Raw genomic sequence first — 144,179 nt, 5'->3', positions numbered from 1 at the left:
CCCATACGCCTAGAATACAATAAACGTTCCCTCTCTCCAATACCAGAACGATATTCCCTTGAACACCTATTCCAAGCTACTGAACATGCACTGAAAAAACGAGTAGGGAGTAGCGAACTCAGTACTATGCATGAACAGGAACTAGCCCGGTCAGCAGTTCAATGGGCTGGCAAATCCAACATATATAAGGATGATATAGTAGCGCAAACATTTTTGAGTCTTCCTCCGGAAGAACAGCGTTTAGCTGGTATTTACATGATTCAACATCTCATCACATTGTACGAGAGTCAGCATTCTGATCCAGGTCCCTTGTATAAATTATTGGACGATTTACTCCTAGCAAGATGGAGAGGCCTAGGCACCGAATTAATTAATGTCATTCTAGATCAACGACATAAGTACTTGACTTTCCTGACCCCACACTTGATTCCTGTTCCACACCGAGAAAGAAAGACCTTTTACATAGACAGACAGAATCCCCTACGAGAGGTTCATCCCGTTAGAACTGACGCGGGTGTGCTTCAACGAGTATACGTTTACACACCCTTGACGAAAATGGAATTATTGGAAATGAAAAAATTACTGCCCTGTCATGATAAAGACCCGGCGGGGTTCCACCGTGAATTAAAAGACATGCTCAGCATGGGGGAGTCTACATACGCTGATACGATTAAAATGTTGAAAGTACTGTTACCAGCAGGCATTTACGAAAAACTGAAAGAAAAAGAGTGGGAGGTGGGAGAGAAAAAGATTAACTGGACAGAATTAGAAGACAAAGATAATACACGAACCCCTGGTACTGGTCTCAGGGACAAAGCTAAAGAATTACCCGAGCTATTGATACAGGTTTTGCCGAGATTATTGACTACCGAAAAGGAAGATTGGGATGCTATTTCAGCCTGCAAACAGAAACAAGATGAAGACACTAATGATTTTTATTCTAGATTTGAAAAATGTTTTCTTATTAATAGTGGCCTGAAGACAAGTAGTGAATCGTACCCACATCTTTTTGTGACCAAATTAGTAGAGAATTCCCTACCCCAGATCAAGAATAGAGTACTGAAGGTTGAGAGTACCTGGCAAGCAAATAGCCCTTCCCAAATGTTACAAATGTTACAGTACCACCAGAATCGAATTAGAGAAGAACAGGAACACGAAAAGAGACGCATGAAAGACACGAAAATGAAAGTACTAGTTGCTCAATCAGTTCCAGCCGCCGATGGCCAGAAAAAGGGTGCGGCACCTGTCAAAGGGAACTGTAACTACTGTAAACAGCCAGGTCACTATATAAATGAATGTGCTGTCCTGAAACACAATATAGCTACAGGCAAGACGAAAGAAAGACCGCATCCTATCAATCAATCAATCAATCAGTGACACTTATAAAGCGCGCTACATACCCGTGGGGTCTCAAGGCGCTGGGGGGGGGGGAGCCGCTACTGCTCGAACAGCCAGGTCTTCAGCTTCTTCCTGAAGGAGAGGTGGTCTTGGGTCAGGCGCAGGTCGGTCGGGAGGGAGTTCCAGGTCTTGGCGGCCAGGTGGGAGAAGGACCTTCCTCCTGTAGTCGCTCTTCGGATGCGGGGGACGGCGGCGAGGGCGTGGTTGGCTGATCGGAGGTGGCGTTTGGGAGCGTAGAAGTTGACTCGGCTGTTGAGGTAGCTCGGGCCTTGGTCGTGTAGGGCTTTGTGTGCGTGGGTGAGGAGGCGGAAGGTGATTCTTTTGTTGACGGGGAGCCAGTGAAGGTCTCGCAGATGTCCGGAGATGTGGCTGGTTCGTGGGATGTCGAGGATGAGTCTGGCTGAGGCGTTCTGGATCCGCTGGAGTCTCTTCTGGAGCTTGGCGGTGGTCCCGGCGTAGAGGGCGTTGCCGTAGTCCAGTCGGCTGGTGACGAGGGCCTGGGTGACGGTCTTCCTGGTCTCGGTGGGGATCCACCAGAAGATCTTCCGTAGCATGCGTAGGATGTTGAAGCATGCCGAGGAGACGTTGTTGACTTGCCTGGTCATGGAGAGGGAGGAGTCCAGGATGAAGCCCAGGTTGCGTGCATGGTCTGTCGGTTTGGGTGCGGTGCCCAGGGCGGGAGGCCACCAGGAGTCGTCCCAGGCGGAGGGAGAGGAGCCCAGGATGAGGACCTCCGTCTTGTCCGAGTTCAGTTTCAGGCGGCTGGTCGTCATCCACTCGGCTACCTCTTTCATCCCTTCGTGCAGGTTGGCTCTGGCGGCGGCGGGGTCGTTGGTCAGGGAGAGGATCAGCTGGGTGTCGTCGGCGTAGGAGATTATGCTGAGGTTGTGTTTGCGTACGATGGCCGCGAGGGGGCTCATGTAGACGTTGAAGAGGGTGGGGCTCAGAGATGATCCTTGGGGGACGCCGCAGATGACTTCGGTGGCCTCTGACTTGTACGGTGGTAGGCGGACTCTCTGTGTTCTCCCGTCGAGGAAGGAGGTGATCCAATGTATGTAATTCTCCTATCATTCCGATTCTTAAACGAACTGACCCAAATGCACCACCGGTTTACAGATTAGTGATTGACTTCCGAGAATTGAACAAATGCATAATACCCCAGTACCCAGTGGACCCAGACATTTCTTCACTATTGACTGCAATTGATTCCGAAGCAGCGTTCTTTACTGTAATTGATCTTAAGAACGCCTTCTTTAGTGTCCCGATCCATCCGGAGAGCCAATACCTTTTCGGATTCTGTTTAAATGGCCGAAGCTTCAAATTTGCGAGGGCTCCTCAAGGGTTCACAGAAAGCCCTAGTATTTACAGTCAAGCATTGAAAAGACAACTAGACAGTATTCACATGCCTACTGACACTACACTGCTCCAATACGTTGATGATCTTTTGATCACAGCATGGACAGAACGAGACTGCGAACGTGCATCACTGACAGTCTTATACTTCCTGGCAGAAAAGGGGCACAAAGTGTCCCCTTCAAAGCTGCAATTCTGTGCCCAGCAAGTTGTGTACCTTGGTCACTTGCTGTCCAAGAGGGGTAGACAGTTAACACCTGACCGCATTCAGCTAATTGCACATCTTCCACAGCCCAAGACACAAAAGGAAGTACGGGCCTTCATTGGCCTCACTTCTTACTGCAGACAATGGATTCCCCAGTACGCATATCTAGCCAAACCACTCATACTGGAGTTCTGGACTTTTTGGTTCCGTCCAGAGGTGTCAGGGAACAACACCCGAAGACCCCGGAGTTCCACCTGCCTTGGTGCACAAATGAACAGAAACACGGGCTTCTCGATGGTGGCGTCAAAGACCAAAGGTTTATTACTGCAGGGACACAGAAGTCACAGAAACTACGCATGGGCAGTATCTAGGAGCCTGTTCAAATTGTACAAAGAGGGTTGCTCCTTATATACTAAATTTTGAGCTGGGGGCGAATTCTTTACATGTAATACATTCCCAAAACCTTTGTGTCTAAATAAATATTTGGCGTACACAGGAACCGTTGATAAAATCTGATACCAAACATCTACGAAGAGGGGTTCGCACTAGTTCATCACAATCCCTTGTCAATATTGCATTCAAGAGCCGGACCGCCTCATCGTAAATTTCGTTACCTCCCCCTAATAAAGATTCAGAAAGAAAGGAACGGAGCCAGGTGTGGAAGATAGGAAAGCGGGATAAGAGATGTTTGTGTGTTGTAAATGGGCAAGGCTACCGGCTTCGGCCGCCTAATCGTGATCAGGACAATGGGCACGAAGACCAGTTTAGCAGGACTGGCCTCGGGCAGAGGAGGCAGCTTTTGTCGAGTCATGCAGCTACAGCGTGATCTGATTTAAGGTGCACGTGTCATTAAAGAGGTGAATCTCCGGCTAAGGCTACGTGTCCTTAATCGAAATGAAGTGATCAGAGGTTATTGCGTATGTGAGGGCAAGAAACACAAAATGGCTGCCATGATCTAAGATGGATGCCGTGGGTAGATCAGAAATGTGTTCATAAAAGGAGTGCTCTTGCTCGTAGCGTAGCGAAAACACCAGGATATGCTAAATGGATCATTTGCGGTTCGCTGATACCAATATTATGTATTTCCGACAATATTGAAAACACGGGTTCAAATCGTCACGGAACCTCAGACCCTCCTTTTGCCCTTACATAGGCAATTACTCAGTCTATGTCAGAGTCTAATTCTATGCTCATCAGGTCAGTGACATGTTGTTGTATCATCATCCTTTCTCGTGCCTTTTCTCCAAACGCAGGTGGTTTCCTAAAACAAGTTGCAGCACAAATACTACACAGAGCAGGACCACACTGGATAATCAGGCAATATGAGAATAGGAATACTAAGATGACACCAATGACCATCAGAACCTTCCATCCCCACGCTGAGATCAGAGTCCAAAACCACTCCATGAAGGACCAGTTTCCCTTGTCTACGTGTATAGAGTCGGAAATCTTGTGTAGCTTAGAGATCGCCTCATAGACTGTTGGAGCATTATTAGGAATAAAGACACAGCAGCTCGATTGGATCATTCTGCATACCCCACCTCGATCTGCAAGTATAACGTCTAGAACCATACGGTTCTGCAACGTCATGAGTCTATCCGCCTGAAGCTCAGCTGTCAGATTGCTAAGGGCACCAGCAGTTTCGGTAATAGTAGATTCAACTACCCGTGTTAGCTGACGTATGTTTCTACTATTGGCCATAGGCCCCCAAAACGGAAGGAAGCCTTTGAAGAAGTCTCCAGCTTCCTGACCAGCAGTATCTTCCTTGCTGAAGACACCTCTCGCTACTCTGGTCTTGTGGTAGTCAGATGAAGCAGTGTATGTCGGGGGTAACAATCGAGCAATATAACATGAACCTGAAAAGTCGGCAGGCAACCATGTATAAGCTCTGTCTCGACAGATGAAGTAGGTTCCCCTAGCAGTAAGAAAGGCAGGGGAAGAGTTAGCCGGAAACACATAAGTCTCTACGCACTCACTCCTCCCTAGCTGAGCTCTCGGATTTCTCCCATTACCTTGCAAACAGACCTGACCTCGGTGAGGTACGACCCAGATTGGAGTTGAGCTTTTACGCTTGCTTTCTCCTAAACTAAGGCGATACTCTGAGGAATTCCAACTTAAATATACTCGCAATTCGTCTCTAGGGTATGATGGAGTATTATTGACGTCCTTGATCATGTCAATAATTCCCTGGACTAAAGCTTTGTTGGCAGAGTTATATTTAGTGGAACGTGGTGGACGCGGAGGATAGGTTTCAAGGGCATAAGCAAAGATGGTTTGAAGGGCCTGAAATGATCCATTGTAGCTGAAAGGCAAAACCAGATAAGGAATACCTTTATCCATAGTGTGGGGTATCAAGCCACACACCAAGCAGTCTGTGGTGTTAACTACCAGTTGGTGTTGATGCAAGAGCTGTACAAAAGTGTTATTAATGAATTCTGAGTGTCGGGCTTGCTCATGTTCAGGAAACGAGTGAAAAGAATGTATAGAAGAAACAGTAGAAGTAGCAGGATCAAGGGGAGGTACTGTGGTTACTGGCACAAAAATCAAACTTATACCGAAAACGATTCCACCCACCAACGTTATCAAAACAATCAAAAATGTAATGGCACATTGTATCAAAAAGCATTTGCTGTGTAGGATTCTGTAAAGTCTGTTTCTGTGAACATAAATCACATTTTCTCGTTGCAGAGCAGGAAGCTCCATCTTCTACAATCCGCTCGCGACCACTGATGATGTGTACGTAGATGAAAATGCCCTGGGAGTTCCCAGAACCAACAGAAAGATCGACCTTGTGTCAGACCCCTGCAGATTCAACTAGGCACACAGCCACGACCCTACGGCTACCCAGACGGCAAGGCAATTTTAAAAAACAATAAAACAATAGCAAACTTCCTGGCTGAAGGCAAAAGTTCAAAATTTCAAAATATTACAATGGGCAGTTGCCTGCTTTATTTGTCCATATTACGAGGTCGTAAATTGTATCTTTGCTTTGCAGGTACTGTTTGATCGGCAAATAGCGTATCACTGGTAGCTGTTGCAGTGTTCAGGTTCGCAGATGACAGAGTTTTTTCTGATGCAGGGGACAAATGTTCAGAGTTCAAAGGAGTCTTTTCAGAAGGAGAGTCAGAGTTTGGAGTGTCAGTGATCAATTCGGCATCGCTGAAAAGGATGAACTTTGGCGTGCGTTCAAATTCGGAGGCACCAATTCCCTTCTTCACCCAGTCGTCGTAAGGAAGTGGCAAAGGTACACGCTTTACGTGAGATGCGTGCACCCAGTGCTTGCGACCAGCTACACGAACTGCGGTTCTTGTCACAAGTAGGACCTGGAAGGGTCCGATGTATCTGGGCTGAAGTTTCTTCGTCCTCGCAAAAAATTCCTGATTACAACTTGATCGCCGGGTTTCAGCTGATGCCCTGGACTCTCCGGAGGCTTTGGTAAAGCATCGAAAACCTGTTGGTGAATAAGACTCAATTTAGCAGTCAAGTCGTAAAGGTAATCTATCAACATAGGATATTCTAGAGAACAAAACTCCTTAGGCCTCGGCACACCCCAAATATTTGCCGGGCGGCCAAAGACTATCTCATAAGGGCTAAGCCCCACTCTAGAATGTACAGTTGCTCTCGTTGATAACAAAGCCAAAGTAAGTGCGTCTGGCCAGGGTAAACCTGTGGATGCTTGTATTTTAGCTAGTTTCAGCTTGAGGGTGCCATTGTAACCCTCAACTAAACCAGCAGACTGGGGATGGTTCGCACTGTGGAACTTCTGTTTCAGGCCTAGGCCGGCACACACACTCTGCATAACTTTCCCTATAAACTCACTTCCGTTATCTGACCATACAATCCGTGGCATACCGAATCTAGCGAAATATTCTTTGAGAAGAATTTTGGCAGTTGATAGGGCAGTATTGTCCTTTAGTGGGTATGCTTCAATCCACCTGGAAAAAGCACAGACTACCACCAGGACATATTTCAAATTATTACAGCGATCCATGTGAATGAAATCTAACTGAATCACTTCAAAGGGGCAAGAAGGAGGAGCGAAGTGACCAGCAGGAGTTGGAGTTCCCTTGCCAGGATTATGCATCAGGCATACCATACAATTTTTCACCACTCTCTCTGCACACTTACTGATCCCATCATTCTTCCAGACTGGAGCCAACATCTTACAGATTCCTTTAGAACTTATATGCGCTACTCCATGCGCCATCGTCACCACTGCAAGCACATACGCATCGGGCAACATCCAACGCTGCTGTTCTGTCAAATCAATCCAACACCCATTCGAATCCAACTTGCCCATACTTTCTCTCCATACACGTTTTTCCTCCTCAGTTGCCTCTTTCTGAATCTCTTTTACACTTTCCATTGTATCCTCACACATTCCAGACTCAGCAATCCATCTTGCAGACGTAGCAACATACATTCTGCTCATCATGTCTCTAGCTGTCTGTTTAGCGGTCTCATCAGCAAAAGCATTCCCACGACCAACATCATCCGTGATTGCTTTATGAGCACTGCACTTTACAATCGCAACTTTAGTCTGCAAGGTTAGAGATTCCAACAGATCGTTAACTAGCTGACCATGTTGAATCTTAGTCCCATGGGACGTAATGAAACCTCTTTCTCTCCACAAACGGCCAAAACTATGGGCCACGCCAAATGCGTACTGACTATCTGTAAAGACATTCACTCTCTTTCCCTTAGCTAAAACACACGCTCTTGTTAGAGCTATTAATTCTGCAGCTTGGGCAGAATTCTGACTCACTCTTGCAGTCTCCACAATCGTCTTCAAAGTCGTTACTGCGTAAGCAGCAGTCACATCACCATTCTCCAATTTAAAACATGATCCATCCACATACAACGTGCCATCCGGATCTGATAATGGAGTATCCTTTAAGTCAATACGTCCTTTTGTCTCTTCCTCCGTTCTAAAACAACAATCATGGGGCTCGGAATCACTCGACTCTTGATTAGTCGGCAACAGCGTTGCTGGATTCAATACATTACATCTTCTGATCTGAATATGACTAGCTAGTAATGTCAGCTCGTAACCAGATAGTCTCGCACTGGTAAGGTGTTGTGTCTTCGTTCGGTTCATGAGTGTATCTACTGCATGAGGAACCATGACCACTAGCATGTTGTTCATCACCAAACCAGCAGATTGTCGAATGGAACCCGCAGCTGCCGCTGTAGCTCTCAAACAACTAGGCAACGCTCTTGCTACTGGATCTAATGTTGATGAAAAATATGCACAAGGGCGTTGTTTATCACCAAATGTCTGTGTCAGAACACTCAACGCGCAACCTTCTCTCTCGTGAACGTAGAGCGTGAATGGCTTACTGTAATCAGGTGTACCCAATACAGGAGCTGAACACAATGCTTTTCGTAACTCAGAAAAACTCTCCTGGCATTCATCAGACCATGGCACCGGACTCGGAACATTTTTCCCAGTCAAAGCTACCAACGGTTTTGCTAAAAGAGAAAAATTTGGGATCCACTGCCTACAGTAAGAGGTAATACCTAGAAAGGCACGTACTTCTCTCTGTGTGCGTGGAACACTCATCTGCGTAATTGCTTTTATTCTCTCTGGGGTCAACTTCCTTCCCTCCTTTGACAAGAGATGACCTAGGTAGGTCACTTCTTGGCAGCAGTATTGCATTTTCGAAGGTGACACCTTATGATTCAAGTTAGACAAATGATGCAATAAGGAAATTGTAGCTGCTTTGCAAGTTTCCTTGTCATCGGCAGCCACTAGAAGATCATCTACATACTGTACTAGAGCAGAACCTGGAGGAAGGACAAAGGTATCTAACTGACTTTTTAATGCCTGACTGTAAATAGATGGGCTCTCACAATAGCCTTGTGGAGCGCGTTTAAATCTGAAACTTCGACCTCCTAGACAGAAGCCGAAAATATCTCTGCTTTCCTCGGCTATTGGAATGCTGAAAAAGGCATTTTTCAAGTCGATGACCGAGAACCATGTGGCTGTAGCAGGAATCAAAGTTAACAAGGCGGTAATGTCTGGAACCACAGGAAACTGCGGGACCACAATCTTATTAACTTCTCTGAGGTCGATAACAAACCTATACACTGGAGGCTTTGTAGGATCAGTTCGCTTCAAAATCGGTAATACAGGACTGTTACAAACATTTCCTCTAGTTTCTTCAACTACACCTTTCTTAATCAAATCTTGCACAATCAATAAAAGTGCACGCTCACCTTCACTAGATATTTTGTATTGAGGAATTCTTGGAAATTTTACATTTGCTTTCAAAGTTACTACATAGGGTGGTATTTCTAAAAGGCCTACATCATTAGGACCAGTCGCCCAAAGAGAATCTGGGAGTGAACGCAGCTCTGGCGGGAGTGCATCCATTGACAAGTACATCGGAGAAGTGATACTTTTACCCAATGTAAGCTGTACTCCTTCCGGAGAGCAGTATAATGTCGCATATAGTCGTTTTAACAAGTCTAAACCAAGCAGATTTTCATTACAACCTGTCGTCAAAATCAGAGGTGCTTTCAATTGACATGGTCCAACAGAAATAGACAAAGGACCAGATATAGGGTTGTAAACAGGGGCGCCTGAAAAACCTACAGAAACATTTGTTAAGCCGGACAAAGGTGCGCCAGGGAGTTTCGCATGAATGATAGAACTTTTTGCGGCACCAGTATCCAACAGAAACGGTTCGACTACACCTGATGTTGCTACTGCGACATAAGGCCCACTCTGATCCACTGGAACTGATACTACTCCCTCTCTCTGTCCATGGCTGTCCTAGTACCCATTTTGATGAAATCCCTCATCTACTTCACAATAGTCCTCAACAAGATATTGTTGAGATCTATTTTGCTGAGTAGACTGTCCATTTCGTTGATCAAAGTGATTGGAAGGACGATCATTCGTCTGTGGAGGCATAGCACCTCGCCCTCGACCTCTAGAATTTTGCACAAAACCACCACGACCTCTCTGAGCTGCTGCTGCATTATTTTGCGCTAAAATTGGACATTCATTCTTGTAGTGACCCTCTTTCTTACAGTACGCACACTGGTTCCACTGATATTGAGGTCTCGATGAACTATAATCTGTCCTTTGATACGAACCCTGTTGCGTATTAGTCTGATTCATGCGAGGCGGATACGCCTGTTGCAAGAGAACTTTAGTTTTTAAATCTTTCGTTTTCTTGTCTGATTTCTCTTTTTCCTCTTTATCCCTATTTTCGTAATACTGTGCAGTTGCAAGTATTTGCGCAGTTGTGGAAACAGCCCACGCACTTTCTGAATCCTTTAATTTATTGCATAATTCAGGTAACAAATTATGCACAAATTTATCGACAAACAGTCTCTGTCCTCCTTCGGTGCTCATATCCTGACCACTATGATCTACAAAAGTCTCTTCGAACCTCGTGAAAAAGTCAGAGACACTTTCGTCTTTCTTCTGCCTGCATGCAGATAACTTGTCCCAATTAACACGCAATGCAGGCATCAGAGTCTTCATTAAGTCGATTATCCTACCTGGAAGATTAGCAATTAGAGGTTCGGGTTTTGCACCACCTGTTTGCTGACCATCCGCTGCAGTGATAGCTGCCCAATCACCACCTAAGGCAACTTGATGATCCTCTCTACGAATTTTAGCCCAAACTGGTTGCGGAACTACATTGCCAAATAACATATCGATGTCCGCTTAGTTCATTATACAAGCCTCAACTGTCTGTGTTAATTCCTTATAGTATCCAGCAGGATTCTTACGCAGATCTGGCAAGGCCTGCTTCACTGCTAGCACTTCGGCTCGCTTCCACGGAATGTGTATCCACACCCTTTGGAATTGCGCCGGAGCAGCTACAATACCACGAACATTATCAGCTTGCACAGCTTCGCGCCAAATTGGAGGAACCTCCCTCATTGGATATTGGTGACTTAATTTCATTTTACTTTTCTCTAAATCTCTCGGTGAATGAAGTGATGGATCATTCCTATAACTTAAAATCAGTTCCATCGCTTCTTCTATATTTTGACCTACTATTATTCCTGCAGCAAAGTCTTTCTGAACCTTAATTAAGTCTTCTAAATTTGATTCAACATCGTCTTCTTCTATCTCCTCACGTAACAACGAGCACATCTCATCAAAGACATACCGTTGCGTTGGTTCCTTCCACTGCATAAATGTATCTAGCACATCTCTCGTACTATATCTCCTACTCTTCGAAATCCATCTGAGTGCCATGGAATCTAAAATTCCCCGTTCCTCAGTACTTGGAAGCTGACTACGTCTCTGAACAGAGTCTGAAGTAGGAGTCTTGATCAAAGTTTTATAGAAAGGAGACAGAATATTAGAAACAGAATCAGTGATTCTTCGACGCACAGAAAGTGGAGTCAACAAACTCGCAGACGTAGAGAACACAGTAGAGGTAGGAACAGATAGCGGAACAGTAGGAGTATCAAGAAGAATAGTTTGTGGAACAGTAGGCGTAAGCGAGACAGATACAGGTATAGAAGTCGGCAACCCAGGAAGAGGAGGAGCCGTAGGAACATTCACATTGACCACAGGAGGTACGGGAGCTTGATTCTGAGGAGCAGGAACAGGAATACCAGGTTGTCCGGTGGAGAAGTGTGGCTCAAGTGGTTGGAGCGGCAGACCCTGAGGCAGAGGTCTGGCCTCCCTCAGGAATCTTCACACGAAGCTTCTCGAACTCTTCAGGCTTTTGGACCGGTACCGAATGACGTCGCCCTACGTTGGGCGCCAATTGGAGTTCTGGACTTTTTGGTTCCGTCCAGAGGTGTCAGGGAACAACACCCGAAGACCCCGGAGTTCCCCCTGCCTTGGTGCACAAATGAACAGAAACACGGGCTTCTCGATGGTGGCGTCAAAGACCAAAGGTTTATTACTGCAGGGACACAGAAGTCACAGAAACTACGCATGGGCAGTATCTAGGAGCCTGTTCAAATTGTACAAAGAGGGTTGCTCCTTATATACTAAATTTTGAGCTGGGGGCGAATTCTTTACATGTAATACATTCCCAAAACCTTTGTGTCTAAATAAATATTTGGCGTACACAGGAACCGTTGATAAAATCTGATACCAAACATCTACGAAGAGGGGTTCCCACTAGTTCATCACAATCCCTTGTCAATATTGCATTCAAGAGCCGGACCGCCTCATCGTAAATTTCGTTACCTCCCCCTAATAAAGATTCAGAAAGAAAGGAACGGAGCCAGGTGTGGAAGATAGGAAAGCGGGATAAGAGATGTTTGTGTGTTGTAAATGGGCAAGGCTACCGGCTTCGGCCGCCTAATCGTGATCAGGACAATGGGCACGAAGACCAGTTTAGCAGGACTGGCCTCGGGCAGAGGAGGCAGCCTTTGTCGAGTCATGCAGCTACAGCGTGATCTGATTTAAGGTGCACGTGTCATGAAAGAGGTGAATCTCCGGCTAAGGCTACGTGTCCTTAATCGAAATGAAGTGATCAGAGGTTATTGCGTATGTGAGGGCAAGAAACACAAAATGGCTGCCATGATCTAAGATGGATGCCGTGGGTAGATCAGAAATGTGTTCATAAAAGGAGTGCTCTTGCTCGTAGCGTAGCGAAAACACCAGGATATGCTAAATGGATCATTTGCGGTTCGCTGATACCAATATTATGTATTTCCGACAATATTGAAAACACGGGTTCAAATCGTCACGGAACCTCAATACAGTTGACATCACAGGAGGCAGCGACTTCGACTGTCCTCCTGTAGTATTGGGTTCCCAAGGCCTTCATGCTCCGAAGATAACCCACTTACATTCAAGAACTGTTGGCACGGAAACTGAAAAATTCAAAGAACAAGTTTATTAAGACCCCATGGGGTGGTGGTACATTCCTACAGCACCCTTCGGTAATGCAAGAAGTATCACACCGAACATCGGTGTGACCCGTTCTTTTATACAATATGCAGGTAATAAAAAGATAGGCGGTACAAAGTTACAGAGCAGTATGTACATATATGGTCATTTTTGGAACACAGCCAGCTCATTGGAGGGGTTACAACCCCGCTGGTCAGTTTGGCGGCACATTCCTGAGGGGGTACAGGCTTGACCGTTGCTAAAAAATAGCCTGTTGCTGGGCAAACTCGAGTGGTCAGTGGTACGGACAACGGACTAAAGGGCACGCTGGCCACGAGGCCGCTCATGATCTAAGATGGCCGCCGTAACACACAAGATGGCACTTCCAAATATAGCTAAGTTAAGCGGGAAACGTGTAGCAACAGCTAAGCGCTAACTCGGCCATTGTCAAATTACGACAGACGACCCTTTTAGCGTTTAGCTGAAGCTACCTCATAGTGAACATAGTCAGGGTGTTCATCTTCAATATCAATTAGCATTATTTGAGTTACTTCTTTATGAAGCATCATTTTGTCATGAGCAAGAGCTCGTCTTGATGTTATGCAAGCCGATAAGCACATAGAACACAAAGCTGGGCCACATTGAATACATAAGCATACAAAGAACAGTATCCCCACAATGATGCATAAAATCGTTAGCAGTTTCCAACCCCAAGTGGTAAGCATGGACCAGAACCACCCTGAAAGAGTCCAAGTTCCATTGTCCGGGTGTATTTCAGCAGCTATCTATTGCAATTTAGAAATAGCATCATAAACAGATGGAGAATTGTCAGTTACGTATACACAGCAGCTGCTTCCGATAATTCTACACGCCCCCCCACGGTCAGCTAGAACTACATCTAAAACCATTCTATTTTGGAGCGTAACAATCCTAGAAATCTGGAGTTCTTCCGTAATATTTCCAAGTGCAATAGCAGTATCATTGGCCACAGCCTCAACAACATGGGTCAATCGTCGTATTTTCCGACTATTCAGAGCGGCCCCCACAAAGGAAAATAGTCCCAAATTAAAGTCCACATATTGTTGTAAGGCAGTATCAGTCTGGTCGAAATCATCCAGAACAACAGTCTGTTTGACACGATTCAAAACGATGTCATGATACAAAATATAATCATTATGATACATGGGCGGGGCGATGAATACAGGGGGTAATACAAAAGATACATAACAAGTGCCTAACCATCCCAACGGAAGCTGATGATAACCTTTCGTTCCACAAATGAAATAAGTGTTGCGAGATGCTACAAACGATATGCCATTCGGGCTGTCAAAGGTAAGTGTGGTGTTGCATTCACTTTTCCCCACCGGAATTGTACCTTTATTGCGTATACACAGATCAGCTTTAGTAGCAATGACATTAATAACATGTGAGCTAGATACATTGATGTTCCGTTGATTGCTGTATACACGTGGAGCAGATGCATTATCGGGGCGGTACTCCTCCCATTCAAATCGAGTACCCTCAGCTCGTGGATACCCATCCCTGTCGTGATAACAAATTTTATTCAAACGGAAAAGCACCCCTCCTTTTGTTGGCCATCTCAAGGTGAAGAGAAGAGTGTACCAAGCATTACAGGATCTATTATGTGAAAACGGGAGAGGAATGAGCAGAGTGCCCCTTTCTTCTGGTGCCCAGGCAACATTCCACACACCCAACAATTAGACGTATTTGTCATGTTATGCGTATGATGCAGAATCATAATGAAGCTATTGTTCAAATAAGTCTGTCGGTGCCGTTCTTCATGATAGGGTAATGTGAAGTGAAAATGTTCAGATGGAGCCGGGGTAGTCGGCAGCAAATGTTCACGTGCAGGCACCACGAGTTCAACTACCCAGGCTATCACAGCTATTACCACAATTGTCAAGACAAAAAGGATGGCACCAAGTATTCTTTTGTCTCGTGATGCAGAAGACGCCATAGTTCAAAAAGTTCTTAATGTCTCAGATAGTTCAAATTGTTCACAAAGTCTCAAATATACATATGTATATACCTAAAAAAGAAAAATACGGTGCTGAGCTCCGAGGTAGCCGTTGTTTTCTTCTCCGGGGTCAAGACGGGTGTCGCTACTCTTGGCAGAACTGATCCCCCCCCTTGAGATTCCCGGTTTCCGTTTCACAAACCCCAGAGCGGTAACCAACCAGTCTCGAAAACCAAAAAAAATCTTCTTATCTTGGCCGCAGATTATAGCGCTCTCGTCCAGAAACAGTATGGTCCGGGAAGGCTCCCTCAACTTCGGCCGACGTCACAGCTGGGCTCTTTTCTTTCTCCAGAATCTCTTTGTAGTCAGTCAACACAGCAGGATTCACCAGATCAGGAGAGACACGACGGCAGTGAGTTGAATGCACCCACCGCTTCCTATTGGTCACTCGTACAGCTGTTCGAGTCGCCAGGAGGACCTGCTCGGGGCCACGCCACCTCGGTTCCAAGCTGTTCGCCCTCTCAAACGACTTTATCATCACAAAGTCGCCAGGATGAAGATTGTGGGCCTCTCCAGTAGAGTTGTCAGGGAGCGCTTCTCGAACCTGTTGATGAATAGAAAGCAAATCATTTGTTAATCGTGCCAAATAATCGTTCATCAATATACAAGGCACATCATGTATCAATCGCGGCTTAGGCACTCCCCAGATGTTCATCGGCCTTCCAAACACCACTTCATATGGTGTGAGGCCAGTTCGAGAGTGGGGCACTGATCTGAGAGAGAGTAATGCTAACGGCAAAGCATCCGGCCACTTCAATGACGTAGACGCCACAATCTTAGCCAGTTTGAGTTTCAACGTGGCATTGTACCGTTCAACGAGACCGGCCGACTGAGGGTGGAACACAGCGTGAAACTTCTGCTGAATTCCCAGCCCCTTCAGCACATACTCCACAATCTTCCCGACAAAATGAGGCCCATTATCGCTCCACAAAAATTTACAAACTCCAAATCGAGGGAAAAACTCCTTAAGCAACACCTTAGCTGTTGTCAGAGCTGTATTGTCTTTCGTGGGGAAAGCCTCTACCCATTTGCTAAAAGCACATACCACCACTAAGACATACTTCAGGTTGTTGCAACGCTCAAGCTGGATATAATCCATTTGGAGTACCTCGAATGGTGCAGAAGGTGGAACGAACCCTCCTTTCGGAGTATGGGTCCCCTTTGCAGGATTGTGCTGCAAACATATCAGGCAGGTCTGCACTACTCTCTTGGCAGTATTTCCAATCTCGGGATGCTCCCAAACTCGTGTTAACAGTCGAGTGATTGCAAGAGCCCCCACGTGCGCCAACCCATGTGTCATCTGAACCATCGCTTGCAAGTAAGCTGCAGGTAATTTCCATCTTTCCATGTCTTTGCTTCTCCAACAACCTTCATCATCTAGCACCCCATCTGCTGCCCATGCCGTAAGTTCGGATTCAGTAGCTGATTTCTGAATATCTAATATCTCTGCTCTAGCATCATACCATCGCTCAGCCTGTGATTGTGTCACGTACATGGGGGAGTCAGTTCGGGACATAGCCGTTTGTCTCGCTATGCTGTCCGCAAAGGCATTTCCCTGACCCACTTTATCAGTGATCTTTTTATGGGCACTACATTTTATTATCGCTACTTTCTTTGGGCAAAGTAACGCGTTTAGGAGATCACGCACTAGCTCTCCGTGCATAATATGTACTCCATGTGAAGTCAAAAACCCACGCTCTCTCCAGAGTAGCCCGAAGTCATGTGCTACTCCGAAGGCGTACCGGCTGTCTGTGTATATATTCACACATAGGCCAGCACTCAATTCACAGGCTCTTGTCAAGGCTATCAGCTCTGCTGCCTGAGCCAATTTCTGTGGTATTCTAGCTGTTTCCACCACTGTCTTAAGTGTCGTGATCGCATAGGCTGCGGAAGTCGTGCCATCTGGCAGCCTCAAACATGATCCATCAACCCACAGTTCCCCATCCACATCTGGAAGTGGCATATCCTGTAGGTCGACACGACCCTTTGTCTGTTCCTCGGTCAGAAAAACACAGTCATGATGTTTTTCTTCCTGACCCTCCTCGACCGGATAGGGCAATAAAGTGGCAGGGTTCAGGGTAGCACATCTTTTCAGCGTGATATGTGGCGCCAACAGTGTAAGCTCATATCCTGTTAACCGTGCACTCGTGAGATATTGGGTCTTTGTTTGATTTAGCAGAGCATCTACTGCGTGGGGAACTAACACCAACAATTTGTGCGATAACACTATTCCCTCACTCTGCCTTATAGCTACTGCTGTTGCTGCCACTGCTCGAAAACACCCAGGCAACCCTCGTGCTACAGGATCAAGAATGGCTGAAAAATGCGCACATGGCCTCTGCTTATCCCCGTGTGCTTGCACTAACACTGATAACGCGCACCCATCTTTCTCGTGCACGTACAATGTGAAAATCTTCGTGTAATCTGGTGTACCTAATACGGGGGCAGAGCAGAGGGCCTGTCTCAATTGTTCAAAAGCATTTTGACATTCATCTGTCCATTCAAGGGGCATTGGTGTAGCTTTGGACAGTAACGCTAGCAAGGGTTTTATAATGTGCGAAAACCCCATGATCCACTGCCTACAAAAGGACGTTAACCCTATGAAGGCACGTACATCTCTCTGTGTGCGGGGGACTGGCGTATCTAACAACGCCTGAATTCGATCTGATGTTAATGCACGCCCCTCCTTAGACAAAAGATGACCGAGGTAGGTCACCTTGGGTCTACAGTATTGAAGTTTTTTCTTAGAAACCTTGTGATTATTCTGTGCCAGAAAAGAAAGCAACGCAATCGTACTGTCCTCACATTGTGCATAAGAATCTGCAGCAAGCAGAAGGTCATCCACATATTGGATAAGGACAACCCCAGACTGTAACTCAAAGGAATCAAGCTGTCTTTTTAAAGCCTGACTGTAGATACTCGGGCTCTCAGTGTAACCTTGAGGAACACGACAAAATCTATACGATTTATTATTTAACGTGAAGCCAAACAAATATCTGCTATCAGGATGGACAGGGATGGAAAAGAACGCATTTTTCAAATCAATTACACTAAAGGTCGTTGCCGTTGGTGGCACCAGTGTAAGCAAGGTCGTAATGACGGACACCACCGGGTATTGGGGAATGACAATTTTGTTAATTTCTCTCAAGTCAATAATAAACCGATAGACTTTGTCGTTAGTATCTCTCTTAAGGATCGGAAGAATAGGGCTGTTACAAACATTATAGGGAACCTCCTCCACCACTCCTGCAGTTATCAAATCTTGAACAATATGTGTCAGAGCAATTTCACCTTCCCTCGAAATCTTATACTGTGGTACCCGTGGCAGAGAGGCCCCCTCCTTAACAGTAATATGAATAGGTGGAATACGCATCTCTCCCACATCCGTGTCTGAGGTCGCCCATAACGTGTGCGGGAGAGAGGCTAAAGCTGGAATGTCTAGTATAGTGCAAAACCTATCTGAATCAGGATAATTGTCATTCAGGATAACCCGCACTCCCTCAGGAGCGCACCGTATCGTTGCTCGAAAATATTTAAGCAAATCAATGCCTAGGATATTATCTGGTGTATGGGGCGATAGCAAAAATTGACCAAAACTGAAAAATTTGTCAAGGCAAAGTGCAAGGGGTTTTGACAATGGGCTAGGGGAGGGTGTGCCATCAAACCCTACACATGTTATCATTTCGCCAGACAGGGGAGCCCTCGGAACCAAGTTTTTTGACAAAGCGCTACGAGTAGCTCCTGTGTCGACTAGAAATTGATCAGTAGAACCCAAAATGCCCGCTGTTACATATGGACCCTTCTGATCTACCGGCACTTCAATTGATTCCGTACCCCATCCTATGCATGCACGTAATCCTGGTGCTCCACATTCTCACCCTCCGATATCTGATATTGGTTTCGTCTATCAAAAGTATTTCGTTCATCCTGGCCACGGCCCCTCTCCTCAGCCCTTCCACGATCACCTCCACCACCTCTTGCTCCCGTATAACTTCCTCTCGACCTACCACCTCCACGACCACGCTGACTACGTTGTTCACGAAATACCGGACAATCGTCAGCCCAATGCCCAAACTCTTTACAATACGCACATTGATCCTCCGCTATATCCGTACGACCATACGACGTATTTCCTCCACCTCGTCTACCTCTATCATTCCCTCTACCCTGTGTTCCACGAACCTGTGCCAACATCACTTTCGTTTTTAATTCTTTTGCTTTTTTATCAACACTTTCTTTAGCCTCCAACTCCTGCCACTCATAATACTGAGCCATAGTTAACAAAGACGCAGGGGTCGCCGTGTTCCCTATCTAAATCAGCTGCATTTATTTCTATCCATGTTCCCCCAAGTATTGTTTAATCATTATTTTTACGAATTTGTCTCCACATATCAGGCGGAAGAATTAACCCAAAAAACAGATCTATATCATCACACAAGACGAAATAGCCCCTTCCACCCCTTCATAGAATGCTGCCGGATTTTTACGAAGATCAGGTAAAGAATTTTTCAACGCCATAACATCTGCTCTATTCCAAGGCGTATATACCCAGTTATATATAAAATACCCCTTCGCATCCTTTGACAATTTATCATCATCTGTACCTTCCCCTTTTGGTGGAACATACAAAGGTGCGGCTTCACGCATAGGCATAACATGCATTGCAGAACTCTTATCTGAACCCCGGAGAGAACACTCCTTAGACTGCCCATTAGACTCCGGCCCGGACTCCTTATTCTTTTTCCGCTCGTCCCGCAATCTGGTAGTCTCATCTCGCAGCTGGATCAGTTGCTTGTAAAGGGCATCGACATCTGCAAGATCAAATATACCTTTATCCAAATTCTCACGGTGAACTGACACAACCTTAGGTTCTAGCGTATCTGAAAGTTGACGATATGATCCTTTTTGCATTATATATGGATCCATATTTGCGTTATCTAAAATCTAACCCGAATATCCCTCCTCTTATATCAAATGGTGTAGAGGTTAATGTACTAGCGTATGCAGATGACGTTGCTATAATCACTCTAGACCCATCTAAAGCAATGGAAGAGGTTGAGATGGAGGCTAGTAAATTTGGCAGAATATCTGGGTACAAATTAAACAGTGCAAAAACACAAATTATTAAAAATACAATGGTTCAATATAATGATACACGGGTGGTTCCAGCAGCAATGTATTTAGGAGTTGAGATATCATCTAACTTGGATACTGTGGTAGGACGGAATATTTCCCCTTTAATTAAGGATGTAAGCGCTGAATTGGTCAGAATAGATAAGCTTAGGCTTACGTTAGTTGGACGTACAAATGTGATAAAGATGATTATCCTCCCCAAATTCCTTTATTTCTTTCGCACTATTCCTCTTTTGTTCGAATCAATTTGGTTTAATAAGATTGAATCAATATTAAATAAATTTATATGGTCTTATGGGAAGACTAGAAGGGCTTACAAGTTCATGACGTTGCCAAGGGCTAGTGGAGGGTGGGGGGTTCCGGACTTTAGGTTATACTACTGGGCATCTGTACTGCAATTTACTCAAGGCTTGCTGGGAGCAGGCAATCTAGATTCGAATGTGAGATCCTTTTCGACAATGGTATATTCTATCATAATGGGAGCCGATGCTGCAAATGCTTTTCTAAACCATGCTGACTTTCTTTACTATAGACATACACGTTTTAAAACAGTTAAAGCTGCATATAGCATCTGGACAGCAGTAGCAAAAAAATGCGGACTAGGAAGATATAATAGATATACCAGAATGTATAGGAATAGGACACTACCCCCCTTGATATTTTCTGATTCTATAATGGCAGACTGGGATATGAAAGGTATTAAAAAAATAGGAGATTTGATGGGGTTGGATGGGAATATCTTGCAATTCTCAGATTTGATGGGAAAATATGATATAACAAGAAATAGTTTTTTTAAGTATTTGCAAATCAGGAGTTTTTTGGGTAAGAAAAAAGGTGGAGAATGCGGTTTTCGGAAGAGTAATATTATGGAATCTCTAGCTCAAGGGGGAGAGTGTTCTATACGATTCTTTTATGCTAGTTTAGCAGAATTAAAAAAAGATGATACTGAGAAATATGGAGACAAATGGGCAGGGAAATTAGGGGTACAAAATCAATGTTTTTTGGATTCATTGGAGTTAGGATGTTCCGTTTTGTGTTCTGCTCCTCTTCAATCGCAGCATTTTAAAACTTTATATTTACTTTATCACACACCGGACCGCATTGCACAGTGGGGAGCGACTACAGGGACTACTTGTTTTCGTTGTAATGCTCAGGCAGCAGACAGTATTCACATTTTCGCACTTTGCCCCCAATTAGATAATCTACGAAAGGGTATTGAAGAATTTATGAGGCAAACTTTGGGTTTAAATGAGATTCTAACATCAACTGTTATCATGTTAGGGGTTAGGGGATATAGGGGTGACAATACTGAATTTGTATTCCTAGCGATGGCAGTGTATAGATTATTAATTGCCAGAGCATGGCGGGACCCTGTCCCTCCCACTACACAACAATGGATTGCTTTGCTATTGGGGATATTCAACCTTGAAAAAGGTATATATGCTAGGAAGGGTAAAAGGGCAAGGAAATTGGGATTGAAAATATGGAAACCTGTATATCGCTGGAAAGAGAGAGTAAGTGTATGCCCTGGTTAATAATTATTTGTAGGGTTTGTTTATTTTTCTCCACCTGTATATGCGTTTGGTTCATAGTAGTTTATACAGTAATTTATTTTGGTTAATTTTGCATTGTGATCTCTGTTTATACAAGTGACAATTGTTGTATGATGTGTGTCAATGAAATTTTAAATAAATAAAAAAAAAATAAAAAAAAATGAAAGTTGACGATATGCGATAACAACTTCATCTGCCAAAGTAGCCAAAAAATACAATAATTCTTGTTCTGTCCAATTACCCCTCTCAGTAACAACTTCAGACTGGGAAACAAACTTTGTATTCACTTTACGAGCCCAACTACGTAAATGTGCGGATCTCTCCGCAGAAAACCTGACACCAGATGTACCCTTCTTTCCCGGCTTATCCTGTCCGTCATCATCCGAATCTGCAGTTGGAGCTGTAGGCGAAACGTACGGAGGCGGTGATCGATCTAGCAATGAAAAATCATCAATTTCATTATCAAGGACAGGATAAAGCGGTCGGCGAATAGGGAATTGACCAGTCGTTTGCAATTTACTTTCCCGTTCCTCCCTTTCTTTCTTCTCCTGAGCCTCCTTCTCCTCAAGCTGTAAAGCCTTATCACGAGCAGCCTTGCGCTGCTCTTTGTCCGCCAAGGCAACTTCACATTTCATTCGCTCACGCACCGCTTTCTCCCACATTCGTACACAATCAAACATATTTTGTCTAGACCTTCGTTGAAACAAACATTGCTCCACAAACTGTACTTTACGCAAATCGAACGACCCATGTAGAGGCCATTGCAATTCGGGATCCGATTTAGTATACTTATTCCATAATTTGCTGTACATTATAGGGGGAAGGCCAAATTTGATATACATTTCGCGATTTGGTGTTCCTTCTGGAGGAGCCGGCTGTGCTTCCGCTAACCTAATTGTGGTACCATTTCCAAGACAGCACATCCCTCAGAGTGTGCTTAAAACAGGCATGTTCAAAAAGTATCACGAAAGCGCGATACCATATAAAATGGCACTTACAGTACTTCACACAAACGTGCCGCTCAAAGGGAAAAAAAACAAAATTAGAGAAACATCTCTACATGCCTGCCTATGTGAAGTGCACTACACATATAGATTCAAAGTTCACAAATTCACAAATGTTAGCTAACTCAAATCAAAGTCATAGGTCATAGAACTTCGGCAAGCGTCCGAGGACTACCTTACCGATCACAAATCATAGAACTTCAGTAAGCGTCCGCAGACTACCTTACCGATCACAGATCTTACCCAAAGTCTCAAAGGTCCAGATTCCAACTGCCAAGGTCTTTTAATCGAATCAGCCAAACGGCACTTTATCCAGCAACGCAGACGATCGAGAACTCAGTCGGAGACCGGCGCCACCTGGAAGGTCAGATCAGAAGGAAAGGAAGAAACACCGCGGGTGCCAAGACTCGGATCACTCGGTGGCAGCGTACGCGTCCATGGCGAGTTTCCAAACCTTCGTCACAACCTCTCCTTCGGGCATCCGAGTCGCCGATGAGTCCCTTCGTGGTCGCCAATTTGTAGTATCGGGTTCCCAAGGCCTACATGCTCCGAAGATAACCCACTTACATTCAAGAACTGTTGGCACGGAAACTGAAAAATTCAAAGAACAAGTTTATTAAGACCCCATGGGGTGGTGGTACATTCCTACAGCACCCTTCGGTAATGCAAGAAGTATCACACCGAACATCGGTGTGACCCGTTCTTTTATACAATATGCAGGTAATAAAAAGATAGGCAGTACAAAGTTACAGAACAGTATGTACATATATGGTCATTTTTGGAACACAGCCTGCTCATTGGAGGGGCTACAACCCCGCTGGTCAGTTTGGCGGCACATTCCTGAGGGGTGACTGGTCAGTTGGGACTGCGCATGTACAGGCTTGACCGTTGCTAAAAAATAGCCTGTTGCTGGGCAAACTCGAGTGGTCAGTGGTACGGACAACGGACTAAAGGGCACGCTGGCCACGAGGCCGCTCATGATCTAAGATGGCCGCCGTAACACACAAGATGGCGCTTCCAAATATAGCTAAGTTAAGCGGGAAACGTGTAGCAACAGCTAAGCGCTAACTCGGCCATTGTCAAATTACGACACTCCCTTGGACTCAGGAACATACACTTGCTTTTGATGAATTGAAGAACGCTTTATGTCAAGCACCAGTTTTAGCGACACCATGTTACAGCAAACCTTTTACACTTTTTGTCACTGAACGCGATGGCACAGCATTATCTGTTCTCACACAAGATCAAGCAGGAAAACACAAGCCTTGTGCTTACTTTTCTAGTATGTTGGATCCAGTGGCCCAGGCTCTGCCTGCGTGCCTAAAATCAGTTGCAGCAACAGCTCTAGCAATCAGACAAAGCGATTCCATAGTGTTAGGACATCCCCTGACAGTACAGGTTCCACACTCAGTGGAAGTTCTCTTGAACAGGACACAGACACAGCACCTGACCATAGCAAGACTGACAGGATATGAACTGACATTGTTCCAGCCACACATAGAGATCAGACGTTGCAATACTCTAAATCCTGCTACACTTTTACCCTCGAGCACTGCAGACTCTGCACCACATGACTGTGTGGAAGTCATTAACACAGTGACGAAACCAAGACAAGACTTGACAGACATTGCATTGCCCGGCCCAGACCTGACACTTTATGTGGATGATTCATGTATGAGAACAAGCACAGGAGAGTTAGTGGCCGCATATGCCGTGACCACTGATACTGAAGTCATAGAAACACAACGAATTGACACCCTGTCAGCCCAAGCAGCAGAGCTCATCGCTCTGACCCAAGCCTGTATACTAGCCAAGAACCTGAAAGTAAACATATACACAGATTCACAGTACGCATTCGGAGTCGTTCATGACTTTGGCGTCCTCTGGCAAGAGAGAGGTTTTCTGACCTCCCATGGAGCCAAAATACAGCATGGTCCCCTCATTCAAGCTCTGTTAGATGCAATACACTTGCCTACAGCAATAGCAATCATGAAGTGCAAAGCACATACGAAAGTCAATGACACTATTTCCCAGGGTAACGACCTGGCAGATCGAACAGCTAAACTTACAGCTCAGACTCAAGTAGACATTCCAGCTGACACAACAAAGACTGAAGTACCATCACTGACAAATTGCATGACAGTCAGGGATCCCTCACAAGATGTACTCGACATACAGACACATGCCACTCCAGACGAAATCAAGAAATGGACTGAACAAGGAGGGGTCCAGACTGACCAGGGTTGGATGACAAAAGGCAAAGCCACATGGTTTCTCCCCGACTCCATGGTTCAAGCTATCATTAATACAGCACATAGTCCAGCACATTTAGGAGAAAAAGCTATGTTAGACAGTATACAGAACATCTGGTTCAACAAGCATTTACGTGCAGCAGCAAAACAGAAAGTGCGTACCTGCATGATCTGTTGTCAGTTCAATCCAGGCAAAGGCATTCCAGTGGAACAAGGTGGATTTCATCCTCCTGACCACCCTTTTGAAGTCCTCCAGATGGATTATATTCAGATGGACAGATGTCGAGGATTCAAATATGTCCTCGTAGTTGTATGTGCCCTATCTAGATGGACAGAAGCGTACCCAGTCCCAGATTACACTGCTGTGACCACTGCCAAGCAGTTGGTCCGTGAATTCTTCCCGCGATACGGCTTGCCCCGTGTCGTGTACTCAGAAAATGGACAGCCATTCTCTTCTGAATTGATGAAACAAGTATCTCTCCTGTTAGGGTACCAGTGGAAATTACATTGCGTATGACATCCAGAGGCAGCTGGTCTCGTAGAGAGGCACAATCAGACTCTCAAAACATGGCTAGCGAAGGTCTGTGCAGAAAAAGGCGTGGATTGGATGGTAGCCTTGCCGGTTGCCCTCTTTTACATGTGTATGGTAGCTCATTCCAGAACCGGACTATCCCCGTACGAGGTGGTTTTTGGTAGACCGCCGAATATGTGGGGTACGCCTATGCCACGTAAAATAACCGATGTTGACAGTAATATGCTGACAGATTACCTGGCTTCCTTGATGTCTGCACTACTTTCTTGTCGTTCACAGGTTGCAGCTGCCTTCCCGGACAACACCCAGGTGAAGAGCCACGAAATCGTTCCGGGAGACCTGGTGTGTGTCCGTAATTTTGACCGTTCAAGCCCTCTGGAGCCCCGCTGGCGTGAGCCTAAATTGGTCTTGTTAACAGCGAGGACTGCCGTCAAGGTCGAGGGACGCAAGGGATGGCTCCACGCCCATCATGTGAAGCGTTTCCATGGACTTGGTTCGGTAAAGGATTCTGAGAACTGTTCCGAGAACATTGATACTAAACTCCCTTTGCTAGAAAAGACTCCGCAACAGGAATATAGACAGAAGTTACGGTCTAGTAAGTCAGACAGCGTTTAATTGTTTAAGTCCCCCTCGGGTGAAGCGGTTAGACAGGTTCCTGACATGTATAAGATCGTAGACCCAAATAGCCAGAGAGATAGACAGAAAAAAATGAAAGAGAAATTCTGCAAAAACCTACGCAGTAGATGCATAGTAACTCTGATCATTATGTTTTTTTTAAGTATATCGATTATATGTATAAGCTTGACGCTACATGTTTTCTTTCCTCCTCTTGGTTCACATACGCATTCTTCTTTCAATGACACTGTAGAGCACACATTCAGTGACCTGCCACCCCACGAACTATCCTATCGACTAGCACTGCGCAACAACACTTTCATCCGTATGTTACACCATTCTCACCAGACCAGCAACGTAACGAATTGCTGGGTATGCAGCCGACTCCCACCTTATCAGAAATTGAAGGGAGTTTTGCCCATCTTTCCTTATCCGTTTTCGCACAATGGTTCGTGCGGAGCATGGTTTGCTTTAATGTCATCACTAGACAGTAAGTCCACAGTTTTCCAGGGCGATTGGATATGGGAAGACCTGAATACAGTTATGAATAAGGCATGTTTTCCAGACGAAGACGGTCTTCCCCAAAGGAAAGGGACCGATCTAGAAAATGAAGTGTACGAATTAGGGAATTTTTCCCTTAACCTCATGATTCTGAACGTCCAGTCCAAGACCAATACAGGTTCACCGTTTATTACAGTCTTACCGGTGAAAGGTGAATTATGCGTTAGGAAAAATGGTTCAGTGCACCTAGGACACAGTGATTGTAATACTGTGGTCGAATTCAGTGATAAAGGGAAGTCTACTTTCAAAGCTTCCCGCCATTCCTATTTCATTTGTGGTCAGAGCGCTTATGTGCGTCTGCCCTTAGACTGGGGTGGAACGTGTTATATTACGTTCCTACTGCCACCTGTTTTTCTAGCCACATCCGATTATCATCGAAATTCTCAACTCGTACATGTAAGACACAAGAGGGAGATCGAGTCCCCAATTGTCGATCAGACTGAGACAGCGTGGGAGCAATATACAGATTTCAATAAAGGATTCTTTTTCTTTGTAGGTCCTGTCCAAAACAGTAAATTAATACGCAAATTAACCAGAACTTTGGAAGCAGTAGTGAATGAGACTACTTCTGCCTTAGGTAACCTGACCGAGGAGCAGTCTGCTATGAGACTTGTTGTTCTTCAGAACCTCCTTGTTCTTGACGTCATCCTGGCCGATAGGGGTGGAGCTTGTAGAGTGATCGGCTCCAGTTGTTGTGTTTTCATTCCTAATAACGCACCATCAGTATATGCAGCAATAACAAGGCTCCATAAGATAGCTCACCAGATACACCAGAATCCAGGCACCTGGACTTGGTCCGGTTTGCTCTGGAGTGTGATATCAGCCTGGGGATGGAAAGTGTTGTCCTTCCTAGTAATAATACTGCTCATATTATTCAGTTGCTGTCTCTGTCTGCAATGTGGCCCAGCAATTTGCGGCTTGTGTGCCACTGCTTGTATTCCCCGTCCAGGTTCACGTTCCCGAGCTCAAATGAAAAAAGACGAGCAAATGATGCTATATGAACAAATAGATGGTCTCATGAAAATAGATATATCCTAAAGGGCGCAGTAGGGGACAAGGAGGGAATGAGGAAACAGAAATTTTATGTGGTCAGTGTGTCCCCGCACTCGCACCCTATCTACGTACCTATGCTCCATGTATGTCCATGTTATCATGTAGTACCCTTCCCGTGCCTGTCACAATAATGCCCCTGCATTTCCGTCTAATGTTAGCATGTCAGTTAGTAGGCCTTCCATGAATGAAACGTTAATTCAGCACTGAGGCCTACATTGCCAATGCATTTACGTGGTACACGTTTAAATATCGAGAAGCACACGTTTTTGTGGCCCAGCCGAGCCAGGCCCTGAATTCAGGCTCCGAGCCTCTTCTGACTCTGAAAAACTGCAGTTTAGGTATGCATCCCTGACCTCTCCCTCACTCCCTGCTCAGCCGAGAGGTGCCCGGCCTGGCCTGCCTGCCAAGACGGTGTTTTGCCTACAGTTATCTGCTCAGCCTCCGCAAAAACACATTCCAGTCTAGTGAAATAGGTAAACATTTTCCGCCTGCAGAGCATAGGGCCTAGCCTTCCTCTCTCCATGCAAGTGATTTACTGAACCCGTTGCCATAGTAGGCCCATGGCCCCCACGCAATGCACGAAGAAATATATGCACACACTAGCATTTAGTGATGAACGGCTTCTGCTTGAGAGACCTTTACTTCAGACAATACATCCTCCAAACACAAGATATCAGATATGCCAAAGGTGCAGGTCGTTCTGACATCCCAGACTCCAGACTCCTCTTCTAGTGCTAAAGTCAGCCCCCCAGCTCTCCCCAGTTACACGTCAATTTCACGTCATGATCAGTTGCGCGCACATGTAGGGTAAAAGTTTCTGCTGACCCTGCAGACCTCCTCTATGCATCCACCCACCTATGACACACCTATGACTCATTAAGTGAACACCCACGTGTACGCCTCCTTACACGCCTTCTTTTACGCCCATGTGTTCTTATCTCTCTCTTTTCACTTGCTCCGCCTGGAGTGTTCCGCCTACTGTATTCATTGTAATTGTATGGTTTTACTATATATAATGTGTGATGTTAATAAAACATTAGATATCCCTTCCTGAACCTTAGTGGTGATGGAACCCGATTCTCAGTGACTCGAGTCATTTGAATTAAAGCCCTTTTGACTCGGACACTACGGACTCTGCCTCTCATTTTATGAGCTATCCTTATTTGTTATTAATGTATAGAAAATAAGTCCGGGTAATTTTATTTACCACATAATATCTGATTGTCTGGTATTCTATAAAAACCAAAACATATGTAAATGGAAGTAATATAAAAGCAGTGAAAAGGGGTCAAGTAGGGACTGAATTCCTGGAGGAACGTATTGGTCTCCCTCTCCCCGCTGTTGAGGAAATGCTTCGGCATATTTCACTCTCAGACTTGATAAGGATAGTGGCAGAATGCAGGTGTGAATCACTTTTTTCAGAATTTTTCCTCCATCCACAGTGCTCAATTTCTTAAACAATTTTCTAATTTTCTTTGGCTTAATTTATATGGCAAAAACAAATATATTCTGTTGGTCTGAGAAATTCCAGTCACAGACCTGCAGCCAGCATGGCAGGTTAGTTCAGGAACAAACATGGCTCACTGGAGATTCCCATACCAGTAAAGCCAGAATACAACTAGCAAAAGCAACTAGTTGAGCATCATTACTACGGCACACGGTCATGGGAGAAAAAACCTACTGAGTGCATAAAAGAGCCTTTTCACGGGTCCCTTACTTAAGGGCATAACATATTCCATGTTCTTTCCCTGCAGAAGGATTCACAGCTTGATGTTGGGAAATATCCAGATAGCAGGTGACTCCATACAAGATCTAATGCAGAGAAACACTTAATCTTTTGGGCCGGACTAAAGAACCCTTACATTTATATTATTTCTGAGTCAATGACCTATACACATGTTTAGAATATCCCTTATAAGTCTGCATTTTCCTACCTCTTTTTGTAATTTTTAGGAATATGATTGTATATCAGATGTTTATCATGTCCACCTTTGAAGGATGTTAGAAGACTGTAATTTTGTGTTGTGCTACTGGTTTACTGGATAGTTGATTAAGGGTATACATTGAGCGAGCTTTTAGCGTATCACTGATATAGGTGCATTCTTACGTCGGCCTATTGCAATTTTTATGTTTATGATCAAATATAGGTTAAAGATCGTCCCTACATTCACATAAGGTGTTTCAAGAGAGTAATTCTGTGTGGTGCTACTAGTTTCACCAGGTACCTGAAGAAGGCTCTACATTGAACACCTGTGATGGGAGCAGAGAGGGTTAAGCACACACCTTCCATTGCATATTTCATGTCCTTCCCAAAGAGGCTCCACATGACCTTGGCGCTGATCTTCCCCACGTTCAACTCCTGAGGGAACCTGGGAGGGAGATGAGGACATAACTTTATATGAAGCATTTTTAATTTGCATTCTAATGGTGTTTTTGGAAACTCATGTTCAACAGCCCTCAACCCACAACTGATGCTCAGGCCTCCTGATGCTGAAGACCTACATTGTAGGCATGGGAGTAATGCAAAAGGTTGTCGCCTCCTGATGGTAGAAGCAACTATAACTTCAACTGGTTGTCCACTAGGCCTGTTATTTTCCTTATGGGTATTTAACACCCTTCTGTAAACTAGAGATCTCACCTCGCCTGATGTCTCTGCAAGGACTAAGCAGAGCAGAACAGGGGAGTTGGGAAAGCAAAGAGAAGATTATTAAGAAAAGGAAGCCAAGCTGAAAAATGGGCACATATAAATGATTAAATATATAAGAAGGAGGGCGGTAGATCTTAAGCATGAGGAGTATTTGCCTACATGGCTACAAAGCAACAGGCTATTTAATTGTCTACGATACAAGTAACATTTCCAGTTAAAAATGTAATGCGTTCCCTGGAATTTCAAGGAGGCCATCCTTGAAATTTCCTTATGAGCTTAAAGATTTAGCAATTTACTTATTACGATGTATGACTTCACCATAATACTGTCCTTTTAATTACAGCCCAGAGATGTATAACAGCATAAACCATGAAATATCCATAACAAAGGCCATGTGATTACCCGGATATAAGCCACGGAATTCCTATGAAACAGACCAAGAATGTTTGCAAATTAAACCGCTGATTTTCTCTACATTTGCAAGTCCTGAAATATGACTCATATCGTTTTTTTCAAAAAATTTTGGATTTTTCCCAGCACAAGGGTCTTGCTGCTTCTTCCTTGTGTATAGGGTCAGGGATGGTGGGTGGGGGTGGGGGTCCTGACTGCCTTCATGCTCTTGGTTACACGGTTGTCCGAGGGAAGGACATGGAGAATAAGAATTCACAATAACTGCTCAGACTGGTCAAACACTGCCCAAAGGCCATTTACTTCATAGTCACCGGTTATGGGTTAGGCGGAATTTCAGTCGGCTGGAATTACTGTTACTGTCCTGTATTTACTAATGAAATTCTGCAATTAATGTTATGCCCCCTCAAAATGCAGAATAACTGTGTGGGCATGAATTTACTAAGCAGAATTATGCATGGTAGTTCCTATTCAGAGGGGCATAAAGGGGCATAAGAGTACTTTCACTGCATGGCGGGGGTGTACGGAGGGCGGTTTAAAGGAGTGGCAAACGGACCAATGGTTTTTGCAGGGGTGTACGGCCAAAGAAGAAGTTTGGGTAGGTCCAGGAACAATGCTTCCCAGTTGTTGCACCAAAGCCTCGTGCAATTTTATTATATGGAAATTCAAGAAGGTAAAATCAGGGTTGGTGTTCCTGCACCTGGAAAAACCAAGGCACCTGGCCATTTGCATTCAGGTGGAGCAGTGTCTAACCCAGGGATACCCTTCAACCTAACTGGATATCAGGTCCATAGTGTGCGTTCACAATATCCAGTACGACGCACACCTTTTTTCACAAACCTACATTTAACAAATGTGCGCTTGTAACCCAACTTTGTGATTCATAAGATTATGAACTGCAGTTATCTATGTACGCAGGTGGAATGGCCGAATAAAAATCTGCCACTACAGATGCTTTACGAATCATGGGGTATTGAGCGAGAACCTGCTGTACCCAGAAGAGGGCTGTGACCGACAGGATTATAACTTTGTGCTACCTCACTATCCTTCCCAATGGCATTTCACTCCCAGCTTGTGAACTTATACCCAGCTATCAAAACAATGCCACACAAGTATGCATGTTGGTTGGGAAAACTATGGGAGGAGATTTCACAACCAAGAAAAATAATTTATTTGTGGAAAAAATAGGAAATGAAATGTGTACTGTGCAAATGCACAATTCCACTAAACTTAATTTTACAGTAGTGGGGATAGCAGGTTGCAAGGATACTCCCTCGGATATTTACAATTCGATGGAAAATTAGAGAACTATCAGCCTGATTCATGAACGGGCCGTTTTGCGAGGCTCAAATGGCGAATCATAAGTAATCGCTATTTGAGACTCGCAAAACGGTATTCATGTAGGAATCGCAATATTAATTGCGATTCTCACTGATTCCTTATTTGCGATTAGCTAATTGCTAATCGCAAATAAGGAATAACTCCCCATGCATTCCTATGGGCCAAAAGGCCCATAGGAATGCATGGGGAGTCATTCCTCATTTGCGATTAGCAATTAGCTAATCGCAAATGAGATTGCGAGTACAAGGGTGCCAGGGGTGTCCAAAGGACACCCTGTAGCACCCCTGCAATGGAAATTAACACAGGTGTTGCACACACACATGTCCAAAGGACATGTGTGTGTGTAACGTGCAACTCAGAAAAATGCATTTAAATGCATTTTTCTGAGTTTTCGCAATTTACCACGAGGTTTGACCTCGCGGTAAATTGCAGCCCGAAATTGCGATTTCGCAATTGTAAAAGGGATGATGAATTACATTTAAGGAATCTGAAATAGAGATTCCTTAAATGTAAATCCTCGCAAATATGCGAATTAGCAAATAGCGATTTTTGCATTTGGGATGTTGAATCCCAAATGCAAAAATCGCACTCGCAAAGGGCCAGATTCTCAGAATCTGGCCCTCTGCGAGCGCTATTTTCATTGATGAATCGGGCGGATAGTAACTCATTCCAACTTTTCAGCTTTGCATAAATCTCAGCAGTTCCACTCTGTAGTAACTTGGTCTCTGCTTAGTGTGTTGTAATCTCCACGGGTAAAGAAGTAGAGAGTATGGGATGAGGGCCTAAAGGCAGAGACGGAGAGGTTCCATAATGGTGCATGATTACTAATCAATATGTGCTTCAACCACCCCTGATAAAGTAGAGCACTTTTCAGAAACAACTCTGGGGCATATTACCAAGCAATAGCGATAATTATCGCTATTGCTTGGTTAGAGACAAAAATGTACCGCTGAGCTGCGGCGATTTTTATCGCAAATAAACCTTGGTATTACCAAGGTTTATCGCAAATGCGATAAAAATCGGCCGCAATGCATGAATATTGCTGAAAAGTCAGCGATATTCATGCATTACCGAGCTAATGCTCCTAGCCATGTTATCCACCTCCCATTGGATAACGTGGCTAAGAACTGCTCAGGGCAGGTGTTAGCTTTTGGAGATATTCGCGCTTAGCGCAAATATCTCCAAAAGTTGGTAATAGGAGATAGCGATGTTAGCGACTGTTTCCAGTCGCTAACATCTTGGCACGCCCACTTTGCATGTCATTAGTGATAAATATCACTGACATGCAAAGTGGGGCCCAAGATGGTCGCTATCTCCTACTAGCTGTTGCTAACTGGTGTTAGCGACAGCTAGGTAATAGGGAGATAATTTTATCTCCGCTTTCTTGGCTTTTAAAGCCAAAAAAGCGGCAATAAACTCCCTTGATAATATGCCCCTCTGTTATTTCAAGTCTGGTATTGATGCCACAAAATACTATGTCCCGCATAAAAAGTTATAACGAGTGCCATTACGTTCTAGCAGTGCTGGCATGAGGCAAGTGTATAAAGGTTATTTCGTTTTCACTGTACTTTATATTAATACACAACCGTAAAATTAAAATGATACCCTATTAGCCATGCCACCTCCTACTTACTGGTTCAGGCAGGGTGTGTATGAATTCTTATCTTCTTCTATGATGGACACAATGAGCGTGATGAGTTTTGACCAGAAATCCAGGTTTTTGATGCTGGGCCCCTGCTCCTCAGGAGGCACTTCTCCTTTCTTTGCCTGTGAAAGGGGAATGTAAGGGTAGACTCACAATACACACTTATCCATGAGCCAATGCCGTCAGTGGCAGCTGGAACAGATCAGGGATGGCAGGCATGGAGGATCAGTTGGGTGTGCATAAAAATAAATGTACCCGACCATGACGTCTCTCCTCGTTGTCTCTCCATGGCTGAAGCAGAAGCAGGAAAGAACCCAGGCCCCCCAAAGCCAATCACAAAGCTGCAATGCAGCATTGTGATTGGTCTGAGTGTCGTAGTTCAGCACTCAGACGGGGCCTTGGCCTGTTGTCCACCCAGGAGAGGGGTCCCAGTACATAGTATTAAATCAAAACAAAACAGACATATATAGACACAAATACAAAAGTATTTACTTAGTTGGCACACTGTTGTTTAATCACAATGTGTGTAGGGATACATTATATCATACAACTACTACATTTAGACCCAATAACCACCGACCTACGCGGCAGCCAGCATTTGTGCCTTCAATCTAACGTTTAGGATCACGACTCAGCTTTGGTCCCTGATTACTTTTTGATTCTCCCGGATTGGAGCCAGACGGCCCAACCTCGGATTTCTCTTTCACGGTAACCAGGTCCCCCCTCCCCTACACCACCACCGTCCTGATGAAGACCCCGCTTTAAGGTTTCATGGACACCTAACGTTACATTTGGGGTCGAAACATCGACAACCTATCCCCCTGCCAGCTTGAGCCACCCATAGTGAGGATATTTGTATAAAGCGCATGCAGCATGGTTTCGCCGAAATGTGTTTTGAACATTGGCTATTCTTTTCTTGTTGTGCTGGTTCTGTGTTGAAGCTAGCGACGATTAATCTATAAACCTTTAGCTAATGAGCAGCATTGTGTATTTATCAGAACCTTGCACACAGGTTCCTCTCACATTCACTTTTTCCTACTCTTTCACTTCCTGGGGCCCCAATGTTATTCCAATAAGAAATGTAGTAGTTGTATGATATAAGGTATCCCTATACACATTGTGATTAAACAACAGTGTGCCAACTAAGTAAATACTTTTGTATTTGTGTCTATATATGTCTATATGTGTCTATTTTGTTTTGATTTAATACTATGTACTGGGACCCCTCTCCTAATATATCGCATTGCACCCAGGTCCCAGTGTCTTTAATGGGTTCACCCTTCTACTGTAACGTGTTGTCCACCTCTGCTGTAATGCAGCCTGGTTTGAGAACATGCAAAGTGTGCATGATGGTTTGGCCGGCCCAGGACAGCCAGCCAAACATTCATGAGCTGCAGCAGGAACACATAAAATAATACCTCAAGATATTATCATTTTATTTTCCCTTTTTTTTCACTGCTGAAAAGCAGCGGGGCAACGCTCTTCCGCCATACGTCTATTCACCCATTTATCAGATGCAGTTTAAGTTTATTCATCGTCCAAATCATTGAACGAGTAAGTTTGAGATCCTTGAAGATCTGTACTGGAAGTCAGTGTCATTTAATATCTCCCTTTAAAGGTGCTAACCAAGCCATATTGGTGAGTGTACAGAAATACTAGTTATACCACAGTCTGCCACATTGTCACTCAGGGATTGTCACCACCATTATCCGTGTAGTGCAGACCTTGCTAGGTAAAGGAAAGCCGGTCCTACTCACAGGGTCAGTTTGGTACTCCTGGCTGTACAGCTCATGGCAGTTGTTGAAGATGTACTCGTACGTCGAGTTGAGGCAGGCTTTCAAGCAGTCCTTCACAACTTGGCTGGTGTGGGGTGGACTCTGCAGCTCTTGGACCTATGCACGGGGATGGGCAAGAGGGGAGCACGTGAAAACATGGAGATATTAAGGATAGTCTTGAATGCCACTTGCGTTAGACCAAAACAAGCCCTTCCTTGCAACTCAAGGCTCCTCTAAAGGCACAGACATCTTTGCAAGCCACAAGGAGAACTCCCAAATATGGCTGGCTTTACTCCACAAGGGAAGCCAAGTTTAACTCTCAGCAACACCAGGGGAATAGAATAAAGCCAGCCATAATATGAATAAAGGTCTAATCTGATGATTAACCCAAACCCTATGCTTCTGCCCTCTGGAGCCAGTGGCTCATAGTACCTTCATCCTGAAGAAAGTGATGGTTGTGAGCAGGTCCACTGTTGACTTAAGATCCTGGAGCCTTTCCGGGCTGCTGGCAGGGAAGTTATTCTGGAAAAGAGAAAATTAAACAAAAGGAGCGAGAACTTTGGTGTTGTTCCAATATTCCTTGTGGAACCTGCTTTGATATTTTCCTGTTCATGTCGCTTAGGGACCTTGTGGCTTGTGGACGAAGGATGCCTTGTGAATACAAGGTACCCTTCGTATTGTGCAACTCCACCCCAGACTGAGCCACGCCACTTTATGTAGAGACAATGTGCCCCTTCATATGTGTTGGTATAATTTACTCCTCATTTGTACCTGAATTTTTGGGAGTAAAGCACACCTACTCTTGTAACTCTAGTCGGATTATCGCCGTCCCCTGGTAATATACTGGAATTTCATATAATTAAATGTCTCACTGGTTATGGTGAACCTACCCTTTGGTAAGAGAAAAACTTAATGCTTGATAAAAATGCACTCCCTGAAAAGAGTGAATTGTTTTTAGCCTGCTAAGATAGTGAACTCTCCAATTAGTAAGGCTGTAAACATTGTCCCCAATATTGAAGTCACAGTAACCTGGTGATGGTTAGGGTCCTGAAATGGAGTGGACATATATATTGTTTGTATGGTTAAAATGCCATCTCTTTTCCTGTTGCACCCTAAAATGAGAACAGTGGGTCTTGACAGGGATTCCCTCGTTGTCCTCTTTCTTACCCGGTACATGGACAAGTCAATGTGGAGGGAGTTGTGTAGTTGGTCCAGGAGCTTCACAAATCTCTCTTTCTGTGGGATACCAGATAAGTCTATGAGTCTACGCTATCCATTCGATCTTAGCCTGACATCTTATGTTTCTTCATGATTTCCGAGCCAATGCCTCTGCTCAGCTTACGAGAATCTTATCCAAATCTAATGCACATCATACAATAGTATTGTTACATTGCTGAAATCCTACTTTTGTTGATACACTTTCTCATATACCTTCGGACTATGCAGCAACTGTATGGTTTGGTTAACGTTGGCATGTCTTCTGCAATTCCACCTGCTTTGCAAAATTTAAAGTCTCCTCCCTGAATGGCAGAAATTTACCCTCCAAAGTGTTTCCTATGCCCACTGTGAGAACAGCTTCTGAGAGTGGGGGAGAGGGTGCTTGAGGGTAAGATGACTGCAGCTCTAACATGCCATTGAGAAGGCATCAAGGTAGACCTGCCAGTATTCATGTTTTTTACTAAGACATATACAAAAGCAAAGGTACTTCATTGAAAGCGAAGAACTATCTCCCACGTGCGCTTAGAGTGTCTACACAGTAAAACAACAGGCCTATGTATAAACACAGACTCAGATCAAATGGCCTAACAAACAATAACTGCACAACTGGTAAATGGGAATTTTGTAAGGTACAAGACTTATAGGGAGCACAGTTTATTCCCAATACCTCTTAGTACACTTCTTACTGGGGGATATTGCGCAAACAATACCTGCAAAGCTGCATTTCAAGGTGCATAAATAGTACATGCCTGCTATACGAGGAGTGCTTTGCACCAGGCTTGACCCAGTGAACCCCCTTAAAGTTTTCACATAATGCTGTAATATCGACAAGGGGCTAGCATGAATTCATGCTCGACTCAGAATTTGCACCTCCTGGGTATAGGGGCCAAAGTGTCTAAATGCAAGAAGATGACGTGGTACATGCCACACCACACAAGCGACTCCGGAAAGGTGACCTCTAGGGTCAGTCGACTTTTCAATAAATCTCCTTTATGTAATATAGCTGCTCTACTTCTTTAATATAAGGTCATCTGTATGTCTCTGTCCTGGCTATTCCCTTCACTTACTTCACAACAGATGTTTTAAATGACGGAGAGACATCTCAGGAAACCCAGTGGACTTAGTGGACCTAGTGGAAGTCAATCTACTATTGACATAAAAAAGGGTTCCTTTCTCAATATTCTGGGTGAGTAAACTAGACATTGCTTTAACTCAAGGCCAACTTGGTGCAGCAAGAAAGGGGAGGTGTATGTTTCCACAGGCATATCTATGTTCATGATTCCTGCCAGATGCAAGTGCAGCAATGGGCCTGATTTGTACCAAAGGGCTAAGCCAAGCCTTACTGACTTACTTATTTTTACTCCTTCTGCACGTTCTTCTTCTCTCTCACCAATGCAGAGAGTGTATAGTGTTATTCTGAGTTTAAAAAAAACATTGCACTAGAAAAATGGGTAAGATTGGGATGGAGCCAGCCAAAGGCCTGTCTTGACCTACATTTGATGCTGCCACCGTCTCTCCTGCTTTTCAGAGGTAGTGGTGTATCAGGAATTCTCCTGATTTTCCTATATGTCAGATCAAACTTACTGCTCGACTTACCCCAAAATTGGGAGCTGCAAATCGGTCCGAGACAGACACGTTGGTGGAGGCAGTTGTATGGGCATAGTAGGCATTGATATTGGCAAGTAAGGTTCTCATCACAGCTGGCACCCGAGGACACATGTACTTAGAAGAAAGGCAGGCAAAGTGGATAAAGAAAAGGAGAGAGTAGGAAAAATTGTGATATGTACACACACTGGTGTAATTGGTTTAACATCCCTTTTGCATCTGTAAGTAACTGTCAATAGCGATCTAAACAGGTATTTTGCCTTTAAGGAAGGTCCCTTCTTACAAAAGATGGTGTGGGTCATTTACAGTTTGGAGTGATGGGAGAATTGCAGTAAATCAATGTTCCATGAACTGCATCAACCTCAAAGTTCACACAGCTGATATCAATCAATCAATCAATCAATCATAACACTTGTATAGCGCGCTACTCACCCGGAAGGGCCTCAAGGCGCTTGAGGGAAGGGGTCCGCTACTGCTCGAACAGCCAGGTCTTGAGTTGTCTCCTGAAGGCGAGGTGGTCCTGGGTCAGCCGAAAGTGGATGGGGAGGGTGTTCCATGTCTTTGCCGCCAGGTAGGAGAAGGATCTGCCTCTGGCGGTTGCTCTTCGGACGCATGGTACGGCGGCGAGGACGAGGCTAGTAGACCGTAGCTGGCGGTTGGGCATGTAGAAGGTCAGGCGGTCGTTGAGGTACTTGGAGCCCATTTTGTGGAGAGACTTGTGTGCATGGGCGAGGAGCCTGAATGTGATCCTCTTGTTGACGGGGAGCCAGTGCAGGTCCCTCAGGTGGCCGGAGATGTGGCTGCATCGGGGGATGTCCAGGATGAGTAGGGCGGAGGCGTTCTGGATGCGTTGGAGTCTTTTCTGTAGCTTGGCTGTGGTTCCGGTGTAGAGGGTGTTTCCGTAGTCCAATCGGCTGGTGACAAGGGCCTCGGTGACCGTCTTCCTGGTTTCGGTTGGGATCCATCAGAAGATCTTGTGAAGCATGCGTAGGGTGTGAAATGAGGAAAATTAAATTTTATGGTCAAGTTATGTTCCCTAACGTGTACCCCACCGTCTCCATGTACCAGCTTGAAGTGCATGTAACTTCCCTCCTGTGCCAGCTATGAAGACGCAAATACACTTGCGTCCAATGTTAACATGTCCTCTTTCAGACCCACCATGAATGGGTTGAATATTCAGTTTCTAAGTATGCCGTGCCAACGTCTTTTTGTGGTGTACTTTACACGTTTTTCAGCTCTGGCGAAGTAGGCCCTGAATTCTGCCATCGAGCCTTTTTCCTGCTTTCTGACTCTGAAAGCCTCAGCCCAGGCTGCCTCTGTACCCGTGACCTCTGCCTTACTTCCAGCGCGGCCCACCGCGCTTAGCTCAGCCTGCTGCCTGCCAAGACTGAATTCAACCTTCGAATGATCTGTTCCGCTCCTCGAAAATGCATTCCTGCCTACTAGTTTAAGTAAACATCCCCCCAGCTGCAGAGCAAAGGGCCCGGCCTCACTGTCTCTGTGCAAGTAATTCATAGCCTCTGTTACCATGCTCCCATGGAAGGCCCATGCCCCACGCTTCTCATGCAGACACTCAGGCGCTTATACACGCACTCACAGTCAGTATAGAATAGCTTCTGCCCCAGAGACCTTTTCCGTCCAGATAGCTCAGTTCCTAAACATCAGATATCAGATATGATAGAAGCACAAGTTGATCTGACATGCCAGACTTCTGTCTCTTTCCGTTAGTGTAAATGTCAAGTTCCCTGCACCCTCCAGCTTCACGTCAATCACACGTCATGCAGCTGCGCGCGCATCCAGGCCTCAGATTTCTGCTGACATTGCAAGATTCTGCTTATTGTTGCCACCCACTTATGACACCTACCTGTGACGTTTCTAGCACACACCTCTATGTTCACGCCTAGTTCACGCCTTCTAATTACGTATCAGTACCACGTGTGTGTTTTATCTTGTTTCTCTCAGCTGTTACGCCTACTGTATTGGTTTCTATAATGTAACTTAAGTATATAAGCTATGTATTGTCAATAAAATATTGCTCTATCCCTTCCTACACCCTAGTGGTGGTAGGAACCCGATAACCGGTCTTGACCATTCCTTTTTAAGGAATAAAACCCCTAAGAACTCTAACACCACGGACTCTGCGTCTTTCTTCCCGATTGAGTTATTATTGATTAAGTACTTACCTGCATAGAAATTAAGACGGTAAATCAAATATTTACCACATTATTCTGGCACCCGAATAGGGACCCCTCCCCCACCCCACGCGCCGGTTGGTGCGTTGCAAACTCTGTCCCCTGCCATCAGTTAGACGGAAACTACGCGTACCGGCAGGATTTCCTGTATCTCCCTCTGGCCCACGGAGGTGACGAAGACTGCAATCAGCACCCAGACGAGGCGGTGAGGAGTGCGGAGGATCCCGACCAGAGCCTAGCCGAAAGAAGCAAGGTCCGAGGTGTCAAGAGGCCCACCAGTTTTCCGAAGTATCCACGTGTCGAGTCGAGTCGAGTCCGGTCCAGTCCAGTCGAGTTTTCCGAGGCCTTCTGTTTCCGTGCTTCCCGGTGAGTACCATTGCTGGGACGTATCTAGACGGGTGCATTATTATGTATCCGGTAAAGACGGGTTTGGGTACACAAATTCGGTCTGCACTGTTTTAGACAGTGTATCTGTACTGTTTAGCAGTACATCCATTATAGGGGGTAGTCATATATGTTTCAAATGTCTTTTCATGTAATTAATGTCGTGGTATGAGTGACTGTTTTTTTAATGTGCATTATTGTGTTCTTGTGTAACTAGTTGTGTCTAGAGTTAAGCAGCAAGGATCGAGCATTCAGTACTGAGTAAAGAAGATGCCGTTTTTCAATAAATTAAAGCAGATAGGAACTAGGAAAGGGATACTAGAGGAAGAAATTCCTATCCCCCCTAGGGACACGCCGGGAAATTTCATGTACCATAAACATGGCATAGATGCCATATTGTATCTAGATTTATGGGCCGATTATACTAAGCATCTAGACGAGAGACACAGATGGCCCGTTACCGGAACATGGGATGCCGAGTGCATCATGAAGGTAGAGGAAGCACTATGGAAAAAGAAAGCTAGACAATCGCAGAAAGACGCCATAGAATTTTGGCGTAAAGAATCACATAAGCGTACTGAAAAAGCACTCCGTAGAGAAGACAGACATAGAGAAGAGTCAGATAAAGCCCGAGAAAACGAATTAGTTACTGAAGGGATTCGAGTAAAATCAGAACAAGTAGACCGCGCACGAAACAATCTTGTAAATGGCATGTATCTTGTGGCCGAGGGTTCGCCTGAAGCCACTTCAGAAATGCCGAAAAATCTGCCGCCACCATTGGTTCCAACTAAAGTAACTCACAGGACCACTAAAGACATATTCCTGAATTCCTATCTAGAGGATGTAGCTCCCGCTTATACCAATCTACCTGTCCACGTCCCGCCTACTGACGGTGACGGAGGTGGCAATCCGCCCCAAGATCGTATTCCGCCACTACCACAACAAGGTTCCCCCGTCCGACAGACTGTTCCACCACCTCCACCACTTCCCACACCTAAACTTAATATACCAAATCCGCTTACGATAGATCCTACTAAAAGACAAATTCAAATACCGATACAGACGCCACAGAGAGATAATGCTCAAGCCTCAGCTTCAGGAGGTGCGACCGGGGGTCACCAGACCCCGCCAGCAACACACAGATTAAACTTCAGGGACACGCAGAAGCCCTTTACATTCCAATCACCCCGTCTCGACCCACTCAAAGAACCGCTTCAAGTTTGCAGATACGATCCAGTACCTGGTAAAGACGATAGGATGTTTATAGCATCACTACGCTTACGACAAGCTACAGATTACCTACTGTACTTCTCAGGAATGAAAGAGTACCTAGATAGAATATATAATTTTGTCCGGACCGGGGAAGACCCTGACAGTATTAAGGAAGCCATGGCACATCAGAAAGTTGACACTCAAGCATATATACTACGTTTTTTCATAAATTGCTTAATAAGAGAACGAGACAGGCCTGGGACAGAACAGGACGAGCTGGACGGCCTAAATAAGTGGGGTCAGAATATATCCGAAGGAAGACATGATAAAGGGGGTTGCATAGCTAGTATGTACAAGAAAATAAGAAAAGCAGTAATAGAGATACACGAAAAAGAAAAAGAAAAAGAGAATGCCTCCTCCGAGGAGGAGGAAGAACCTGAAGAACCAGAAAAAACGACAGAAACGATAGCGTATGTAGGTAAGGGAACTTACCTTAGGAAAGGTATTCGTCCAGAAAGCAAGAGAGTCTTCCTCTCTGGCATAACAAAACCGAATTCTCCTGAACATCAGTTTCAGGAGACTGATAAATTGCTCCGAGAACGAATGGGGTACCATGTACTCAATTCTATGGATGAACAAGAACTAGCCCGGTCAGCAGTACTGTGGGCTGACAATCCTAATATATACAATGATGACACAGTAGCACAGACATTTCTGAACCTTTCCCCAGACGAGCAGAAGTTAGCAGGTGTATACATGATTCAGCACCTCCTCACGTTATTCAGACATCAACATTCTGACCCAGGTCCCTTACACGATACCTTAGAAGCACTACTCATGGATAGATGGAGAGGCCTAAGTACCAAGTTAATTCAAATAATTCTAGAACAACGACACAGATATAACACTTTCCTAGGTTCACAATATGTTCCCGCTCCGCCCTCAGTAAGAAAAATGTATCATATGGAGCGCCTGCATGGCATTGAAAGTCAGAACCCATTACGAGAAGTACACCCAGTCATGGGTACCGATAATACTCTGAAACGTGTGTATGTACACACACCTCTAACCAAGTTAGAACTATTGGAAATGAAGAAACTAGTACCCTGTCACGATAAAGACCCTGCAGGTTTTCACAGAGAACTTAAAGACATGTTACTGATGGGAGATTACACATATGAAGATATTATGAAAATGTTAAAGGTACTGCTGCCCACGGGCATCTACGAGAAACTGAAAGAAAGAGAATGGGAGGTGGGAGATAAAAAGATTGTATGGACAGAAATAGAAGATGAGGAGAAACTTCGTACCCCAGGGCTAGGCCTTGGGGAGAAAACTAAAGCATTACCAGGTTTAATAGTACAGGTTCTGCCAAGATTACTGACAACTAGAAAGGAAGACTGGGACGCAATCTCAGCCTGTAAACAGAAACACGATGAAGATACTAGTGACTTCTATTCAAGATTCGAGAAATGTTTCATTATTAATAGTGGCCTTAAACCAAGTAGCGAGTCGTACCCGCATCTTTTTGTATCAAAATTAGTCGAGAATTCCCTGCCATTAGTTAAGAACCGCGTGTACAAAGTTGAAAGTACTTGGCAGGCAAATACCCCATCCCAGATGCTACAGATGTTACAATACCATCAGAACAGAATTAGAGAAGAACAGGATCAGGAACAGAAACGCATGAAAGACACGAAAATGAAAATGTTAGTGGCCCAATCGGTTCCAGCCGACGGCCAGAGAAAGGGTACGACCCAGACAGGTCACGCCGCAGCTCCCGTTAAAGGGACATGCAATTACTGCAAGCAGCCAGGTCACTATGTACACGAATGCCCAGTCCTGAAGCATAATATATCAACAGGTAAAACTAAAGAAAGACCGCACCCGCCTAGACAAGATCATGGTCATCAACAGTCTTCACAGAATATACAGCCCATGCAGAATACACAGCCTATGCATGTTTCACCACATACAGCACAGACCGTAGCGGTACCTCAGAGACAGTCACAGTCACAGCCGCAGCCCATTGCCGCGACTCAGCAAGTTTCGCAACAGATGTACCAGTATGCCCAATCTGATTACCCCGATTATCCACGATACACATCAAACATAATAATAGTTTTTAAAGCGGAGTCTCGCATTTCGCGCTGTGTATTTTAACACGCTGACTAATTGCTTTTTAAAGCGGAGTCGCGCATTTCGCGCTGTGTATTTTAACTCATTGAATAAAATTGTATTACTCTATCTGGCTTCTTGCTTAGGGACTGTGAAAGTGCTCACCTGTTTTTTTCTAAGCTCTAGACCTCGGTCCGCCCCGGCTGAGTGCCGTTTGTGCGGAGGGTCGCATTGAGAGCGCCATTCCCTGCATCGCTTGATCCACTTCCGCCCTGCCTCTTACAGCGCAGGTTAGCGGTCTAGTGGTTATTGACCGTGGTGTATTTATTCCTGTTTCACTCGAGCCACAGTTGACAGACGTGGCGTTCCAGGTTGGGTGGGACACTCGCTATCTCCCTATCCTGCCAGGCTGATAACAAGCTGATTAATAGTTTTTAAAGCGGAGTCTCGCATTTCGCGCTGTGTATTTTAACACGCTGACTAATTGATTTTTAAAGCGGAGTCGCGCATTTCGCGCTGTGTATTTTAACTCATTGAATAAAATTGTATTACTCTATCTGGCTTCTTGCTTAGGGACTGTGAAAGTGCTCACCTGTTTTTTTCTAAGCTCTAGACCTCGGTCCGCCCCGGCTGAGTGCCGTTTGTGTGGAGGGTCGCATTGAGAGCGCCATTCCCTGCATCGCTTGATCCACTTCCGCCCTGCCTCTTACAGCGCAGGTTAGCGGTCTAGTGGTTTAATGCCTCATCCACATAAGATGACGTCATGGCGGAAGCGCAGCGGACGAGCGCAGCGGGAGCGCCGACTTCGCGCCGAAGTCAAGCCAAAGTCCTGCCCGTCTGCGCCCGTCCGCGGCCGGCTGCGTCCTGCGGCCCCTCATTCTGCCCAGACATTCAGGTACTCACCCGAGGACTTGTATTCCCTTCAACTCCCAGTCCCCCTGCCACCCGAGGCCATTAGGCGTACTCAAGAGTGTGGCATCTCCACCACTCCCTGTTCGGTTCTCTCTCCACTGCCTGGTCCTGCTCCCTCCCATGTCTTCGCTAACACCCCATCACCTATATCTGCCAGCTGTACTCTTACTATCCTCTACCTGAATACGCGCTCCTTGGTGAAACACCAACTAGAAATCTACTGCCTACTAGAAGATACTAATGTAGACATTCTCTTTATATCTGAGTCTTGGCTGACGGAGGACTCTGCACCCGATATTTTGGCCGCCCTCCCCATCGGCTATTACATTCTTCATGTTGACCGCCCCGGGGGCCAAGCCGGCGGAGGAGTAGCAGCCATTATTCGCAAGGAACATGTATTTTCTACCTTAAACTGCACTCCCATTCCCAATTCTCAAACCCTCGTTATCCAGCTTCGCTCAACCACTACCTCCCTTATCTGTGTCCTTATGTATAGACCTCCCACCTACATGCCGGCTTTTGCTGAAGCTGTTGGGGAACTTCTCTCCCAGCTTCTTATAAATCATTCCAGAATTCTTATCTTGGGAGACTTCAATTACTGGCCCACTGACCCCCAAGAATGCCGACTCTCTAAGCTGTTTTCTGACACCCTCACTAGCCTGAATTGTCAGCAATTGATCTCTGCCCCCACCCACTGTAAAGGTCATATACTTGACCAGGTTTGGACCGCCAACCTCGATCACTCACCTCCTTCGGTCACCCCCTGCACTTGGTCTGACCATCACTTTGTGTCTTTTTCCATTGATCTTCCCAGTTTTTCTCGCCCCCGCGCCCCGCTAGCATCATAGCTCGCAACTGGAAGAATGCCGATATTTCAATACTTCATTCTCTCCTGGCGGCCTCAGTCCCTTCAACCTCAGAATCAGTCTCGGACCAAGCCTCCGCTATCGAGTACTGGGTGAAGACAGCTGCTGATACTGTAGCCCCTTTAAAGGCTATTAAAGTTTCACGTCCCCACGACGCCCAGCGCTGGTTCACTGACCAGCTGAAACTAGACAAATTGGCTCTTCGGCAGGCTGAACGGCGCTGGCGCCACAAATACGACCAAGCACTCAAGACTGAATTTACAAGCTTACTTAGCAAATACAAATCCTCCATTCTTGAGGCTAAGACTTCCTACTTCTCTGGTAAAATCTTGGCGTCGGCTTCAAAAGCCAAAGACATCTTCTCAATAGTCAACGAGCTCTCCCTTCCCGATCGTGTCACCCTCCCACCTGTTCCCACTCAGGCTCTGTGCGATGAGCTCAATGCTTTCTTTCAAGATAAGATTTCCACCATCAAAAACAATATCTCTCCACCTTCTCCCACCAAATCATTTCCCCTCCCCCCGGAAAACTCTCAGAAATTTCTATCTTTCCCTCCCATTTCCATCACTGAATTCAACAGTCTCCTTCACAAAGTTAGCTCCGGGTCTCCGAAGGATTGCTGCCCCCCACATATTTTCAAAGAAATCTTTATGCACTGCCCTGGCCCCGCCCTAGCCCTTCTTAACTCCTCTTTAACTTCAGGCGTCGTCCCAGAAGCTTTTAAGCAGGCGGTAGTGTTACCTATCCTGAAAAAGCCCAGTGCAGACCCCCTAGTGCTAAGCAACTATAGACCTATTTCCCTTCTTCCTTTCCTGGGAAAGATCTTAGAGACCTACGTCACCAAATGTTTGAGCGCTTTTATTGAGTCTTCCTTCTTCCTTGATCCCCAGCAGGCGGGCTTTCGCCCCCTGCATTCTACGGAGATGGTGATTGCAGCTGTGATGGACACACTTCGAACTGGGGCCGACAACAATATCCCCCAAGCCCTTGTTCTGTTAGACCTGTCGGCGGCTTTTGACACGGTCGATCATACTATCTTGATCGACCGTGTCAGTAACGCCAGCATTCGGGGCACTGCCCTTGACTGGGTTCAATCCTTCTTGCAGGACCGCTCCCAGGCAGTCCACCTCTCCACCTTTTCTGCTTCTTCTCTTCCCCTCACTTGTGGTGTTCCCCAGGGTTCTGCTCTTTCTCCTCTCCTTTTTAATCTTTATATGCAACCACTCATGGCTTCCCTTCGCCATTCCTCTGCTACAATATACAATTATGCCGATGATTTACAACTGATTTTTCCTTTGGACGTTACACCTTCCTCTTGCCTCAACTTCCAAACAACCATGTTACTCATCTCGGACTGGATGGCTCACAGCCAGCTCAAGCTGAATCCGTCTAAAACGGAACTTGTCCTGATGGGTGGTCCGTCCAACCCTTGGGATGACAACTATTGGCCCCCCTCTTTGGGTCTCCCCCCCTGCCCGGTCAGCTCTGTGAAAAGCCTAGGAGTGATCATCTCGGAGGATCTCTCCATGAAACCTCAGATCTCAGCGGTGACATCATCCTGCTTTTTCCAACTACGCAGGATTCGCAAGATCTGTAGATTCCTAACCAGAGAGGCACTCATTCTAGTAACACTGGCTCTGGTCATCTCCAGAGTTGACTTTGCCAACATCTTGTATGTGGGGATTCCTGGCTATCAGCTTCACAAACTTCAGCTGATCCAGAACCAGGCAGCACGCCTGGTGTACCACCAACCCAAACACCAGCATGTCTCCCCCCTCCTGAGGAGCCTCCATTGGCTCCCTGTGGCTAAACGATGTTCCTTTAAGCTAGGCTGCACCCTATTCAAATCTTTGCATAACCAGGCCCCTGAGTTTATTTCCTCCAAACTTAAGCGTTATTCTCCTACCCGCAACTTACGATCTTCTGCCAATAATCTCCTTTGCATTCCATCATTCCGCCGAAAAAAACATGGAGGATTATGCTTTTCCTTCCTAGGCCCTTCCTACTGGAACTCCCTCCCTTCTTCCTTTCGTCATTTTACCTCATATGAGTTGTTCCGCAAAACCCTAAAAACACACCTTTTCAAGGTGGCTTTTGAGTAACTCTCCTGCCCTGGCTAGCTATGTTTGTTATGAGCGCCAAGAAACCGTCTCGGTGTACGTGCGCGGTATAAATCTTTTAACATAACATAACATAACAAACATCCTAGAGAGGGAGGGTGGCTTGCCTCTTATTGAGATTCCTGTAGATCAAGAGGGTCCTTATGTACACAGTCAAGTATTGGGAAAAGACAGAAAGTTTTTAATTGACACAGGGGCAAGTCGCACCACAATCAGCCATGATGAAGTCCCAGGGGCACCCCTCTCAGGCTCACAGAACGTTTCCCTTGGTTTTTCAGGACAGCCTATTGTAAATGAGGTATCGAAACCCGTCCCCCTGGCTGTGGGTCCATTATCACGTGTTACAGACCTGTTACTCACGAAATCATGTCCAGAAAACTTGTTAGGAATAAAGACATTGAAGGCTCTAGGAGCTGTTATATGTTGCTCTCCGGAAGGAGTTAGACTTTTCCTGCGAGACTTTAAGGGTCATTATGTGTTACGAGAGTTTGATGTCAGATTGAAAAATGTACCAGATCACTTGTGGGCAAAAGGCCCAACTGATGTAGGTTGTATGCACATTACACCATACCGTGTTACACTCAAACCAGGTGTTGTTTTACCCAGAATCAGACAATACAAGTTACCACCCGATGCTGTAGTGGCTTTACTGGAAATCATTGAAGAGCTCATTGCCCAAGGAGTGGTTGTAGAGACCGACTCCAATGTCTGTAATTCCCCCATCATTCCGATTCTTAAACGTACTGATCCCAATGCACCGCCAGTATATCGGCTGGTGATTGATTTAAGAGAACTGAATAAATGCATTGTTCCACAGTACCCTGTGGTTCCCGACATCTCATCCCTATTGACTGCTATTGATTCAGAAGCAACGTTCTTTACTGTAATTGACCTCAAGAACGCCTTCTTCAGTGTACCTATTGACCCAGAGAGCCAATATCTCTTCGGATTCAGTTTAAATGGACGAAGTTTCAAATTTTCACGCGCACCTCAAGGATTCACAGAAAGCCCCAGCATCTAGTCAAGCACTGAAAAGACAACTTGATTGTATCATAATGCCAGTTAACACCGCTTTACTGCAATACGTCGATGATCTGCTGATCACCGCACGAAGTGAACCCGAATGTGAACAAGCATCACTGACAGTTTTACATTTTCTGGCCGACAAGGGACACAAGGTGTCTCCTTCGAAGCTACAATTCTGTGTTCAGCAAGTTGTGTACTTGGGTCACTTGCTGTCCAAAGTGGGGAGACAGCTCACTCCCGATCGCATTCAGTTAATTGTAAATATGCCACAACCCCAGACACAAAAGGAGGTGCGGGCCTTTATAGGCCTCACCTCGTACTGCAGACAATGGATTCCCCAGTATGCATTTCTAGCCAAACCACTCATCCAGTTAACAACACAGGAGGCAGCGACTTCGACTGCCCTTCCTTGGACTCAGGAACATACACAGGCTTTTGAAGAATTAAAGAAAGCTTTATGCCAAGCACCAGTTCTAGCGACACCATGTTACAGCAAACCTTTTACACTTTTTGTTACAGAACGTGATGGTACAGCGTTGTCTGTCCTCACTCAAGACCAAGCAGGTTCACATAAGCCTTGCGCTTATTTTTCAAGTACATTGGATTCAGTAGCCCAGGCACTCCCTGCGTGCTTGAAGTCAGTAGCAGCAACAGCGCTAGCAATCAGACAGAGTGACTCAATTGTTTTAGGACATCCATTAACAGTTCAAGTTCCACATTCTGTAGAGGTTCTTTTAAACAGAACCCAGACTCAGCACTTGACTATAGCACGGCTGACAGGTTATGAATTGACGCTCTTCCAGCCACACATAGAAATCAGACGCTGTAGCATTCTGAACCCCGCAACATTGTTACCTACAATTATGACAGATCCAGCCCCGCATGATTGCATAGAGATCATTAATGCAGTGACAAAGCCTCGACGAGACTTAACAGATGTCCCACTGACAAATCCAGACCTGACACTTTATGTGGACGGTTCATGCATGAGAACAAGTACAGGAGAATTAGGGGCCGCGTATGCAGTGACCACTGAAACTGAAGTTAAAGAAACACATCGTATTGACACACTGTCTGCTCAAGCGGCGGAGCTCATTGCTCTGACCCGAGCTTGTATACTAGCCAAGAACAGAAATGTTAACATATACACTGATTCCCGTTATGCGTTCGGAGTTGTACACGACTTCGGAATGTTATGGCAAGAACGAGGTTTCTTGACCTCTCATGGTGCCAAGATCCAACATGGTCCCCTCATTCAAGCACTGTTAGAAGCAATACATCTACCCTCGGGCATATCCGTCATGAAGTGTAAAGCACATACTAAAGTTACAGATTCTGTTTCCCAGGGTAACGACCTGGCAGATCAGACAGCAAAACATACAGCATTGACTCACACCCAACTACTGATGTGACAAAGACAATAGTACCGACACAGTGTATGTCAGTCAGGGATCCCACCCTAGATGTAATCGATATCCAGACGCATGCCACTTCAGACGAAATAAAGAAATGGACTGAACTAGGAGGGATTCAGACAGATCAAGGATGGGTCACGAAGGGAAAATCTACATGGTTTCTCCCTGACTCAATGGTTCAAATCATGATAAATACAGCACATAGTCCGGCACATCTAGGAGAGAAAGCTATGTTAGACAGTTTACAGAATCTCTGGTATAACAAACACTTACGAGCAGCAGCAAAACAGAAAGTGCGTACTTGCATGATCTGTTGTCAGTTCAATCCAGGTAAAAGCGTTCCTGTAGAGCAAGGTGGATTCCATCCTCCCGATCACCCTTTTGAAGTCCTCCAGATGGATTATATCCAGATGGACCGTTGTCGGGGATTCAAATATGTCCTCGTAGTTGTTTGTGCACTTTCCCGTTGGACCGAAGCATACCCAGTCTCAGATTACACTGCCCCGACCACTGCCAGGCAGCTGGTTCGAGAATTCTTCCCACGATACGGCTTGCCTTGTGTCGTGTACTCAGATAACGGACAGCCGTTCTCATCCGAACTCATGAAGCATGTCTCCCTTCTGCTAGGATATCAGTGGAGATTCCATTGTGTCCGACATCCCGAAGCCGCAGGCCTTGTAGAAAGGCATAACCAGACACTAAAGACCCGTCTTGCCAAAGTTTGTAAAGAGAAAGGGGTCGACTGGATAGTCGCCCTCCCAGTTGCATTATTCTACATGAGAATGGTTGCCCATTCGAGATCAGGACTATCCCCGCACGAAGTGGTCTTTGGCAGGCCACCGAATATGTGGGGGACGCCCATGCCTAAGAAAATTACTGATGTTGATTGTAATATGCTGACAGATTACCTTGCCTCCTTGATGTCTGCACTCCAATCATGTCGTTCACAGGTTGCTGCAGCCTTCCCTGACAACACTGATGTAAAGCCACACGATGTCCGTCCAGGTGACACCGTCCTGATTAGGAATTTTGACAGGAAAAGCCCGCTGGAGCCCCGCTGGAAGGAGCCGAAGACCGTCCTTCTTACTACGAGGACAGCAATCAAAGTGGAAGGCAGAAAGGGGTGGATCCACACGAGTCATATTAAAAAGTGCAACGAACTGAAACCAGACACAGACTCGTCCACCCCCACCAAAGACTGTATTGAACCTAGTGACTTTAAAGTTCCAGAACGAGAAAAAACTCCCCAAGAGGAGTATAGACTGAAACTTCGATCTAGCAAGTCAGACAGTTTAATTGTTTAAGTCCTCCCCTAGGTGAATCGGTTAAATAGTTTCTGACATGTATCCCCTAGATCGAGAAAGAGAGAGAGAGAGACAATTCAAGAAACGTGCATATTGCAAATCACTCCGCAGCCACTGTATAGTGACATTATTGATTATGTTTTTTCTAAGTCTTCTGATTATTGTGGCAAGCATATTGCTTCCCATATACTACCCTATCTTCAAGCGTGAACAATCTGCTTACAATGTTTCTGCTGAACATTCTTTTAGTACACTACCGCCTCATGAACTGTCTCACAGACTTGCGCTGCGCAACAACACATTCATTAGCATGTTACATCACTCCCATCAGACCAGCAATGCTACAAACTGTTGGATATGTGGCCGACTCCCTCCCCATCAGAAATACAAGGGAGTTCTGCCCCTCTTTCCGTATCCGTTCACTCACAATGGCTCCTGTGGTGCATGGAGTAGATTGATCAATTCTTTAGATTCTGATATTGCTGTTACCAGCGAGGGGGGCTGGATTTGGGGAAACCTGAATTCAGTTCTGTTCGACGTCTGTTACCCTGATGGAAGTGGACAATCCGTTAGAATAGGAACTGATCTAGAAAACGAAGTATATGGATTAGGTAATTACACAGTTAACCTTATGATTCTTACTATTGAGTCCGAAGCTGCACCCATTCTCCCCTCTATGTCAGTATTACCAGTCACTGGTCATCTTTGTGTTAGAAAGAAGGGTTCAGTACACTTAGGTCATAGTAAATGTACTACTGTAGTTGAATTCACTGATGAGGGTAGGTCCTCATTTCGAGCTACACGTCATTCCTACTTTGTTTGTGGCCATACCGCATACATACGTTTACCTTCAGATTGGGATGGTACCTGTTACATTGCCTTCCTTCTGCCCCCTGTTTTCCTGGCTCCTCCTGATTATCATAGAAATACAAATCTAGCAATGAATAGATTCCGAAGAGACCTCCCGATTGTCGACTATACTGAAACGGCATGGGAGCAATACACAGATTTCAATAAAGGATTCTTTTTCTTCACAGGTCCCGTCCAAAACAGTAAATTAATACGGAGATTAACTAGAACACTTGAAGCAGTAGTACATGAAACTGCCTCCGCCCTAGGTAACTTAACAGAGGAGCAGTCTGCTATGCGGATTGTTGTCCTTCAAAATCGTCTTGTTATTGACGTCATCTTGGCAGATAGAGGTGGAGCTTGTAAGGTCATCGGGTCAAGTTGCTGTGTTTTCATTCCAGAAAACGCGCCATCTGTATACAAAGCTATTACACGTCTTCATAAGATTGCAAGTTTGATACATCAGAATCCAGGCACCTGGACTTGGTCCGGTTGGTTCTGGACAACGTTGACCGCTTGGGGATGGAAGATCCTATCCTTCCTAGGCATTGCCCTTGTCATAGTATTCAGTTGCTGCCTGTGCCTACAGTGTGGCCCAGCGATTTGTGGACTGTGTGCCACATCGTGCATTGAACATTCCAGTTTCCTCTCGAACAATCAAAGGAAGAAAGACGAGCAAATGATGTTACAAGAACAGACTGATCGATTCATGAGGATCGATATATCATGAAGGGTCCGTAGGGAACAAGGAGGGAATGAGGAAAATTAAATTTTATGGTCAAGTTATGTTCCCTAACGTGTACCCCACCGTCTCCATGTACCAGCTTGAAGTGCATGTAACTTCCCTCCTGTGCCAGCTATGAAGACGCAAATACATTTGCGTCCAACGTTAACATGTCCTCTTTCAGACCCACCATGAATGGGTTTAATATTCAGTTTCTAAGTATGCTGTGCCAACGTCTTTTTGTGGTGTACTTTACACGTTTTTCAGCTCTGGCGAAGTAGGCCCTGAATTCTGCCATCGAGCCTTTTTCCTGCTTTCTGACTCTGAAAGCCTCAGCCCAGGCTGCCTCTGTACCCGTGACCTCTGCCTTACTTCCAGCGCGGCCCACCGCGCTTAGCTCAGCCTGCTGCCTGCCAAGACTGAATTCAACCTTCGAATTATCTGTTCCGCTCCTCGGAAATGCATTCCTGCCTACTAGTTTAAGTAAACATCCCCCCAGCTGCAGAGCAAAGGGCCCGGCCTCACTGTCTCTGTGCAAGTAATTCATAGCCTCTGTTACCATGCTCCCATGGAAGGCCCATGCCCCACGCTTCTCATGCAGACACTCAGGCGCTTATACACGCACTCACAGTCAGTATAGAATAGCTTCTGCCCCAGAGACCTTTTCCGTCCAGATAGCTCAGTTCCTAAACATCAGATATCAGATATGATAGAAGCACAAGTTGATCTGACATGCCAGACTTCTGTCTCTTTCCGTTAGTGTAAATGTCAAGTTCCCTGCACCCTCCAGCTTCACGTCAATCACACGTCATGCAGCTGCGCGCGCATCCAGGCCTCAGATTTCTGCTGACATTGCAAGATTCTGCTTATTGTTGCCACCCACTTATGACACCTACCTGTGACGTTTCTAGCACACACCTCTATGTTCACGCCTAGTTCACGCCTTCTAATTACGTATCAGTACCACGTGTGTGTTTTATCTTGTTTCTCTCAGCTGTTACGCCTACTGTATTGGTTTCTATAATGTAACTTAAGTATATAAGCTATGTATTGTCAATAAAATATTGCTCTATCCCTTCCTACACCCTAGTGGTGGTAGGAACCCGATAACCGGTCTTGACCATTCCTTTTTAAGGAATAAAACCCCTAAGAACTCTAACACCACGGACTCTGCGTCTTTCTTCCCGATTGAGTTATTATTGATTAAGTACTTACCTGCATAGAAATTAAGACGGTAAATCAAATATTTACCACAGAAAGCATGATGAGGAGATGGCGTTGACTTGTCTGGTCATTGAGAGGGAGGAGTCCAGGATGAAGCCCAGGTTGCATGCGTGGTCTGTTGGCTTGGGAGCGGTGCCCAGGGCTGGGGGCCACCAGGAGTCGTCCCAGGCGGAGGGCGATGGTCCCAGGATGGGGACTTCCATCTTGTCTGAGTTCAGTTTCAGGCGGCTGTTCTTCATCCACTCGGCGACGTCTTTCATCCCTTCGTGCAGGCTGGTTCTGGCGGTGTCGGGGTCTCTGGTGAGGGAGAGGATCAGCTGGGTGTCGTCGGCGTAGGAGGTGATGTTGAGGTTGTGTTGGCGTGCAATGGCGGCAAGAGGTCTCATGTAGACGTTGAAGAGGGTGGGGCTGAGTGATGATCCTTGCGGAACGCCGCAGATGACTTCAGTGGCCTCGGATCGGAACGGGGGGAGGCGGACTCTTTGTGTTCTTCTGGCGAGGAACGAGACGATCCACTCCAGTGCCTTCTCTTGGATGCCGATGTTGCTGAGGCGCTGTATTAGGGTGCGGTGGCAGACAGTGTTGAACGCTGCGGCGAGGTCGAGGAGGATGAGTGCCGCTGTTTCCCCGTTGTCGAGCAGGGCTCAGATGTCGTCGGTTGCTGCGATGAGGGCGGTCTTGGTGCTGTGATTGGCCCTGAAACTGGACTGCGAGGGGTCGAGGGATCCGTTTGTCTCGAGGAAGGCGGCAAGCTGTCTGTTGACGATCTTCTCGATGACTTTGGCAGGAAAAGGAAGGAGCGAGATGGGGCGAAGTTTTTGAGGTTGGTGGGGTCCGCTGTTGGTTTCTTCAGTAGGGCGCTGAGCTTGGCATGCTTCCAGCTCTCCGGGAAGGTGGCGGTGTCGAAGGAGGTGTTGATGATATATAGTTGAGGAAACCCCTTTCTGACTGCTGGTGGAGCTACTGCTGTGAATTTTGCTCAGATTGATCAGAGGCGGATAGATGTCTAGTGAAAGGTGGCTGTCTTTCATGTAATTAAAGGTCTGCCCTTTTAGTACTGTGTGGCATGGTGGACCGAGGCTGGAAGGAATATATTACTGTTCTTGGCATGTAATGCTGTAGATTCACATGCTTTGCATATACCTGTCATCTATAGTTGGGTCCGGATGTATGCAAGTTGTTTTTCTTCAAAGAAAGTCTTTCGAGTCACCAGGTACGGCGACTCCTCCTCTTGGTAATAGTGCGAATGGACGTCAGCTCCATTGTTAGATTGTTTTCCCAGAGGAGAGAATGGAGAATAAGTAAGTATCAGTAAAGAGATGTCCCTGCGTATGAAAGAATAGATAAGAAATGCAACAACCAGAGGTGTCTGTGGAGGAGGTTGGGCACATGTGAATCTATAGCACTATATGACAAGAACAGATGCTTACATGGTAACATAATCCATTTGAGGCATGTGTGGCTGTAGGTACACATGGTTTGTATAGATTGTATAGCAGGGTCCTCGAAAAGCGGTGGCTAACCAGTGACTGTTGAAGTTGTTTGACAAAGTGTACGTAGCACCGCCTGTCCTACATTCGGTTCTTGGCATGCTAGAACATCAACACAACAGTGCTTAGTGAAAGTGTGTGGTGTAGACCATGTAGCTGCTTTACTAATTCAAGCTACTGGGATGTTGCCCAAGAAAACCACAGATGCCCCTTGTTTGAGAGTAGAGTGCACCCTAGGGGATATAGATAAAGTTTGTTTAGCTTTGATATAGTATTTCTGAATACATTTAACAATCCATCTAAAAATGCCAGATTTAGAAATGGGCTTTCCTGTATGAGGACGTGCAAAACTAACAAAGAATGATATTGTTTTGCCAAAGTCTTTTGTTCTATCCATATAATATGTTAACCCCTTCCATGCTCATGACGAGCTCAGCTCGTCATGAGGCACAGTTGAGCTGTGCTGATGACGAGCTGAGCTCGTCATGACACCAGCAAAATGGCAATTTCCAGCACAGGGGAAAAATAAACACAGCAGCGATGTGGTTAATGCTCTTTTGACATCCAGTGTCTGCAGAGCTCTTTCTGACACAGAATTTGATTGAGGGAAGAAAACAGGTAGTTCAACCGATTGGTTAATGTGGAAAGAGGCATCACCTTTGGAAGGAATTTAGGGTTGGTATCCCTATGTAGTTGGAAAAAAGGTTCTTCTAAAGTTAGTGCCTGGATCTCAGTGATACGCCTTAGTGGAATGATGCCAATTAAGAAAGCAACCTTCTAAGATAGAAATTGGAGGGGGCAATTGTGTAATGGATCAGAGGGTGGACCCATAAGTTTTGTGAGAACAATATTGAGATTAAACATGGGTGCAGGTGGGACTTTGGGTGGTATCACTCTATTCAGGCCTCGTGTGAAAGCCTTAATAACTGGAAATTTGAACAATGATACATGTTGGACGTTTTGTAGATAAGCAGCCACAGCCGCAAGATGTAAGCATATGGAAGTATAAGCAAGGCCAGAGCACTGTAAATGCAAAAGGCAATAAATAATGTTTTGTACAAATGCATTGAGTGTATCAATATTTTTGTTGGAACAGTAAAAAAACAAATTTCCCATTTGGCTACATAACAAGCTCTAGTGGTAGGTTTACGTGCTTCTTTAGGAATGGTCATACATTCTGGTTGCAATTTAGGTACATGAATTCTATGACTTCAGGAGCCAAATCGCAAGATTTCGCTCCTTTGGCACTGGATGTCAGATTTTGCCATTGTTCTGCGTGAGATGATCTGGGTTGAGATGAAGCAGCTTGTGTAGAACTTCTGAGAGTTCAAGCAGTGTGGTGAACCAAAGCTGATGAGCGCATGTGGGAGCCACCAGAATGAGGGTGAGAGATGTTTGCTTGAGCCTCCAAACCAGAAACGGAAGAAGAGGGAGAGGCGGAAAAGCACAGGCAAATATCCCTGACTAACTCATCCATAGTGCATTGCCTTCGGATAGAGGATGTGGGAACCTGGAGGCGCAGTTTGGGCATTTTGCTTTCTCTGCAGTCGCAAAGAGGTCCATTGTTGGAAAGCCCGACTTGTGGAAGTAGGGGGAGGAGGACTTGGGGGTGGAGTTCCCACTTGTGGACTTGTTGCTGCATTCTGCTGTTGAGGTCAGCAAATGGGTTGTCTGTACCCGGAAGATGTTCCGCTAATAGATGGATTGCCCAATGCCAAATTGTCTGAGAGAGGCGTGACAACTGTAGAGAGTGTGTCCCCTCCCTCATTTTTCTACATAGTACATAGCAGTCATTTTGTACATACTTGCCTATGAGGTGAGGTGTCATGGTGAGAATTGCTTTCAATGCTAGGTGAACAGCTTGAAGCTCTAGGCAGTTGATGTGGATATTCTGGTGTTTGGTGTCTCAGATAGAAATTGTGTAAGCGAACACCCCACCCTGTGAGGTATGCGTCTGCTATTAGCACAAACTGTGGAAAAGGGTTGATGAAAGGCCACCCTTTTAGCAGGTTTTGTGTGTTCTGCTACTGCAGAGAGTGATGAGTGCGTCTATCTACTAATACTAGATCGTTCAGTTGACCCTGTGACTCAGTCCACTGTTGTGTTAAACATTCTTGTAGAGGAAGCATGTTCAGCCTTGCCTGAGGCACTATGGCGATGCATGATGCAATCATTCCCAAAAGACGTATAACAGTTTTGACTGTCAAGTATTGATTGGCCTGAAATTGTGGTAGCAGTGTTTGAAAATGTTGAATTCCGGCTGTATTTGGATAGGCTAAACCCCATTTAGTTTTGAGCACAGCCCCTAGATATGGTTGCAGCTGTGAAGGTTGAAGATGGGACTGTTGAACATTTATGGCGAACCCCAGTTGATGTAGGAGGTTTACAGTAATGTGAGGAAGACATGTATGCTCTGTCTGTGTAAATGTGCTGCTATCACTGCAGAGCATTTAGTGAATACTGTGGGTGCAGTGGTGATTCAGAATGCAAGGACCTTGAATTAGTAATGTTTTGCTGATTTCACAAACCTTAGGCATTTGCGATGTGCTGGGTGAATGGGGATATGAAAGTAAGCATCCTTCAAGTCTAGTGCTGACATGAAGTCGCCCTGCTGTAAAAGTGGAAGCACCTGTTGACGTGTGTTCATATGAAAGTGCTCTGATAATATGTAGTGATTCAGAGGACATAGATCTAAAATGGGCTGTGGGGAGCTGACTTTTTGGGGAATAAAAAAGTACAGGGAATAAAACTCTGACCCTAGATGTTGTAGAGATACTGGCTTTATAGCTCCTTTGAGTAAGAAGGCTTGATCTTCCTGACTGCCTGCCTGTCTGCACGAGGTGGAATATTGGGAGGATTGCTGATGAGCTCCAGGCAATAACCATGTTGGATAATGTCCAACCCCCACCGGTCCGATGTTATAGGCTGCTGCTGCAATTGACCCCCAAACGGTGTAAAATGATCAGGGGGAAAGGATAAGTAATTGACAGTTTGCTACCGGATGGGGCATTTCGATGTGGTGTGCCTTTGCTCCGACCTTTGAAGTTGTTACCTTTATAGTTGCCTCTACAATACCCTTTAAATGGAGAGATGTGGGTTTGGGATCTGTAGATGTCACTGTGGAACCTGGTCTGTAAGAGGGGAGATGAAAAGAACCCCTAGGAATGGGTGTTTGAAGTGTCCCATGGACTTGGCAACTTCAGTGTCCTTTTCTATCTTTTCTAAGGCCTCATCTACTTGTGGACCGAAGAGATGACCCTTATCCAATGGGACATTGAGCAAGGTTTGCTCGAATTATGAAATGCGCAGCCAGGCATGCCTGCATAGAAGGACACTTGTATTGATGGCTCTGGCAGTAGTTTACGCAGAGCCCAGTGTGCAGCTGATGGAGGAGTTGGAAATTAAAATCCCTTCCTGAACCAGTTCTTGCCCTTTCTTTTTATGTTCCTCCGGGAAATATTGGAGGAGTTCCTCCATTTCATCCCAGTGAACTCTGTCATATCTTGCTAATAATCCCTGTGTGTTTGCAATTCACCAATGATTGGCGAATTAAGCAGCAACCCGTTTGCCTGACGTATCAATATGTAGTTTGTGAGTTAGCCCATTTACGGGCATTTGAGGTAACTAGGGAGTCTGATGGAAGCTGGGATCGAATCAAAATTGGGTCAGATGATGCCGCCTTATATTTCTTATCTACCCTAGGGGTGATAATGCAACCCCGTGCAGAATCCTTAAAAATATCATCTGCATGACGCAGCATGCCTTTAAGCATTAGAAGAAATTGAGAAGTCCTGTGTGTGTGATGCACAATGTATCAAACAAAAAATCTTCTTCCATGGATTCTTTATGCAATGTAACCCATGCTATGCTGTTGCTCTGGCAATAGGCTCTTGATGTGATGTAGTATCATCAGGAGGTGATGGCTTGGCAGCTATAGGTCTGGATCTGTGTCCCCCGGGGTGGGGGGGTCAATGTCATAATTTTGCCAGGGGTCTGGTGGTGCACCATAAGTGTCCTCATTCCCCCCCCTCTACCATCCATCTGCATCTGGGTCAGTATATGGATATACCTGAGGTGCAATATTTAAGTGATCTGTGGTGAATGCGGTACAGGTGGTGGTGGTGGTGGTGGTAGATGGATAAGTAGGAGGAATATGGTGCAGGGGACTGGGAGCCTTGTCCTTTTTCTTCTTCTTAATGGGCAGTGGCAAATCAATGGCTTCTTAAATAAAGGTTTGCCACTTGGTAGAAGTCACTTTGGAACAATGCGGCCAGTCTCTTGATGGATATGGATCTGTTTTTGCTTGGAATAGAGTCTCTCCTGCATGTTTTCCAAAATAGGCTCTGGGAGTGTAGCAAGAGCCGGTTTTGGTTATGGTGCCGAAGGTTTTGTAACCAAACTGGTTTTACTTTTCGGAACTGGAGCATTTGGAGCCAAAGAGGTAGAATCTTAGCTCGGTGCGGAACCGGAAGGCTTTATCTTTGCTTTCGGAGCCAAGCCCAAGGAAGAGGCAGCTGAAGCTGAATCTTGATGCAGAATGTGGCCAAATGGCAGTGATGGCATGGAAGCCTTTTGCTTTGTGGAAACCGATAGTTTTAATGTGGGCAGGGGAAGGGTTTGAACACTCACAGCACCTTGACCGGGGGGCAAATCGCGCAACTCCAAATTGATATCCAAGTTGAAGTCCAAATCTCCAACCAAAAAAGTTCCCTCTCCTTCGGCCGCAGAGGACTCGAGATCTTCCTTTTGTTGTTCGACATCTTCCTGTACGAAGGTATCAGGCATGTGTTAGTCTTTACATCTCTGCATTTCTCTGCACTGTGCCATACAGTCCTGCAGGTTTTTTTTAATCATAACTTATAGTCTTCTTCTCTGTACTCACGGGATAAGCACAGATTATGCACCAACAGGATCCTGAAAATGGTCTTGCACTGTAGCGCTGTAATAAATGTTAGAACCCGGCGGTGGAAAAAAAACAATCTAACAATAACAATTGAGTCGATGCCCATGTGCAATAATGCTAAGAGGAGGAGTCACCTTACCTCGTGACTCAAAAGACTTTCTTCAATGAAAAGCAACTTACACACATCCAGACCCAATACTAGATGGCAGGAATATGCAAAGCACATGTATCTACAGCTACACATGCCCGAACAAATAATTATGGGTCCAATGCTCAGGAAGAAAAATCCCTGCGTCGGCAACATTGCCTTTTTTCCTTCTCATAAGTAAACCCTCAATTTCAGGGTTTGTTTTTAAAAAGCAAAAGTGAAGGCCAAGTGCCCATATGAACATGGTGGCCTGGTTGGTATTCTGTAGGCCAAAAGTGTATCCATTGGTGAGGTGGACACACTGTTGCTGCAAAGACCCCCACAAAGCAGTCAAGGATCTTTTGATAGCACAGGAGGCTATCCACAAGCATGTTAGAGGTCAGACCCCTGCTGAGCCAGCTGATGATGGGACGTCAACCAAACAATAAATGACCCCAAAATTACTTACCTAAAACAATGGCTATCCACTATTGAAAGGTCCATTGATTCACATGCTTGGTTCGGTACAGAACGGGAATATCGTCGCAAAAATATCGACTAACCGAAATATCGCTGCAAAAATATCTACAGGAAGAAATATCGATGACAAAAATATAGTCTGACCAGAATATCGACAGACAGGTAAGTAATATCGATAACATTAATATAGTTGTAATAAATATTGTTTACAAAAACATAGTTTACAAAAATATCGTTTTTTAAATAAATATAAGTAATGTAGTGTTTTCAATGAGTATTTGTAGTCAAAGTTGTATTTTTAGTAGTATTTTATTAGTTAATATTGTGTTTTATGTAGAATTTAGTATTAATAGTTCCGTAGCGGGTTGTGGGTTTATAGGGGAGTAGGGTGGGAAGTAATTTAAATATGATGAAATAATAGATTAATTAATGTTTTAAATGAATATAAATAGTGTAATAAATAATAGTTAATTAATTTCAATTAGTTAATTGATTAATAATTATGTAATAATTGTGTTAATTTATTAATTAATTTTAGGTGTGTGTACAGGAATTTTTTAGTGAAAATGTAGTAAATTAATTACAATTTAATTGATTAATTATTTAATTAATGATTAAATAATTGTTATTTTATAAACTAAATATATTTATTAATTTTTACCCCTACGCTATCCAATGCTTTCCTTACTGTTGCACCCCCTGGAGTGGGAATAGTAATTTTTACCCCTACGCTATCCAACGCTTTCCCTACTGTAGCACCCCCTGGAGTGGGAATAGTAATTTTTACCCCTACGCTATCCAACGCTTTCCCTACTGTTGCACCCCCTGGAGTGGGAATAGTAATTTTTACCCCTACGCTATCCAATGCTTTCCCTACTGTAGCACCCCCTGGAGTGGGAAAAGTAATTTTTACCCCTACGCTATCCAACGCTTTCCCTACTGTTGCACCCCCTGGAGTGGGAATAGTAATTTTTTACCCCTACGCTATCCAACGCTTTCCCTATTGTTGCACCCCCTGGAGTTGGAATAGTAATTTTTACCCCTACGCTATCCAACGCTTTCCCTACTGTTTCACCCCCTGGAGTGGGAATAGTAATTTTTACCACTACGCTATCCAACGCTTTCCCTACTGTGGCACCCCCCGGAGTGGGAATAGTAATTTTTACCCCTACGCTATCCAACGCTTTCCCTACTGTTGCACCCCCTGGAGTGGGAATAGTAATTTTTATCCCTACGCTATCCAACGCTTTCCCTACTGTTGCACCCCCTGGAGTGGGAATAGTAATGTTTACCCCTATGCTATCCAACGCTTTCCCTACTGTTGCACCCTCTGGAGTGCGAATAGTAATTTTTACCCCTACGCTATCCAACACTTTCCCTACTGTTGCACCCTCTGGACTGGGAATAGTAAATTTTACCCTTACGCTATCCAACGCTTTCCCTACTGTTGCACCCTCTGGAGTGGGAATAGTAATTTTTACCCCTACGCTATCCAACGCTTTCCCTACTGTTGCACCCTCTGGAGTGGGAATAGTAATTTTTACTTCTACGCTATCAAATGTTTTAATTAATAATATATTGTATATTTTAATTATATGTATGTATTATTGTTGTTATATAAAGTAATGTGTTAAATATATGTATATGTCCACATTTATTAAGTTTATAATTAAAACGTGTTGTTAATTTGTTTTAAATAGTTAAAAAATAAAAGTAATGTAATGTATTTTGTTAATAGTACTTATATTTATTTATTATTTAATGTCATTTTAATTAATTTAAAAAGTCAATATTTTTTACATCTATATTAATACAACGATATTTTGGAGTCAATATTTATGTACTTACCTGTTTAAGTATAGGGTGTCGATATATTTGTAAACGATATTTTTACAACGATATTTATGTCAGCTATATTTTTGTAATCGATATTTTAACACCCTACCGCTTGGTTCACCAGCTGCTGTTGGTGGGCATTCAAGAAAAAGAAGTTCAACCAAGAACATGAATCCATATAGATGGCACCACTAGAGAAGTTGGCACTGCCAGCATTGGTGAAGTACATCATAGGGATTACTGTAGACCAATGGATGGAGTCTACAACCCATGTCCCTATCACAGTTCTTAGATTTATAAAAACAGTGTGACTCAAAGATCTTTGACCACTCATCATGATAAATGGTTGAAATTATCCTAATTCAGAAATGAAGATTGAGAGCTGCCTTTCAGTGATGGTTCTTCATGGCAACAAATAGTTATCTTGATTTACACTCGACCAGGCCCCAAAACTTTTTAATGTTGAGAGCCCCAAACTCCACACCTGCAGCCAAAACTCCTCAAATTTGAAATTAACATGACATATTTCTTACGTCATTGCGTGGTAGATGGACTCCACACCATATCTCATTGCAAACTCATCTACAATCTCCTGGGCGGTCTCGTCGAAGTACAACTTCCAAGGGTCGTCGCCTTTGGCATCTGGGATCTTCACTACACCGTTGTTCTGTACATCTGTCAGGAAGTGGAACAAGTTCTGAGATAGAGTGGAGACAGATATACACAGTCAAGATTTACTTTGGTTCCATTACTTATTCGATATCATTAGCTATGCTTCCTGGAAGTATGATAAATGCCCTACTTTTTTCCAGCTCTACTTACCTTTAAACAGTCATACGTCTTTTGAATTTTACTCTAGCTACTCCACTGAGAGGCCCAAGGAATAATCTCACTTGCAATGGGAAAAATAATAAAATGTTTTGCATCCTTCACCACACAAACCTTTGATGTTTTTTCAAGCACCCAGAAGATGTTGCTGGAGATATATTGCACCTCTTGGGACCTCTAATTAATTAATGGAATCCAACACTTTTTCTGGTGAGTTGAATATAGAGCACTAAGGTAGTTCTCTTGGAAGGAGGATATTGGATTGGTGAGAATCATAGAGCTCAGACCAGGCATGTCCAGAGGGCAAGCACTTGGTATAGTAAGGAGTAACTGTTTCATGCACCTACCTCATGGAAACAGGTATACTGGACCTGATAAGGGGTTACCTTTCATGTTCTCACCGAATGGAGGCAGGTGTCCTGGGCATGATAAAGTGCTATCTCTCCATGCACAAATCTCAAGGAAAGAGGCATACGGGACGTGATACCTTTCAATGCACTCACCTCATGGAAGTAGGTGTACTGGACGTGGTGATGTGCTACATTTACATGCACACACCTCATGTAAACAGGTGTCCTGGACATGATATGGTGCTACCTTTCATGCACTCACCTCATGGACACAGGTGTACTGGACGTGGTAAGGTGCCACTTTCTCCTCCCCCTTGATCTCGACACTGATGTGCAGTCTAATGGCACCGGATACCGCTGATTTATCTGTCTGTTTATCTGACAAAATGAAAATGAACGAGTTAGAAAAAAGAGAATGAAACTATTTATTAGAGTACAACATTTTATTTTTATTGCAGGCAGCAGCACAGTCCAGCATTTAACTGTTTTCAAAAACATTTCCTATTTGGAAAAAAACAACATCTTTTTTAGGCAATCCTCACGGGGTGGAGGGGTCAAAGGGAATGTGATTTTTTTTCTGCTACTCATGATATTGACTAAATTATGACACTGATGTCCTGGTACGGGGACTAACACAGAAAGTGGAACTATGCCACCAGTTTCAGGCCGACCCCACCTCTTTTACTTGGTCCTTAGTCTATACGTTTTTAGCTGGTGAAATAAGGTCATCGGCAATCCCGGGTGCAATAAAACCACACCACTTGGAATCCTGTTTAGGCTGAAAAGTGAAACTTTGGCTGTAACAGTATTGCCATACAACTTATGCATGTATGTATGTATGTCCTTATGTATAGGCATTTATATAGCGCACTACTTACCCGGAGGGTCCCAAGGCGCTTCGACCGCTGCGAAACCCTTCCTGGCTTCCCTGAGAGCTGGTCCCTTAATGGGTATCTCCAGGGTGAGACCAGGCATCCCTGGCGGTCTGGTGGGGCCATTAGTGAAGATGAGGCAAGCAAATTTCCAGAGTTGCCGAGTGTGATCGCTGATCAGAGTGGGCACCGAGGCAAGAGAATTATCGAGTCCGCTGACCCTGGTCCAGAAACCTGCCGCACCGGGATTCGAACCCTGGTCCCGGGCCGTCCTCTGCTCTCGGGTCTGCCCCCTCTAAACAGTGAACTCATAATCCGGCCTTTTAGATGGTTCGATTGTTGAACAATTTGTACAACTATGTCCACTTTCACTTGAAATATTTAGGTCTCTTGCAAATTGAAAGTCTTATGAATTGAGCAAAAGATTCTGAATGGATGCTTGCCCGTTAGGAACAATCTGCACCCTGTGAGGATGGCAATGTTGCAGCAATGGCATGCCCAGGTCATGCCTATACCTACTGCCATAGTAGCATAGCCAGGGTTCAATTCACTATCCCGACTCCACACAAGAGGCAGGAAACGAAGAATGGGGCGGTGTGCCTCAAGGTGTAAAAGCTAACTGCTGGTCAATCTGCCGACTTGCAGGACCACTGAGAGCATGCTGTCCAGAGTAGATACTGAATTTCTTAATCTCATTCTAAAAATGTGATCTTAATCAAAAACAATCCCAGTGGTTATAATGAGGCTTGGGATAATGCAATGGTAGTATTTCACCTGGTCTCGTAGGTAGGCATGATGTTAAGTTGACCACTGTTGTTGCCAGTTTTAGGATTTGCTCAGGATTATCTGTAAAGCCCTTTCTGATAGAATAATGGGGCCAAAGACACAATTTTTGCCCATTGAAACAGCAGATCAACCAGGAAATGAAACTTGTTCACAGAACCACTACAGAACCGAGATACTGAAATAAGGTGAGGGTACAGGTTATTGTGTCATTGTCCACATTAGGAACACCATCTGTAAGTAAAACTGGAAATGTCTCTATCAATAGGACATGCAGGAGCCATAATGAAAGATGATTTGTTTCACTAGGAAACAGATCCTTTTTGGTGCCTGTTTACACTGATCTTTTTCACACAAATGGCAGATTCAGAATACTTTTGAAACTGGACAAGGTGTCGGGATCCTAAATAGACTTCTTGCAAAGAGGAGGCACCAAAAATTAATTTGATGAAATAACTGTCCAAAGAAACATCTGATGGCAACTAGGAAGGGAGGTGGATACCCAAAATATATTTTAAAATATCTATGTCAGATAAGACTCCTGTGTTGACTGTTCTTCTAGTTTCCTGAAAGGTCTACTGTAGAGATGAGAGAATAAAGGTCTTACTGATGGTGTAATCAACTAAGATGGACTGTACTACTAAACTTCAGATGGACTTGCCTAATTAGGAGAGGAAATGGTTCCAGGGGCTTTAGAAGAGACTGAACAAATACAAGGAAACCCAAGCATTGTCAAAGAATCAGGTCTTCAAGGAAACACTCATGACTGCACCAAGCTTTTTAAGAGGTGTGGAGAAGAAATTCCAAGAGTTGTGAAAGTCAAAGTAAGGGCTGGAAAGAGGCCTGCAGTAGAAGTGAGAAGAACCCTTTATTCAAATGATGAAGTAATAAATGTCTTAGGAAACTCTTTTTCCATCTTATATAGGTTTCTTAAATCAGAGTGGTTTCAGTCCCACTCACCTTAGTGTATTTGCAGACCCGTGTCAACTACACATAACCAAGAGCATAGCCAAAGCACAAGGCTTCGGTCAGATGCACAAACTGCAATGGCTCCTTCATCTCTCAGCAGAAGGGCTTCGTTGATGGAGGTCTCAAAGTCTCTGATAAGGTAAGAAGTAATGGACTTCACCAAAAGGGCTGGGCTTTTTGGTGCAGCATCATTATAGTATTACTGGGTGAGCCAGTGCAAAAGCTCAACATCCATGAGGTCTCTCTGTGTTTGTCGTCACCTATTCATCCATCCGTTTCGTTCTCTCCGTTTTGTGACTTGCTCACTCTTCTACTTCCTAACATGAAAGGAATGATTATAGAAGCTCACTTCAGCTTCTTCTATAACAATGGCAATGAATATCCATTTCTGTACTTCAGGAGGGGCAAAGGATGACTGATGGAACAGGAAGAACGTTGAAAATAGCAGTAGTAATGATATGTCAACTACCCATTTACAATCATTACAACTTCAGAAGTAGAAGAAGCCGGGAGCAGGGCATAGAGGGATCGGAGCATATGCTGGCTACAAAAAAACCCAGTAAACTTTCATTTACTAAATACACAATACATGCAATTAATGTCAGGCATTCTGGATAATTGTAGTGAAGGAGAACAAAAGGCAATGATTATTTACATTAAACAGATGTAAGGTTTTCTGAAAAGCAGAGCATTGGTGGGAACAACTGCTGGTATGATATTCTCCCAGAATAACCAAACAACAGAGCTCACTGGGGGGTAAAGCAGATGGGGTTTGTGAGGGATTCAAGGACATAAGTGTTGATGCTTGTAGGAGGGAGGTGTAATGAAGAGAGAATTCAAGCAGCTCTTCACCAACCCTAGCAAGGGACCGGTAGTATCCATGCGCCAGCCTCCCCAGAGGGCTTGGACCTTAATGCCCGGTGCCCTCTCATGGGACAGATAGTGTCTTTAATCTGGTCTGCCAGAGCGCAGGTAGTGTATTTACATCATCTCTGCAATAGGACTGGTAATATCCTTTGATCACCTTTTGAAGGGGAATGGAAGTCGTCTTTCACGAGTTTGCTCATGGGACTAGTAGAGTCCTTACATCATAACTCCCAGTGACTGGTAGCATCCTTTCCTTGTCTTTTCCAGAGGGATTTATATATCATCTAGCATAGTCATGCATGGCACTGTAGCATCCTTCAATCTTCTCTCAATGGGCAGATAGAATGCTTTCTTTTATGGTTTCACTCTTGGATGAGTTAGTGTCTTTGCATCAACTCTACAAGGGGACAGGTAGCATCCTTTCATGTATACATAGAAACGCATGTATGTGGAATTTCTGCAGCCTAAATCTATCTTAGAGTCAGCAAAAAGCTGTACAAGCTCAAAGATAAGCCTAAAGTCAGCAAGTTATAGAAGAGGTTGCTGAGTTGTGGATGGTTGATGTGTTGTCATGTAGCTCTTTCTCAAACTGGAACAGCAATGGGGCGGTCCCGATTGAAACGGTGATGTAGTTTCAGATCCTAGGTGCATAGATGGAAAACGCCTGCTGTCTCGTTTTTTCATTTTCACCCTTCTTACTCTACAGACTGATGCTGACCTGGCTGCAAGTGTGCCAAAGACCCCCGGAAATAGCGAGTTTGTCAGCAAGATAAGTGTGGGTGCTGGTTGTGATGGCTTCATAAATTAATTGGTGCCAGTGTCGACTTTGGGAGGCCACGGAGCAGCGCATGAACACCATCCAGATATAAGAGTATGGGGCAACATAGGCTTAGACAGCAGCTCTGAAACTGCTTTCTGATAGAAACACTTTCAATTTCTTCAGCAGAGAGAACTTTTACCAGGCAGACTTTGTTTTTTTATTGGGCAAAGAGTTCCTTGAGTCAGAGGTTGGTGTCCAGGGTCAATCCAAGTGACTGGCATTCGTTGAAAGTTGGGGTTCAAAGCCATGAAGGTTCATTTCATTGATCCAGGTTTGTATTGTTTCTTGACTGTTGTTCATCACAAATAACAGTAATTATGTCTTGGCTGAGCTTCAGATAAGACCTAGACATCCAGGTCTGGATAATAGGCAGGCAGCGTGTGAGACACTGGATGTATGAAGCAGAGGAGTCATTCAATAGAGTTGTGTGCCAATGGCATAATGGTGGATATTGATGCTGTTATGAGTGAGTATAGCGCCAAGCAGCTCCACATAGTAGATGACAGGAGACAGTAGGGAACCCTGGGTGATCGAGATCTTTGGGGACCTCGCGGTGCCCATGTGAACAAACTGGTGTCGGTTAAAAAGGTGAGATGTTTTTGCAGGTAGATGGTTGTAACTTTGCATCATCTCTCACTGAGACTGGCATATTCTTTTGGAAGCTCTTCAATAGGCCTGGTAGTAGCTTTTTGATAAGACTTCCAGGGAGTTATATTTATTAGCTCACTCACAGGACTGGTTGTATCCTTTCATTATTGATCACAGGGGACTACACATTTCTTATTTATTTCCTGTGAGGTGGTTCTATCATCATCTCTGCCAAGGGACTGGTGGGATCTGTTCATAAGCTCTTCCAGGGGGCTAGAAGTATCTTTTTGATGCCTTTCAGGGAATTGTTATATAACTTAGCAGCTATCAAAAATAGGTGGTTGTAGCCTTTCATAATTTGTCTCTGGAGACTGAACATACGTTTTTATCAGCTGCCCCAAGAGATGAGCTGTATCCTTCTAATTATCGGGAGTGAACAGTATCCGTTCAGTAGAACTTCTAGGGACTGGTATTTTTCTACAGAAGTTTTACCCAAGGGCTGGTGAGGTGTTTTCCCAGTTTTCCTCCAGGTTCGCTTTTTTTCACCTGCAGCTCTCCAGTGGCTGGCAGTGTGTGAGATGAGTTAATATAGAGAACTGGTATTCTTGTTCGAGGAGCTCTCCCAGGGAAATGGTAATATCATGCCTTAGGCTCTTCAGTGGACTTGTTGTAACACTTGCGCTGTTCGTCTGCGGACATTGCTCAATGAACTCTAAGGGAATGGTAAACCTAATATGTGACAGATTTTGAACAGCTTTCAGGATCCTTCTACCCTTCCCGTAGCTCTTCCATTCATTGTCTGTCTACTTACATAAGATTTAGTTCCGACATGCAGTATAAATACCACAGCTCCAACAGGAGACTGTTCGCTTTCTTCCAGCAGATCGCTTCCATAAGCTCCACTGGGGACTTGTAGTATGTTTACTACAGCTCTATCAGGACGCAGGTACCATGTGCCATAAGCTCTCCTACATGGCTGTCCAGATCAATTCATAAGCTCTCCTGGAGCAACTGCAGTGTCAAAAGTATAGCCATCTCTGGGAGCAGGTGGTATGCCCTAATCATTAAACAAGAAGAATCCTACTCAGAGTGCATACCTCAGGAATGGGGGACACTCAGTGTTGTGAAAAATACCCCTCACACACCAACAGGCCCCTTGGTGTCATGCTTCATCATCGGGGTCTTCGCATCCCGCTGGAAGGGGTGCGGCGTGCTGCGACCAGCGACTACACGGGAGCACTGTCAAGGTTGACTATGTGTGGTGTGTGTTTAGTGCAAGTGATGGGATATTGAACAATGTGAGTGAAGGGTGTGGTGAGAAATTAAAAAGTACCTGGCTAGTGGGTTCTATGAAAAAACTTTATTCGAGACCCCTAGCTGGTGCTATTAAAAAGAAGTGCAAAGTGAGATCAGTTGTCTTTATTATGGACACTACCTCTGGTGTGCGTAGACATGTTTCGGAACTGGTGTTCCTTCTTCAGGACAGGGGCACAACTTCCCAACCCTACTCACGTATTTTTAAGAAAAAAATGTTTTCTCTTAAAGTAAAAAAGAAAAGTGAAACTATTTGCAGTGAAGGAAAAAGGCTAAAATGTGCATACAGCGGTTTTTTGGTTCATGCAGTTGCATGTCCTAAAAAGAAAAAGAAAAGGCGAGTCAATTTGGTTGCCACGAGGGGCTGGCTCGGACAGGTGCAGTCACCTGGAGCCCCAAACGGTTAAATAAACTTGTAAAAAAAAAGACGGACATAACACACAACATAGATGACACAATATATAGTTTTTAATAGTTCTGTGAAACATAATCATAGTGACTGTTTTGTCCTGCCTCATGAGCATATCCAGAACGCCAGGGTGGGTAGGTGGATTCGTAATCTGTGTGGGTAAAGAGTTGGTTTCAATATCTTTTACAAACTGTCTGGGTTCGTGCTAATTTGGTCTCTGATAGTTAGTCTACTGAATACTCACAAAATCCGCCAGAGTCGGCCTCCTTCTACCACCCTCCGCTGCTCCCCTGATAATGGTTAGCGTTCAGGGCTTTGTTATATATGGGCCTCAAGGTGCTGGTTGATCGCTTTCTGATTCGTTGATTAACGGATATGGGGCGCAGCCCAAATAAGGAGCATCCACCCATGCGCCTATCATAATCATGGACCTATTCTCAGAGTAACATGTGTCATTCTGAGCATGTTAGATCTGATAGTGACTGTTGAGCCTGTTGGGCGCAGGCGCATCATTCGTTGACACGGCCGTCAGTCGCTACTTTTGGACGCATGTGTAGATAGTGTAGTCTATGAGATATGCGCTTTAGTTGGTTACACACACTATTCTGATAGTAATTTAGAGTAAATACCATAGGTACACCTCAATATAATTATAATCAAAATAGAAGTGGGTTATTGGGGAACTTGTGACGCGGTACTTGAGACAGCGCATGGGATGGATCAGTGAGTGTTCACATGGGTTTTGAAAACAGAGACAAACCAGACAATAGCACACCCCTACGGTTACAGTTTGATGAGAACCCGTGTTTCTCAAAAAAGAATTACAGCCAAAATAGTTGCATACCCTTCAGGTTTTTTTAGTTTGACCCGGACAGATGGCCCCATGGAATGTCATCATTTAGGCCTTCAATGTGGGTGCCCAAACGAAAAACCCATCGTTGTTCTTTTTGGAACAGGCCAGTTTCTTATTGCAAACGTTCGATTACGGTCCAACGTAGATCATTGACACAATGTTGTTGTTCCAGGAAGTGAGATGCCATCTTAGTGGTTGTTTTTTTGCAGCGTATGTTGCTTTTATGTTCTCCTATTCTCACTTTTACAGGTCTGGTGGTCATGCCTATATACTCTAGGCCACATGGGCATGTTATCATGTAGACAACATTTCTTGTGTTGCAATTGGAAAATTGTCGTTGTTCCCATGATGTACCGTTTCTGAAAGTTAAGACCTTGCTTTTTTGAGTTAGATGGCAACTACTGCAGTCTCCACAGGGGAAGTGTCCTTGGACTCCAACCGTGGTCTGTCTGCCAGTTGGATTTTGACGGGGTCTTGTATGTACCAGTATGTCCTTGATATTTCTGCCCCTGCGATGTGCATACATTGGTTTTTCGAAATCCAAGTTCCCGCAGTTCAGTATCCTCCAATGTTTGTTTATCACTTTTGATACTTCGTTGGACATGGTTGTGTAGGTCGTGACACATATTGGTCTTTTGATCACTCCTTTGTCTTGTGGAGTGCGTCCCTGTGATTGTTCCTGGCCCGTTTCATTGCCCTGTCAATGGTTCTGACAGGTTTTGTATTTGTATTAGTTTCGTTTTCAGATCTTTGGACTGTTTGTTGAATTGGTTCAATTCTGTACAATTTCTCCTGAGACGCAGGAATTGTCCTTACGGTAGATTCTCCCTGAGGTGTCTGGGATGGAAACTGTTGTACCGTTATAAGCAGTTCCTGGAGGTGGGTTTAAAATGGGTTGTACTTTTCAACCTACAATCCTCCGTGTATATGTTTAGATCCAGGAAAATCATAGACGAGCTGGAGACAGTGCTCGTGAATTTTAGATATCTGTTCTGGTTGTTGAGCCATGTCACAAAATTGGAAGCACTGTCCAAATCGCCATCCCAAATGATGAAAATGTTGTCTATATACCTTTTCCAGGTATTGATTTGGGAGTGATATGGGTTGTCTGTATGTAGGATTCTGTGCTGTTCCAGGTTGTAAACATACAAACCAGCCAGACTTGGAGGAAATGTACTACCCATGCTCGTTCCATGGGTCTGTAAATATAAGGTCTGGTTGTATTGAAAGAAATTTTCTTTCAATGCCATGGAGATACATTCCAGGACCAAATTCCTTGGGGTTTGGTATTTCCATGTGTTGCTGAAGAGTACTTCCTCTATGATTTGCAGTGTCTCTTCATGAGGAAGGCTGGTATATAAGCTCTCTACGTCGAGGCTTAGTAGGAGCTGTTTTGATGGATCAAAATCCTTGTTTTCAAGTAGTTGTAAGACTGACTTGGTGTCTTTCAAGTAAGTATTAGTGGAATGTACCAAAGGACGTAGAAATGCATCCGCAAATTTCGACAGGGGCTCCAGAATGGACCCAATCCCGGAGACGATCGGTCTCCCTGGTGGGTTGTTGATGTTTTTATGGATTTTTGAGGATGCAATAGAAGTAAGGTATTCGTGGTGATGGTTGTTGTAAAAATTCAGCCTCTTTTTTACTTAGCCAGTCGTGGGCTAGGCCTTCCTCCACCATGCCCCCAATCCTGATGCGTAGGCTTTCAGTTGGGTCTTCCTTCAGGGTTTTGTAGTTACGTTGATCAGATAGTAGACGTTTGCACTCCGTGACATAAGCCTCGAGGGTTTGTAGAACAATGGCACCCCCTTTATCAGCTGGTTTAATAACGAGTTCACTGTTGTTTGTTAGCTCCCTCAGGGCTTGTTGTTCATCACCACTAGTGTTGTGGAAGGGGTTTCTTTCTTTCATGTTGAGTTGATTGACCTCAGTGATGACCGCTTTTTCAAATGTTAGAATTGCTACTGGTATTGTAGAATCCGGTGGGGTGAAGGTTGATTTCAATTTTAAACCAGTATCTGTTTTGTCCTCAGGCGGTGGCTTGTCTTTAAAGAAAGCTTGTAGCTACAGTTTCCGAAAAAATTCTTGCAGTTCCATGTTTAGTCTGAAGATGTCTGGTTTTTGAGTAGGTACAAACCCCAGTCCTTTGTTCAATACACTTCTCTGTGTCGTTGTTAGTGTCAAAGGTGTGAGATTGACTACTAGGTCCCTCTCTTGCTTGTCAATGGCTGGTTGGGGATTGACCCGGTCATTCTCCTGGTTGTCCGGGAGTTGGGCTGGTCCTGATCCTCCCAAGCCACGGTGTTGCCTTTCCGGTTCCGTCCTCGTGTGGTCTGGCGTGTGCCTAAAAAAGGCTGTTGTTGGCTTCCATAAGGCTGTTGTTGACCATAGTAACCTTCGTTGTACTCCGGGTTCCATTGTGGGTAATTCAGTGCTCCTGGCGGTGGCCCAAATTGAAAAGGGTTGAGTTGCGGTGGGCCTGAGTATTGTGGATATTGGGTTTGTGGTTGGTAACCCCTCCATCCCCTTTGTCTGGGGAATTGCTGTCTCCTTTGTCTCCATCCTCCTCTGCATTGTCTGGATCCTCTATTGCTGCTTGAATTTGATCCTGAGGAGCCGTTATCCAAGACGTCGCTATCCGCGTCACTGTAGGTACTCTTGGAGACATAATCCGATTTTGTGAATGGATCTGCATTTTCTGGTGTGAATTTTGCCACATCCTTGTCCAGTTTGTCCGTTTTGCTCTGTTTCAAGGTGAATTCGAAATCTGTCATTTGTTGGTTCAATTCATCCAGTCTGGTTTTCAACTCTGCTGGGGGAATGTATGTGTTGAGCTGGACCTCTATTTTGTTAATTTCAATTTTTAGTTCCTGAGTTATTCTGGCAGCAGTTTTGACTATTAGTACTAGCCAGTCTCTTGAGCAGTGCCAGGATATCAATGACCACTCGTTTTTGAAGACCAAGTCATTTTGAAAAATGAGTGGTTCATTTTTAACAATTAAGCCTAGTGGTGCCATTTTGTTACGAAGATACTCAGTCATGAACAAACCATGAAGGGCTGCTTTTATTTGGCTGCGTCTAAGTTGAGCAACTCATTCCAATCGTTAGTGTTTGGACCAGTTTCCTGGTTGCTTAAGCCTTCAAAAAGGTTGGCGTATGATAGAATCTTGTCAATTTCGTCCTCTGCAAAGGTGAGGCCGTGTTCATCTTCCATTTTGAAAGGACCGCTGGCTTCTTTTAACTATGATGTGTGTCACTATGTGTGTGTGATATGGTCGGAGAAAAAACTCCCGCAGCTCTGCGCTGCCTAGAACAAATGGTAACAATGGGGGGAGGTAGTGTATAGAGATAGGATTCTCACTCCACGGGCACTGATAATTAAACAAGAAGAATACTACTCAGAGTGCACACCTCAGGAATGGGGGACACTCAGTGTTGTGAAAAATACCCCTCACACACCAACAGGCCACTTGGTGTCATGCTTCATCATCGGGGTCTTTGCATCCCGCTGGAGGGATGCGGCGTGCTGCGACCAGTGACTACGCGGGAGCACTGTCAAGGTTGACTATGTGTGGTCTGTGTTTAGTGCAAGTGATGGGATATTGAACAATGTGAGTGAAGGGTGTGGTGGGAAATTAAAAAGTACCTGGCTAGTGGGTTCTATGAAAAAACTTTATTCGAGACCCCTAGCTGGTGCTATTAAAAAGAAGTGCAAAGTGAGGTCAGTTGTCTTTATTATGGACACTACCTCTGGTGTGCGTCGACATGTTTCGGAACTGGTGTTCCTTCTTCAGGACGGGGGCACAACTTCCCAACCCTACTCACGTATTTTTAAGAAAAAAATGTTTTCTCTTAAAGTAAAGAAGAAAAGTGAAACTATTTACAGTGAAGGAAAAAGGCTAAAATGTGCCTACAGCGGTTTTTTGGTTCATGCAGTTGCATGTCCTAAAAAGAAAAAGAAAAGGCGAGTCAATTTGGTTGCCACGAGGGGCTGGCTCGGACAGGTGTAGTCACCTGGAGCCCCAAACGGTTAAATAAACCTGTAAAAAGAAAGACGGATATACCACACAACATAGAGGACACAATATATAGTTTGTAATAGTTCTGTGAAACATACTCATAGTGATTGTTTTGTCCTGCCTCATGAGCATATCCAGAACGCCAGGGTGGGTAGGTGGATTCGTAATCTGTGTGGGTAAAGAGTTGGTTTCAATATCTTTTACTCACTGTATGGGTTCGTGCTAAGTTGGTCTCTGATAGTTTGTCTACTGAATACTGACAAAATTCGCCAGAGTCGGCCTCCTTCTACCACCCTACGCTGCTCCGCTGGTAATGGTTAGCGTTCAGGGCTTTGTTATATATGGGCCTCAAGGTGCTGGTTGATCGCTTTCTGATTCGTTGATTAACGGATATGGGGCGCAGCCCAAATAAGCAGCATCCGCCTGTGCGCCTATCATAATCATGGACCTATTCTCAGAGTAACATGTGTCATTCTGAGCATGTTAGATCCGGTAGTGACTGTTGAGCCTGTTGGGCACATGCGCATCATTCGTTGACACAGCCGTCAGTCAGTACTTTTGGATGCATGTATATACCAGCCTTCCTCATGAAGAGACACTGCAAATCATAGAGGAAGTACTCTTCAGCAACACATGGAAATACCAAACCCCAAGGAATTTGGTCCTGGAATGTATCTCCATGGCCTTGAAAGAAAATGTCTTTCAATACAACCAGACCTTATATTTACAGAACCATGGAACGAGCATGGGTAGTACATTTGCTCCGAGTCTGGCTGGTTTGTATGCTTACCACCTGGAACAGCACAGAATCCTACATACAGACAACCCATATCACTCCCAGATCAATACCTGGAAAAGGTATATAGACGACATTTTCATCATTTGGGATGGCGATTTGGACAGTGCTTCCAATTTTGTGACATGGCTCAACAACCAGAACAGATATCTAAAATTCACGAGCACTGTCTCCAGCTCGTCTATGATTTTCCTGGATCTAAACATATACACGGAGGATGGTAGGTTGAAAAGTACAACCCATTTTAAACCCACCTCCAGGAACTGCTTATTACGGTACGACAGTTTCCATCCCAGACACCTCAGGGAGAATCTACCGTATGGACAATTCCTGCGTCTCAGGAGAAATTGTACAGAATTGAACCAATGCAACAAACAGGCCAAAGATGTGAAAACGAAACTAATACAAAGACAATACCCCGTCAGAACCATTGACAGGGCAATGAAACGGGCCAGGAACAATCACAGGGACGCACTGCTTGAAGACAATCCACAAGACAAAGGAGTGATCAAAAGACCAATATGTGTCACGACCTACACAACCATGTCCAACGAAGTATCAAAAGTGATAAACAAACATTGGAGGATACTGAACTGCGGGAACTTGGATTTCGAAAAACCAATGTATGCACATCGCAGGGGCAGAAATATCAAGGACATACTGGTACATACAAGACCCCGTCAAAATCCAACTGGCAGACAGACCACCGTTGGAGTCCAAGGACACTTCCCCTGTGGAGACTGCAGTAGTTGCCATCTAACTCAAAAAAGCAAGGTCTTAACTTTCAGAAACGGTACATCATGGGAACAGCGACAATTTTCCAATTGCAAAACAAGAAATGTTGTCTACATGATAACATGCCCATGTGGCCTAGAGTATATAGGCATGACCACCAGACCTGTAAAAGTGAGAATAGGAGAACATAAAAGCAACATACGCTGCAAAAAAACAACCACTAAAATAGCATCTCACTTCCTGGAACAACAACATTGTGTCAATGATCAACGTTGGACCGTAATCGAACGTTTGCAATCAGAATCTGGCCTGTTCCAAAAAGAACAACAATGGGTTTTTCGTTTGGGCACCCATATTGAAGGCCTAAATGATGACATTCCATGGGGCAATCTGTCCGGGTCAAACTAGAAAAACCTGAAGGGTATGCAACTATTTTGGCTGTAATTCTTTTTTGAGAAACACGGGTTCTCATCAAACTGTAACTGTAGGGGTGTGCTATTGTCTGGTTTGTCTCTGTTTTCAAAACCCATGTGAACACTCACTGATCCATCCCATGCGCTGTCTCAAGTACCGCATCACAAGTTCCCCAATAACCCACTTCTATTTTGATTATAATTATATTGAGGTGTACCTATGGTATTTACTCTAAAATACTATCAGAATAGTGTAACCAACTAAAGCGCATATCTCATAGACTACACTATCTACACATGCGTCCAAAAGTAGCGACTGATGGCCGTGTCAACGAATGATGCGCATGCGCCCAACAGGCTCAACAGTCACTACCGGATCTAACATGCTCAGAATGACACATGTTACTCTGAGAATAGGTCCATGATTATGATAGGCGCACGGGCGGATGCTCCTTATTTGGGCTGCGCCCCATATCCGTTAATCAACGAATCAGAAAGCGATCAACCAGCACCTTGAGGCCCATATATAACAAAGCCCTGGACGCTAACCATTACCAGCGGAGCAACGTAGGGTGGTACAAGGAGGCCGACTCTGGCGGATTTTGTGAGTATTCAGTAGACAAACTATCAGAGACCAACTTAGCACGAACCCAGACAGTGAGTAAAAGATATTGAAACCAACTCTTTACCCACACAGATTACGAATCCACCTACCCACCCTGGCGTTCTGGATATGCTCATGAGGCAGGACAAAACAGTCACTATGAGTATGTTTCACAGAACTATTACAAACTATATATTGTGTCATCTATGTAGTGTGTTATGTTTGTCTTTCTTTTTACAGGTTTATTTAAACGTTTGGGGCTCCAGGTGACTGTACCTGTCCGAGCCAGCCCCTCGTGGCAACCAAATTGACTCGCCTTTTCTTTTTCTTTTTAGGACATGCAACTGCATGAACCAAAAAAACGCTGTAGGCACATTTTAGCCTTTTTCCTTCACTGTAAATAGTTTCACTTTTCTTTTTTACTTTAAGAGAAAACATTTTTTTCTTAAAAATACGTGAGTAGGGTTGGGAAGTTGTGCCCCCGTCCTGAAGAAGGAACACCAGTTCCGAAACATGTCGATGCACACCAGAGGTAGTGTCCATAATAAAGACAACTGACCTCACTTTGCACTTCTTTTTAATAGCACCAGCTAGGGGTCTTGAATAAAGTTTTTTCATAGAACCCACTAGTCAGGTACTTTTTAATTTCTCACCACACCCTTCACTCACATTGTTCAATATCCCATCACTTGCACTAAACACACATCACACATAGTCAACCTTGACAGTGCTCCCGCGTAGTCGCTGGTCGCAGCACGCCGCATCCTGCCAGCGGGATGCGAAGACCCCGATGATGAAGCATGACACCAAGGGGCCTGTTGGTGTGTGAGGGGTATTTTTCACAACACTGAGTGTCCCCCATTCCTGAGGTGTGCACTCTGAGTAGGATTCTTCTTGTTTAATTATCAGTGCCCGTGGAGTGAGAATCCTATCTCTATACTCTACCTCCCCCCATTGTTACCATTTGTTCTAGGCAGCGCAGAGCTGCAGGAGTTTTTTCTCCGACCATATCACACACACATAGTGACTCACATCATAGTTAAAAGAAGCCAGCAGTCCTTTCAAAATGGAAGATGAACACGGCCTCACCTTTGCAGAGGACGAAATTGACAAGATTCTATCAGACGCCAATCTTTTTGAAGGCTTAAGCAACCAGGAAACTGGTCCAAACACTATAGATTGGAATGAGTTGCTCAACTTAAGACGCAGCCAAATAGAAGCAGCCCTTCATGGTTTGTTCATGACCGAGTATCTTCGTAACAAAATGGCACCACCAGGCTTAATTGTTAAAAACGAACCACCATTTTTCAAAATGACTTGGTCTTCAAAAAGGAGTGGTAATTTATATCCTGGCACTGCTCAAGAGACTGACTAGTACTAATAGTCAAAACTGCTGCCAGAATAACTCAGGAACTAAAAATTGAAATTAACAAAATAGAGGTCCAGCTCAACACATACATTCCCCCAGCAGAGTTAAAAACCAGACTGGATGACTTGAACCAACAAATGACAGATTTCGAATTCACCTTGAAACAGAGCAAAACAAACAAACTGGCCAAGGATGTGGCAAAATACACACCAGAAAATGCATATCCATACACAAAATCGGATTATGTCTCCAAGAGTACCTACAGTGACGCGGATAGCGACGTCCCGGATAACGGCTCCTCAGGATCAAATTCAAGCAGCAATAGAGTATCCAGACAACGCAGAGGAGGATGGAGACAAAGGAGACAGCAATTCCCCAGACAAAGGGGATGGAGGGGTTACCAACCACAAACCCAATATCCACAATACTTAGGCACACCGCAATTCAACCCTTTTCAATTTGGGCCACCGCCAGGAGCCCTGAATTACCCACAATGGAACCCGGAGTACAACGAAGGTTACTATGGTCAACAACAGCCTTATGGAGGCCAACAACAGCCTTTTTAGGCACACGCCAGACCACACGAGGACGGAACCGGAAAGGCAACACCGTGGCTTGGGAGGATCAGGACCAGCCCAACTCCCGGACAACCAGGAGCATGACCGGGTCCCTCCCCAACCAGCCATCGACAAGCAAGAGAGGGACCTAGTAGTCAATCTCACACCTTTGACACTAACAACGACACAGAGAAGTGTATTGAACAAAGGACTGGGGTTTGTACCTACTCAAAAACCAGACATCTTCAGACTAAACATGGAACTGCAAGAATTTTTTCGGAAACTGAAGCTACAAGCTTTCTTTAAAGACAAGCCACCGCCTGAGGACAAAACAGATACTGGTTTAAAATTGAAATCAACCTTCACCCCACCGGATTCTACAATACCAGTAGAAATTCTAACATTTGAAAAAGCGGTCATCACTGAGGTCAATCAACTCAACATGAAAGAAAGAAACCCCTTCCACAACACTGGTAGCGATGAAAAACAAGCCCTGAGGGAGCTAACAAACAACAGCAAACTCGTTATTAAACCAGCTGATAAAGGGGGTGCCATTGTTCTACAAACCCTCGAGGCTTATGACACGGAGTGCAAACGTCTACTATGTGATGAACGTAACTACAAAACCCTGAAGGAAGACCCAACCGAAAGACTACGCATCAGGAAAAAGAGGCTGAATTTTTACAACAACCATCACCACGAATACCTTACTTCTATTGCATCCCAAAAATCCATAAAAACATCAACAACCCACCAGGGAGACCGATCGTCTCCGGGATTGGGTCCATTCTGGATTCCCTGTCGAAATTTGCGGATGCATGTCTCCGTCCTTTGGTACAATCCACTAATACTTACTTGAAAGACACCAAGTCAGTCTTACAACTACTTGAAAACAAGGATTTTGATCCATCAAAACAGCTCCTACTAAGCCTCGACGTAGAGAGCTTATATACCAGCCTTCCTCATGAAGAGACACTGAAATCATAGAGGAAGTACTCTTCAGCAACACATGGAAATACCAAACCCCAAGGAATTTGGTCCTGTAATGTATCTCCATGGCCTTGAAAGAAAATTTCTTTCAATACAACCAGACCTTATATTTACAGACCCATGGAACGAGCATGGGTAGTACATTTGCTCCGAGTCTGGCTGGTTTGTATGTTTACCACCTGGAACTGCACAGAATCCTACATACAGACAACCCATATCACTCCCAGATCAATACCTGGAAAAGGTGTATAAACGACATTTTCATCATTTGGGATGGCGATTTGGACAGTGCTTCCAATTTTGTGACATGGCTCAACAAACAAAACAGATATCTAAAATTCACGAGCACTGTCTCCAGCTCGTCTATGATTTTCCTGGATCTAAACATATACACGGAGGATGGTAGGTTGAAAAGTACAACCCATTTTAAACCCACCTCCAGGAACTGCTTATTACGGTACGACAGTTTCCATCCCAGACACCTCAGGGAGAATCTACCGTATGGACAATTCCTGCGTCTCAGGAGAAATTGTACAGAATTGAACCAATTCAACAAACAGGCCAAAGATCTGAAAACAAAACTAATACAAAGACAATACCCTGTCAGAACCATTGACAGGGCAATAAAACGGGCCAGGAACAATCACAGGGATGCACTCCTTGAAGACAATCCACAAGACAAAGGAGTGATCAAAAGATCAATATGTGTCACGACCTACACAACCATGTCCAACAAAGTATCAAAAGTGATAAACAAACATTGGAGGATACAGAACTGCGGGAACTTGGATTTCGAAAAACCAATGTATGCACATCGCAGGGGCAGAAATATCAAGGACATACTGGTACATACAAGACCACGTCAAAATCCAACTGGCAGACAGACCACCGTTGGAGTCCAAGGACACTTCCCCTGTGGAGACTGCAGTAGTTGCCTTCTAACTCAAAAAAGCAAGGTCTTAACTTTCAGAAACGATACATCATGGGAACAACTACAATTTTCCAATTGCAACACAAGAAATGTTGTCTACATGATAACATGCCAATGTGGCCTAGAGTATATAGGCATGACCACCAGACCTGTAAAAGTGAGAATAGGAGAACATAAAAGCAATATACACTGCAAAAAAACAACCACTAAGATGGCATCTCACTTCCTGGAACAACAACAATGTGTCAATGATCTACGTTGGACCGTATTCGAACGTTTGCAATCAGAAACTGGCCTGTTCCAAAAAGAACAACAATGAGTTTTTCGTTTGGGCACCCACATTGAAGGCCTAAATGATGACATTCCATGGGGCCATCAGTCCGGGCCAAACTAGAAAAACCTGAAGGGTATGCAACTATTTTGGCTGTAATTCTTTTTTGAGAAACACGGGTTCTCATCAAACTGTAACCGTAGGGGTGTGCTATTGTCTGGTTTGTCTCTGTTTTCAAAACCCATGTGAACACTCACTGATCCATCCCATGCGCTGTCTCAAGTACCGCATCAAAAGTTCCCCAATAACCCACTTCTATTTTGATTATAATTAAATTGAGGTGTACCTATGGTATTTACTCTAAATTACAATCAGAATAGTGTAACCAACTAAAGCGCATATCTCATAGACTACACTATCTACACATGCGTCCAAAAGTAGCGACTGACGGCCGTGTCAACGAATGATGCGCATGCGCCCAACAGGCTCAACAGTCACTACCGGATCTAACATGCTCAGAATGACACATGTTACTCTGAGAATAGGTCCTTGATTATGATAGGCGCACGGGCGGATGCTCCTTATTTGGGCTGCGCCCCATATCCGTTAATCAACGAATCAGAAAGCGATCAACCATCACCATGAGGCCCATATATAACAAAGCCCTGAACGCTAACTATTACCAGCGGAGCAGCGTAGGGTGGTAGAAGGAGGCCGATTCTGGCGGATTTTGTGAGTATTCAGTAGACAAACTATCAGAGACCAACTTAGCACAAACCCAGACAGTGAGTAAAAGATATTGAAACCAACTCTTTACCCATACAGATTACAAATCCACCTACCCACCCTGGCGTTCTGGATATGCTCATGAGGCAGGACAAAACAGTCACTATGAGTATGTTTCACAGAACTATTACAAACTATATATTGTGTCATCTATGTTGTGTGTTATGTCCGTCTTTCTTTTTACAGGTTTATTTAACCGTTTGGGGCTCCAGGTGACTGCACCTGTCCGAGCCAGCCCCTCGTGGCAACCAAATTGACTTGCCTTTTCTTTTACTTTTTAGGACATGCAACTGCATGAACCAAAAAACCGCTGTAGGCACATTTTAGCCTTTTTCCTTCACTGTAAATAGTTTCACTTTTCTTTTTTACTTTAAGAGAAAACATTTTATTCTTAAAAATACGTGAGTTGGGTTGGGAAGTTGTGCCCCCGTCCTGAAGAAGGAACACCAGTTCCGAAACATGTCGATGCACACCAGAGGTAGTGTCCATAATAAAGACAACTGACCTCACTTTGCACTTCTTTTTAATAGCACCAGCTAGGGGTCTCGAATAAAGTGTTTTCATAGAACCCACTAGCCAGGTACTTTTTAATTTCTCACCACACCCTTCACTCACATTGTTCAATATCCCATCACTTGCACTAAACACACACCACACATAGTCAACCTTGACAGTGCTCCCGTGTAGTAGCTGGTCGCAGCACGCCGCATCCCTCCAGCGGGATGCGAAGACCCCGATGATGAAGCATGACACCAAGGGGCCTGTTGGTGTGTGAGGGGTATTTTTCACAACACTGAGTGTCCCCCATTCCTGAGGTGTGCACTCTGAGTAGGATTCTTCTTGTTTAATTATCAGTGCCCGTGAAGTGAGAATCCTATCTCTATACTCTACCTCCCCCCATTGTTACCATTTGGTATGCCCTAATCCCCCTGCTGATGGACTAACAGTATCCATCCATCACATGTCCTCACATGCAGTTGCATCCTTTGAGCAGCTGTTACAAGCGAGTAAAGGTAACTTCCACCACATTTACTTGAGACTGGGAGTATGTCTTGTGGAGGTCTGATTGTACCTGTGAGAAGTTGGCCTGATATGTAGTGCTCACTATTCTAGTGATCACTGTGTATCATTCCAAACGACTCTTATTGATGATTGGTTGTAAGTCAACCTTATAGACCAGCTATCCTAGTAGCATGGACAAGAGCAGTCTTAGGGTAAACTCTAGAGGGCGTGTTAAGCCAGCTGTTATACCATCACATATACCCCTTGAACACCAAGTGAAAGGACACCACACAAGTTGTTATGAAAAATAAAGTGTATTTATTTATAACAAGTCTACCCTGAACTCTTTATGAGTCAGGGAGCTAAGCACATAACAAAACTCTTAAGAAAATACTTCAAGTTGCACAATTTACGCAAATGCCCGAGGGGCACGAAAAACCATATACTACAAAAGTGGAATGCGAAATACTAGCAGGTAAGTAACAAGATCCAGAGGCTTTAGGATCGCTAGGACTACACTACTGAACCTTCAGGTTAGGAGCAGGAGGCCTAGGGGGATCGGGTGCAGAGTGTGCACTCTCACGCGGGATGCGGGAAAAAGTCTATGGTTACTAGATTTCGTAAAGTTAGTGTTATCGGACGAATCCGACTAGGTAGGCTGAAAACGAAAAAGGATCCAGACACTTAGATAGTTAACCTATGTTGGAGCACCGAAATATTCAAGTTACCTAGCCCAGGGGCTGCGGCTGCATAGGGTTCAAAAGACGTCGGGAATCCTCGTTACAGTCTATGGAGCCTGAAAGAAGAAGTTGCTGGCAGGCTACCAGTGATGAAGTTCGATGTGATCCAAGCCTGGATCGAAGATGGAGGATACCTGTAAGCAGAGGGGACCAAGTTCTTAATCACTAGCCAGTGATCAGATGGGCACCAGGATGGCACTGGATGAAGTCACCTCGACTAGGTGAGTGGGCGACGCTGGGCTCTGCAGTCTCTCGGAACAGGAGGCGTTGTCGGCGACCAGGATGGAGGTGCGAGCTGTCCCACGAAGGTATCTGCTGTCGGGGATGCTGGACCCAGGATTGGGGCAACAACCCTTGGCAAATGCAAGCCCACGCGGTGGACTCAAAATGGCATCTGGAGTGGACCAGGAGGCTCCGGGGTGCTCCTCTGTTGGAAGGGAGTGAGGGCCAGTCTGGAGCAATCAGACAAGCGATGGAAGTGTCGTCGTTCGTCGTCAAGAGGGCCACAAGCCAGCAGGCAAGTAGCCGGACAACGCGGAGAGCAGCAAAGAGCAGAAGTGCCCCACGCAGATCGTGTGGATGCTGGGAGGCTGGACTTCGGTGCTGGAGCTGCTCAGGGTTGGGGCTTCTCAAACCCCAAAGCACTCACTCGAGGATCCCTCGGCGGTTGTGCTGGGCAAGCGTCATGCAGTTCTGAAGATGGCCGGTCCTTCGAGGTCTCGTCACACCCATGAATCTCAACTGAGCTGACGATGCAGGTAGAGGTCAGAGGTGCCAGGGAAGCCGGGTCTCGTTGAGCTGGGCAGTCTTGATCCGGAGGAGAGACTTACAGCAAACCGCGATGCTTGGATGGTGCCTGCGGGTGCAGGGTGACTACTCCTTAGTCACAAGGGAGAAATCTTGAGAAGAAGTCGAGAGTTCCTTTTGTAGAAAGTAGCTTCAGGATTCAAGGATGAACAAATTTGGAAGGGTCCCCGCTCCTACCTTTATTCTAAAGAAAGGGGCTGGTACACGACTAGGTCCTGCCCATGGGTGGTACCAGGATGGGGGGTGTTTACACCCCTCTCCCCTGTCCGGACTTTCCCCAGCTCAGGGGCTGGTGTGCCCCTGGAACTGGTTCAAGCTGGCATATGCACAGTGAGCACTGGGGTGCCACTTGCAGTCACCTTCCTGTAAAGCCCTGCCTACCTGGGAAACACAAAACCCTGTCTGGGATGGTGCTAGCACTGCCCCCGACAGGAAACCCTTTGCCCAAGCTCTCCTCGCTGTAAGGACTCCCAGCAGCAGGAGGTCAGACTTGTGTGTGTGGTGGCAGCATCCATTTTGTGATGCTGAGGCTCGAGCTAACTTTAATCGGGGTTCACAGTTACATACATGTCGTGTCTCTCTATAAGGGTGAAATGCTAACCCCGTCACCAGAATTGACGAGGGGTTAGAATTCCAATTCATATGACACCTTACTCGACATGTTTTGATAAAGCGATACCAAAGTTAGCAAATAACCGCGATTATTATAATGCACTTAAGAGTATATGGTACGCGTTATCATAGAACAGCTATTAGGACTTGGTTCCGCAAGCTGCAGATGGGCTCAGCTCATGCGAGAGCACCATCTCACATAATTCCAAGCACTCTGCCTTCAGGATTGTTAAGGCCTGCCATAGGAGTGACTTATAGGAATCTATGTGTCCATTTTTAGGGTTAGATATAGGAATACTATATTTAAAGCAAAGGGTGATTACACCACCTTGCCCCAGCTGTCGTGCAGCCAGTTGTGTCAGATTTGGAAGGCCAGCCAGGGGTGGCATAATACATGCTGCAGCCCCTGGTAGGCCCTGGGTGCACCTATGCCCTGGGTACCTAAGGTACACTGTAGAGGGGCTGATAAGGTGACTCAGTATCTAATTAGATACGTACCTAAGGTACATGGAATCCATTTTTACAGAAAGAGCAGTGGGCCTGGGGTCCTGAATAGCAGGGTCCTAGGCCAACTAAGTCGAAAAACCAGCAAAACACCAGGCAAAAAGTTGGGGGTAACCATAGTCAGATATCCACCTTCCTACATAACCCCCCCCCCCCAAACGAAAGGAGATAAGGCTATCATTGACCAGGTAAGCCTATATTGCCTGAGTGGCCATAAGAGGTGGTATATGCACTGGCATGGTTACCTCCTATCTCATGGTCCACTAAGCAATCCCTCACCCTAAGGGTGTCTGAGGGTCTCCACCATAGGGAATCTCTACCTGTGGTGTGTTTTGGCAAAATAAAGGGCTGGTGCTGGGATGGAGCACTGAAGTGAGACTTCACTAATGTTGGGCTCAACTCCCTCCAATCACTATCCACCATATGTGCCTTTCCTTCCAGGACTGAGTTGCTGTGAGCTCTCAGGGTCAACCTCTGGCTACCTAAAGCTGGAGCTGAGTCCCTCTGTTTGGCTTACTGGAGGGACAGGTCAGGTTTGGGGTTTTTAGGCCCCAGGTTTGGCTGTGCCCAACAGTGTCCATCTGTGGGAGGTCCCTAACTAAGTTTAAGGGGGATCCCTCAGGAGTTTGTTTTATTTTCACTTGGCTAGGACTACTAGCTTCAGTGATCCTAATCTGCTGATTGGGGAGTTCTTTTGGACAGGGGCCCTTTGGGGTCCACCACTGGCCTCCCTGACCTCTACAGCCCTGGGCTGACTGAGGCAGGGTAGAGAGGGGCAGGTTACCTGCTCTAGACTGGGTCCCACCTTGGAAAGGTCCACTGACATCAGGGGCTCTGTCAGGATAGGCCTGACTACCTCTGGGGCAGTTCATTCACAAGGGGTCAGATCAGTTCCATGAGGAGGCTGATCCTTTCCTAAAGTCTGGTGGGAGGGAGATTTCTCTTCCTCCTCAATGCTCTCTGTCTGAGTGGAGTGATCCATAGTTTCAGGCTTCACAACACTATTATCTGTCTGAGTTTGAGCTGTGGCCATCACAACTCCACCAACCTTTCCAGGAAGGGACTCAATTTGGGTATGGGCTGTGACCATCACAGCCTTGCCAACCTGTCCAGGGAAGGCATCTTGGACTGGGGCTGTGGCTATCACTGCCCCACTAACCTTACCATGGAGGTTTACCATTTTAAAATGGGTTTCTTGCTCTACCTCAGCCCAGGCTGAGATCTCTAAATCATTCCCCAGTAGGCAATCTACAGGCAGGTTTGGTGACACTGCCACTCTCTTGTGGCCAGTGACACCTCCCCAGCTGAGATTTACTACTGCTATGGGATGATCTCTGTACTCCATCAATGTTGGTTACCTTGTATGTGGCACCAGGTATAAGTTGCCTTGAGGGGACTAGGCTCTCAGTCACCATGGTGATGCTAGCCCCTGTATCTCTATAGGCCTCAACTTTTATGCCATTGATGAGGGGCTCCTGTCTGTACTTGTCCAAAGTGTTGGGACAAGCTGTGAAGTTGGCAAACCCCATGCCAGTCTCACAGACAAGAGTATCTAAGTTTGGGGACCTGGTTAGGCCAGAGTCCCCAGGAACTCCCAAAGTAAATGCACCCAGATTCTTAGGGGCACTCCCACCACCTGGGGGATTACTACTAGTAGTAAAAGGAGGCTGGGAAGTTTTACTTGGGGGTATGTTCTCCTTATTGTTGTTGGCCTTTGGGCAACTGCTGTCACTTTTGTAATGGCCTACCTGTTTGCAGGTATGACAATAAGGTTTCTTTTGGGTTTTGGGAGAAGTCTGGGACCCACCCTTTTCAGAGGAATTTTGGGGCCCTGATGTGGTTTGAACAGAAGATGTATTCCCACCCTTCTCTTGAGGCTTGGTTGATTCCTTCTTTTGGTCACCACCCTGGTTCTTAGGCCTAATCCTGGTTCTGACCCTTTTGTCTGCCCTCTTACCCAATTCCTGTGAGAGGTCAGATCAGAGTCTACCAGGTGCTGGTGTAATAACTGGTTCTGATAATTATTTAAGACTTGCTCTCTCATATTAAGATTGTACACTCCTGTGAAGTCAGTAACTTTACTACCCAATAGTCAGCCTTCTAAAGCCTTAGTGGCCCAATCAACAAAGTCAGCCCAATACTGAGACTGTGTTTTCTGGGTGTCTCTGAACAGCAACCTGTACTGCTCAGTTGTTAAGCCAAACCCATCAATCAGTGTATTCTTCGGGACTTGGTAATTGTTAGCATCCTCAGCTCTAGTATTGAGGAGCTTATCTCTACCTTTGCCTTCAAAGGAGAGCCACAAGATAGCTGCCCACTGACTCTGGGGAATGCACTGGACAGTGCAGGCCCTCTCCAAAGCAGTCATCCATTTGTGGATGGCATCCCCTTGTTTAAAGGGGGGCACTATCTTACTCAGGTGTCTAGTGTCTAAACTCCTGTCCTTATCTCTAGGTAAAATGCTGCCACCAGTGAGGTCTACCCCACTCAATTTCTGCTCTCTAGCAAAGGCAAGCCTCTCTTTGGCCAGGGCAAGTTCTTCCCTTTCAATCCTCAGATTGACTTCCGTCATCTTAGCTTCATGCTCTCTCCTCTGAGGGGATGTCATCCCTCTGTGAGAAGAGGCTTGAGAGCCATTGGTATGAATAATCTGTTAGAGCCTCTAGAGAGAGACCTAACTCGTCCATTCCCAATGTTAAGCCTGCCTGAGAGTAGGCCTGGGGGTCCCCCAAATCCATTCTCATACCTGCTTAAGTTGGTCCTAGTGAGCCTACTGACTACTACTGGACCTTTGTCTGCCTCATCCCCAGATACCTCCTCTTCCTCCCCTTTACTTTCAGTTTCAAGGAGGTTGAGGTCAGAATCACCTAGGGTTCCCTCTAAGGGAGGCATGTTCCCATCTGGATTAGAAGGGCCTGTGTTAGAAGCTCTTCTGGCATCATAAGTAGGCGTGGGCGGAAAATCCGTTCCGCTCGCGGATTTTGCGGATTTTCGGGAAATCCGCAATCCGCGAGATTTGCGAATTTCCCGCAAAATCCGCAAATCCGCGAGCAGCGGATTTTGCTCGCACTGCTCGCACTGTTCGCGTGAGTTCGCGCCCCGCGAATAAGTGCAAAATTGCAGAAATACGATTTTAGCAAAACTGAAAGTAACTACTTACCAGGTTCAAAAGTTCAGGCTCATCATTAGTAGCCATTTCCTGGAGTGCTTCCTGAGGGGCCCCTCCAGAGTTCAGTTGCCAGTTGAAACTAGTATGTGACCCTGCTCTGAACCTCAGAATAGTTACACATATGCCACAAAGGTCCTGAATTACAGCTAAGGGAGACAAGCAGGAGCCAGGCTGGAAGTTAAAATCCATTAATCAGCCCCTAATTCATTATTGTCAGTTGGGGCAGGGCAGGTGTTGTAACTAATTTTGCAACAATGAAAGCACTTAGCAAGTGCAAAAGATCACTAATCAGGGCGCACTAAGGAAGCAGGTGCCAGCTAAAAAAATATTCTGTGACACATGAATCAGCCCCAAATTAATTCAGGTCACTTGAGGCAGGGAAGGTGTGCTTTGCTTTGCCGAAAATAATGTACACTGGACAACCAGAGGGTGTGGTGATGAAACAGAGGGTGGCATGGGTGGGCCAGAGGGTGGCATGAGTAGTCAGAGAGTGGCAGTGGTGACAGAGAGTGGCAGTGATGAAGAAGAGTGTCCCAAACAGGCTGGACACGTAGAAACAACAAGTTCGCGAAACTTGCGACCCGACAGGTAAGTTCGCAATTTGCGAAAGTGTACAAAACCCTCGCGAACTGGCAGAAACACGGGCGAACACAAAAAAAAAAAAATCCGCAAATTCGCGGGAATTCGCGGATTTTGCGGATTGCGAATCCGCAAATCCGCAAAATTCGCGAACGCGAGATCCGCAAAATTCGCTCATGCTTAATCATAAGTCTCTAAGAGACCTATAAGAAATGGGATGGTAAGGTTAGAACCCTGTTTTAGCTTCCTGGAGGTACACAGTTGTCTCATCTCCTGGAAGCTAAGAGCTGCATATCTTGACATGACCTGTGGAGGGTCAATGACCACTAAGGGAGTCTGTGAAGATTCTCCGCGGTCAGACATGCTTCTAGTGTGGTGTAAGTGATGCACCTACCTACACTATTTGTTTGCCTACTGATCCTTTGCTAAGAGTTGTAGTGAGGGTGTGCTAAGCCTTGTTACACTACAACAGCTGGTTCAGTAGAACTCAGAGTATTCTAAGCTAAGTTATATGTACCTTGGTACTTATGTGATCTTTCAAATGATATTCTAAGGATACGTGTGGTAAAACAACAGCAAGCTCAAAATCCCAACCGCTGCTCACCAATGTGAGAAGTTGGCCTGATATGTAGTGCTCACTATTCTATTGATCACTGTGTATCATTCCAAACGACCCTTATTGATGATTGGTTGTAAGTCAACCTTATAGACCAGCTATCCTAGTAGCATGGACACGAGCAGACTTAGGCTAAACTCTAGAGGGCGTGTTAAGCCAGCTGTTATACCATCACATATACCCCTTGAACACCAAGTGAAAGGACACCAGACAAGTTGTTATGAAAAATAAAGTGTATTTATTTATAACAAGTCTACCCTGAACTCTTTATGAGTCAGGGAGCTAAGCACATAACAAAACTCTTAAGAGAATACTTCAAGTTGCACAATTTACGCAAATGTCCGAGGTGCACGAAAAACCATATACTACAAAAGTGGAATGCGAAATACTAGCAGGTAAGTAACAAGATCCAGAGGCTTTAGGATCGCTAGGACTACACTACTGAACCTTCAGGTTAGGAGCAGGAGGCCTAGGGGGATCTGGTGCAGAGTGTGCACTCTCACGCGGGATGCGGGAAAAAGTCTATAGTTACTAGATTTCGTAAAGTTAGTGTTATCGGACGAATCCGACTAGGTAGGCTGAAAACGAAAAAGGATCTAGACACTTAGATAGTTAACCTATGTTGGAGCACCGAAATACTCCAGTTACCTAGCCCAGGGGCTGCGGCTGCATAGGGTTCAAAAGACATCGGGAATCCTCGTTACAGTCTATGGAGCCTGAAAGAAGAAGTTGCTGGCAGGCGACCAGTGATGAAGTTCGATGTGATCCAAGCCTGGATCGAAGATGGAGGATACCTGTAAGCAGAAGGGACCAAGTTCTTAATCACTAGCCAGTGATCAGATGGGCACCAGGATGGCACCGGATGAAGTCACCTCGACTAGGTGAGTGGGCGACGCTGGGCTCTGAAGTCTCTCGGACCAGGAGGCGTTGTCAGCGACCAGGATGGAGGTGTGAGCTGTCCCACGAAGGTATCTGCTGTCGGCGATGCTAAACCCAGGATTGGGGCAACAACCCTTGGCAAATGCAAGCCCAGGCGGTGGACTCAAAATGGCGTCCGGAGTGGACCAGGAGGGTCTGGGGTGCTCCTCTGTTGGAGGGGAGCGAAGGCCAGTCTGTAGCAACCAGACCAGCGATGGAAGTGTCGTCGTTCGTCGTCAAGAGGGTCACAAGCAAGCAGGCAAGTAGCCGGACAATGGGGTGAGCAGCAAAGAGCAGAAGGGCCCCACGCAGATTGTGTGGATGCTGGGAGGCTGGACTTCCGTGATAGAGCTGCTCAGGGTTGGGGATTCTCTGACCCCAAAGCACTCACTCGAGGATCCCTCGGCGGTCGTGCTGGGCAAGCATCGTGCAGTTCTGAAGATGGCCGGTCCCTCGAGGTCTCTTCACACCCACGAATCTCAGCTGAGCTGACGATGCAGGTAGAGGTCAGAGGTGCCAGGGAAGCCAGGTCTCGTCGAGCTGGGCAGTCTTGATCCAGAGGAGAGACTTACAGCAAACCAAGATGATTGGATGGTGCCTGCGGATGCAGGGTGACTACTCCTTAGTCACAAGGGAGAAATCTTGATAAGAAGTCGAGAGTTCCTTTCATGGAAAGTAGTTTCAGGATTCAAAGATGATCTAATTTGGAAGGGTCCCCGCTCCTACCTTTATTCTAAAGAAAGGGGCTGGTACGCGACTAGGTCCTGCCCATGGGTGGGACCAAGAGGGGGGTGGTTACACCCCTCTCCCCTGTCCGGACTTTCCCCAGCTCAGGGGCTGGTGTGCCCCTGGAACTGGTTCAAGCCGGCATATGCACAGTGAGCACCGGGGTGCCACTTGCAGTCACCTTCCTGTAAAGCCCTGCCTACCTGGGATACACCAAACCCTGTCTGGGATGGTGCTAGCACCGCCCCCGACAGGAAACCCTTTGTCCAAGCTCTCCTCACTGGAAGGACTCCCAGCAGCAGGAGGTCAGACTTGTGTCTGTGGTGGTAGCATCCATTTTGTGATGCTGAGGCTCGAGTTAACTTTAACCTGGGTTCACAGTTACATACATGTCGTGTCCCTCTGGAAGGGTGGAATGCTAATCCCGTCACCAGAATTGGCGAGGGGTTAGTATTCCAATTCGTATGACACCTTACTCGACATGTTTTGATAAAGCGATACCAAAGTTAGCAAATAACTGCGTGGATTATAATGCACTTAAGAGTATATGGTACGCGTTATCATAGAACAGCTATTAGGACTTGGTTCCGCAAGCTGCAGACAGGCTCAGCTCATGCCAGAGCACCATCTCAAATAATTCCAAGCACTCTGCCTTCAGGATTGTTAAGGCCTGCCATAGGAGTGACTTATAGGAATCTATGTGTCCATTTTTAGGGTTAGATATAGGAATACTATATCTAAAGCAAAGGGTGATTACACCACCTTGCCCCAGCTGTCGTGCAGCCAGTTGTGTCAGATTTGGAAGGCCAGCCAGGGGTGGCATAATACATGCTGCAGCCCCTGGTAGGCCCTGGGTGCACCTATGCCCTGGGTACCTAAGGTACACTGTACAGGGGCTGATAAGGTGACTCATTATCCAATTAGATATGTACCTAAGGTACATGGAATCCATTTTTACAGAGAGAGCAGTGGGCCTGGGGTCCTGAATAGCAGGGTCCCAGGTCAACTAAGTCGAAAAACCAGCAAAACACCAGGCAAAAATTTGGGGGTAACCATAGTCAGATATCCACCTTCCTACAGTACCTTCCAAGTAGCCCCAGAGAGAAACAAGAATGACCCTGGCAGCAGAGATACCTTTTCATGAAATCAGCACTCTTGCAGCAGAGATTTCCATAGAGTTGTAAACACTCTTGCTTCTGATATTTTCCTATCAGTCCACTATGGGCATTCTTAATATTCTTCAAACAACTCAAGCTGTGTTTGTGAATTCTGGTCTTGATGCTCTCCCTGAGCTATTATTGACACTTCATCAGCAATATTAAGAACAGCAAGTAGAATACTTCTTTGGCAGCTCGAGCAGAGTGCTCCAACCATGCTTAAAGGGCCTGTGAATAGTGTTAAAGCACTGCTGCCCCATAGGGGGACTTTATTGGCATTACCATGTCAGGACACCTCCTGCCTAGTATTACCAACACAATGTGGCTTTTGGTAAAAGGTATGACTCTAGAGAGATGATAATATTTGAGTACAGTTTTAGCAATACTTCTGATGGATGAGTCTGGGGAGCTTTGAGTACTAACTGTCCCAGCTACTGAGAGGGACTTATCTATTCATGGCATGTAATTCCTTTTAAAGGGACAGTGCAGTAAGGGGAAGGACTCTGTGTTGCTGTAGAGCTTGGGGTAGCATTACTGGCATCACTGATGGAGTTGCTAGACAGCAGTTTGTTCTAGCTGAACAGCTATCCAACCTGGGGTATTAAAATAATACCACTTGGGGTGTGTTTTCTATTTAGGAATCCATGTGGACTTTTTTGTGCTATGCTCTGGTTAGAGGGTTGAATAATATTTGCAATGTCTATGATATTTTGATAGTTACCCAAATTGTACCAGACATCCATCTCTCCGCTCAGTGTTCGAACCTCAATGATGGTTTGACCCAAGAAGTCATCAGATTCGCGCTTGAACCTCTGCTTGACACGGGACTTGATGTCATCGTCTTCATCCCACACTCAAACCTTGATCCGATCGGAGGAGTTATGGCACTCACTGAGGAAAAAAAAAAAAATGTGTCATTTTCAGTTCCTATTTCTGATCCTTTACCTCTGAATCATTTAAGCACCATTAGAACATTGGAATGTTGAAAGCTCCACTGAAGACTATGGAGTAGCTACGGGTTTATAATGGCTGATATAAGATCGAAATTTCAATATTCCAATGGTTCTTTTCATGTTTCTCTCTCTTTAATTTAGAACATTCTACCATTAGTGGAAGGAATGTTCTAATAGACTTACAGCTCTTCTGCCTTGGGCTAGATCGGTTGTTAATGGCCCTCTCCCTCATGATTGCCCCTTGCCGCCTTTAACTCTGGTTCAGGACCAATAACAACCAGTACAGCCCTCAGCAAAGGGCTACAATGCATACATTTCAAATAAGATGTCATCCATTGTGCTGTGCGTGGACAGCGACCATCTTAGGATCCCCCTGTCATTATATAGTTCACATCATCTTAGACTGCCCATATTCTACGCAGTGTCTGCATTAGACTTATTATGCAATCTATTTATTTATCTCATTTGGGGGTTTTGCCCTGTTAACCATCACACAGTAGACTCCAAGGCCTCTGGTGGTGAAACGGGGAGGCCATCTTGGACAGCCCATGGGATTCCCATCCACTATCTTATTGCATGTAGTGGTGGGCGGATCACTGACATAATATCAAGGGACAGAATATCGACTAGCAAAAATATCGATGACAAAATATAGAGAGACAGAATATCGAATTTGTATCTACAAGCAGGTAAGTACAAAAATTTCGAGTACAAAATATCGTTAAAAAAATACTGTTTATAACAATATCGACTTTATAAAAAACAGTGTTAAATTAAATTATTATTAAAAATTAATTACTAAAATATACTTCAAAATACTTACATTAACTTATAATAATTAAATAATTAATGCAAGTTATAAGAAAAATGTTTTACAATCATATTTGTTAAAACATATATATATAGTAACATAATATAATTAAATAATATCCAATATTATTATCGTACGTTAGCAGAAGTGTAAAAAAAACTATTCCCACTCCAGAGAGTGCAATAGTAGGGAAAGCGTTGGATAGCGTAGGGGTTAAAATTACTATTCCCACTCCAGTGGGTGCAACAGTAGAGAAAGCGTTGGATAGCATAGGGGTAAAAATTACTATTCCCACTCCAGTGGGTGCAACAGTAGGGAAGGCGTTGGATAGCGTAGGGGTTAAAATTACTATTCCCACTCCAGTGGGTGCAACAGTAGAGAAAGCGTTGGATAGCATAGGGGTAAAAATTACTATTCCCACTCCAGTGGGTGCAACAGTAGGGAAGGCGTTGGATAGCGTAGGGGTAAAAATTACTATTCCCACTCCAGTGGGTTCAACAGTAGGGAAAGCATTGGATAGCGTAGGGGTAAAATTACTATTCCAACTCCAAAGAGTGCAACAGTAGGGAAAGCGTTGGATAGCGTAGGGGTTAAAATTACTATTCCCACTCAAAATAGTGCAACAGTAGGGAAAGCGTTGGATAGCATAGGGGTAAAAATTACTATTCCAACTCCAAAGAGTGCAATAGTAGGGAAAGCGTTGGATAGCGTAGGGGTAAAAATTACTATTCCCACTCAAAATAGTGCAACAGTAGGGAAAGCGTTGGATAGCGTAGGGGATAACATTACTATTCCCACTCCAGTGAGTGCAACAGTAGGGAAAGCGTTGGATAGCGTAGAGGTAAAAATTACTATTCCCACTCCAAATAGTGCAACAGTAGGGAAAGCGTTGGATAGCGTAGGGGTAAAAATTACTATTCCCACTCCAGTGAGTGCAACAGTAGGGAAAGCGTTGGATAGCGTAGGGGTAAAAATTACAATTCCCACTCCAGAGAGTGCAATAGTAGGGAAATTAAATACTTCATATATTATTTCAATAAATATAAATTAATATCTATAAAAAATTAATTAAAAGTAATTTCGAATTTAATATAATATAATAATTAATCAATTAAAATTAGAAATTAAAATTAATTATTACAATTATTTACCTATTAATACACATTAACAATTAATATTTTAACATTTAAAAACTAATTAACAATTAATTCAAAATAAATACAATTAAATACATGTATTTATTTAATTAAGTATAAATAAATTACTTCCCACCCTATTCCCATATAAACCCACAACCCACTACAGAAAATAAATTATTAAAATTAACATAATTAGCAATTAATCAATTAAATAAAATTAATTGTCAATTCAAATGTAATTAATTACCCATACAAAAGTAGTTATCAATTAATTCTAAAACAAAACCAATAAATATTTTAACATATTTCATTAATTATAAATAAATTACTTCCCACCCAATTGCCCTATAAACCCACAACCCGCTACAGAAAACAAAATAATAAAAATTAACATAATTAGCAATATAATCTATTAATTAAAATTAGCTGCCAATTAAAATTTAAATAATTACTGAATATAAATTAAGAAACAATTAATTAAAAATGAATACCAATAAATACATTTACATATTTTATGAATTATAATTAAATTACTTCCCACCCAATTTCCCTATAAACCCACAACCCGCTACAGAATTAAATTACGCAAAAATAATAAAAAAACAAATTTCAATAATTAAAATAAATGATAACATAAATACACACTTTTCACACATATAATAACATAAAAAAACACTATAAAATATTCAATATTATTAAAAATTCGATAACTTTAATAACCTGTATTATATACTTCGATATTTTAACTGTCTATATTTTTAACATTCGATATTACATTACTTACCTTAAAAACGATATTTTTGATGTCTATATTCTGTCCAGTCGATATTTTGTCCATTCTATATTTAAAACTCGATATTATGTCCATTCAATATTTTGTAGTCGATATTTTGACTGTTTACCATGGTGGGCTTCGTGAGCTTAGTGTTCACTGAACTGTAGACATGCTTGATAGATTAAACCCTGACTTTCTGTATTTTGGCCTCCTTGTGTACTAAGCTGTGTCAATATTGATTTGAACATGTTCTGGCAGGGGGGACAACTGAGGCTCGTCACATACTGGCAAAGAGCATACCAATTTGGACTCACCATACTTCAAAGAAGATAACTTCAAGTGTTGATTGAGCAATGAGTGAATACCATATTAGGCTCTGCATGCCTGAAGGGATTTGCTACCTCTTATGCTCATCGTGCCCAGAGTAAAAACCTTCTTATGTTAATGGTGGATTGGGGGTCCATCATCCTATGCACAGTGTGCCTGGTTCATTAACCATCTTGGATTTACCTTAATCTGAGCAGAGACCATCTTCAGCTTATATTGTCCTAAGTGATAAACATCTCACACTCATGTTATTAATTAGGAACATCTTAGGCTCTTCTTTTAATTATTAACTTTTTTTTAATTTTAGAAGTTTTATATAGCGCTGGCCTGACCCGAGGGAATTGGAGCGCTTTACAGGAGATACATTGCAGAGATTCACAACAAGCGAGACACAAGAACGACACATTAACATTGCAGGATGCTGGTTGAGGGGTCTGCTCCGTTGTCAAGGGACAACTGTTTTGTAGTCTCGGGGACATGGTGTTGGAGCAGTGCGAGGTGTCAGTTACCCCGCTCTGAATTTTCCTATTGACTCCCTTGGGCATGGTAGAGGAACAGGATTTTGAGCTGGCTTTTGAATTTTACAAAAGAGGGAATGGTTCTGATGTGAGGGGAAATGGAGTTCCAGATTTTGGGTGCAATTCCGGCGAGGGAACGACCAGCAGTTTTTTGTTTTCGAGTTTTTGGCGGGATGAGTAGGAGAGAGTTTGAGCTTCTGAGGTTCCTGGCTTGACCGGCTTTTTTGAGTTTGGCTGCCAGATATTCAGGTTTTCTGATATGAAGGGCATTATGAGTAAAGCAGGCTGTTCTGAAGCTGATCCGCATTTTGACTGGGAGCCACAGGGGCATCATCTACTACTCGTCTAGGGAAAGGCCATCTTAGTTCATTGTGACATGAGCAATTGCCATTTGAAGCTTACAGTGCAATGAGGGACGAGCAACCTAGGAATATCACAGCTTGAGTGAATAACGTATTAGACTCACTTGCTCAGTGAAATCAAGGTTTTAAGATTTGTCATGCTATGGGCATCTGTTTCAATTTCTTCACGCCTTGGGAGATCAATATCTTAGGTTTGCTTTTTATTAGGATATGATCTCAGGTTTACCCTCCCTTACGTGGTAACTCTTGTAGACTCATCATGCATCTTACGCTCAGCATTAACTGATAGGTGACTGGCTCTGGCTGGGACCAACACGCACAGACCACGCAAGAAATTTATGGATGATCCTAGATGACAACATGATGGCTCAAGTCAACGCAGTGTGCACCTCCTGCTTCCACATCCTATGCATGCTGCGAAAGATATTCAGATGGTTGCCTCAGAACAGCAGATGGACCGTCACACAAGAATTAATCACTAGTAGGCTGGAGTATGGCAACACTCTTTCTGCCAAAATCTCAATACAACTCATACACAGCACCAAACCATCCAGAACACTGCAGTGTTCCACACCCATAGCACACCACACCTCAGGAAGCTTTGTTGGCTCCCCAGTCACAAGTGCAGCCAATTCAAACTACTCACGCACATGTACAAAGCTCTACACAACACAGTACCAGAATATCTAAACAGCCACATACACTTTCACTAAGCCATCATACACCTATGCTCTGCCTCACTCTCACACTCGCACTCCCTGTATCTGCAGAAGCAAAACTGGAGGTAGCTCATTCTCCTACATCGCACCCAAGACATTGAACAACCCCCCTCAACACATAAAAGCCTCCTCTGCACATATTAGTTCCACAAGAAGCTGAAGACCTGGCTGTCCGCAGATGCACCTTAGTGACCTCACACCAACACACCTGCCAAGCACCTGGACACCCTCTCAGGTGATTAGTGTGCTATACAAATGAACAAAAGATAACACCATGCCTTGAGAAGTGACCACCTTAGGTTAATTGTGCACTGATAATGAGCCTATTAGCTCACCATGCATTAAGGGGTGTGCCATGCCATAGGGATGCACACTGTAGGCTCCACATGCATTGAGGAATGAACAATATAGGCAGGCTCATCTTGTCTGGAGATTTACTATCTTATAATAATTGTGCATTTAGTGATGACCCTCCTAGGATGATTGTGCCTAGTGCAGAGATCATCTTAAGGCTATGGCATCCTCAGTATCTTCAGCTGTGGATATCTTTGGGTCCCGCTCTGTCTTTGATGATGGTCAATTAAAGCCACTATCCCTAGAGCAGTGGTCATGTTGGGGTTTTATTGAAGGATGGGGCCTGAACAGATGAACGCTGCCATTTGAGAGTTTAACTGGCTGGCAGCAAAGGCTTCTATTGTTAAGGCGCCACCTCTGCCATCCGGGTTGCAGCTGCACATCCATATCTAAAGTTCACCACAGAACAAGCTATCCTTTTCCACCAAAAGTGGCTCTCATCTCAAATGGTTGGTGCTGCCTTGGTTCTTAAAAATCCCTGCAGCTCCGGGTCTGCCATGCCATAGCGCCATGGTGGATCAATTGGCACTATGAAAGTGTGTATTTGGAAAATTAAAAATGTTCCTGACACCAGGGAGTTTTCACCTAGCACATTTTGGCTATTTGTGCATTCTTATAGTTTGAGAAGCACAGACATGAGAAAGCTGGTGGACAATGGTGCCTGCACCCAAAATAAAGCAGCCCAACTGATTACATGTACCCTTGCTGGTAAAACACCATCCACGCCCTCTAGATAGGCAAAAAATGAAGAGACAGGTGGGTGGTAAGCACATCCACCAATTCAGGCAGATGTCCAGTTACTACTCACCATTTCATAACTTCAAGATACCAGGAAACCCAAAGTAATAGCTTGAACTCTTTGAAGGTCAGAACTGTTAGAGGAGTCTGTTCTATTTGTTACATGGCCAAACACATCAACCTGATCTGACCTTAACTATTATGGGTTCCTCGTTTACCCAATTGATGAACGATATCTGAAGTGTGACTCAAGCCATGAGGCAGGGTAAGAACCTTAATGGACCTTAAATAGAAACTGGAAAAGAAACCCAGTCTATATTTTTTTTAAAGTATTTTTTTTTTAAATGGTGGGTATTTAGAGGCCTTTTAAGTATCCAGGTCATGAGTCATCTTATTATGTGCAAAGACACCCAGTTCCTGTCTAGAAACTATGGTAACAGCAAGCCAGCCAACTCACAGGTACACCTTCGGCTCACAATATCTTCATGATGAGCATTATAGGCACAGCATCTTAGATTTCACTTCATGGAGAAAGTACTTTTTAATCACAGGTACCCTTTCACTCATGAAGGTGTCTTTATACGTTCAGATGGGAGAGCTTTGTGGAAGCAAAATAGGCAATTCTGGCATGCCACTTACAAATGGAAGTTCTCCTCCCACACCGGATTCAGCTTTCCGTAGATGGTTTTCGTCCTTTTTTTCGTCGTTCCCACCTGAACAGTAACATAGGGATCGCTGGAGTCAGTTTTATCCTTGGCTTGGAGGCCCTGGGCACATACACCTGTAATTTAGAAATGTGATTACATACAACTCACACAGCTTTACACTGACGTACAAATATTAAAGAATTGAGTGTCAAAAACTTGCACAAAGATGCTGTTGGCCCACAGAGTGGACGCTCGTAGCCCAGATTGGACCTTACAATGTGTGGTCACCCTTCCACTGCTGACATTACAACCTAAAACATCATGTGCAAGATGGCTGCTGCTGGGCATTAACAACCTACGTATTAGACTATTTCCAGTCTTTGTTTCCCCTCTCTAACTTTCAGTCTGCCGGGAGGATTCGTTTGCAGTAGTCACTCGCTGAATTCTGAGATGAATGCACCTTTCACTTGCTAAGACACATTCGCATGTTCACATCAACGGAAATGATTCATGGTCAAATGCTTACCAAAGCCAACAGATCCGCTTACATTTCAAAAAAATAAAATAAAGCAATCCATTTATACGCAAAGGTAGTCAAAATGGGAGGTACCCATTCCAAAATGACAAAAAGCGTAGATTTCCCAGTAACTATAACACATACATTTAAAGGGGACCCAAGGGCAATTTAACGACCAGCTCTGAGTCCACGCCCTATAGACATATTTTACCAGAAAGTATCAGAGGGTCAAAAGCCTACAGGAAATTGATCAGGACAGTAAAGTAAGATGCCGTCTCTAGCTATGTGACTGGAGAAGTAGATAAATACAAAGGGCCAGGTCAGGTTTGGGCAATTTCTACGGATTCAGAGAAATTGCTCCACTGACACAGCCTTCAAGATGCATTCTACTGCACTCAAGAACCAGTTGGTCAATAGAAAATATCCTCGCCGACTGGTACATCGGGCCATGAAGCGGGCTAGTAATAATAATCGAGCAGCATTGCTAGAACCCACTACTCTGAAGGCACCTCTGGAGAGGCTTACCTTTGTACATACTTTTGGTACATTGTCAAACAACATAAAAAAGGCAGTGAGGAAACGTTGGTCAATCTTGAACTCAGGACCCCATTCTATCCAACAACCGTTGTTCTCTTTCAAGAGGGGACCCAATTTACGAGATAGAATGGTTCATACTAGACCACAAGATGAGACCCCCAGAGCGGTGGGTACCCTATGGGACTTACCCCCTGTGTCAGGCCATCACCCATGCGGCACATGTCAATCATGTGCCCAAACGTCCAAAACCAGAGAGATCGATATTGGGATGTCCAGGCCTTGGAGGCAGATAAAGTTTACTAATTGCAACAGCGATAAGCTTATTTATCTAATCACCTGTCCCTGTGGGCTTAGATATGTGGGGATGACCACCCGTAAGATCAAGGTGAGGCTATCTGAACACAGAAGTACCATCAACTGCAAGTGGCAGGCCACTAGGCTTACAACCCACTTCATTAACCTGAACCATACACCCACCTCTTTTAAATGGACGGTCTTGGAGAAACCGTTCATTCCGTCTCACGTGACGAATGTGAGTGACTTCCTGCTCAAGAAAGAACAGAGATGGGTTCTGAAACTGGGCACCGATCGGGCAGGACTGAATGACGACATACCCTGGTCCTCGTTCTGATATCAGCAGACTACCAGCCCTCTAATCCAACTATCCCCAAGTGATTATATATGACTATATATGATTGTATACAGGTATGGTTATATATAAATACGGCTGTATATTAATGTGGTTTCTGGTGAACCTTAATAATGGGGTCCATTAAATTTCCCTCTATCTCTCTTGTCTAATTGCCCACGAGTGGTTATACGGACTCTGTTGAACCTTATTAATGTGGTCATTGAATTTTTCTTTTAGCGGGCATTAATGTAAATCTTAAACGCAAGGTCTGAGCGTTGATCCCGTATTCATTGACTATTACGCTTTAGATGTATGGCGTAAGCATGAGCGAATTTTGCGGATCTCGCGTTCGCGAATTTTGCGGATTTGCGGATTCGCAATCCGCAAAATCCACGAATTCCCGCGAATTTGCGGATTTTTTTTTTTTGTGTTCGCCCGTGTTTCTGCCAGTTCGCGAGGGTTTTGTACACTTTCGCAAATTGCGAACTTACCTGTCGGGTCGCAAGTTTCGCGAACTTGTTGTTTCTACGTGTCCAGCCTGTTTGGGACACTCTTCTTCATCACTGCCACTCTCTGTCACCACTGCCACTCTCTGACTACTCATGCCACCCTCTGGCCCACCCATGCCACCCTCTGTTTCATCACCACACCCTCTGGTTGTCCAGTGTACATTATTTTCGGCAAAGCAAAGCACACCTTCCCTGCCTCAAGTGACCTGAATTAATTTGGGGCTGATTAATGTGTCACAGAATATTTTTTTAGCTGGCACCTGCTTCCTTAGTGCGCCCTGATTAGTGATCTTTTGCACTTGCTAAGTGCTTTCATTGTTGCAAAATTAGTTACAACACCTGCCCTGCCCCAACTGACAATAATGAATTAGGGGCTGATTAATGGATTTTAACTTCCAGCCTGGCTCCTGCTTGTCTCCCTTAGCTGTAATTCAGGACCTTTGTGGCATATGTGTAACTATTCTGAGGTTCAGAGCAGGGTCACATAATAGTTTCAACTGGCAACTGAACTCTGGAGGGGCCCCTCAGGAAGCACTACAGGAAATGGCTACTAATGATGAGCCTGAACTTTTGAACCTGGTAAGTAGTTACTTTCAGTTTTGCTAAGATCGTATTTCTGCAATTTTGCACTTATTCGCGGGGCGCGAACTCACGCGAACTCACGCGAACAGTGCGAGCAGTGCGAGCAAAATCCGCTGCTCGCGGATTTGCGGATTTTGCGGGAGATTCGCAAATCTCGCGGATTGCGGATTTCCCGAAAATCCGCAAAATCCGCGAGCGGAACGGATTTTCCGCCCATGCCTAGTATGGCGTCCATTTGCTTAACCATCACCTTGACTACCGAAACAAAAGCGCTCGATTGGCTACATCAGCCGCGGGCTCCTCCACTCACAGCCCCCAAGACAACTTTCAATGCGTGACGCGGCGATTCAGCGCGCCACGTGACTGTGCCGGCGAATCCGAATAGAGATGATATAAGCGCTGGTAAACAAACTGCCGGCACCTCCCCAGACGGCACAGATGCCTGAACGAAGTACCGACGGAGAGGTGAGCTCTCTTCTCGTCCTTGGGCATTTATCACTTAGAATTTAATAGATACGAAAACGCGACTCCCGCTTGAAGCGCACACTCTATGTGCGATTGGGTTCATACTGCACCACTGCACTCTATAGGTGCAGTGATAATAACACAACAGGCTTTTATGCCAGGGCTGTCTGTAGATTTTGTAGCGGTAACACGCAACCATTTGACAAGTATATACCACCATGTGTGGTGCGCGGATACCATATACTGCCATACTGCCGTACTGTCTGCTCCTATGCTGGGTCAATCTTGGGCATTTGGGCAGCAAAGAAGAACAGCGAAACTGTCTGCCCCTATGCTGGGTCAATCTTCGGCATTTGGGCAGCAAAGTAGAACTTCTTTGGGCATTTTTCTATTGTCATCAAGCTACCACAATCCACATTATAGGTTACATATCGCTACTACTACAGCGATTTTACAATTATGGATTCATTGTTTGGAGCGGTTAGAACATCTCACCGCCTCTCTTACCTTGCTAGTAATTCTACTCCTTGTACGTATTTACTTAGAATAATACTTTTTGGCAACTTTTGACCGTTTGTTGGCACTTATAGTGAGTGATTCGAATGGTTTTGATTTATTCACTTTTGTAGCGCGGTGCTTCACCTTTTTCCTGAGCCGCAGCCAGGTGGGGTGAGGTCTCTACTTCTCACTAACCAGGTAAGAAGTAGTTCGTGAAACTTGAAAAGTTTCAATTTCTATGGTAAACACTATACACTAGTACAAACAGTGTGATTGGTCAGACTTTCTTGCTGTGGACCTCACCGATGTTAATAAATATATAACGGGTGATAGTACAGGTTTGTGTTGGGCAGTTTGTGGGTGCTACAAATCTACATTAAAATGGAGTAGGTGCTGGACATTGAACCTAATTAATGTACTTTTTCCCACTCCAATCTAAAGTAAATTGAGGTAGGTGCTGGACACTGAACCTAATTAATTTACTATTCCCACTCAAATCTAAATTAAATTGAGGTAGGTGTTGGACACTGAACCTAATTAATTTACTATTACCACTCAATTCTACATTAAAATGGTGTAGGTGCTGGACACTGAGTCTAATTAATTGACTATTGCCACTACAGGTTTAGTGTCCAGCACCTACCTCAATTTAATGTAGATTGGAGTGGAATAGTCAATTAATTAGATTCAATGTCCAACACCTACCCCATTTTAATGTAGATTTGAGTGCTAATAGTAAATTAATTAGGTACAGTGTCATGCACCTACCTCAATTAAATGTAGATTTGAGTGGTCATAGTAAATTAATTAGGTTCAGTGTCCAGCACCTACCCCAATTTATTATAGATTGGAATGGTAATCGTAAATTAATTAGGTTCCGTGTCCCGCACCTACCCCATTTTAATGTAGAGTAGAGTGGTAATAGTAAATTAATTAGGTTCTGTGTCCAGCACCTTCTCCAATTTAATATAGCTTGGAGTGGTAATTTTCAATGAATTAGGTTCAGTGTCCAGCACCTTCCCCATTTTAATGTAGATTTGAGTGATAATAGTCAATTAATTAGGCTCAGTGTCCAGCACCTACTCCATTTTAATGTAGATTTGAGTGGTAAAAGTAAATTAATTAGGTTCAGTGTCCAGCACCTACCCCATTTTAATGTACATTTGAGTGTTTATAGTAAATTAATTAGGTTCAGTGCCAGCACCTAACCAAATTTAATGTAGATTGGAGTGGGAATAGTCAACAAATTGGGTTCAGTGATCAGCACCTACCCCATTTTAATGTAGATTGGAGTGGGAATAGTAAATTAATTAAGTTCAGTGTCCATCACCTACCCTAATTTATTATAGATTGGAGTGGGAATAGTACATTAATTAGGATCAGTGTCCAGCACCTACCCCAATTTAATGTTGTTTGGAGTGGGAATAGTCAATGAATTAGGTTCAGTGTCCAACACCTACCCCATTTTAATGTAGATTTGAGTGATAATAGTCAATACATTAGTATCAGTGTCCAGCACCTATCCCATTTTAATGTAGATTTGAGTGATAATAGTAAATTAATTAGGTTCAGTGTCAAACACCTACCTCAATTTAATGTAGATTTGAGTGGTAATAGTAAATTAATTAGGTTCAGTGTCCAGCACCTACCTCAATTTAATGTAGATTGTAGTGGTAATAGTCAATTAATTAGACTAAGTGTCCAGCACCTACACCATTTTAATGTAGATTGGAGTGGGAATAGTAAATTAATTAAGTTCAGTGTCCAGCACCTACCCTATTTTAATATAGATTGGAGTGGGAATAGTAAATTAATTAGGATCAGTGTCCAGCACCTACCCCATTTTAATGTAGATTTGAGTGATAATAGTAAATTAATTAGGTTCAGTGTCCAGCACCTACCCCAATTTATTATAGATTGGAGTGGTAATAGTAAATTAATTAGGTTCCGTGTCCTGCACCTACCCCATTTTATTGTAGAGTAGAGTGGTAATAGTAAATTAATTAGGTTCAGTTTCCAGCACCTACCCCATTTTAATGTAGATTTAAGTGGTAATAGTAAATTAATTTTGTTCAGTGTCCAGCACCTACCTCAATTTAATGTAGATTGGAGTGGGAATAGTCAATTATTAGGTTCAGTGATAAGCACCTACCCCATTTTAATGTAGATTGGAATGGGATTAGTAAATTAATTAAGTTCAGTTTCCAGCACCTACCCTATTTTATTATAGATTGGAGTGGGAATAGTAAATTAATTAAGTTCAGTGTCCACCACCTACCCTATTTTAATATAGATTGGAGTGGGAATAGTAAATTAATTAGGATCAGTGTCCAGCACCTACCCCATTTTAATGTAGATTAGCGTGTGAATAGTCAATTAATTAGGATCAGTGTCCAGCACCTACCCCAATTTAATGTAGATTGGAGTGAGAATAGTCAATTAATTAGGTTCAGTGTCCAGCACCTACCCCAATTTAATGCAGATTGGAGTGGGAATAGTAAAATAATTAAGTTCAGTGTCCAGCACCTACCCTATTTTAATATAGATTGGAGTGGGAATAGTAAATTAATTAGGATCAGTGTCCAGCACCTACCCCAATTTAATGTAGATTGGAGTGAGAATAGTCAATTAATTAGGTTCAGTGTCCAGCACCTACCCCAATTCAATGCAGATTGGAGTGGGAATAGTAAAATAATTAAGTTCAGTGTCCAGCACCTACCCTTTTTTAATATAGATTAGAGTGGGAATAGTAAATTAATTAGGATCAGTGTCCAGCACATACCCCATTTTAATGTAGATTAGAGTGGGAATAGTCAATTAATTAGGTTCAAAGTCCAGCACCTACCCCGATTTAATGTTGATTGAAGTGGGAATAGTCAAATAATTAGGTTCAGTGTCCAGCACCTACCCCAATTTGTTGTTGATTGGAGTGGTGATAGTAAATTATTAGGTTCAGTGTCCAGCACCTATCCCAATTTAATGTAGATTGGAGAGGGAATAGTCAATTAATTAGGTTCAGTGTGCAGCACCCACCCAATTTATAATGTAGATTTGAGTGGTCATAGTAAAATAATTAGGTTCAGTGTCCAGCACCTACCCCAATTTATTATAGATTGGAGTGGTAATAGTAAATTAATTAGGTTCCGTGTCCCGCACCTACTCAATTTTATTCTAGAGTAGAGTGGTAATAGTAAATTAATTAGGTTCAGTGTCCAGCACCTACCCCATTGTAATGTAGATTTGAGTGGTAATAATAAATATTTAGGTTCAGTGTCCAGCACCTACCTCAATTTAATGTAGATTGGAGTGGGAATAGTCAATTAATTAGGTTCAGTGATCAGCACCTACCCCATTTTAATGTAGATTGGAGTGGGAATAGTAAATTAATTAGGTTCAGTGTCCAGCACCTACCTCAATTTAATTTAGATTGGAGTGGGAATAGTCAATTAATTAGGTTCAGTGATCAGCACCTACCCCATTTTAATGTAGATTGGAGTGGGAATAGTAAATTACTTAAGTTCAGTGTCCAGCACCTACCCCAATTTAATGCAGATTGGAGTGGGAACAGTAAATTAATAAGGTTCAGTGTCCAGCACCTACTTCAATTTAATGTAGATTGGAATCGGAATAGTCAATTAATTAGGTTCAGTGTCCAGCACCTACCCCATTTTAATGTATATTTGAGTGGTAACAGTAAATTAATTAGGTTCACTGTCCAGCACCTACCACAATTTAATATAGATTGTAGTGGGAATAGTCAAATATTTTGTGATAGTAAATTATTTAGGTTCAGTTTCCAGCACCTACCCCATTTTAATGTAGATTTGAGTGGTAATAGTAAATTAATTAGGTTCAGTGTCCAGCACCTACCTCAATTTAATGTAGATTGGAGTGGTAATAGTAAAGTAATTAGGTTCAGTGTCCAGCACTTACCACAATTGAATGTGTATTTGAGTGGTAATAGTCAATTAATTAGACTCAGTGTCCATCACCTACCCCATTTTAATGTAGATTTGAGTGATAAAAGTAAATTAATTAGGTTCAGTGTCCAGCACCTACCTCAATTTAATGTAGATTGGAGTGGTAACAGTCAATTTATTAGACTCAGTGTCCAGCACCTACCCCATTTTAATATAGATTTGAGTGGTATTTGTAAATTAATTCGGTTCAGTGTCCAGCACCTACCTCAATTTAATGTAGATTGGAGTGGTAATAGTAAATTAATTAGACACAGTGTCCAGCACCTACCCCATTTTAATGTAGATTTGAATGAAAGTAGTAAATAATTAGGTTCAGTGTCCAGCACCTACCTCAATTTAATATAGATTTGAAAGGTGTTAGTAAATTAATTAGGTTCAGTGTCCAGCACCTACCCCATTTTAATGTAGATTTGAGTGATAATAGTAAATTAATTAGGTTCAGTGTCCAGCACATACCCCAGTTTAATGTAGATTGGAATGTAAATAGTCAATTATTTAGGTTCAGTGCCCAGCACCTACCCCAATTTAATGTAGATTGCAGTGTGAATAGTCAATTATTAGGTTCAGTGTCCAGCACCTACCCTATTTTAATGTAGATTGGATTGTGCATAGTCAATTAATTAGGTTCAAAGTCCAGCCCCTACTCCGATTTATTGTTGATTGGAGTGGGAATAGTCAATTAATTAGGTTCAGTGTCCAGCACCTACCCCAATTTATTGTTGATTGGAGTGGTGAGAGTAAATTATTAGGTTTAGTGTCCAGAACCTACCCCAATTTAATGTGGATTGGAGTGGGAATAGTCAATTAATTAGGTTCAGTGTGCAGCACCTACTCCATTTTAATGTAGATTTGAGTGGGAATAGTAAATTAATTAGGTTCAGTGACCAGCACCTACCCCATTTTCATTTAGATTTGAGTGGTCATAGTAAATTAATTAGGTTCAGTGTCCAGCACCTACCCCAATTTATTATAGATTGGGGTGGTATTAGTAAATTAATTAGGTTCCGTGTCCCACACCTACCCCATTTTAATGTAGAGTAGAGTGGTAATAGTAAATTAATTAGGTTCAGTTTCCAGCACCTACCCCATTTTAATGTAGATTTAAGTGGTAATAGTAAATTCATTTTGTTCAGTGTCCAGCACCTACCTCAATTTAATGTAGATTGGAGTGGGCATAGTCAATCATTAGGTTCAGTGATCAGCACCTACCCCATTTTTATGTAGATTGGAATGGGATTAGTAAATTAATTAAGTTCAGTTTCCAGCACCTACCCTATTTTAATATAGATTGGAGTGGGAATAGTAAATAATTAGGTTCAGTGTCCACCACCTACCCTATTTTAATATAGATTGGAGTGGGAATAGTAAATTAATTAGGATCAGTGTCCAGCACCTACCCCATTTTAATGTAGATTAGAGTGGGAATAGTCAATTAATTAGGTTCAAAGTCCAGCACCTACCCCGATTTAATGTTGATTGGAGTGGGAATAGTCAATTAATTAGGTTCAGTGCCCAGCACCTACCCCAATTTGTTGTTGATTGGAGTGGTGATAGTAAATTATTAGGTTCAGTGTCCAGCACCTACCCCAATTTAATGTAGATTGGAGAGGGAATAGTCAATTCATTAGGTTCAGTGTGCAGCACCTACCCAATTTTAATGTAGATTTGAGTGGGAATAGTAAATTAATTAGGTTCAGTGACCAGCACCTACCCCATTTTAATGTAGATTTGAGTGGTCATAGTAAATTGATTAGGTTCAGGGTTCAGCACCTACCCCAATTTATTATAGATTGGAGTGGTAACAGTAAATTAATTAGGTTCCGTGTCCCGCACCTACTCCATTTTATTCTAGAGTAGAGTGGTAATAGTACAATAATTAGGTTCAGTGTCCAGCACCTACCCCATTGTAATGTAGATTTGAGTGGTAATGATAAATTAATTAGGTTCAGTGTCCGGCACCTACCTCAATTTAATGTGGATTGGAGTGGGAATAGTCAATTAATTAGGTTCAGTGATCAGCACCTAGATTGGAGTGGTAATAGTAAATTAATTAGGTTCAGTGTCCAGCACCTACCTCAATTCAATGTAGATTGGAGTGGGAATAGTCAATTAATTAGGATCAGTGTCCAGCACCTACCCCAATTTAATGTAGATTGGAGTGAGAATAGTCAATTAATTAGGTTCAAAGTCCAGCACCTACCCCGATTTAATGTTGATTGGAGTGGGAATAGTCAATTAATTAGGTTCAGTGTCCAGCACCTACCCCAATTTGTTGTTGATTGGAGTGGTGATAGTAAATTATTAGGGTCAGTGTCCAGCACCTACCCCAATTTAATGTAGATTGGAGAGGGAATAGTCAATTAATTAGGTTCAGTGTGCAGCACCTACCTAATTTTAATGTAGATTTGAGTGGGAATAGTAAATTAATTAGGTTCAGTGACCAGCACCTACCCCATTTTAATGTAGATTTGAGTGGGAATAGTAAATTAATTAGGTTCAGTGTCCAGCACCTACCTCAATTCAATGTAGATTGGAGTGGGAATAGTCAATTAATTAGGATCAGTGTCCAGCACCTACCCCAATTTAATGTAGATTGGAGTGAGAATAGTCAATTAATTAGGTTCAGTGTCCAGCACCTACCCCAATTTAATGTAGATTGGAGTGATAATAGTCAATAATTAGGTTCAGTGTCCAGCACCTACCCCAATTTAATGCAGATTGGAGTGGGAATAGTAAAATAATTAAGTTCAGTGTCCAGCACCTACCCTATTTTAATATAGATTGGAGTGGGAATAGTAAATTAATTAGGATCAGTGTCCAGCACCTACCCCATTTTAATGTAGATTAGAGTGGGAATAGTCAATTAATTAGGTTCAAAGTCCAGCACCTACCCCAATTTATTATAGATTGGAGTGCTAATAGTAAATTAATTAGGTTCCGTGTCCCGCACCTACTCCATTTTATTTTAGAGTAGAGTGGTAATAGTAAATTAATTAGGTTCAGTGTCCAGCATCTACCCCATTGTAATGTAGATTTGAGTGGTAATATTAAATTAATTAGGTTCAGTGTCCAGCACCTACCTCAATTTAATGTAGATGGGAGTGGGAATAGTCAATTAATTAGGTTCAGTGATCAGCACCTACCCCATTTTAATGTAGATTGGAGTGGGAATAGTAAATTAATTAGGTTCAGTGTCCAGCACCTACCTCAATTTAATGTAGATTTGAGTGGAAATAGTCAATTAATTAGGTTCAGTGATCAGCACCAACCCCATTTTAATGTAGATTGGAGTGGGAATAGAAAATTACTTAAGTTCAGTGTCCAGCACCTACCCCAATTTAATGCAGATTGGAGTGGGATCAGTAAATTAATAAGGTTCAGTGTCCAGCACCTACCTAAATTTAATGTAGATTGGAGTGGGAATAGTCAAATAATTAGGTTCAGTGTCCAGCACCTACCCCATTTTAATGTATATTTGAGTGGTAAAAGTAAATTAATTAGGTACACTGTCCAGCACCTACCACAATTTAATGTAGATTTGAGTGGTCATAGTAAATTAATTATGTTCAGTGTTCAGCACCTACCCCAATTTATTATAGATTGGAGTGGTAATAGTAAATTAATAAGGTTCCGTGTCCCGCACCTACCCCATTTTAATGTAGAGTAGAGTGGTGATAGTAAATTATTTAGGTTCAGTTTCCAGCACCTACCCCATTTTAATGTAGATTTCAGTGGTAATAGTAAATTAATAAGGTTTAGTGTCCAGCACCTACCTCACCTAATGTAGATTGGAGTGGGAATAATCAATTTATTAGGTTCAGTGATCAGCACCTACCCCATTTTAATATAGGTTGGAGAGGGAATAGTAAATTAATTGAGTTCAGTGTCCAGCACCTACCCTATTTTAATATAGATTGGAGTGGGAATAGTAAATTAATTAGGATCAGTGTCCATCACCTACCCCATTTTAATGTAGATTTGAGTGATAATAGTAAATTAATTAGGTTCAGTGTCCAGCACCTACCCCAATTTATTATAGATTGGAGTGGTAATAGTAAATTAATTAGGTTCCGTGTCCCGCACCTACTCCATTTTATTCTAAAGTAGAGTGGTAATAGTAAATTAATTAGGTTCAGTGTCCAACACCTACCCCATTGTAATGTAGATTTGAGTGGTAATATTAAATTAATTAGGTTCAGTGTCCAGCACCTATCTCAATTTAATGTAGATGGGAGTGGAAATAGTCAATTAATTAGGTTCAGTGATCAGCACCTACCCCATTTTAATGTAGATTGGAGTGGGAATAGTAAATTAATTAAGTTCAGTGTCCAGCACCTACCTCAATTTAATGTAGATTGGAGTGGGAATAGTCAATTAATTAGGATCAGTGTCCAGCACCTACCCCAATTTAATGTAGATTGGAGTGAGAATAGTCAATTAATTAGGTTCAGTGTCCAGCACCTACCCCAATTTAATACAGATTGGAGTGGGAATAGTAAAATAATTAAGTTCAGTGTCCAGCACCTACCCTATTTTAATATAGATTGGAGTGGGAATAGTAAATTATTTAGGACCAGTGTCCAGCACCTACCCCATTTTAATGTAGATTAGAGTGGGAATAGTCAATTAATTAGGTTCAAAGTCCAGCACCTACCCCAATTTATTATAGATTGGAGTGCTAATAGTAAATTAATTAGGTTCCGTGTCCCGCACCTACTCCATTTTATTCTAGAGTAGAGTGGTAATAGTAAATTAATTAGGTTCAGTGTCCAGCATCTACCCCATTGTAATGTAGATTTGAGTGGTAATATTAAATTAATTAGGTTCAGTGTCCAGCATCTACCTCAATTTAATGTAGATGGGAGTGGGAATAGTCAAGTAATTAGGTTCAGTGATCAGCACCTACCCCATGTTAATGTAGATTGGAGTGGGAATAGTAAATTAATTAGGTTCAGTGTCCAGCACCTACCTCAATTTAATGTAGATTTGAGTGGAAATAGTCAATTAATTAGGTTCAGTGATCAGCACCTACCCCATTTTAATGTCGATTGGAGTGGGAATAGAAAATTACTTAAGTTCAGTGTCCAGCACCTACCCCAATTTAATGCAGATTGGAGTGGGAACAGTAAATTAATAAGGTTCAGTGTCCAGCACCTACCTAAATTTAATGTAGATTGGAGTGGGAATAGTCAAATAATTAGGTTCAGTGTCCAGCACCTACCCCATTTTAATGTATATTTGATTGGTAAAAGTAAATTAATTAGGTTCACTGTCCAGCACCTACCACAATTTAATATAGATTGTAGTGGGAATAGTCAAATATTTTGGTTAAGTGTCCAGCACCTACCCCATTTTAATGTAGATTTGAGTGCTAATAGTAAATTAATTAGGTTCAGTGTCATGCACCTACCTCAATTAAATGTAGACTTGAGTGGTCATAGTAAATTAATTATGTTCAGTGTTCAGCACCTACCCCAATTTATTATAGATTGGAGTGGTAATAGTAAATTAATTAGGTTCCGTGTCCCGCACCTACCCCATTTTAATGTAGAGTAGAGTGGTGATAGTAAATTATTTAGGTTCAGTTCCCAGCACCTACCCCATTTTAATGTAGATTTCAGTGGTAATAGTAAATTAATAAGGTTTAGTGTCCAGCACCTACCTCACCTAATGTAGATTGGAGTGGGAATAATCAATTAATTAGGTTCAGTGATAAGCACCTACCCCATTTTAATTTACATTGGAGTGGGAATAGTAAATTAATTGAGTTCAGTGTCCAGCACCTACCCTATTTTAATATAGATTGGAGTGGGAATAGTAAATTAATTAGGATCAGTGTCCATCACCTACCCCATTTTAATGTAGATTTGAGTGATAATAGTAAATTAATTAGGTTCAGTGTCCAGCACCTAACCCAATTTATTATAGATTGGAGTGGTAATAGTAAATTAATTAGGTTCCGTGTCCCGTACCTACTCCATTTTATTCTAGAGTAGAGTGGTAATAGTAAATTAATTAGGTTCAGTGTCCAGCACCTACCCCATTGTAATGTAGATTGGAGTGGGAATAGTAAATTAATTAAGTTCAGTGTCCAGCACCTACCCCAATTTAATGTAGATTGGAGTGAGAATAGTCAATTAATTAGGTTCAGTGTCCAGAACCTACCCCAATTTAATGCAGATTGGAATGGGAATAGTAAAATAATTAAGTTCAGTGTCCAGCACCTACCCTATTTTAATATAGATTGGAGTGGGAATAGTAAATTCATTAGGATCAGTGTCCAGCACCTACCCCATTTTAATGTAGATTAGAGTGGGAATAGTCAATTAATTAGGTTCAAAGTCCAGCACCTACCCCAATTTATTATAGATTGGAGTAGTAACAGCAAATTAATTAGGTTCCGTGTCCCACACCTACTCCATTTTATTCTAGAGTAGAGTGGTAATAGTAAATTAATTAGGTTCAGTGTCCAGCACCTACCACATTGTATTGTAGATTGGAGTGGGAATAGTAAATTAATTAAGTTCAGTGTCCAGCACCTACCCCAATTTAATGTAGATTGGAGTGAGAATAGTCAATTAATTAGGTTCAGTGTCCAGCACCTACCCTATTTTAATATAGATTGGAGTGGGAATAGTAAAGTAATTAGGATCAGTGTCCAGCACCTACCCCAATTTAATGTAGATTGGAGTGGGAATAGTCAATTAATTAGGTTTAAAGTCCAGCACCTACCCCGATTTAATGTTGATTGGAGTGGGAATAGTCAATTAATTAGGTTCAGTGTCCAGCACCTACCCTACTTTAATATAGATTGGACTGGGAATAGTAAATTAATTAGGATCAGTGTCCAGCACCTACCCCAATTTAATGTAGATTGGAGTGGGAATAGTCAATTAATTAGGTTCAGTGCCCAGCACCTACCCCAATTTAATGCAGATTGGAGAAGGAATAGTCAATTAAGTATGTTCAGTGTCCAGCACCTACCTCAATTTAATGTAGATTGGAGTGGTAATAGTCAATTAATTAGACTCAGTGTCCATCACCTACCCCATTTTAATGTAGATTTGAGTGATAATAGTAAATTAATTAGGTTCAGTGTCCAGCACCTACCCCAATTTATTATAGATTGGAGTGGTAATAGTAAATTAATTAGGTTCCGTGTCCCGCACCTACCCCATTTTAATGTAGAGTAGAGTAGTAATAGTAAATTAATTAGGTTCAGTTTCCAGCACCTACCCCATTTTAATGTAGATTTAAGTGGTAATAGTAAATTAATTTTGTTCAGTGTCCAGCACCTACCTCAATTTAATGTAGATTGGAGTGGGAATAGTCAATTATTAGGTTCAGTGATAAGCACCTACCCCATTTTAATGTAGATTGGAATGGGATTAGTAAATTAATTAAGTTCAGTTTCCAGCACCTACCCTATTTTATTATAGATTGGAGTGGGAATAGTAAATTAATTAAGTTCAGTGTCCACCACCTACCCTATTTTAATATAGATTGGAGTGGGAATAGTAAATTAATTAGGATCAGTGTCCAGCACCTACCCCATTTTAATGTAGATTAGAGTGGGAATAGTCAATTAATTAGGATCAGTGTCCAGCACCTACCCCAATTTAATGCAGATTGGAGTGGGAATAGTAAAATAATTAAGTTCAGTGTCCAGCACCTACCCTATTTTAATATAGATTGGAGTGGGAATAGTAAATTAATTAGGATCAGTGTCCAGCACCTACCCAAATTTAATGTAGATTGGAGTGAGAATAGTCAATTAATTAGGTTCAGTGTCCAGCACCTACCCCAATTTAATGCAGATTGGAGTGGGAATAGTAAAATAATTAAGTTCAGTGTCCAGCACCTACCCTATTTTAATATAGATTGGAGTGGGAATAGTAAATTAATTAGGATCAGTGTCCAGCACCTACCCCATTTTAATGTAGATTAGAGTGGGAATAGTCAATTAATTATGTTCAAAGTCCAGCACCTACCCCGATTTAATGTTGATTGGAGTGGGAATAGTCAATTATTTAGGTTCAGTGTCCAGCACCTACCCCAATTTGTTGTTGATTGGAGTGGTGATAGTAAATTATTAGGTTCAGTGTCCAGCACCTACCCCAATTTAATGTAGATTGGAGAGGGAATAGTCAATTAATTAGGTTCAGTGTGCAGCACCCACCCAATTTTAATGTAGATTTGAGTGGGAATAGTAAATTAATTAGGTTCAGTGACCAGCACCTACCCCATTTTAATGTAGATTTGAGTGGTCATAGTAAAATAATTAGGTTCAGTGTCCAGCACCTACCCCAATTTATTATAGATTGGAGTGGTAATAGTAAATTAATTAGGTTCCGTGTCCCGCACCTACTCAATTTTATTCTAGAGTAGAGTGGTAATAGTAAATTAATTAGGTTCAGTGTCCAGCACCTACCCCATTGTAATGTAGATTTGAGTGGTAATAATAAATAATTAGGTTCAGTGTCCAGCACCTACCTCAATTTAATGTAGATTGGAGTGGGAATAGTCAATTAATTAGGTTCAGTGATCAGCACCTACCCCATTTTAATGTAGATTGGAGTGGGAATAGTAAATTAATTAGGTTCAGTGTCCAGCACCAACCTCAATTTAATGTAGATTGGAGTGGGAATAGTCAATTAATTAGGTTCAGTGATCAGCACCTACCCCATTTTAATGTAGATTGGAGTGGGAATAGTAAATTACTTAAGTTCAGTGTCCAGCACCTACCACAATTTAATGCAGATTGGAGTGGGTACAGTAAATTAATAAGGTTCAGTGTCCAGCACCTACTTCAATTTAATGTAGATTGGAATGGGAATAGTCAATTAATTATTTATTTATTTTTTATTTTAGGTTTTTATAGAGCGCGTAGTCACCCAGCGGGTATCCCAGCGCTGAACCTCGTGGTCCTGAAGAAAGGAAGTTCGGGAGAGGGGGTGATTTAAGGGAAAAGGAGGGTTTTAAGAGATTTCCTGAAGCGCAGGAGGTTAGGTTCTGATCTGAGTTTCAAGGGGAGCGCGTTCCATTGTTGCGCTGTGTGGACCGAGAAGCGGCGGCCTCCTGTGCCGGCCTTTTTCACCCTGGGGACCACAATAAGGTTTTCATGGTCCGACCGAAGCGCTCCGGTAGGTTTGTAGGGTGTGATCCAGTTGCTTAGGATTGGTGGACCTGCATTGTGCAGTACTTTGTGGGCCAGGCACAGGCCCTTGAAAATGACTCTTTCCCTGATCGGTAACCAGTGAAGTTTTTTCAGTGCGGGTTTGGCTGAAGTTCTGGCTGGGGTATTCGTGAGCAGCCGGGCAGCGGCATTCTGGGTTTTCTGTAGTATTTGCAGAGTGGTTCCTGGGGCTCCTAAGTAAATGCGTTGCTGTAGTCCAGCCTGGACACAACTAGACCTTGGATCAATAGTAGTCGGGACTGGAAGGGGAGTAGGGAGAGCACCTTTCTGCATGATCTAAGTAGGCCGTAGCAAGTGCCCGCCGTTTTCCTTGCCTGCGTTCTAAAGGTGAGATCTTTCTCTAACCATACTCCCAAACTCTTAACTTCCATCTTGGGGGTAGGGGGTTCACCCATACAGATAGGCCAGATGTTTGGTGGAAGATTCTGTGTTTTATGCCCTAGGAGAAGAATCTCCGTTTTTGACCCATTTAATTTCAGGTCGGAGTCGCTCATCCATTGATGGATATTGGAGAGGCAGTCATGGAGATTGGAAGGCTCTAGCTTGGGGTGAGATAGAGTTACCACCAGCTGGGTGTCGTCAGCATAACTGACGATGGTGACTCCGAAAGGGGAAACCAACTCCTCCAGTGGGGCCATGTACACGTTAAACAACGTGGGGCTTAATGATGAGCCCTGTGGCACACCACACCGGAGGGGGATGGAGGAGGAGCGGCTTTCACATTCCCAGACTTGGAAAGAGCGTTGGTGAAGAAAGGACGCGAGCCATTTAAGTGCTGTATCTTTCACTCCGATGTTTTCTAGACGTTGGGTTAGGACCTGGTGGCTGACAGTGTCGAAGGCCGCGCTCAGATCCAGGAGGACCACTGCCACTGATCCTCCTGAATCGAGAATTTCTCTGGTCTTCTCCACTGCTGCGAGGAGCGCGGTGTCAGTGCCCTGACCTGGTCGAAAACCCGTCTGAGAGTTCTTGAGGAGGCGGTTGGATTCCAGGAAATGAGACAGCTTTTTATTTACAAGTTTCTCTGCGACCTTGCCTATCCAGGGGAGGAGAGAGATAGGTCTATAATTAGAGAGGTCCTCTGGGTCTAGTGATGGTTTCTTAAGAAGCCCTTTATCGACCGCCACCTTCCAGCTCATAGGGACTTCGCCTTGGGCTAAAGAGATGTTGATTAGGGTGGTCAGCGGGGGCACAATGGTATGGGCGATGTCTTTGACAAATCTTATGGGTACTAGGTCGCTGGGTGCGCCACTCTTGATTGACAAAAAGGATACTGCGACTTCCTCTATGGTAACCGGGCCAAATAGCTCTAGCTGGGGTATGTCGGGTTTCACGGGGGAGTTCCTCTGTGGGGGTTGTAGGTCCTTGGTGTTCCCAGAAGTGTCGGGTTTAGCAGCAGGGAGAGAGACAAGGATTTTTTTTATTTTTTCGTCAAAGAAAGTCGCTAAATTGACTCATTTTTCTTCTGCTGCTTTGGGGTCCATAGGTTTTTGAGGGGGGTCAGGGACATGGAGAAGCTCTTTAAGGATAAGGAAGGTCTCCTTGGCTGAGCAGGAGGAGTTCTTTATTTTATCCTCATAGAAGGCCCTTTTGGCGTTATGAAGTGCTAGTTTGTACGCTTTCAGAGATAGCTGATAAGCGTCTTTCTCCATTGCAGACTTGTCTTTCCTCCAGGTACATTCTGTCCTTTTGCACTCTTTCCTTAGTGCGTTCAGGAGAGGAGTGTACCATGGGGCTGGATTGATCCTTTTGATGTGTTTAAGGGTGCTAGTTAGCGGGACAAGACTGTCTAGGGAGTGGGTGAGCCAGCCGTTAAATTCTCTATCTGCCTTGTTGGGATCCGAGGAGAGAGGTGTGGTGGATTCTCTTAATTTCGCTTCCCACTCCTCTGGTTTCAGCTTATGCCACCGTCTCCCGAGTGTCCTGGTTTTGTGTTTTAGAGCCGGGGTGGTTTGAAGGTCCCAGTGCATGGGCACCAGTAGGTGGTCTGTCCATGGGAGGGGGGTGGGGTCTTGGGTTTTGAAAGTCCTGATATTAGTGAAGATCGGGTCCAAGAGCTAGCCCTTCTCATGGGTGGCTTTTGAGTTCAGGAGATGAAGATTGACTGACGTAAGATCTTCTAGTAAGTTTGCTGCGGTATTATCCGCAGGGTCCAGGAAATGCAGATTAAGATCCCCTAAGAGTAGGAAATTGGATGCAGTGATTGTTTTTAGTATAACGTGATCCATTAAAGTGCCAGCGAATTCCCCTAGCGGGCCTGGCGGTCGGTACACTAGTAGCCCCGACAGCGAGATTGTTGGTGAATTCTGGAAAGTGAAGTTGCAGTTTTCACAGTCTTGGACATTTCCCTTTTCAATTCTGCAAGTAATAAGGTCTTTGTAAAGTATGGCTAGACCGCCACCTCTGCCAAGCGGTCTATTCAGAGAGCAAATTTGGTAACCTGGTGGAACTGCATTGACCATGTCAGAGTCATATTTGCTGTCATCCATGTCTCTGTCAAAAACAGTACGTCCAGCATGGAATTCTGGACGAGGAGATTTATTTCATGGGCATGTTTTACAAGGGACCTGCAGTTCAGAAGGCCGAATCGAAGCGCTTGGCCGCGTTCCGTTTCCTCTGCCGGATTGCAGAGGGTACAACCCGTGAAAGGGGTGTCTTCCTTGAGGATGTACTTACACTGAGGATGATTATTCGTGCACCAGGCTCGAAGCGTATCTTGGGTATAGGTTATGCGCTTATATGAGTCGGGCATAGTGTCTGGGCCTAAGGCCGTTTGGGCCCGGACGGGCCCAGACGGGCTTGCCTTAGGCGCGCCTTAGGCGCGCTGATGGCGCGCCCGCTGCGCCCGTCCGCTGCGCGTACGGTGAGGACACATATTTTTATGGGGCGAAAAAGGGCGGGAGGGGGCGTGGCTTCCAAGGGGGCGTGGCCAATCGTCACGCCGGCTATGGCGCTTCGCTTGGTTTTGGCGTTCGTGGGGCCAGGTGAGTCCAACTTTAAAATCAGAGGGTGCTCAAGTGACACAGTATTACAATTATACACAATTTTAAAATAATGAGAAGCCTATCTCCCGGCTTCCGCCTCAGGAGTTTGCGAGTGTTCTGGCAGGCGGCGCTTGCAGTCAGCGCTTAAATACCTGAAGGGCGGGAGGGGGCGTGGCCTCCAAGGGGGCGTGGCCAATCGTCACGCCGGCTATGGCGCTTCGCTTGGTTTTGGCGTTCGTGGGGCCAGGTGAGTCCAAGGTGAGTTCAGTGTCCAGCACCTACCCCATTTTAATGTATATTTGAGTGGTAACAGTAAATTAATTAGGTTCACTGTCCAGCAAATACCACAATTTAATATAGATTGTAGTGGGAATAGTCAAATATTTTGTGATAGTAAATTATTTAGGTTCAGTTTCCAGCACCTACCCCATTGTAATGTAGATTTGAGTGGTAATATTAAATTAATTAGGTTCAGTGTTCAGCACCTATCTCAATTTAATGTAGATGGGAGTGGAAATAGTCAATTAATTAGGTTCAGTGCTCAGCACCTACCCCATTTTAATGTAGATTGGAGTGGGAATAGTAAATTAATTAAGTTCAGTGTCCAGCACCTACCTCAATTTAATGTAGATTGGAGTGGGAATAGTCAATTAATTAGGATCAGTGTCCAGCACCTACCCCAATTTAATGTAGATTGGAGTGAGAATAGTCAATTAATTAGGTTCAGTGTCCAGCACCTACCCCAATTTAATGCAGATTGGAGTGGGAATAGTAAAATAATTAAGTTCAGTGTCCAGCATCTACCCTATTTTAATATAGATTGGAGTGGGATTAGTACATTCATTAGGATCAGTGTCCAGCACCTACCCCATTTTAATGTAGATTAGAGTGGGAATAGTCAATTATTTAGGTTCAAAGTCCAGCACCTACCCCAATTTATTATAGATTGGAGTGGTAATAGTAAATTAATTAGGTTCCGTGTCCCGCACCTACTCCATTTTATTCTAGGGTAGAGTGGTAATAGTAAATTAATTAGGTTCAGTTTCCAGCACCTACCCCATTGTAATGTAGATTTGAGTGGTAATATTAAATTAATTAGGTTCAGTGTCCAGCACCTACCTCAATTTATTGTAGATGGGAGTGGAAATAGTCAATTAATTAGGTTCAGTGATCAGTACCTACCCCATTTTAATGTAGATTGGAGTGGGAATAGTAAATTAATTAGGTTCAGTGTCCAGCACCTACCTCAATTTAATGTAGATTTGAGTGGAAATAGTCAATTAATTAGGTTCAGTGATCAGCACCTACCCCATTTTAATGTAGATTGGAGTGGGAATAGTAAATTACTTAAGTTCAGTGTCCAGCACCTACCCCAATTTAATGCAGATTGGAGTGGGAAAAGTAAATTAATATGGTTCAGTGTCCAGCACCTACCTCAATTTAATGTAGATTGGAGTGGGAATAGTCAATTAATTAGTTTCAGTGTCCAGCACCTACCCCATTTTAATGTATATTTGAGTGGTAAAAGTAAATTAATTAGGTTCACTGTCCAGCACCTACCACAATTTAATATAGATTGTAGTGGGAATAGTCAAATATTTTGGTTAAGTGTCGAGCAACTACCCCATTTTAATGTAGATTTGAGTGCTAATAGTAAATTTAATAGGTTCAGTGTCATGCACCTACCTCAATTAAATGTAGATTTGAGTGGTCATAGTAAATTAATTATGTTCAGTGTCCAGCACCTACCCCAATTTATTATAGATTGGAGTGGTAATAGTAAATTAATTAGGTTCCGTGTCCCGCACCTACCCCATTTTAATGTAGAGTAGAGTGGTGATAGTAAATTATTTAGGTTCAGTTTCCAGCACCTACCCCATTTTAATGTAGATTTGAGTGGTAATAGTAAATGAATAAGGTTCAGTGTCCAGCACCTACCTCACTTAATGTAGATTGGAGTGGGAATAATCAATTAATTAGGTTCAGTGATCAGCACCTACCCCATTTTAATGTAGATTGGAGTGGGAATAGTAAATTAATTAAGTTCAGTGTTGAGGTTCCGTGAGGTTCCGTAAGGTTCCGTGACGGTTCCGTGACGACTTGAACCCGTGTTTTCAAGTTTGTCGGAAATACATAATATTGGTATCAGTGAACCGCAAATGATCCATTTAGTATATCCTAGTGTTTTCGCTACGCTACGAGCAAGAGCACTCCTTCCACTGACACATTTCTGATATACACACGGCATCCATCTTAGATCATGACCGCCATTTTGTGTTTCCTTGCCCTCACATATGCAATAGCCTCTGATCACTTCATTCACTCCACTTTGATTAAGGACACGTAGCCTTAGCCGGAGATTCACCTCTTACGTGACACGTGCACCTTAAACCAGATCACGCTGTAGCTGCATGACTCGACAAAGGCTGCCTCCTCTGCCCGAGGCCAGTCCTGCCAAACTGGTCTTCGTGTCCATTGTACCTGATCATGATTAGGCGGCCGAAGCCGGTAGCCTTGCCCATTTACAACCCACAAACATCTCTTATCCCGCTTTTCTATCTCCTGCACCTGGCTCTACTCCTTTCCTTCTGGGCCTTTATTAGGGGGAGGTAACGAACTTTACGATGAGGCGGTCCGGCTCTTGAATACAATATTGACAAGGGATTGTGATGGACTGGTGGGAACCCCTCTTCGTGATGTTTGGTATCAGATATTATCGACAGTTCCTGTGTAACGCCAAATATTTATTGTTTAGAGACACAAAAGGTTTGGGAATGTACCGACATGTGAAATATTTGCCTAGAGCACAATTTTTAGTATATAAGGAGCAACCCACTTTGTACAAATCGAACAGTCTCCTGAATTCTGCCCGTGTGTAGATTCTGTGACTTCTGTGTCCCTGCAGTAATAAACCTTTCGTCTTTGACGCCACCATCGAGAAGCCCGTGTTTCTGTTCATTTGTGCACCAAGGCAGGTGGGACTCCGGGGTCTTTGGGTGTTGTACCCTGACACCTCTGGACGGAACCAAAAAGTCCAGAACTCCAATTGGCGCCCAACGTGGGGCGACGTCATTCGGTACCGGTCCAAAAGCCTGAAGAGTTCGAGAAGCTTCGTGTGAAGATTCCTGAGGGAGGCGCCCCACTTCATCGATCCCGGCATATCGCAAAAGTGGCCCTGAAGTTCTCTTCCACGAGGGTTCCCGTTCAGGACGGCTGCAGTGGGCCGTTGCCTTGACCGTCGCCCTGTCTTGGACCCGAAGTGGTGCAGTCCTTAGTACAGCGAAACGTGACGGGTTTCTCCTTGGTGACGTCTTCAGTGACTCAGTTAAGTATTTAGTGATAACTAGTTGGTTATTTTTGTGAGGATTGTTAAAAATCCTTGATCGGTTCTTGGTTTGGTTTGGTTTTTGTAAGATTATCTTTGGTTGTTCTAGTTACGATAATCTATTTGGTTTAGTTTTGGGTATCGATACATCAGTTCGTTTTTGGTAGGCCTAAGTTCTTGGTTCAAGTGCACAAATTTGTTTCGTGTTTGTTTGTTTTGTGTTCCGGACTGAAAATGGTAAGTCGGAAAATGTTGTCTTGTTTTAGTTGCAACAGTGACTCACAATTAGAGGACTCTTGTCTGGTTCCTCCGATTGGGACTCCCCTTTATGACCTATATTGTAAGTATGGTGTGGGTCCTATAACTTATAATGAGATATGGGTCCGCTATTGTAAGAAGGATGGTGTCCTTAGTTGGCCACTGCATGGTAGTTTTGAACAAGAGATTCTCGACAATTTAGAAGCGAAATTGTTTAGGAAGAAAGCCCGGCCGGCAATGTTTGATTCCTTCCGTTATTGGCGGAAAGAATCCAAACAGAGAGAAATGAAAAGGTTGAAAAAAGAGCAAAAAGAACTAGAAGAGTTAACTCTAGAGCAAGCGACTAAGCAGTTGCAGGCTGACGAGTGTGAGAAAGCCATAGATGTAGCCATTAGAGAGCGTAACTTAGCGATTGACAAGTGCTATCCTGCCTTGCCATCGAAAATGGCTAAGATACTGGAGGATTCCGAAAACGATCCTCTGCTATCTTATCTGTTACGGTCGCCTCCACCGTACGCACAAGGTGCTGCGGCTCCACTTATACCGGATGTTCAATTGCCGGTTGCTGGACAACCTGGTGTTCTTGTTCCTCAGAATCAAGTTCCTATACCTCCTGTGGTGAATGTAAATGTTCCTACAGCTCCTCCTCTTCCTGCACTGCCCGCTCCTATACCTACCACTGTACCTACTGCTCCAGAAACTATTTTCCTCGATACTCCTACTGCTTCGTCATCTATTCCTACCTCTACTGCATTCTCTATGTCTGCGAGTGTACTAACTCCACTTTCTGTTCGTCGAAGAATTACTGATTCTGTTACTAATATGCTGTCGCCTATATATAAAACCTTGATTAAGACTCCTACTCCTGACTCTGTTCAGAGACGGAGTCAGCTACCAAGTACTGAGGAACGGGGAGTTTTAGATTCCACGGCTCTCAGATGGATTTCGAAGGGTAGAAGATATAGTACGAAAGATGTGTTAGAGACATTTATGCAATGGGGAGAGCCAACGCAACGATACGTCTTTGACGAGATGTGCTCGTTGTTGCGTGAGGAAATAGAAGAAGACGATGTCGAATCAGATTTGGAAGATTTAATTAAAGTGCAGAAAGAGTTTGCTGCTGGAATGATAGTGGGCGATAATATAAAGGAAGCGATGGAACTCATTTTGAGTTTTAGGAATGATCCATCTCTTCGTTCACCGAGAGATTTAGAGAAAGGTAAAATGAAACTAAGTCGCCAATATCCTATGAGGGAGGTTCCTCCAATTTGGCGCGAAGCTGTGCAAGCTGACGCACCGAATGGTGTTGTAGCTGCTCCAGCACAGTTCCAACGAGTGTGGATACACATTCCATGGAAGCGAGCAGAAGTGTTAGCAGTGAAACAGGCCTTGCCAGATCCGCGTAAGAATCCAGCCGGATATTACAAGGAATTGACACAGACAGTTGAGGCTTGTATAATGAACTTAGCCGACATTGATATGTTGTTTGGTAATGTAGTTCCACAACCAGTGTGGGCTAAAATTCGTAGAGAGGATCATCAGGCTGCTTTAGGTGGTGATTGGGCAGCTATCACTGCAGCAGATAATCAACAAATAGGTGGTGCGAAACCTGAACCTTTGATCGCTAATCTGCCAGGTAGAATAATAGATTTAATGAAGACTCTGATGCCAGCATTGCGTGTTAATTGGGATAAATTATCCGCATGCAAGCAGAAGAAAGACGAAAGTGTCTCGGACTTCTTCACGAGGTTCGAAGAGACTTTTGTGGATCATAGTGGTCAGGACATGAGCACTGAAGGAGGACAGAGATTGTTTGTCGATAAATTTGTGCATAATTTGTTACCTGAATTATGCAATAAATTGAAAGACTCAGAAAGTGCGTGGGCTGTATCTACGACAGCGCAAATACTTGCGACTGCACAGTACTACGAAAATAGGGATAAAGAGGAAAAGGAGAAATCAGAGAAGAAAACGAAAGATTTAAAGACTAAAGTTCTTTTGCAGCAGGCGTATCCGCCTCGCACGAATCAGACTAATATGCAACAGAATTCGTATCAAAAGACAGATTATAATTCGACCAGGCCTCAATACCAATGGAATCAGTGTGCGTACTGTAAGAAAGAGGGTCACTATAAAAATGATTGTCAGATTTTAGCGCAAAATAATGCGGCAGCAGCTCAGAGAGGTCGTGGTGGTTATGCGCAGAATTCTAGAGGTCGGGGACGAGGTGCTATGCCTCCACAAACGAATGATCGTCCTTCCAATCACTTTGATCAGAGAAATGTACAGTCAGCTCAACAGAATAGATCTCAGCAATATCTTGTTGAAGATTATTGTGAAGTAGAAGAGGGATTTCAACAAAATGGGTACTAGGACAGCCATGGGCAGAGAGAGGGAGTAGTATCAGTTCCAGTGGATCAGAGTGGGCCTTATGTCGCAGTAGCAACATCAGGTGTAGTCGAACCGTTTCTGTTGGATACTGGTGCCGCAAAAAGTTCTATCATGCATGCGAAACTCCCTGGCGCACCTTTGTCTGGCTCAACAAATGTTTCCGTAGGTTTTTCAGGCGCCCCTGTGTACAACCCGATATCTGGTCCTTTGTCTATTTCTGTTGGACCGTGCCAATTGAAAGCACCCCTGATTTTGACGACAGGTTGTAATGAAAATCTGCTTGGTTTAGATTTGTTAAAACGACTATATGCGACATTGTACTGTTCTCCGGAAGGAGTACAGCTTACTTTGGGTAAAAGACTCACCTCTCCGATGTACTTGTCAATGGACGCACTCCCGCCGGAGCTACGTTCACTCCCTGATTCTCTTTGGGCGACTGGTCCCAATGATGTAGGTCTCCTAGAGATTCCACCGTATGTAGTAACTTTGAAAGCGAATGTGAAATTTCCAAGAATTCCCCAGTATAAAATATCGAGTGAAGGTGAACGTGCACTCTTATTGATTGTGCAAGATTTGATTAAAAAAGGTGTGGTTGAAGAAACGCGAGGAAATGTCTGTAACAGTCCTGTCTTACCGATTCTGAAACGAACAGATCCTACAAAGCCTCCAGTCTATAGGTTTGTCATAGACCTTAGAGAAGTTAATAAGATTGTAATTCCGCAGTTTCCTGTAGTGCCAGACATTACTGCCTTATTAACATTGATTCCTGCTACAGCTACGTGGTTCTCAGTTATAGATCTCAAGAATGCATTTTTCAGCATTCCGATAGCTGAAGAAAGTAGGGATATTTTCGGCTTCTGTTTAGGAGGTCGCAGTTTCAGATTTAAACGCGCTCCACAAGGCTACTGTGAAAGTCCATCCATTTACAGTCAAGCTTTAAAAAGTCAGCTAGATTCTTTTGTCCTTCCTCCAGGCTCTGCCCTAGTACAGTACGTAGACGATCTTTTAGTGGCTGCCGATGACAAGGAAACTTGCAAAGCAGCTACAATTTCACTATTGCATCATTTGTCTAATTTGAATCATAAGGTGTCACCTTCCAAAATGCAATATTGCTGCCAAGAAGTAACCTACTTAGGTCACCTCTTATCAAAGGAGGGAAGGAAGTTGACCCCAGAAAGAATAAAAGCAATTACGCAGATGAGTGTTCCACGCACACAGAGGGAAGTACGTGCCTTTCTAGGTATTACCTCTTACTGTAGGCAATGGATCCCAAATTTTTCACTTTTAGCAAAGCCATTGGTAGCTTTGACTGGGAAAAATGTTCCGAGTCCGGTGCCATGGTCTGATGAATGTCAAAAGAGTTTTGCTGAATTACGAAAAGCTTTGTGTTCAGCTCCTGTATTGGGCACACCTGATTACAGTAAGCCATTCACGCTCTACGTTCACGAAAGAGAAGGTTGCGCGTTGAGTGTCTTGACACAGAAGTTTGGTGATAAACAACGCCCTTGTGCGTATTTCTCATCAACATTAGATCCGGTAGCTAGAGCGTTACCTAGTTGTTTGAGGGCTACAGCGGCAGCTGCAGCTTCCATTCGACAATCTGCTGGTTTGGTGATGAACAATATGCTAGTGGTCATGGTTCCTCATGCAGTGGACACACTCATGAACCGAACGAAGACACAACACCTTACTAGTGCGAGATTATCTGGTTACGAGCTGACGTTATTAGCGAGTCATATTCAGATCAAAAGATGCAATGTATTGAATCCAGCAACATTGTTGCCGACTGATCAAGAGTCGAGTGATTCTGAGCCACATGACTGTTATTTCAAAACGGAGGAAGAGACAAAAGGTCGCATCGACTTGAGGGATACTCCCCTATCCGACCCGGATGGTACGCTGTATGTGGACGGGTCATGTTTTAAATTGGAGAATGGTGATGTGACTGCTGCCTACGCAGTAACGACTTTGAAGACGATTGTGGAGACTGCAAGAGTGAGTCAGAATTCTGCCCAAGCTGCAGAGTTAATAGCTCTTACGAGAGCGTGTGTTTTAGCTGAGGGAAAGAGAGTGAATGTGTTTACAGATAGTCAGTACGCATTTGGCGTGGCCCATAGTTTTGGCCGGTTGTGGAGAGAAAGGGGTTTCATTACGTCCCATGGGACTAAGATTCAACATGGTCAGCTAGTTAACGACTTGTTGGAATCTCTAACCTTACCGACTGAAGTTGCGATTGTGAAGTGCAGTGCTCATAAAGCAATCACGGATGATGTTGGTCGGGGAAATGCCTTTGCTGATGAAACCGCTAAACAGACAGCTAGAGACACGATGAGTAGAATGTACGTTGCTACGTCTGCAAGATGGATTGCTGAGTCTGGGATGTGTGAGGACACAATGGAAAGTGTGAAAGAGATTCAGAAAGAAGCGACTGAGGAAGAGAAACGCGTATGGAGAGAAAGTACGGGCAAATTGGACTCGAATGGATGTTGGATCGATTTGACAGAACAGCAGCGTTGGATGTTGCCTGATGCATATGTGCTTGCAGTAGTGACGATGGCGCATGGAGTAGCGCATATAAGTTCTAAAGGGATATGTAAGATGTTAGCTCCGGTCTGGAAGAATGAGGGAATCAGTAAGTGTGCAGAGAGAGTGGTGAAAAATTGTATGGTGTGCTTGATGCATAATCCTGGCAAGGGAACTCCAACTCCAGCTGGTCATTTTGCTCCTCCTTCCTGTCCCTTTGAAGTAATACAGTTAGACTTCATTCACATGGAACGCTGCAACAATTTAAAATACGTCCTGGTGGTAGTTTGTGCTTTTTCCAGGTGGATAGAAGCATACCCACTAAAGGACAACACTGCTTTATCAACTGCCAAAATTCTTCTCAAAGAATTTTTCCCTAGGTACGGAATGCCACGGATTGTATGGTCAGATAACGGAAGTGAGTTTATAGGGAAAGTTATGCAGAGTGTGTGTGCTGGTCTAGGATTGAAACAAAAATTTCATAGTGCGAACCATCCCCAGTCAGCTGGTTTAGTCGAGGGTTACAATGGCACCCTCAAGCTTAAAATAGCCAAAATACAAGCATCCACAGGTTTGGCTTGGCCAGACGCACTTCCTTTGGCCTTGTTATCAACGAGAGCAACAGTGCATTCTAGAATAGGGCTTTCTCCATATGAGATTGTATTTGGCCGCCCGGCAAATGTCTGGGGTGTGCCAAGGCCTAAACAATTCTGCTCCATTGAATATCCTATGTTGATAGACTATCTTTATGACTTGACTGCTAAATTAAGTCTTATTTATCAACAGGTTTTTGATGCACTACCAAAGCCTCCGGAGAGTCCAGGGCATCAACTGAAACCGGGTGACTTCATTGTGGTCCGGAACTTCGCGAGGACAAAGAATCTTCAGCCTCGCTACATCGGCCCTTTCCAAATCCTACTGGCAACGAGGACAGCTGTACGTGTTGCTGGCCGCAAGCACTGGATCCACGCTTCTCACGTAAAGCGTGTTCCACTGCCGCTGCCCTACGACGACTGGGTGAAGAAGGGAATTGGTGCCTCCGAATCTGAAATAACTCCAAAATTTGTCCCTTTCAGCGATGCCGATTTGATTTCTGACACTTTGAAACGTGACTCTCCTCTTGAAAAGACTACTTTGAACATTGAACATTTGTCTCCAGCATCAAAAGAAACTTTGCTATCTGCGAACTTAAACTCTGCAACAGCTGCTAGTGATACACTATTTTCCGATCAGACAGTACCAGCAAAGAAGAGATACAACCTTAGGAGCCACAAAACGAACTAATAAAGCAGGCAACTGCATATTGTGATTTTGACATATATATATATATATATATTGAACTTTTGCTTTTCAGCCAGGAAGTTTGCTATTGTATATTGTTTTTTTAAAATTGCCTTGCCGTCTGGGTAGCCGTAGGGTCGTGGCTGTGTGCCTAGTTTGAATTTGCAGGGGTCTGACACAAGGTCGATCTTTCTGTTAGTACTGGGAACTCCCAGGGCTGACAGAGGCATTTTCATCTACGTACACATCATCAGTGGTCGCGAGCGGATTGTAGAAGATGGAGCTTCCTGCGCTGCAACGAAAGAATGTGATTTACGTTCGCAGAAACAGACTAAATAGAATTCTTCATAGCAAATGTTTCTTGATGCAATGTGCCATTACATTTTTGATTGTTTTAGCAACATTGGTGGGTGGAATCGTCCTTAGCATAAGTTTGATTTTTGTGCCAGTTTCTACAGTGCCTCCCCTTGATCCAGCTATTTCTACTGTTTCTTCTATACACTCTTTTCACTCGTTTCCGGAACATGAGCAAGCTCGACGCTCAGAATTCATTAATAATACTTTTGTACAGCTCTTGCACCAACACCAACTGGTAGTTAACACGACAGACTGTTGGGTGTGTGGCTTGATACCCCACACTATGGATAAAGGTATTCCCTATCTGGTTTTGCCTTTCAGCTACAATGGATCATTTCAGGCCCTTCAAACCATCTTTGCTTATGCTCTTGAGACCTATCCTCCACGCCCACCACGCTCCACTAAATATAACTCTGCCAACAAAGCTTTAGTCCAGGGAATTATTGACATGATCAAAGACGTCAATAATACTCCATCTTACCCTAGAGACGAATTGCGAGTATATTTAAGTTGGAATACTTCAGAGTATCGCCTTAGTTTAGGAGAAAGCAAGCGTAAAAGCTCAACTCCAATCTGGGTCGTACCTCACCGAGGTCAGGTCTGTTTGCAAGGTAATGGGAGAAATCCGAGAGCTCAGCTAGGGAGGAGTGAGTGCGTAGAGACTTATGTGTTTCCGGCTAACTCTTCCCCTGCCTTCCTTACTGCCAGGGGTACCTACTTCATCTGTCGAGACAGAGCTTATACATGGTTGCCTGCTGACTTTTCAGGTTCATGTTATATTGCTCGATTATTGCCTCCGACATATACTGCTTCACCGGATTACCACAGAATAAGAGTAGCTAGAGGTGTTTTCAGTAAGGAAGATACCGCTGGTCAGGAAGCCGGAGACTTCTTCAAAGGCTTCCTTCCGTTCTGGGGGCCTATGGCCAATAGTAGAAACATACGTCAGCTAACACGGGTAGTTGAATCTACTATTACCGAAACTGCTGGTGCCCTTAGCAATCTGACAGCTGAGCTTCAGGCGGATAGGCTCATGACATTGCAGAACCGTATGGTTCTAGATGTTATACTTGCAGATCGAGGTGGGGTATGCAGAATGATCCAATCGAGCTGCTGTGTCTTTATTCCTAATAATGCTCCAACAGTTTACGAGGCGATCTCTAAGTTGCACAAGATTTCGGACTCCATACATGTAGATGAGGGAAACTGGTCCTTTATGGAGTGGGTTTGGACTCTGATCTCAGCGTGGGGATGGAAGGTTCTAATGGTCATTGGTGTCATCTTAATATTACTATTCTCATGTTGTCTGATTATCCAGTGTGGTCCTGCTCTGTGTAGTCTTTGTGCTACAACCTGTTTTAGAAAACCACCTGCGTTTGGAGAAAAGACACGAGAAAGGATGATGATACAACAGCATGTCACTGACCTGATGAGCATAGAACTAGACTCTGACATAGACTGAGTAATTGCCTATGTAAGGGCAAAAGGAGGGTCTGAGGTTCCGTGAGGTTCCGTAAGGTTCCGTGACGGTTCCGTGACGACTTGAACCCGTGTTTTCAAGTTTGTCGGAAATACATAATATTGGTATCAGTGAACCGCAAATGATCCATTTAGTATATCCTAGTGTTTTCGCTACGCTACGAGCAAGAGCACTCCTTCCACTGACACATTTCTGATATACACACGGCATCCATCTTAGATCATGACCGCCATTTTGTGTTTCCTTGCCCTCACATATGCAATAGCCTCTGATCACTTCATTCACTCCACTTTGATTAAGGACACGTAGCCTTAGCCGGAGATTCACCTCTTACGTGACACGTGCACCTTAAACCAGATCACGCTGTAGCTGCATGACTCGACAAAGGCTGCCTCCTCTGCCCGAGGCCAGTCCTGCCAAACTGGTCTTCGTGTCCATTGTACCTGATCATGATTAGGCGGCCGAAGCCGGTAGCCTTGCCCATTTACAACCCACAAACATCTCTTATCCCGCTTTTCTATCTCCTGCACCTGGCTCTACTCCTTTCCTTCTGGGCCTTTATTAGGGGGAGGTAACGAACTTTACGATGAGGCGGTCCGGCTCTTGAATACAATATTGACAAGGGATTGTGATGGACTGGTGGGAACCCCTCTTCGTGATGTTTGGTATCAGATATTATCGACAGTTCCTGTGTAACGCCAAATATTTATTGTTTAGAGACACAAAAGGTTTGGGAATGTACCGACATGTGAAATATTTGCCTAGAGCACAATTTTTAGTATATAAGGAGCAACCCACTTTGTACAAATCGAACAGTCTCCTGAATTCTGCCCGTGTGTAGATTCTGTGACTTCTGTGTCCCTGCAGTAATAAACCTTTCGTCTTTGACGCCACCATCGAGAAGCCCGTGTTTCTGTTCATTTGTGCACCAAGGCAGGTGGGACTCCGGGGTCTTTGGGTGTTGTACCCTGACACCTCTGGACGGAACCAAAAAGTCCAGAACTCCAATGTCCAGCACCTACCCTATGTTAATATAGATTGGAGTGGGAATAGTAAATTAATTAGGATCAGTGTCCAGCACCTACCCCAATTTAATGTAGATTGGAGTGGGAATAGTCAATTAATTAGGTTCAGTGCCCAGCATCTACCCTAATTTAATGCAGATTGGAGAAGGAATAGTCAATTAAGTATGTTCAGTGTCCAGCACCTACCTCAATTTAATGTAGATTTGAGTGATAATAGTAAATTAATTAGGTTCAGTGTCCAGCACCTACCCCAATTTATTATAGATTGGAGTGGTAATAGTAAATTAATTAGGTTCCGTGTCCCGCACCTATCCCATTTTAATGTAGAGTAGAGTGGTAATAGTACATTAATTAGGTTCAGTTTCCAGCACCTACCCCATTTTAATGTAGATTTAAGTGGTAATAGTAAATTAATTTAGTTCAGTTTCCAGCACCTACCTCAATTTAATGTAGATTGGAGTGGGAATAGTCAATTAGTAGGTTCAGTGATAAGCACCTACCCCATTTTAATGTATATTGGAATGGGATTAGTAAATTAATTAAGTTCAGTTTCCAGCACCTACCCTATTTTATTATAGATTGGAGTGGGAATAGTAAATTAATTAAGTTCAGTGTCCACCACCTACCCTATTTTAATATAGATTGGAGTGGGAATAGTAAATTAATTAGGATCATTGCCCAGCACCTACCCCAATTTAATGTAGATTGGAGTGAGAATAGTCAATTAATTAGGTTCAGTGTCCAGCACCTACCCCAATTTAATGCAGATTGGAGTGGGAATAGTAAAATAATTAAGTTCAGTGTCCAGCACCTACCCTATTTTAATATAGATTGGAGTGGGAATAGTAAATTAATTAGGATCAGTGTCCAGCACCTACCCCATTTTAATGTAGATTAGAGTGGGAATAGTCAATTAATTAGGTTCAAAGTCCAGCACCTACCCCGATTTAATGTTGATTGGAGTGGGAATAGTCAATTAATTAGGTTCAGTGTCCAGCACCTACCCCAATTTGTTGTTGATTGGAGTGGTGATAGTAAATTATTACGTTCAGTGTCCAGCACCTACCCCAATTTAATGTAGATTGGAGAGGAAATAGTCAATTAATTAGGTTCAGTGTGCAGCACCCACCCAATTTTAATGTAGATTTGAGTGGGAATAGTAAATTAATTAGGTTCAGTGACCAGCACCTACATCATTTTAATGTAGATTTGAGTGGTCATAGTAAAATAATTAGGTTCAGTGTCCAGCACCTACCCCAATTTATTATATATTGGAGTGGTAATAGTAAATTAATTAGGTTCCGTGTCCCGCACCTACTCAATTTTATTCTAGAGTAGAGTGGTAATAGTAAATTAATTAGGTTCAGTGTCCAGCACCTACCCCATTGTAATGTAGATTTGAGTGGTAATAATAAATAATTAGGTTCAGTGTCCAGCACCTACCTCAATTTAATGTAGATTGGAGTGGGAATAGTCAATTAATTATGTTCAGTGATCAGCACCTACCCCATTTTAATGTAGATTGGAGTGGGAATAGTAAATTAATTAGGTTCAGTGTCCAGCACCTACCTCAATTTAATGTAGATTGGAGTGAGAATAGTCAATTAATTAGGTTCAGTGATCAGCACCTACCCCATTTTAATGTAGATTGGAGTGGGAATAGTAAATTACTTAAGTTCAGTGTCCAGCACCTACCCCAATTTAATGCAGATTGGAGTTGGAACAGTAAATTAATAAGGTTCAGTGTCCAGCACCTACTTCAATTTAATGTAGATTGGAATGGGAATGGTCAATTAATTATTTATTTATTTTTTATTTTAGGTTTTTATAGAGCGCGTAGTCACCCAGCGGGTATCCCAGCGCTGAACCTCGTGGTCCTGAAGAAAGGAAGTAGTAAATTAATTAAGTTCAGTGTCCACCACCTACCCTATTTTAATATAGATTGGAGTGGGAATAGTAAATTAATTAGGATCAGTGTCCAGAACCTACCCCATTTTAATGTAGATTAGAGTGGGAATAGTCAAATAATTAGGATCAGTGTCCAGCACCTACCCCAATTTAATGTAGATTGGAGTGAGAATAGTCAATTAATTAGGTTCAGTGTCCAGCACCTACCCCAATTTAATGCAGATTGGAGTGGGAATAGTAAAATAATTAAGTTCAGTGTCCAGGACCTACCCTATTTTAATATAGATTGGAGTGGGAATAGTAAATAATTAGGATCTGTGTCCCGCACCTACTCCATTTTATTCTAGAGTAGAGTGGTAATAGTAAATTAATTAGGTTCAGTGTCCAGCACCTACCCCATTGTAATGTAGATTTGAGTGGTAATAATAAATTAATTAGGTTCAGTGTCCAGCACCTACCTCAATTTAATGTGGATTGGAGTGGGAATAGTCAATTAATTAGGTTCAGTGATCAGCACCTACCCCATTTTAATGTAGATTGGAGTGGGAATAGTAAATTAATTAGGTTCAGTGTCCAGCACCTACCTCAATTCAATGTAGATTGGAGTGGGAATAGTCAATTAATTAGGATCAGTGTCCAGCACCTACCCCAATTTAATGTAGATTGGAGTGAGACTAGTCAATTATTTAGGTTCAGTGTCCAGCACCTACCCCAATTTAATGCAGATTGGAGTGGGAATAGTAAAATAATTAAGTTCAGTGTCCAGCACCTACCCTATTTTAATATAGATTGGAGTGGGAATAGTAAATTAATTAGGATCAGTGTCCAGCACCTACCCCATTTTAATGTAGATTAGAGTGGGAATAGTCAATTAATTAGGTTCAATGTCCAGCACCTACCACAATTTATTATAGATTGGAGTGCTAATAGTAAATTAATTAGGTTCCGTGTCCCGCACCTACTCCATTTTATTCTAGAGTAGAGTGGTAATAGTAAATTAATTAGGTTCAGTGTCCAGCACCTACCCCATTGTAATGTAGATTTGAGTGGTAATATTAAATTAATTAGGTTCAGTGTCCAGCACCTACCTCAATTTAATGTAGATGGGAGTGGGAATAGTTAATTAATTAGGTTCAGTGATCAGCACCTACCCCATTTTAATGTAGATTGGAGTGGGAATAGTAAATTAATTAGGTTCAGTGTCCAGCACCTACCTCAATTTAATGTAGATTTGAGTGGAAATAGTCAATTAATTAGGTTCAGTGATCAGCACCTACCCCATTTTAATGTAGATTGGAGTGGGAATAGAAAATTACTTAAGTTCAGTGTCCAGCACCTACCCCAATTTAATGCAGATTGGAGTGGGAACAGTAAATAATAAGGTTCAGTGTCCAGCACCTACCTAAATTTAATGTAGATTGGAGTGGTAATAGTCAAATAATTAGGTTCAGTGTCCAGCACCTACCCCATTTTAATGTATATTTGAGTGGTAAAAGTAAATTAATTAGGTTCACTGTCCAGCACCTAGCACAATTTAACATAGATCTTAGTGGGAATAGTCAAATATTTTGGTTAAGTGTCCAGCACCTACCCCATTTTAATGTAGATGTGAGTGCTAATAGTAAATTATTAGGTTCAGTGTCATGCACCTACCTCAATTAAATGTAGATTTGAGTGGTCATAGTAAATTAATTATGTTCAGTGTTCAGCACCTACCCCAATTTATTATAAATTGGAGTGGTAATAGTAAATAATTAGGTTCCGTGTCCCGCACCTACCCCATTTTAATGTAGAGTAGAGTGGTGATAGTAAATTATTTAGGTTCAGTTTCCTGCACCTACCCCATTTTAATGTAGATTTCAGTGGTAATAGTAAATTAATAAGGTTCAGTGTCCAGCACCTACCTCACCTAATGTAGATTGGAGTGGGAATAATCAATTAATTAGGTTCGGTGATCAGCACCTACCCCATTTTATTCTAGAGTAGAGTAGTAATAGTCAATTAATTAGGTTCAGTGTGCAGCACCCACCCAATTTATAATGTAGATTTGAGTGGTCATAGTAAAATAATTAGGTTCAGTGTCCAGCACCTACCCCAATTTATTATAGATTGGAGTGGTAATAGTAAATTCATTAGGTTCCGTGTCCCGCACCTACTCAATTTTATTCTAGAGTAGAGTGGTAATAGTAAATTAATTAGGCTCAGTGTCCAGCACCTACCCCATTGTAATGTAGATTTGAGTGGTAATAATAAATATTTAGGTTCAGTGTCCAGCACCTACCTCAATTTAATGTAGATTGGAGTGGGAATAGTCAATTAATTAGGTTCAGTGATCAGCACCTACCCCATTTTAATGTAGATTGGAGTGGGAATAGTAAATTAATTAGGTTCAGTGTCCAGCACCTACCTCAATTTAATTTAGATTGGAGTGGGAATAGTCAATTAATTAGGTTCAGTGATCAGCACCTACCCCATTTTAATGTAGATTGGAGTGGGAATAGTAAATTACTTAAGTTCAGTGTCCAGCACCTACCCTATTTTAATATAGATTGGAGTGGGAATAGTAAATTAATTAGGATCAGTGTCCAGCACCTACCCCAATTTAATGTAGATTGGAGTGGGAATAGTCAATTAATTAGGTTCAGTGCCCAGCACCTACCCCAATTTAATGCAGATTGGAGAAGGAATAGTCAATTAAGTATGTTTAGTGTCCAGCACCCACCTCAATTTAATGTAGATTGGAGTGGCAATAGTCAAATAATTAGACTCAGTGTCCATCACCTACCCCATTTTATTGTAGATTTGAGTGATAATAGTAAATTAATTAGGTTCAGTGTCCAGCACCTACCCCAATTTATTATAGATTGGAGTGGTAATAGTAAATTAATTAGGTTCCGTGTCCCGCTGTCAGGACTCACAGGAGGTTTCCTCCTTTTAACGCAGTTCTGGCTGCCATCTCCCCTCACCACTTGGCCGAAACACTCGGAACACTCGGACGGCGGAACCCCTGCTACATCGAGACAGCCTTTCTGAACCAAGATTAGCCAGCCCCCCATGGGTCATCTACCGCCGAGGGAGGACGGCACTTAGACTTGGACTCCACGGAGAAAAATCCCTTCTTATGTTTAAAGACCTGTACAACAGAACCCCAATCTAGGAACAGCCCTTGCCTATACAGAAGGCAACTAAATCCACACAAGGCTTGGAACAACAGGACATTTACAGAAAGACAATGCAGTCCATATGATCCAGCGCTGATTGTGTTCACCTCCCTGTGCCCCCCCCAGTATACTGCCCCTTGCCCTGACGAAGGTGTGGCCCCATTGGCCGTCCACCGAAACGCGCGTCGGCTTATGTCCCCAGGAAAATGACTATTGTCCTCTTTACATCAGGACTTGTAGTCAAAACCATCCCCCTGGACTGAAACACTCCGACCCATACAACACGTGAAACCATCTTTATGTTGTATTCGCCAGGATTAGATAAATAGATGAATGGATGAAGTTTGAATGATAAATAAAATTAAATAGGAATGAGTGGGTAAAGATTGAAGTGAATGAGGTAGAATGTGTGTAGTGTGGCTGATACTGGGCAAGGTAGAATCCTCTTAATTATAGTGCTTGCTTATTTATGTCTATTTTATTGGTGATGTATTTTGTACATGTGACAAAAGAAACTTTATATTTATATTGTTGATATCCTCAAAAAAATAATAAAAAAAGATATATATTTTCAAATATGAATTGTTCTGTTTATCCTTGATTTGTCCATGTGATTGTGTAGTGTTGTGTCAACCCCTAGGCTAATCACCCCTCCACTTACATTTGTTGGACCCTTTTGTGAGGGCCTTTGTATCCCAAGGCAGGGTTCTCGTCTTTTCTTTTTGCATTGCCATCTCCCCTCAACAAGATTACCTAAAGTCAGTTAATCCTTTAAGCTGGGGTGCATGTTGGCACCGCTGGAATTCCAAGATGGCCACCAACATGCACATACTGCGACAGGACTCTGCTGTCAGCAGTCTAGTCTTTTAGGCCTCAGGACATTGGGTGAAGTATGCTCCAACATTCTACTGCGCACTTCACTGAAGAGACTAGGAGAAGAGCATCTTGAATCCCTGCGTCGAGTTAGCCAGATAGGGTAGTTTGCGAAATTTGCGGGGTTAGCTTCGCCGGTAACCACATATTCCCTTCTGGTTCAGGTTAGTGTATTTTAGGATAAATATCGAATAATTCTCTGAGGGCTTAAAAATAGATTGTCACAGTTTTAAGTACCCAAGTCTTTCCATGTAATTTTGAAGCAGCAAGAAATTACCGCATTTAAAATAAACTCTGAGGAATACTGTGAACTGAAGTGAGGAGATGATTTCTTCAGCTTCCCAGTAATCATTAATAGTTAGTCAGACGCGGGCGCATTCACTCAAGCGTCGCGTCTGTCAGGAAACCATTAAATAATTTATGGAGGCAAAGCTCAGTAAAGACACGGAGAATAATGCAGGCATTATTCTTTCCCTATTGCACCTTTTATAAACGAGCATTTAATCTTTTGAAAAGCTCTGAATCTAACTAGACACGGACGTGACCTTTTCACACCTCGTGTCTATTAAATCATTCCGGTTGTCAGTTAAGAAGGAGTTTAGACGCAAGAGAGGTTTCTAAAAAGCTTCGTGTCTAAACAACGTATTTCACCAGTAATATTAGAGCAAATTAGGCAGAACGAAAGCATTCACAGAAGAACAAATAGGCATCCAAGGTTTCATTAGTCATTGACCCCCAAATATAAAGTGGAGAAATACATTACTTGATTATAGAACGCTTTAAGGTCTTTAGCTGCAGAAACCTTTTAATGGGCATAAATAAAACTCCTATTTCTAAAAACACGATAAAGGAGGCAACTGAATACTAAGACAGATCCAGAACCCCAATATAAATCCGCACTCATCTCTCTAAAAAGTAAGTCACTAGGAATAAGGAGAGGTAGACGAGTCATATTTGAATAATAAAGCACACACAACACTTACCTGTTTTCTCTCTTGCATAAAGGGTAGAAGGAATCCAGTGTTGAACGAACCTAGAAATAAAGAACAGAGTAGAATGAAGACTTCTCATTCTTACTTGCTGGTAAAAGTATGAGAAGTAAGAAGAGGAGCGAGTCTCCAAAGATATTCTGGTAAGATACGAATTATAGTTAAAGTAAAAGAAAGAACAGTAAGTTAAAGGCTACAGTGAATTTATATGTAATGTAACTTGTCTGCAGACCTGTCAGAAGAAGAAGTCAACAACACAGAACAGGCAGATTTTTGGAGCAGTCTCTTCTCTGTCCATTCCCCTTCCCCCACCTTAGAACTTACCTGTGACAGAACATAGAGACCTAACAGGAAGAGTTCTGGGAGGGGCATTGGGATCTAGCGCCATACTGCTCCTGTGTAGTTTTAAAAGTTACAAGTACTTGTCCTGACACCCGCACCTACTCCATTTTATTCTAGAGTAGAGTAGTAATAGTAAATTAATTAGGTTCAGTGTCCAGCACCTACCCCATTGTAATGTAGATTTGAGTGGTAATATTAAATTAATTAGGTTCAGTGTCCAGCACCTACCTCAATTTAATGTAGATTGGAGTGGAAATAGTCAATTAATTAGGTTCAGTGATCAGCACCTACCCCATTTTAATGTAGATTGGAGTGGGAATAGTAAATTAATTAGGTTCAGTGTCCAGCACCTACCTCAATTTAATGTAGATTTGAGTGGAAATAGTCAATTAATTAGGTTCAGTGATCAGCACCTACCCCAATTTAATGCAGATTGGAGTGGGAACAGTAAATTAATAAGGTTCAGTGTCCAGCACCTACCTCAATTTAATGTAGATTGGATTGGGAATAGTCAATTAATTAGGTTCAGTGTCCAGCACCTACCCCATTTTAATGTATATTTGAGTGGTAAAAATAAATTAATTAGGTTCACTGTCCAGCACCTACCACAATTTAATATAGATTGTAGTGGGAATAGTCAAATATTTTGGTTAAGTGTCCAGCACCTACCCCATTTTAATGTAGATTTGAGTGCTAATAGTAAATTAATTAGGTTCAGTATCATGCACCTACCTCAATTAAATGTAGATTTGAGGGGTCATAGTAAATTAATTATGTTCAGTGTCCAGCACCTACCCCAATTTATTATAGATTGGAGTGGTAATAGTAAATTAATTAGGTTCCGTGTCCCGCACCTACCCCATTTTAATGTAGAGTAGAGTAGTGATAGTAAATTATTTAGGTTCAGTTTCCAGCACCTACCCCATTTTAATGTAGATTTGAGTGGTAATAGTAAATTAATAAGGTTCAGTGTCCAGCACCTACCTCACCTAATGTAGATTGGAGTGGGAATAGTAAATTAATTAGGATCAGTGTCCAGCACCTACCCCAATTTAATGTAGATTGGAGTGAGAATAGTCAATTAATTAGGTTCAGTGTCCAGCACCTACCCCAATTTAATGCAGATTGGAGTGGGAATAGTAAAATAATTAAGCTCAGTGTCCAGCACCTACCCTATTTTAATATAGATTGGAGTGGGAATAGTAAATTAATTAGGATCAGTGTCCAGCACCTACCCCATTTTAATGTAGATTAGAGTGGGAATAGTCAATTAATTAGGTTCAAAGTCCAGCAACTACCCCGATTTAATGTTGATTGGAGTGGGAATAGTCAATTAATTAGGTTCAGTGTCCAGCAGCTACCCCAATTTGTTGTTGACTGGAGTGGTGATAGTAAATTATTAGGTTCAGTGTCCAGCACCTACCCCAATTTAATGTAGATTGGAAAGGGAATAGTTAATTAATTAGGTTCAGTGTGCAGCACCCACCCAATTTTAATGTAGTTTTGAGTGGGAATATTAAATTAATTAGGTTCAGTGACCAGCACCTACCCCATTTTAATGTAGATTTGAGTGGTCACAGTAAAATAATTAGGTTCAGTATCCAGCACCTACCCCAATTTATTATAGATTAGAGTGGTAATAGTAAATTAATTAGGTTCCGTGTCCCGCACCTACTCAATTTTATTCTAGAGTAGAGTGGTATTAGTAAATTAATTAGGTTCAGTGTCCAGCACCTACCCCATTGTAATGTAGATTTGAGTGGTAATAATAAATAATTAGGTTCAGTGTCCAGCACCTACCTCAATTTAATGTAGATTGGAGTGGGAATAGTCAATTAATTAGGTTCAGTGATCAGCACCTACCCCATTTTAATGTAGATTGGAGTGGGAATAGTAAATTACCTAAGTTCAGTGTCCAGCACCTACCCCAATTTAATGCAGATTGGAGTGGGAACAGTAAATTATTAAGGTTCAGTGTCCAGCACCTACTTCAATTTAATGTAGATTGGAATGGGAATAGTCAATTAATTAGGTTCAGTGTCCAGCACCTACCCCATTTTAATGTATATTTGAGTGGTAACAGTAAATTAATTAGGTTCACTGTCCAGCGCCTACCACAATTTAATATAGATTGTAGTGGGAATAGTCAAATATTTTGTGATAGTAAATTATTTAGGTTCAGTTTCCAGCACCTACCCCATTTTAATGTAGATTTGAGTGGTAATAGTAAATTAATTAGGTTCAGTGTCCAGCACCTACCTCAATTTAATGTAGATTGGAGTGGTAATAGTAAAGTAATTAGGTTCAGTGTCCAGCACTTACCACAATTTAATGTGTATTTGAGTGGTAATAGTCAATTAATTAGACTCAGTGTCCATCACCTACCCCATTTTAATGTAGATTTGAGTGATAAAAGTAAATTAATTAGGTTCAGTGTCCAGCACCTACCTCAATTTAATGTAGATTGGAGTGGTAACAGTCAATTTATTAGACTCAGTGTCCAGCACCTACCCCATTTTAATATAGATTTGAGTGGTAATTGTAAATTAATTCGGTTCAGTGTCCAGCACCTACCTCAATTTAATGTAGATTGGAGTGGTAATAGTCAATTAATTAGACTCAGTGTCCAGCACCTACCCCATTTTAATGTAGATTTGAATGATAGTAGTAAATAATTAGGGTCAGTGTCCAGCACCTACCTCAATTTAATAAAGATTTGAAAGGTAATA

At 43.6% G+C, this 144,179-nt stretch overlaps 1 pseudogene; it reads right to left on the bottom strand.

Annotated features, from left to right (window-relative positions):
* Positions 1–29,687: 29,687 nt before the first annotated feature.
* On the bottom strand, positions 29,688–141,496 carry LOC147659080 (protein unc-13 homolog A-like; annotated as a pseudogene).
* Between the last annotated feature and the right edge of the window lie 2,683 nt (positions 141,497–144,179).

This window comes from Lissotriton vulgaris, unplaced genomic scaffold, assembly GCF_964263255.1.
Source record: "Lissotriton vulgaris unplaced genomic scaffold, aLisVul1.2 SCAFFOLD_413, whole genome shotgun sequence".
Lineage (NCBI taxonomy): Eukaryota > Metazoa > Chordata > Amphibia > Caudata > Salamandridae > Lissotriton > Lissotriton vulgaris.
The sequence above is the reverse complement of the archived record's forward strand: the minus strand, read 5'-3'. Positions and strand labels throughout refer to the sequence as shown.